Consider the following 121,896-nt stretch of genomic DNA (forward strand, 5'->3'; position numbering starts at 1 on the left):
CACTATTTCTGATATTGAAAGCCAACAAAATGCATATTCTGAGGTATCTACAGTGCATTTTCCTGCTATTAAAAAGTTTTATTTCAAAAACCTAATGTGCTATTCTTACTGACTTAGACCCTACCGCGCCGTTCGGAGCATTTGACGTCAAGCTGTTTCCATAAAAATCTGTCACTGGTAATATCTGAAGCCTCTTCCCACCTGCCATGATGACCTCAATGAATGAGTGGCGTCAAGTTGTACTAGGATATCATTGCAACTCTTCTTATGCGTAATTCATTTTGTCGGAGAACATGTCCCGTAAACCTCATGCGTCGCTCTCTCACAATCTTACTAAAGGGTCGACTCCCAGTTCGGCATAGGATTTCCTTGATTTAAACCCGATCTCTATAACTGACTCCTAAAATCTGTCTTAGCCATCTTTGTTGAGCCACATTTAGTGTTTTTCAATTTCGGCAGATGACTATTCACTGCAGTTTATTAAGGGAGCCCTGCCACTGGTAAAAATATGTAACCACTCTTGAAAACGCTCTTGGAATTAAGTGACTGTAGTTTGCTTTAGATTTTATATCGAAAAGAGAAGTTTTATAGTCAAAATCATCTGTTGGGGGTTTTCCACCTCAAAATGCTCTGTAGGGGGATCTTAAACTCAAAACCTTCTGGGGGGTTTTAAACTTTAAACATCTGTAGAAGAGGGGTTTAAACTCAAAACTCCCGATTGGATTGGCTACGCTCAAATAATTTTAATGTGTAATTTGCTTTTGTTTTTATATTGAAGAGGTATTTTAGCATTAAACCCCTCTGAATGGAGGTTTAAACTCAAAACCCCTTTTGGCAACGCTCATAGCATTTTGAGTGCGTAATTTGCTTTTTTTCTTACACTGAAGATGTATTTTTTAGCCTCAAACCCACCTGGCGGGGGGGATTTAAACTCAAAACCCCTTTGGGTGCATTCATAGATTTTAGTGTGAGTAATTTGCTTTTATTTATATTGAAGAGGTACTTTTTAGCTTCAAACTCCACTGGAGGGGAGTTTAAACTCAAAACCCATTTGACTACACTTGTTTTGAGTGTATAATTTTTTTTGGTTTTATTATTAAAGAGGTATTTTTTACCTTCAAACCCCGCTGAAGTGGGGTTTAAACTAAAACCTAAGTCAAAACCCATTTAGCTACGCTCATAACATTTTGAGTGCGTAATTAACTTTTTTTATATTGAAGCGGGGGTTTATCGTAAATTTTGGAGGGGGTTTTAAAATCAAAATCTCCCTTAACTGTGCTCTTGGAATTAGGGGATTTTCGTTAGCATTTTTGTTTTGTTTTGTTTTATAGATGAGGGGGAGTTAACTGCAAAAACCCCAAGTAGGGGGTTTAAAACTCAAAACCCCTAGTAGGGGGTTTTAAACTCAAAACCCCTGGTAGGGGTTTTTAAACTCGAACCCCCTGGTAGGGGGTTTTAAACTCAAAACCCCTTGGTTGTGCTAGGGCAATTGATGGTTTAGTATTAAAATCTCACCTAAAATAAACAAAATCAAAGCAAAAAATCATTCACTAAATTCCGATCCCCCCCCCCAAGGGGGGGGGATTTCATTTCGGGGGGGGGGGGTTGAACCCCAACCCCCCCCCTGGCTACGCCCATGGTTACCTTAACTGTACTTACAAGCAGGGGCGGACTGGGTGTCAAAATCGGCCCTGGCATTTCTATACAATTAAACCCGAAAATTGCATAACATATAATGGGCATCCAACTATAGGCACACCTGTTCTCAAAATCATTATGTTAAGTTTTAGTATCTATAAATGTACACATGCATACAGTGAACTCTTTATTTTGTTTATGAGAAACATGAGCCTAAGGTTGCTTTTCAATCTCTAAGTGTGTAGGCCCTAAAAGGAGGACTATTAGCACCGTCTACAAGTGTAGGCCATTACATTATTTCGGAAAATGTGTTAGATTAAATTAGTTTTACACCGTCAAGAGATTTCTTGTCAACAAGAAACTCAGAGGGATCTCTTTATAAGAGAATATGATCAAACCTTTAACAATTTAATACATAGTGGCATACATGCGGCCCTTACGGTGGCCCTACCGGCCAATTTCGATACGGGCCCATCGGGCATTTGCCTGAATGCCCATATAGTCATTACGCCTCTGCTTTCAGAATAGAAAGACATGTGTATGCTTCAATAATGAAGGTAGCATTGTGAAATCACCCCCGTCAAAGTGAAACTTCACAAAAGAAGCAAGGAGTGCGCCTGTCTTCCTTCACCGTGTCTTCGTATCACTCTTGTGCAGCAATAGATACATGTCAGTGGTGTTTTGATCAGTCTCACCTTTGATCAGCTCTCTGGACAGTGGTAGTAAAGAGTTTACAATATCTCCTTTGATCAGCTCTCTGGACAGTTGTAGTAAAGAGTTTACAGTACCTCCTTTGTTCAGTTCTCTGGACAGTTGTAGAAAAGAGTTTACAGCATTTCCCTGAATACTAGAAAGTTTATTTTTGTAAGACAATTCTATGAATGTTATGAATAGAGCGAGAATGTTGTTGAGGCTAGAACATCGCAAGACTCCGCAGGAACAAAAATAAAGATTTTCTTTCCTCAAGCAAAACAACTTCAAGTTCAAAAGAACACAATTTTTAGCGGTCCCAGAAAGTTTCTACTTTTGTGCGGTCTGTCCGTCCGTCCGTCGAATTTAGAGCTAAAAAAAGAAAGGACATCTAAAATCCGATTTCATGGTATTTTGCAGCTTGCAAAGTTCTGGCGTAACAGCTATTTTTTATCTTCTCAAATCGAACCATTTTGTTTTTAAAATAAATGTGTAAAAAATACAAACTATATGCTATGAACAGAAAAGTGTTACGCAATGGAGGTGATTTATTCTGTATTTATTAATATAAAGCTATAATTATAAAGATAGCCTACTTTTTAGTTTATTCATTTCTAACTATAGCAACGAGTTTAAATTTAAATCTAGACATGATCAAGTAATAATTTTGTGTTTTTAAATTCTTTTGTAAACTTCTCTTATCGACTTCCATAAAACTATTTTTATAACGCATTCTAAACAAACTAAAGCGAAATTTCTAAACGCAATGATTGTAGGTGAACCTTATATCTAAAAGTAGGAACAAATCCATCATCACTTCTCACATTATTAACTCTGCAAGATTTAGAAAAACAAATTAGTTCGGGAATATGCGTCATCAATGACGCATCCATTCGACGTAGATGAAAGTATTACGACAACATCATTAATGCCACATAAAAAGCAATATTATTTAACGACAATGAAACAAAATAAAAGAAATAATATTTGGTCATTTTTATGAGAGATGTATTTTGAACCGTGGAATGTTGTCATTTCCTAATAGCAGCGGCGTCATTGCTGATGTTGTTGTGGTCGACACACTTTTAGTGTCTAATTGACTTCTGTTGATCGTTTCCTTATCAATGACAACAGTAAACATTGCGTACAGAGCGTACTGTTTACCTTACTCGAATTAAGAACATCTGAGACAAGAATGTGTAGCGAGAATTCGGGCAAACATAAATAGGCTATTTATGATTTCTTTTGGTCTCAGATTTAACGATCTAAATGAAATGTTATAATTAGGAGGCGAAACCATTTAGGGATTTAAAAAAAAAATCTAAATCGGGTTTCAACATGTGGATAAAAATAAAAGTAAGGCGTTGAAAAATAAAACAGAAATTGAATAAAGGAAGCAACTGCGTCATTCTTACTATAACGTTTGAAATAAATAAACAAAGTAACACAATTAATGTTTTGAATTTCAAAATTAAATCAAACTCTTGGTTTAGTTGTTGTTGAAGAGTTTAGTAAAGTCAGTGTTTACGGGTGTATGACTTACTTAATTTATTCCTGTGAACCCCATTGTGAACATAGACCACACCTCTGCACCGACCTCGGTTCTGAAAAGCTTTCTACCTCTGCTCCCATGTCATTCCGGTATCCTCGGCTACGCTGGCGACTAATCTCTTCCTGGTAAAAAAAATTTACACGCTATTTCTCCCACACCCAATTTCGGATTAAGCTGAACTTTTGCACAATTATTTCTTTTACCTGAGAACACTTAATTAGACTCGCGACTTTTGGTATGCGCAACTCATTTTGCTTGGGAACATGTCCCGCGAACTTCATGCGACGCTCTGTCACAATTTAAGTGATGGACTCCCAGTTTGACTAGGATTTCCTTGTTTGAGACCTGATCTCTATAACTGACACCTAAAACCCGTCTTAGCCATCTTTGTTGAGCCACATTTAGTCTTTTCTCAATTTTACCAGAAAACACAAAAATCAATACAAAGAAATAACCAGTTAGGTAATTAACTATTGGTAATTTATTATTTTGTTTGGAATCTTGAACATGGGAAAGAAATCGTACTTGACAGATGTATTGGTATACGTTGAATCAGACACATTTAGGACTCTTGAGCCCTGACTGAACATTTTTTGTGCATTAAAAAAACGATCCTGTTCACATGTACAAGGTACTCAAGATACAATTGGTCATAATATTTCTAATGGCACAGATTTATTATGTCTAGGTCAGTCCTAAATGTAATGACATGACTGGTCCAAACGAATTGACACAACAAGAAATACGTACAAAATACTTAAAAAAATAACAAAGTTTATACGACGTGTAATTGCATCCATTAGTTTGGATCAGTCATGTAATTAAATGTGTAGTATATCTAGACCAAAAACATTAAATCTGTGCGATTAATAATATTTGAACCAATTGTTTTTGTTTAGCGCTATGTCATGCTTTTAGCTTTCTCACTACGCTATGATCCTATCCTTTCTTTGGACCAGTTGGGGGGGGGGGGGTTAAGAAAGGGATATCTACGTGGATCTGCGTGGCGACCTACAAAGGGGACTAATTCAGCTTACACCACCACTTCAGTCAAGTACAATTTCTTTCCCTTGCTTGAAATACCAACAAAAAAATAAAATACCAATAGTTAATTAACTTTTTTTTCTTTATTGATGATTGTGCTTTTTAAAAAAAAGTCTTTTTTTTTTATTTTGCCTGTTGAAAAATGCGATAATGCTGCAATTTGTTTTTCTTTCAGTAGAATAAAGACTGTTGATTTTTGGAGACTGATTTACCTTGAACTCTTCAAAGAAACTTCTTAAAGAACTGAACCTTCAGATCAGAGTGTCACCAAAGACAGCACCGACATCCGAATATTCACAATATTCATCGGCGCGTATTTAACGTTTTCAATTAGACTGCATCTTAGAAAACAAGAACAATGTTTAAAATATTTTTTTAAATAAGACAATACCGCCTTTATACAACTTATAGAGCCAATTCTTTTTCTATTCATAACTAATAAATGTTAGATTAAAATACAATGGAACTTTCCCCCTCCCCCCATGTCCAAGATAGGTCTTTAGATCTAGACTTAAAAGACGATGCGCACATTGTCCCTCAATATTAATTGATTAACACTTCAATCTGAAAAGCCATAGACTTATATATTATATCTAGACTGGACATGGAGATCTTTTAACACTACAAAAAATTAGAATTTTTTTTTTTTAAAGTTGAAACAGGGCGTTGTTTTGTAAAGTAGCTATAAGAAGAGTTGTATTTTTTTCAACCCTAACATATGTAACATATAATTTAATTTTTAGATCTAGATCTAGTAATTGAACATCAAGATAAAAAATAAGAGTACTATCGTCTCATAATTATTATTTTGCAACTTGTATATACATAATCTAGAAAGATCTAGGTAATCAATCTATTTAAATGTACATAAGATGATTAAAATCGACAGACATGAATTATTTCGATCTAGGATTTTTGAAACATTATCTCAATGGAAACTAAACAGGAAATGGCTTTGTTTCATATATTTTCGTGAATATATAGTTCTGTGATTAATAGCCCATTCTAAAGAAAATCCGAGAAATGATTTTGCATTATTTCTAAACTTTGAAAACTAAAGATCATTACTTTTCTAAGACAGACAAGATTAATTGGGGCGACTTACCTTAGAGCTTGAAAAGAGTTACGTACATAAAAATCTATCTAAATACATATATATATAGGTCTGTGAAGACTTTGTTTCCCATTTCCAGTCTAGATATAATATATTTGAGTCTATGAGAAAAGCCTTACATTCGGAAATTCCGTAAAGCAATAGTCATTTCAAGAACGCGAAAGTTCTTTCAAAACCTATTTTGGATATAGACCTAGATCTAGATCTCTAGCCAAATTTAAATATATTAAATTGTTTACTTGAAAAATGATAAAGGACAGACTAGATTTTTCCCGTGTAGCCAACGAGCTACTAATTCTTTTCTCAGCTATATATATCAAATGTTAAATTTTTTTAAAAATCGTTAGAGGCCGTTTTTAGAGGTTCCTCTATGAAGTTCTGACTTGAATAGAGGTATTGTAATAAAAAAAATGGCATAGAGAATTTGAGTTTTCATGAAAACTCAGAGGCGGCTCCCGAAGGGTCCATCCATGGATCATCTATTTGGTGAGCAATGCAGGTAAAAAGGCAAGTTATAATATTTTTATCACAACTATCAGAAGCTATGAAGTATAAAACTATCAACAACCACAATCTTCCCTTTTGGAGGCTGCTAAAACAGTTTCATGATTGGTTATTTTATAATTATTAAATAATTGTTTTTTTATATGATAACTAGGTACTATTTGAGTCGAACTCGTCACATTGCATTCTTTACAAATATAATGTTTTCTTAAGTTGTTTTTTTTTAGTCTGGTCCAAACAGTAGCAGACGTAGAAGTAATCAGACGATAGAAGCAGTCGAAACTAAGTTCTTCCAGAGTTTGGAATGTCCTAACAGGCATAGAAAGTTCTGTAAGATCAAAAGATGATTTCTTAAAAAAATAACTATAACAACAAACAAAAAAAAAAACGTCAGAGAAATGCAATTTTTTGAGAACATTCATTTTCTCAAGCAACCAGGATTTTATAATTTGTGTGTGTGACCATTTCTTTTTTTTTTTTTTTTTTTAATGTTAATAAATATGGAGTTTAGTTGAATTGTGGGACTTTGTGGACAAGTTGGTAATGAGCTTGGCTTCAAATTCCGAAAAGACCCCACTGAATCCACCCAACTCTAATGGGTACCTAAAGTTGAGGAAGTAAAGAGGATTGGTTGTTGTGTTGGTCACATGACACCATTGTTAACCGTCGGCCATAGAAACAGAGGACCTTACATCATCTACTTCGTAGATTGCAAGTTCTGAAAAGTGTCCGTTTATCCTCTTACCTTTTTTAGTTGAATTCATGAAACATAATCATAAAACATAATAAAACATAATCATAAAACATAATAAAACATAATCATAAAAATTGTTTCAAGAATATTTAAAATACATAACAAGAAAAAATAGATAAAAAGATTTCTACAAAAAGATTGATATCAATAATGGTATAAATTTAAGTCTGATCACTTCCCAATAGAAAATGGCTTCAAGAAGAACTGTGTACTTGTCTCTACTCTGTTCTTCTTTGGCGTAATGATGAGTCAAATGAGGCAGCGATTGCACGAGGCATCTACGTCAGGTTTTGCTCGTTCAATCTTCAACGTCTACTGTCCCATAGAAAAAAAACAACAGAAGTCATGTTCCAGAAGTTATCCAATAAAATCTACTCAAACCAAATAACACCGTAAATGGACACCTCTTTAACGTGGTAGACCACTTCACATATCTAGGAATCATAGTGTCAAATGACGCATTGCTTTCAAGGGAAGTTGATGATTGTCTGCCCAGGGCCAGTTGTGCTTTTGGACGCCTCCAGGTGAGAGTTTGGCGGAACAAATCGTTCTGCCTGCCTACAAAAATCATCAGTGTCTACCAGGTGGTGGTTCTCTCGACCCATCTTGACGGATCTGAGACATGGGTGCTACACAGACAGCAACTAAGACTTCTTGAGCACTTCCACCAAAGATGCTTGCGCTCCATTCTGGACATACGGTGGCAAGGCCACACTACAAACAGCGATGTCCTAGCGAACGCCGGTATGGACAGTATAGAAGGACTTGTTATGGTTCGATAGCTTCTCTGAGCAGGGCACGCATCTCGTATGGGGGACGAACGTAGGCCAAAAAGGTAGTCAACGTAACGGAGCTTCCCCTCGTGAAACGCTTTGAAGACCAGCTTAGGCGTAAACTTCTTTAACTGACATAAAAAAAGAGCACCTGGCAGCAGACGGCTTGGAAAAGAGACACTTACAAAGGCCATGAGATAAACATTTAAACTAAAAAAAAAATCCACTGCCGAGGACAGACGTAGACGGCGAAACGAAAATCTAAATTGACCACCGCGAAAAATGGTTACGTCTGCGCTGACTGTGACAAAGAATGTAGGTGCAGCTTGGGCTGAGTAGCCACAGGAAATACTGCATTCCTCATTAATCTTCGGACCCAAAGACAAGCCTTGTTTTTATAGATTAAAAGTACTGATATTATAATTTACGTATTTAATTCTAGTGACTAGACAGGGTCTAAAACTGAAATAGTAAAACAGTAACAACACGACGACAAAAAATTATTGACAGAAAAAAAAGTATAATTTAATAAAAACATTTGAATAAAAAATTTAATTCGTATTTCTCTGTTTTAAATGTAATGCTTTTTATTTATTCCTTACAGTTCCAATGTTCAATTCTTCCAGCACACAGTTTCCAAGGGACACTAGAAATCACTGCCTTCATTCAGTAGTGAACATCTCTGGTTCCGGCTCTTCCAAGCTTTGGACTTCATCAAAATAGCAGACGTATCGCCAATTATAATGTACGTCATTGTGGTAAACCTTGACCTGTTGTCCAATAGAACTTGATCTAGAAGATCAAACACTAACCACACTGGTCAATTTCAAGTCAATAAAGTCAAACACGGACAACACTGGTCACTTTCCAGTCAAAAAAGTCAAACACGGACCACACTGGTCAATTTCCAGTTCATAAAATCAAATAACTGGTCAATATCAAGCGTATGGAGGTATATACCAACCACAATGGTCAACATCATTGGTATAAACTTCAATTATACACTAACCACATTGGTCAACATCATTGGTATAAACTTCAATTATACACTAACCACATTGGTCAACAGCATTGGTATAAACTTCAATTATACACTAACCACATTGGTCAACAGCATTGGTATAAACTTCAATTATACACTAACCACATTGGTCAACAGCATTGGTATAAACTTCAAAGGTTCTTGAGAAAATATACTTGTCCTTCGCTTCTCCCCCTTGTTTTAAACGAATCATTTCTTAAAGAGTTTCAATCTCATCACTGTTAATCCTGGTTGAGGCAAGCAGCATGTATCACACTAGCACAGTGTAAATAAACACTATACTTCATATTGAAGGCACATGAACAGTTACCTATCTAGGCTGTGTGGATTATTTCGTAGAAATACAAAATGGTGATGGAATATTTCTTGGAATAAGATCCTGAAATGTTTTTTTTTTCGGTAATTGGAACACAAGGTAAGACAATCAAAATTATTCTTTTACTTAGCTGTGATAGTTTATCTACATTTTTTTTTTACTTTAGGCCATTCAACTGGTCGAAATGTACATTATTTTAGCATCTCAATTGGATAAGATCTTACTACTATTAGACATACTGCATCCACTTGTCGTTTTGGGGTTTTATTTGGTCAAATAAATTTCTATTATATTTGCAAAAAAAAATCTTCAAACGAAGTTGGTTACATTAAACTATTTTCAAATTTACCAAAAAGTTGAACTGTGTAAATTATATCAGAAACTAAGTTAGACCGTGGACTTCATTATATACTAGACAAAAGTACGCCAGCACTAAATTGTCCCCAAAACCAGATTAGACCATCAGACTAGTTTTATATTCACAAATGTCACACAATCTAAACACCTAAACATTTCACATGTCTCTTAATCTCTTGGGGCGCCACACAAGATCTGTTGACCATTTCTCTTCATTCCTTTGCCAGAATTATTATAATGACAGGCCAGCCCATTCTTTAGGATTGCATTCTCGTTATTTCCAACGAAATTGTTTTCAAATGTAACCAAATTTATAATAAATTTTATTTGATCATCTTGTATAGAAAAAAGAATGTTCGAAAGGAAAATAATATGCATTTTTCATTCACCAATTTAGTGTTGATGTTTTGAATGCAAATAAAGGGAGTCACTACCATAGAGATGGAGTGCAAACGCATGCCTTAGTTGCGATATCCTTTTGATATAATGTAATACTCCATATTATCAATCACAATAAATGGAATTACTTTTTCGTCCTGCAAATATATAATTTAAAAAAACAAACAATTTTAACCTCTATTCGAGTGAAAACCTAAACCTTCTGGTGGGCTCAAAACTAAAAACTGGGTGGACACGGATATACAAAACGGTTCTAAATATTTTTCTAGAAATGTTTCTTTTTTTAAAATAAAATAAAATGTATTAGTTATGAAGAGCAAAAAATAATACCTCTGTAAGTTGTATAAAGGAAGTATTGTCTCATACAGGGATGTTGTTGATAGTGACAATCCGAGACCGAGGCAAAATTCTTTATTCACAAAGATTAAAAGTTTGCATAAATGTAGACTAAGAATTAGATCTAGTTCTCCCCCCTCCCCTCTTTTATTTTCGAAATGGACCTCCGTAAGTCATCTTTTATTATTTTTTGACAACGATCATTAATATTTGAGCTCAAGAGATGACTTGGAATACAATTATGGGATGTTTATTTTCGGTAAATGCCCAAACAAGGACACATCACCTACACATCACCTACATTATTTATCACATAAGATAAAGGATAAAATTAAAGAGTAAAAAAAAAGGCCAAGAAAAATTTTCAGACAATGGTAGATCTAGATCTGGATCTTTTGGTTACTCGTCTATTTTGTATGCCCATTTGATTACGTCGTAGATAAATGTCCTTAAACTACTTGCATTTGACATCTGCGCATTCGATCTGCAGCCAAGTCTACTTCCGTTCTCCAGCGCAGTAGCGGCTGAGCTTAGAAGTCCGACTTATTCAAACCAACACTGAACGATATGTATTGCATTTCACTGACGTTCTGTAATGAATCTTTTTGTGTTTCTTGGCCGAGACTCAAACGTTTGTGGAAAGTTTTAATAGCACGACAAATGTCTGGCGACAGAAGATCTACCCGGAACTCACTCAGAGGTGGAGGCTTGTTTCTCGCGAGTCATAATGGTTTGGAGAAGTATCTTTCGAATCTTTTTAGTATGGATATCTACAGGGTGGCCCAAAAGTAGGTTTACAGTTATCACTTAGATAATTTATTTGAAAATTGGACACTAGAACAGCGGTCAATTAGTTATACCTATTAACATCAACATAAATAATTGAATCTCTTAGATGCTCAAAGTATCTTTCTTCAACATTCTCTCAATGTCGCCAGGACACTCTGAAACACAGTGCGGCTCAGATTCTGATTTTTATCCATTTCTGTGAATGTGAGATGAATGTGAGATGAATGTAATCTTTTCAATCTTTTCTTGTTTTGGGTTTTCTTCTCATTAACCTTTGACCCTTTCAGACCTTGCGATCTTTGCTTACTTAACAGCACACACACACACAAACTAAATCCGTAGGTTTCAAGTCAGGTGCTGCCCATTTCTTCCGAAACAACCTTATCAAAGATGATAGTTTAATAACTGTAAACCTACTTTTGGGCCACCCAGTACATGTCTACATAAATGTTTCTATTTCGACACAGAAGATTGCCACAAATAAATGATATTTGGCGCCAATATGTTTACTATTATTCATGCATGAAAAGAAAGCAAAAACATTTTGAACAGTGTTAAATATAAGAGGCAATAGGCCTAAATCTCATTACGTGACTGGCATAGTCTTATGTAGTGGGGCATACATCTCATTACGTGACTGGCATAGTCGTATGTAGTGGGGCATACATCTCATTACGTGACTGGCATAGTCGTATGTAGTGGGGCATACATCTCATTACGTGACTGGCATAGTCGTATGTAGTGGGGCATACATCTCATTACGTGACTGGCATAGTCGTATGTAGTGGGGCATACATCTCATTACGTGACTGGCATAGTCGTATGTAGTGGGGCATACATCTCATTACGTGACTGGCATAGTAGTATGTAGTGGGGCATACATCTCATTACGTGACTGGCATAGTCGTATGTAGTGGGGCATACATCTCATTACGTGACTGGCATAGTCGTATGTAGTGGGGCATACATCTCATTACGTGACTGGCATAGTAGTATGTAGTGGGGCATACATCTCATTACGTGACTGGCATAGTAGTATGTAGTGGGGCATACATCTCATTACGTGACTGGCATAGTAGTATGTAGTGGGGCATACATCTCATTACGTGACTGGCATAGTATTATGTAGTGGGGCATACATCTCATTACGTGACTGGCATAGTAGTATGTAGTGGGGCATACATCTCATTACGTGACTGGCATAGTAGTATGTAGTGGGGCATACATCTCATTACGTGACTGGCATAGTCGTATGTAGTGGGGCCTACATCTCATTACGTGACTGGCATAGTCGTATGTAGTGGGGCATACATCTCATTACGTGACTGGCATAGTCGTATGTAGTGGGGTGCAAGAGTTTATGGATTATTGCGTGCTGCAAGTTATCAACTTCTTCTCATTTGATTAATTAAACATTATGCTAAAAGAAAATAAGATCACACCTACTGATTTTTCAATTCAATTTTTAAACGTTTATTGGGAGGTTTCAAACTTCGATTCGCAAACACTAAAGTTTTTTAAAGCGCTTAAATTTGGCAAAGAAATAAAAATTCTATGTGTTTGAAGAAGTCTTTCTCTTTAAAGATCATATTTTTCATTTACCTTGTGGGGATAAACATTTGGAATTTTGACTCAGTGGTTCAGGGTTTGAGTTTCATCTCACTGTGGCTCTGGGTTTGAGTTCCGAGTCATGGTAAGCAGGAAGGCTCTGTTATAAAGAGATGCTTACTCTCTCCACTCTTCAGAATTAGGAAGGCTCTGTAATAGAGGACACTAAAATAGGAGATCGCTGTAGTTACAAGTTTGTTTTTTCTAAATACTAAATTTAACAGTATAATCTTAAGCGCCTTCCCACCCACAGCCCGCACTCACATTCACAAACAGCCTGCTGATCCAGAAGACTTGTTTGACGTCACACTTGTGCCGTGTGCATACAGCGTGACGTGTTGACACTGACGACCTGCCTCTCCCCCCTTTAATTATTCAAGCCTGCCATTGATTGGGTGATTCTGACCCGTCCAGTACTACATGTGTTTCCACAGCATCTCCCACACCTGTTCACAATAGTCGTAGTGGTCAATACAGTCTAGTGAGCGCACAAGGGTTACGTTGACATACATAATCTGATTTAGACTTGATAAGGCCCTAAGCTTTTTGAGCTATGGGGCCTCTATAGGCCTAATCAACATACAAAAGGCTTCCTTAACTCTCTTTTCAAAATGATTCAGGATATAATTTGAACTATTTTTGCGCCCCCCCCCCCCCCAGGAAGTGGAGGCCCAAAGCTATAGCTTATGTTGTCTATAAGTGAATCCAGCACTAAAGCTAGATCTTTAACAATTCAAATGTAGTCTGTAACTTTAGTAACACACCTACCCACCAGAGTTTGTTACTTGCATGGGCGTAGCCATTTTTTTGTTCGGGGGGGGGGGGAGGATTTATTTCTTCCCCCCCAAAAAAAAAAAACAACTCAAAGAGGGGTAGAAGGGGGTTTTAAACTGAACCCCCCACCCTTTGCTACGCTCGTGGAATTTGGTGACTGTCGTCTACTCTATTTTTTGTTTTATTGAAGAAGGAAATTTTAAGCTCAAAACACCCTGGAGGCGGGATGTTAAACTATAAACCTCCTTTGGCTGCGTTGAAGTAACTGATAGCTTAACACCTCACATATAATAAAGAAAATTAAAACAAAAAAAAAACAGTCACAAAATTCCGACCCCCCGGGGGGGTTTCATTGGGGGTGGGGGTTGGACCGCGAATCTCCCCCCTGGCTACGCCCATGTTTACTTGCTAATGCTCCTGCGCACAACTTTATGGCTGTTAACAATGATACTTTATAACTCTGTAGACTGCATGGAGAAGACAAGAAGTCCACTAATCGCGCCACCTTTTCTAGATGTATATAATTGGTCCTTATTTAGCTTGCTTACTTAATGCAGTGTTTCTACGTAGATACAGTTTAGACTTTCCTTTAAAAATAAAAATATATCAACATAAATCTCTGTATACGAGTCAAAGTAGTCATATAAGTTAATTAGCATTGTAAGTGTTTTGAAACTAGCAGTTCACTGAACAAACTTAAGCAATATACTCCTAGTTGATCTTATGTTGTACAATGGATGGATATGTTTAAAGAAGTCTTTCTCTTTAGGTATCATATATCATTTGCCGTGTGGGGATAAACATTTGAAATATTGACTCAGTGGTTCAAGGTTTGCGTTTCATCTCACTGTGGTGCAGGATTTGAGTACGGAATAATTAGTTAGAGTTATTAGTAATTCTTCAACGTTTATGGGGGGAAAAAAAGTTAGTTCTTTTCTTTCTTGTTAAGTCATTTTTTTCTAAATTAAAAAAAAATGTTCAGTTATCTAGATAAAGTTGTGCTAGGTTAAAGATTTAATACTATAAATGTGGCATTTCTGTATAGAAAACATAACATGACTTGATCTTGTTTTTATGTGGTGGTACATTCAAAAAGCATATGACCAAATTTGTGTTTCGTGGCTAGGTGTCTAAAGAGTCGTATGTGTTGAAAATGTCAGGCTGCGTAGACTATCTGGAAATGTGTCCAAATTTTACCACTTTCTGTTTTCTTGTTGTGATAGTTGTCCACGCAAGCGTTTCTATATTTCACCATTGTTGTGATAGTTGTCCACGCAAGCGTTTCTATATTTCACCATTGTTGTGATTTAACACAAAATTTAGATTTAAACAAAGTTTAGCCCAGACACTGCCAAGAGACGTAAAAGTCGGAGGCCTTTCAACGGTTAGGACACAATGGGGAGACTTGACAAAACAGTCCCCACTGGTCCTTGGCTAGTGTTACGCCTCTGAAAAATCTGCCATGAAAAAACAAACAAGACAACATCTACAACATGATGTCTGGCGCTTTGTTTTTAGTTTACATATACATCTATCATATTCTACATATAAATCTATGACCTATCATAGTGTACATGTAAATCTATCATAGTGTACATGTAAATCTATCATAGTGTACATGTAAATCTATCATAGTGTATATATAAATCTATCATAGTGTATATTTAAATCTATCATAGTGTACATATAAATCTATCATAGCGTACATGTACATCTATCATAGTGTACATATAAATCTATCATAGTGTACATGTAAATCTATCATAGTGTAGGGCCTATATATAAATCTATCATAGTGTACATATAAATCTATCATAGTGTACATATAAATCTATCATAGTGTAGGGCCTATATATAAATCTATCATAGTGTACATATAAATCTATCATGGTGTACATATAAATCTATCATAGTGTACATGTAAATCTATCATAGTGTAGGGCCTATATATAAATCTATCATAGTGTACATATAAATCTAATATCTATCATGGTGTACATATAAATCTATCATAGTGTACATATAAATCTATCATAGTGTACATATAAATCTATCATAGTGTACATATAAATCTATCATGGTTTACATATAAATCTATCATAGTGTACATATAAATCTATCATAGTGTACATATATGTAGGACGTAATCATCTTCTTTTTTGAAGTAACGTCTGTATTATATAAGATAAGATAAGAGCATAGTGTACATATAAATCTATCATAGTGTACAAATAAATCTATCATACATGCTATACACTAGAAGCTGTATTTCTTGTACTATTGGCTTCGTCTTTTGTTCACATTCTTTTTTGTATTTTGTTAACATTGTTGTGTGTATGTTGTACATTGTCATATAGAAGGCGTGGTGGTGTAGTCACTAAGGATCTTGGTTCGAACCATACCCGTCACCATCCCTTGTCGTCCTTCAGGAGATTCGGGTTAGGACGTAATCATCTTCAATGTTTGAAGGAGCGTCCTAAAATTTCATGTCACAAATGTCTGCATTTGTTGTGATTAAATCTGTTCTAGGTCAGTTCTGATCTCTTGAGGATTTCGCAGCTGTTACAGTCACGTCTGCACACTTCCAGCACAATGCCTGGTATATACACAAGACCAATCAAAAGTTCTCCGTACACTGCCTAGGATACCAAATATATTCAATGTTTTATTACATTCTATTTGACGTATTGGGACATATCTCTAATTGATTCTTTTGTATTTATATGTATTTTGACATATATCGAATTGATTATTTTGACATGTGTATTTAGATGTATTTGGACATCTGTATTTGAAGTAACTTCAACATCTGTAATTTAATTATTTTGACATCTTATTTAGATGTATTTTGAAATGTCTATTTGAGGTATTTTGACATTTATATTGAGATGTAGTTTGACACTAACGAACCTAAAAGCTGACATGTCTTTAAAAACGTTGACATTTCTTCTCTAGAGCGTACATCTAAGGTGACTTACTCATGCTATAGAACTCACTTGTGGTTAACAACATTTCCATTACTCTGGATTCGTTTTTTTTTTAATTATTTTTTTTTTTTACAAAGCTTATTTCAACTCGCTTTGTCTGTCTGTCTGTCTGTTTGTCTGTCTGGGTAAAATCTTGTACACATTATTTCTCCCACTATCCATTTTTGGGATCAAGTTGACACCTTGCACAATTATTCATTGTCGATGATAATCAATAAAAGTTAATTAGTTAATCAATTATAAGTAATTAATTTATTTGGTTTCGTATAGAAACTATAAGGATTAGAGTACAGAATCAGGTCGTTAGCTAAACATTTTGAATTAAACTAACAATAGACTATAAAGCCTTCTATTTTTTAAGTACATAAATAGCTCAGTTGCTAAAGAAGTCGGCCTTCCATCATGGAGATCTCAAGACCCCGAGTTCGAATTCAGACTTGAGCAAATTTTGTTAAAAATTTCTTTTCAAATATTAGCACGGAAAACCTTCTCCCAGATACTCCCCTCTCCCCCCCCCCCCCCAAACATGTCTACAAAAGGGATTGGACCATTTGTGCACTGAGCAGGCTTTACACAGAAACAGAAAACAAAAACAATTAATACAAACATTTCCAATCGCACAAATTTATAGATAGATAGATATAGATATAGATAGATAGATAGGTGGATAGATAGATAGATAGATAGATAGATAGATAGATAGATAGATAGATAGATAGATAGATAGATAGATAGATAGATAGATAGATAGATAGATAGATAGATAGATAGATAGATAGATAGATAGATAGATAGATAGAGATCTTGTAGAGCTCTTGTAGGGATTGAACTGCAAGAATAACTCATTAAGATTGTCTGGTAGAATAAATCTTGTAGGGATTGAACTGCAAGAATAACTCATAAAGATTGTCTGGTAGAATAAATCTTGTAGGGATCGAACTGCAAGAATAACTTCTTAAGATTGTCTGGTAAACTGCATCTTGTAGGGATATAGTAGGAATATAGTGAAAGAGGCTTCTTGCGCCTCAAACTAATGAAGAATTACTTGAGGTCAACAATTCTAGTAGATAGATTGAAACATTTAGTAATTCTTGCTTTTGAGCGTGATCTGTGTAGGAAATAAATTTTTTATGATATACTGTATGACTTCGCTACACGCAAGGCTCGTAAAGTAATTCTGTACGTAGTAAAGAATGAATAAAATGCAAATACGAATTTATTTTCTAATACAAAATCTTAAATTTCACTTATTATCCATATCCCTACCCAAACTTGGCCCCGCGAAATCTGTTTCGCAAAGGGCCCCACAACGGTTGAGTTCGGCCCTGCTATTTAGTGACGGGTGAATACAGAGTAGATTACTTGTTCTCCCCCCCCCCCTCTTTTTTTTCGCAGCTAAAACTACGTGGGGTAGAAATAAAAAAGAGATCTTTCCATGACTTCTTGGTCACAAAGGTTAAGTCCGGCTTTGTTATTTTGTGACGGTGAATACTACTTGTTCTCCCACCCCTCTCTTTTTTTTTCGTAGGAAAACTCTAGTTCGACTTGCAGAAATAAAAGAGTGATCTTTCCTTTACTTCTTGTCCAAACTCTTGAGGCATGAAGAGAATTATATATATAGATAAGGCTGACAAAACAGATACGCATTTTTGTATGAGTGGTACCTTACAAAGTGTGCGTGTAAATTCGAGTAATATAGTTTGGGTAATATATTGTTTTATTTGCTTAACATGTTTCGGGTGTTCCTTCAGAGTTGAAGTTAATTTTACTTCCTAGTCCAAATCTCCCGTAGGACAACGGGGGGTGGCAGCGGGCAGGGCATGAACCCGGGAACACTGTCAATTACGAACGACAGTCCAGCGCGCATACCGCACGACCAGGCAGCCATATTTATGTATAGCCTGTACTTGCCTAGTTTGTGACTTCTGCTCTTCTGATCTGTTCTTGTACCTTGCATCCTTCAGTATCGTCTTCTGAAGCTATAAGTTTATAGAACATTTCTTTACGAATTTATAATTGTTACAAATAGATATAGATCTATTATTTTTAACCCGAAAAGAGAATCATATATATATATATTGCGTCATACTATAAGTTGATTCGCGTAGTCTGATAGCACTATATGGGCTTTATTGTAATTCTCCTTTCTTTGTTAGGCCTAATATATAGATCCATAACTAGTCTATACAACGATAAAGACTTTGCAAAATTAGATTTCTAAGCATGTTTTTTGTTTAAATTTCTTGAACTTTTATATATTAATTTTTTTTTCTTTGACTTTACCCACCATGAGCGTCAATCTCATTTTTTATACAATTAAAGAAAAAAAAAAATTTTTTTTTGTCTACTTCGTCATGTTGTTAGCAAAGTTCATTAATACATTTTGCTGAATGGCGACTTCTTTAACCCAGCAGTGGCAAGGTCGCGAACTTTTTGTGGCCTTGACCTTCCTTGAAAAATTCAAAATGGTGTTTCTGATCTGTTGTTTATTTGAGTTCTACATGTGTGCTTGCAGACCGGTTGTTGCGTGTAATGACTATTATATACATTGTTTTGGGACTCTTATTTAATGTACAAACATATATTTGATTGCATAATGCAACTGTGACGAGGTGTGTTGTGACCTACATCCCTGGCAGTTCCCATGACAACCGATGACACATCACTCTCATTTCTGTTGTGTGTAGTTGCGGACCCCCTAACCACTTTGTGTTGCAGTTGCTATGGAAACCAGAATCCTTGTTCTCACTGGGCGAAGCCTCACGCACGTGCATTCTGTTGTGTGTTGTGCGTGAGACAGCGACCATTTGAGGCCAGGGGACTCAACGCCGTTTGTCGTCATCCAGTCACTTTGCCGGCCAGGGCATGGCGTCATCGCGGCAGTTTCGAGCACTTCTGCTGCCTCCAGACGTCAGATTCAACAATACAGAAGAGAGAGAGAGAGAGAGGGGGGAGGGAAAATCAACGTTCTGCTGTTTAACCTTGTACTTAATGTGTTCATTTCTCTCGTGTGCTCGTACCTACACCAAAGTTCTAGATCTAGTATGTGCTAATGTGTTGTCCTGAAAGGTCATTGTCATGTTACTGTGTTGGTTTGTGTAATACTGTGAATAGTTTATATGTACTTTTGTGTAGTCTGAGTGTTTGCTATTAGCCTATATATGTATGTGTTTTGTTTATTCTTAATAGTTAATATATAATGTTTTTTTTTCTCATTTACTTTATAATAATAATAAGAGTGAAACTCAACCCTGGCATTGTCAGAGAAAGAATACGCGTTTGTTTCTAACATAATAATGATAATAATAATAATAATAATTTTTTTATCCGTAAGGAAATTTCTATTACAATTGTGCATTAGAAATAACAATACATTACCAGAAAGCTCACAACAGATATACATTCATACCCCATTGTCTCTTAAACATTACATGTGAAACTGACAACAGCAAGTTACATTTTGTTCAACGATTTGTGTCTTATAGCTCATTTGTGATGGTAAAATTTTACAATCCTAAAACAGCGGAAGTTTTTTTTTTTATGACGAAAATCCTTAGCTGCCAAAGTCTTCGAATTGTTTTCAAAACAAAGGTACATAAGTCATTTCTTGTGTGTCACCGGTACTGTCTAGAAAGGAGACCAGCCCACTGGTACACTAGTCCCCATCCCAGTAATCCGACACCCGCTTAAGGGGTACAAAGAAAAATAATATTAACCCCTGAACCATAAGCCTTATTTAAATTGTGTTTATGTGACCTCATGTTTTGGTTATAGAGCTGTAATTATTGACAGAAATGTTATTTAATTAAAAGAAAGTGTGACAAGTAATTAGTTTACAAGTTGGTAACTTGTGTTCATTATATATATATAAAGAATTTAAAATGATTAATGGAAATGTTTTCCAAACTAAATAAAACTATTTCATAAATAGCTTGACTGAACTCTGTAAGTAATCATCATCTGAGAAGTCGCCTAGTAAAGCTCTATAGACCTAGCAATATAATACATTTCACATTCTAACCAACAGCTGCTCAATTTTTTAAATTTGTATTTTATTTTGTTCATTTTTTTTTGTTCAAAAGATTTGTAATTTCGTAACTCACGAGAAACTAATTTAGATTTATAAAGTGATTATTTAATTAAAAAAACAAACTCCCAGATTAGACAATGAAACAGTTTATTCCACAAAGTGACGTCCTTTTGGTGTGTTGAAGTGCCGCCGCTAGGTGTATTGAAGTGCCGCCCCTAGGTGTATTGAAGTGCCGCCCCTAGGTGTATTGAAGTGCCACCCCTAGGTGTGCTTAAGTGCGCCCCTGTGGTGTGTTCGCTAGCAAGTACCATTCATCATGTCTTAACAAACAAAATCAGATGAACGCAAATTGAAGTCGCTACCATTTAATAATGTAGTCCTTGACAAGCCTGTTTGTTTAACAATGTTAATAATAATATAATAATAATAATAATAATCTTAATTATCCATAAGAAAATATGTCTTGCAATTTGTGCATTCCACCAACACAAATGCAGTCAAGAGGGAGCATGGAAGGAGATCTTAGATTTCGTATTTCAATCCAGAATTTATTTTAAAAAAAGACTTAATATTTAGTCAGACAATTAATAAGGATAAGTAGTTTCAAATCTTAACTTTATACAGTAAATTTCTTTAAAACATTACAAATTTGAAAGGAATTGAATGTAATACAATCTTTAAAAAATCGACCATATTTTCTTGGAGCTTGGATTGCTCTTGAAAATTGGTTTATGACATCTGTACGAATATGTTTAAAAAGCTTACTGAACGCTAATTGAACGCTATGGATATTATGTTACATAAATTTAACTTCTTTGTTGATTTAGATCTAGATACAGGAAGTTTTTTTTTATGCCTTGCGTATTTTTCGGTCCTAATTTTTCACTTTTCGATTTCATTTGGGATATTATACTTATAACTCAAGATATTATAATTTTGTTACACTGTTATAATAGCCAGTGAATTTTTTTTTTTAAATATACATTTTTATATTAATAATGAAGGAAACTTATGTTGAATAAAATTCTTAACATTTTAAACTTCTCTGAATGCAAAATTTCACGCTATTGTGTAAAATAAGTTACGTCTTTACAATCTAGTATGAAAAAGATTTTAGTTACATAGATCTAAGTTACTTGACTACAATCTAGGAATACATACATAGATCTAAGTTACTTGACTACAATCTAGTAAGACATACATAGATCTAAGTTACTTGACTACACTCTAGGAATACATGCATAGATTTAAGTTATTTGACTACAATCTAGGAATACATACATAGATCTAAGTTATTTGACTACAATCTAGGAATATATACATAGATCTAAGTTATTTGACTACAATCTAGGAATACATACATAGATCTAAGTTATTTGACTACACTCTAGGAATACATGCATAGATTTAAGTTATTTGACTACACTCTAGGAATACATGCATAGATCTAAGTTATTTGACTACAATCTAGGAATACATACATAGATCTAAGTTATTTGACTACACTCTAGGAATACATACATAGATCTAAGTTACTTGACTACAATCTAGGAATACATACATAGATCTAAGTTACTTGACTACAATCTAGTAAGACATACATAGATCTAAGTTACTTGACTACACTCTAGGAATACATGCATAGATTTAAGTTATTTGACTACACTCTAGGAATACATGCATAGATCTAAGTTATTTGACTACAATCTAGGAATACATGCATAGATCTAAGTTATTTGACTACAATCTAGGAATACATACATAGATCTAAGTTATTTGACTACACTCTAGGAATATATACATAGATCAAAATTATTTGACTACAATCTAGGTAGACATATATCTAAGTTACTTGACTGCATTCTAGCCCCGTCTCAGGAAGACATAGATCTAAGTTATTTGACTACAATCTAGGAAGACTTACATATATCTAAGTTACTGACTACACTCTAGGAAGACAGAGAGAGACCTAAGCGAACAATTCAGGATGTTTCTATCAGTTATATTTGTAAAATACCACTGACTGACTGACTGACTGACTGATTAATGTATCAAGAGAACTCTTAAACTAGGAAAGGGATTCTCATGACATTGTGTACACAAGTTCCATTTGCCATTGAGTTGTTTGCTAAAATGCAGTTTTGATTCGCAGCCTGAACACCGAAATTCGAAAAAAAAACGCACGCTTTCTTTTATACCTTTGCATTTTATGTTCGGTACTTCATTAGGTATAAATATAAATAGCACAAAAATAACATTTCCTGTATTTTCTTTCTTTCACCTAAGTCAACTTAAAAAAAACTGCTTTAAGTCACCGCCGCTTCCCATTGGACTAAATAATGCAAAAAAAAAAAAACAACAACTTATCCTAATAGCATCAAAAAGATAGAACAAGATCTAGTCTATTTTTTTTAGGAATTATAGTTTGTACAGTGTCGTTTCGCTACATTCAAAGGGATCAAACAATTACAACTTTAATAAATCTAATTTGTATTTCTTTTTATTTAGAGGACACAATGCCAAAATAAATGTAGAGTTGGGAACGGAAATGTGACATTCAGATGGCGGCTTTCGGAAAACGCATTTTTTTCCCCTCTGAAACTGATAGTCTAAAGAAACATTTACGATGTCTAAAACCGTACATTGCTTGCCTTGAGATAAAAGGAAGCAGAAAAAAAAAGTAAATTAACCAAACGTGTTGTATACAGAATTCAAAAGCATAAAAATGTGTGCAGATATGTCGATCCATCGAGGGGGGGTAACGTTAAGTGAAAGATTGTCATTGTAATAACAATGGGCCGAAAAGTGTGAAAGTGCTTGTGTGTGTGTGTGTGACAATAAAAAAGAAACCTGGGATATATTGAATGAAGAAGAACAGTCAGAGCGGAGAAGTAAAAGGGATACTAGAATTCACGGGTCCAAAGCATGTGTGTGCGTGTGTATGTGTCGGGGACGAGTGATAAACCGGATCTTTCCAAATCAAGTCGAAAGTCATGTGGATGTACAGGTTATAAAACAAAACAGAATGGTGGATCCAGAGACAGAGAGAGCGGGGCAGTTACATTGTATTGTAATAGACCACGAGCTACAGAGTATGCTATATTTATATATTTATTTTAATCCTAGTGAAGACTGGGATTTTCAATTTCGGGATCCTCGGGCGCCTTTGAGTCCACCCAGCTCTAATGGGTACCTGACATTAGTTAGGGAAAAGTAAAGGCGGTTGGTCGTTGTGCTGGCCACATGACACCCTAATTAACCGTAGGCCACAGAAACGACCTTTACATCATCTGCCCTATAGACCACAAGGTCTGAAAGGGGAACTTTACTTTTTTTATATATTTATTTTGGTTTATTCAAATTTCAAATAAAAACCTATTTAATAAATAAAAAAACGACTTGATTTCGAACTGGTGGGCTACAACCTTCTCAGATTTCTCAAGCCAACTCGGTAGCCACTCTGCTAGCGAATAGTCTATGAACATGGAGGATTACATCTTTTGTTTCTATTTCATGTTTGTGTTCACTAAGCCTAAAGATAGCAGCTTAATATAAAGGGGACTAATTCAGCTTATACCACCACATCCGTCAAGTACTATTTCTTTCATTTGTGCGAAACCAAATAATTAATTTACCAATAGTTAATTAACGAATTGGTTATTTTTTTAAATTGATTCGTGTGTTGTCAGTTCAAAGAAATAATAAATGTTTCAAAACAGAAGTATCGTAACAACATAGACCTTGTTACATCCGTCTTTCATCAAACAACATTTGAGGTAACAGAAACTACAACAGAGTATGATACCAAATAATATCATTGCAATGTAGATCATAGAGACAGTACTTATAGCCTATAAATAACAAATATTACTTTCTTATTCAGGCTGACTAGTTGAGGTTGCACTGCTTCTATCATATATATATATATATACACACTATTTTCTAACTTTCCCATGCGCCATACTTATCAATAAACTATCATTACATTTATTGGTATTAAAATCTTCTAATAGGCCCCTATTTTTTTTCTTTTTAGCCTTCTTTTGATTTATCTGATTAAAAGAACGTCTGTACATTAGGAACTAAGAAACTTATTTTCTTTACAATTCCTTGACAATTTTAGCAAATTCTTCTTTGGTCTAGAGGCAGTGGGAACTGAGTCAAAGCTGTGTATGTTACCGGCGAAATCCGACATTCGATAGAATGCCCGAAACTTCCAAGCAAAGTGAGAAATGAATTCTCCATTTTCTACTTGACTTTGCTTTGGACAAAGTATTCAATTCTCCATTTCCTACTTGACTTTGCTTTAGACAAAGTGTTCAATTCTCCATTTTCTACTTGACTTTGCTTTGGACAAAGTGTTCAATTCTCCATTTCCTACTTGACTTTGCTTTAGACAAAGTGTTCAATTCTCCATTTCCTACTTGACTTTGCTTTAGACAAAGTGTTCAATTCTCCATTTCCTACTTGACTTTTCTTTAGACAAAGTGTTCAATTCTCCATTTCCTACTTGACTTTGCTTTAGACAAAGTGTTCAGTTCTCCATTTTCTACTTGACTTTGCTTTAGACAAAGTGTTCAATTCTCCATTTCCTACTTGACTTTGCTTTAGACAAAGTGTTCAATTCTCCATTTCCTACTTGACTTTGCTTTAGACAAAGTGTTCAGTTCTCCATTTTCTACTTGACTTTGCTTTAGACAAAGTGTTCAGTTCTCCATTTTCTACTTGACTTTGCTTTAGACAAAGTGTTCAATTCTCCATTTCCTACTTGACTTTGCTTTAGACAAAGTGTTCAGTTCTCCATTTCCTACTTGACTTTGCTTTAGACAAAGTGTTCAGTTCTCCATTTTCTACTTGACTTTGCTTTAGACAAAGTGTTCAATTCTCCATTTCCTACTTGACTTTGCTTTAAACAAAATGTTCAATTCTACATTTCCTACTTGACTTTGCTTTGGACAAAGTGTTCAATTCTCCATTTCCTACTTGACTTTGCTTTAGACAAAGTGTTCAATTCTCCATTTCCTACTTGACTTTGCTTTAGACAAAGTGTTCAATTCTCCATTTCCTACTTGACTTTGCTTTAGACAAAGTGTTCAGTTCTCCATTTTCTACTTGACTTTGCTTTAGACAAAGTGTTCACTTCTCCATTTCCTACTTGACTTTGCTTTAGACAAAGTGTTCAATTCTCCATTTCCTACTTGACTTTGCTTTAGACAAAGTGTTCAGTTCTCCATTTTCTACTTGACTTTGCTTTAGACAAAGTGTTCAATTCTCCATTTCCTACTTGACTTTGCTTTAGACAAAGTGTTCAATTCTCCATTTCCTACTTGACTTTGCTTTAGACAAAGTGTTCAGTTCTCCATTTTCTACTTGACTTTGCTTTAGACAAAGTGTTCAATTCTCCATTTCCTACTTGACTTTGCTTTAGACAAAGTGTTCAATTCTCCATTTCCTACTTGACTTTGCTTTAGACAAAGTGTTCAGTTCTCCATTTTCTACTTGACTTTGCTTTAGACAAAGTGTTCAATTCTCCATTTCCTACTTGACTTTGCTTTAGACAAAGTGTTCAGTTCTCCATTTTCTACTTGACTTTGCTTTAGACAAAGTGTTCAATTCTCCATTTCCTACTTGACTTTGCTTTAGACAAAGTGTTCAGTTCTCCATTTTCTACTTGACTTTGCTTTAGACAAAGTGTTCAATTCTCCATTTCCTACTTGACTTTGCTTTAGACAAAGTGTTCAATTCTCCATTTCCTACTTGACTTTGCTTTAGACAAAGTGTTCAGTTCTCCATTTTCTACTTGACTTTGCTTTAGACAAAGTGTTCAATTCTCCATTTCCTACTTGACTTTGCTTTAGACAAAGTGTTCAATTCTCCATTTCCTACTTGACTTTGCTTTAGACAAAGTGTTCAGTTCTCCATTTTCTACTTGACTTTGCTTTAGACAAAGTGTTCAATTCTCCATTTCCTACTTGACTTTGCTTTAGACAAAGTGTTCAGTTCTCCATTTTCTACTTGACTTTGCTTTAGACAAAGTGTTCAATTCTCCATTTCCTACTTGACTTTGCTTTAGACAAAGTGTTCAATTCTCCATTTCCTACTTGACTTTGCTTTAGACAAAGTGTTCAATGATGATTTAACGTGTTTTATTAATAATATAAATTTCTCAGTATAATATATTCATACGCTGGTAATCTAAATAATTTAGTCTTGTTCTTTGAAGTGTGGAGTATGTTTAATTACGACTGTCTAAGTGTGCATGATTTGTACAACTTTATTGTACTAGATACAAAAGAGAGTTCATATCGTGTTAAATGAAAAGTGAAAGAAATAGGTCTAGTATGTAATCAAGACATAATATGACTTGTTAGAAGGAAGCACTGAACTAGATAAGACTTGTTAGACGGAAGCACTGAACTAGATATGACTTGTTAGAAGGAATCACCGAACTAGATATGACTTGTTAGAAGGAAGCACTGAACTAGATATGACTTGTTAGACGGAAGCACTGAACTAGATATGACTTGTTAGAAGGAATCACCGAACTAGATATGACTTGTTAGAAGGAAGCACTGAACTAGATATGACTTGTTAGAAGGAAGCACTGAACTAGATATGACTTGTTAGAAGGAAGCACTGAACTAGATATGACTTGTTAGAAGGAAGCACTGAACTAGATAAGACTTGTTAGACGGAAGCACTGAACTAGATATGACTTGTTAGAAGGAATCACCGAACTAGATATGACTTGTTAGAAGGAAGCACTGAACTAGATATGACTTGTTAGAAGGAAGCACTGAACTAGATATGACTTGTTAGAAGGAAGCACTGAACTAGATATGACTTGTTAGAAGGAAGCACTGAACTAGATATGACTTGTTAGAATGAAGCACTGAACTAGATATGGCTTGTTAGAAGGAAGCACTGAACTAGATATGACTTCACCACTGAAAAAAGAAAGTGCCTGTATACATAATAATTAATTTTAGAGACTAGGACTTACTAACCTTTTTTCATTAAATAGTAAACTTAGTGTTTTAACGTTCACTGTGTCTTATTTATATTTTATGTCCCCTTTGATGAGGTTTTATCTCTTGTATGGGTTTGAACGTGTCTGGTAAGCCTTTTTTCTTATCAAAAGATATTTTTAAGAACAAAGGAAAAGTTGCGATTCCAATAATAATGCATGCAAATAGAATTAGAATGAGTAGCTTTTTTTTTTGCTTTATCAGCATATTTAAAAAAAATAATTTTGTCATTATATGAGTTAAGACAACTGATTAGAACACTATTATACTTATTTTTATTTGTATTTAAGAAGAAACTAATATTTAAAAAAAGAAGAACAGCATTTAAGAGTTTATGAATTATTTTGATTCTATGTTGCTTTTGTTTGTAGACAGTTTTACCCACCCAAGATTTTGGCATCTTTAATTTATCATTTTAGTCTACTTAGACGAAACTAAAGAATATTCACTAATGTATGTCAGGTTTTTAAAATACGATTTGTAGATTTAAAACATTATTTGATTATTTAAACATTGACATTGCACTTAGCATAGGATATTAAGTATTAAGACATGGGCCTCAGTGGGCATGTTAGTTTCAAGAAATTCTGTGAAATTTTGTTGTTTAATTGTGTTTTCCCCCCACCCATTTATAATTTATGTATAAATATCTTTCTAAATAAGAATTTGTTTTTTACTTTTCCTGACGCAGAACTAGTCATTCTATAGAATGCCTAGTCATTCTTTGCCTAAAAATGGTCGGCATTCTATAGAATGACTAGGCAATCTAAAGAATGCCTGCATTTCGTACTTTGCTGGTTACATATATATTGTTAAAACAAAAACAACAACAACAAAAACTAATTGGCTACTCAGTGAAAACTTCTTGACCATCAAAAATTTTCAAAATTAACCATTTTTTAAATTAAATTTGGCTTGTTTTTTAATTTTAATAAACTGTCAGCGTACTCGACTCTAATGTTTCTTTGTATTTAAAAATGAGTTGAACAAATAGATAGACACTAGCCTGACATTACCCGCGGCCTGCGGGTCTAAGTTTGTGTTTACTAATCTAGTGGATTGGATTTAAATGTATGTTAAACGTAGCTAATGATCCTTTCAAGTTTTTTCTCTTTCGCTACGAAAATAAAATTAGTTTTGCGAAAATAGGTTTACCCGAAGCCGATACATTCATATCTATTAAAAACGAAAAGAGCGATAGCTTTGTTAAATGAATGGGATTATAAAGTGAACAATTAAACGAAATAATTTTTAGTACGCGATTCATGAATGAATATAGATCTAGGTCTATCTCAACCCGGCTTCGCAGCTTTCGTAAAAGAATGCAGTCTATTAAAAATGCTTTAGAAAACCAAATTTGAATGTTTATTTGATCAAAATATGAAATGAATGGACTATAATTAGGTTTTTCATGTGTTAAAGTATAAAACTATCTGTGCTAAGAGAAGTTTTATCATCTTAGAGTTGAATTAGAGTTTTAGATCTAGGGATGGGATTATAAAGTAAACAATTAAACGAATTAATTTTTAGTAAGCGATTCATTACGGTATTGTCTAATGAAAGAATGTTTGTCAGGAAATCTGCAGTCACAGATATAACGAACTAATTATTTCAAAAAATGCTTTTGAAACACAAAATTGAAGGTTAATTTTATTATATAATAAAATCAATGTATCTTCTTTTGTATTTTCATGTGTCAAAGTAAAAAACTATCTGCGCATAGTGTATTTCTAAAAATTAGATCTAGGTCTAAATCCTTTCGATCTTTTCTAAGTCAACATTGTAGACATGGCCTAGATCCATAAAATACTATAGCTGTAATAGAGTCGGACAACTTTTTTTTTTTAGGGTCTTAAGTTTGTTTTAGGGCTAAAATACATACACTAAGGTCTAAGTTGGTACCTAAGAAACATTCCTGCCAAGTTTTATCAAGATTGGTCAAGCGGTTTTGATGTCTATAAGTAACATACATCCATACATACATACATACACCACACATTCTACTTTATAATATAGATTAACATTTTGCGCACCGTCTTATGCAGAAATAAAAGAATTTCATTTCACAAAGCTCACTGGAAAGACCTATTGCTATGTGATGGTAAAAAAAAAAGTAAAGTTCCCCTTTCAGACCTAGTGGTCTATAGGGCAGATGATGTAAAGGTCATCTAATTCTGTGGCCTACCAACCGCCTTTACTTTTCCCCAAATAATGTCAGGTACCCATTAAAGCTGGGTGGACTCAGAGGCGCCCAAGGATCCCGAAATAAAAATCCCAGTCTTCACCAGGATTCGAAGAACCCGGGACCCCTATGTGATGGACTAAAGTCTAAACAAATAAAGGGGGAAATTGACATGCACTGCTAGACATGTAGATACTACAGTATAACTTTTAGTATACGGCCAACTATCCCGCAATCTGCCGAATATGGCCGGATAGTGAAAAATGGCAGGATATACGGCTGGAGCTAGAACCGGAGCCACTATCCGTTTCAACCCTAACTTGAACACATGCTATAAAAACGTGAGAAATAATGTTTGACTCGGGGCTGATGTGGGAGAACACTTTTTCTAAGCTGTTCACTGCCGGGACAAGAAGATAGACTACTTTGTTCTGTAAAGTATGACGTCATCCTCCCCCACCCACGTCAAGAGATTATATTGACGTGTCTCTAATAATATCTTTCTTATTGACCACATTTCAGTTATGAGCGATAACGCAGTCTGATTGTCATTACTTGCATTCATTGACCACCTCCATGATGGACAACAATGGCTGTCATGAAGAAGTAGTAGGCTACGAAATGCCTAATGGAGAGTTTCATACATGGCTGAAAACTAAAATGGTGTATCTGATTATGACGATATATGTTTGAGGCTGTGTGTGATGGTGTCTTGATGTTACGATGAGATTGTCTTTATCAGACAATACCTTTTCTGATGTTCTAATTTGGTATAGAGTTCTCCTTTTAAACAGCCACTGAACGCTCAAACAATATTGTGATGCTGGCAAATCAAATGTAAACTATTAATTTAAAACTGAAATCCTTTAGCACCAAATACAAAGCTTTTATTCTGGAACTAGGAATCATTTTAATAATATACACACTGTACAATACAATTTAATTAAAATAAATTTTCTGTAATCGTTCCAGCTCCCAACTGAGTATATCCGTCATTTAAATACGTTTTACCATCTACGTCAGCGTATCTCAACCTTTTAAGCTCGGCGACTCCTTTTTACAATTCCTCACTTTGCCGCGACCCTACCCCCTCCGACACTCTCATACAGCAATATAAGAGTAGATAATAACAATCCATAGTTTCGATAGTCTTAGGCGACCCCTGGCAAATCGTCAATCGACCCCCAAAGGGGTCGCGATCCACAGGTTGAGAACCCCTGATCTACGTCTTTCCATATTAGGAAACAACCAATCCCCTCTCTCGCCCGCTGAATTTCTCCACCGCTTCTTTTATGGTCAGGAATTAACTGGATGCAAATATTTAACAAATGAAATCATTACTTATCTGTTTTTCTAAATGGTATACAATCTAAAAATAAACTTAATGCAACACCTGCTTCATGTCACCTGACACTGGTGTACAAAATAACGGAAGTGTTGATAAACTATGTTTTTTCCCCCCTTCTATTAAGTATAGGATTATTTTGTGCACTTTTTAGCAAAGCCAAAACAAATTTTCTAAGCTCTTGGGTTTTGGTTTCAATATGGAGGAAGCATTACTTTCTATCTATGACTAAAAATTATGGGATACAATGGGTGATTTAAAGAAGGGTATGCTTTGTTTAAAACTTTGCTTAACTGGCCTTTTATTTGAGGGATGCAAAAAAAAAAAAAGTGGGGCGGCCTAAAAGTTGGTGGTTGGGAATAAGGCCTTTCTACTGGCGGATGGTAACAAACAATGTTATGCGATGTTATTGTGATGTTGGCTGTTCCACTGAATATACAAGGACTAAAAAATGTGTGTTTTGGGGAGAGGTGTTTCATCCAAAAGTAGTGTATGTATGAGATAGTTCAACGTTGAGAATATCAAAGCTCTAGTACAATTGTGACTTTAAATAAACAGGTAACAGTCTACAACTTATGGGCCTGAGATGTGTTAGGTAGTTACAACCGTAGAGCGGGACGGAGACCTACTCGTGTGTCATATATATCAATAAATAAATATATATATAAATAAATAAATAAATATAAATATTAATATATATATATAAATACATTTCATTTGAGATTTTAAACTCTGACTATGTTTATAGACTGTTTAGACACATGACCTGAAATGTGAGGATGTGTCTAGAATTATTATTTTTAGAAATCATTATTTACATCTTTTGTTTCGTCTGTTTGGTCAACATAGTTTTTCACTTCATCGGTCATTTGATATGTTTTATGTAATTTTTATGTCAACAGTGCGGTATAAATGTTCTGAAATATACCTAGCACCATGATTCATAATTTACAAAACAAACTGTAATAGAATACTTTCCAAATACGAAAGCCACGAAATATAGATTCTAGATCTAGTTTCTAGAGAAGTGGTTGTAGTTTTGAATAGTTCAAGCGACCACAACATAAGAAACATACAGAGATGAGAGACTTGATACACGAAAGTAGAGTTATTTATTGAAATAAACACCATGCCTCGTTTCAGTGGCGTAGCTAGGGTGGGGAGAATTTGAAAATCCCCCCTGGCCTCCACTTGAGGAAGGCCACTAAATGAGAGTTCGAATTTTTTTTACTTTAAATATTATGCCATTATCTCATGCCATGATTTCAAATGTCAAAATGCAGGGGCCCCCGAAAGAGGAAAAGACCCCGGGCTCCTAAATGGTTTCGAATTCACAGCTACGCCACTGCCTCCTATTGATATTAATACTCGACGTTTAAGATGAATGAATTCACTATAGACAGATACAGACATATCAGGTTATAAATAGTGTTGACTGAAATGGGGGGGGGGGGGGTTCAATGTTATTTAGGGATGGGAGAGGTCGTGTCTCATGCTGTTCACATTTTTAAAATAAATTAATTAGTTTTTAAATTTTTTTTCTTTTGTAGAGGAAGGAATAGGGGGCGGGGGGAAAGGAGGGAATATTTTAACAATGACACCACTACAGACATTGAGACAAGCAATATTAGCCAAAGTCTCCGCGCCTCTTATAATCACAGACTTCATATTTTCTTATCTTAGATAATTACGCTCTACGCGTATCCTTGTGTTTATCAAGTAGTTTGTGATAAATAGAAGTTCTCCTAAGTCGTTAGTTGTCCTGGCTGATACAGACAACCCGTTCCATTTTCTAATGGCACCATGCTTCATATGTCTGGTCTGCGTTACATTTGGTATCCTGTCCTGAAGTATCTCTAAATTTGGTGATTTTACTAATGAGGCTCGGCTCCTGTAATGAAATCGGAATTTCGTTACATACCAATCACAGCGCTATTTTGTGTTTTCTGATTTTTAGTGAAAAACTGAAGTTTGAAGGTTTTTTAAAAAAAAAAGATTGTGTGGTTAAAATGCAAAAAAAAAAAGTATACTTTTGTCATTAGCATGCAAGATAAAGTTGTCGATCTTGACATAGCTGCACATGAACCGTGATTTCCCTTTGATTATGAAATGTTCTAGAGAGTTTGTGCCAATAACAAGCTACTTAATACAAAAACCTTGTAAAATTAACTACGGTACTAACCATATAGGTCATCTAAGTCAACTACTGACCATTTCGGTCATTTAAGTCTAACTACTGACCATTTAAGTCATATAAGTCAAACTACTGACCATATAGGTCATCTAAGTCAACTACTGACCATTTAGGTCATCTAAGTCTAACTACTGACCATTTAGGTCATCTAAGTCTAACTACTGACCATATAGGTCATCTAAGTAACTAAGTGCTTCGTGGACGATTCATGTTCACCAGACTAGAAATAACGTTTCGACATTTCACGAAACAAAGGTCTTCTAAAAGATGTAGTCGAACAAATAGATCTAAACATTTGTGAATAAACCTTGAATCATTGTAGAGACTTAAAGAGAGGCTTGTAGACATGGAGGCTAGTAGACATAGAGGCTTGTAGACATAGAGGCTAGTAGACATAGATGCTAGTAGACATAGAGGCTTGTAGACATAGAGGCTAGTAGACATAGAGGCTAGTAGACATAGAGGCTTGTAGACATAGAGGCTAGTAGACATAGAGGCTAGTAGACATAGAGGCTTGTAGACATAGAGGCTAGTAGACATAGAGGCTAGTAGACATAGAGGCTTGTAGACATAGAGGCTAGTAGACATAGAGGCTAGTAGACATAGAGGCTTGTAGACATAGAGGCTAAGATAATGATTACATTTATTTATTTATATATGTGAAAATAATGAATGCTAGGAATTTTACAACCTGCTACAGTAAAATACTGAAGACAATAACACCCGACTTTGAACATTGTACAAACAGGCATATATTAATAAATAAATGGAATGTTTACTTATATTTATCAATATAAATGTTATGGAAGACAATCTTAAAAAGATAAAATCTTTATGTGTCGCGGAATATTAGGCATTGCATGGTAACTAAAGACATTGACTTTCAAACCAATCCCAAATACAAAAGTCTTCGCTCGTGAGAGATGTGAGCACCTCTAAGATGGTGGAAGACTTTCACGTGTCTGCAACATGAAACAATGGACAACCAAATGATTCATAAACTATGAACACCATAGGAATAGTTTGTTGTTTATGTTGTACCAGACCCTGAAACTTGCTCTGTTTGTCTAATGTTTTGGCAATCTTCGCTTCCGAAAAAAAAAAAGCGATTCCTGCTTTATGTTTTAATAAAATAGTCTTGACTAAACAGTTATATTATATTAGTCATTGAAAAACTGAAACAAAACAACAACAACAACAACAAAACAAGACCTCCTTTAATTTTTTAAAATCATTCCATGTCATATACAGTTTCAGTTACAGTTTTGTTTCTGTGTACATTCTCTTTTTTTAAATGTAGATTTTTTCATGAACCTAAGTTTATAGAAAAATAAAAGTAACATTTTGAAAACAAAATTCCAGTCATGAGTTTAGTTAATTGTGTTTATATAAATTCATCAATAGAACAGTTTACTTTTGTTACTATGAACAAGTAGAGTCACTATGAACAAGTAGAGTCACTAGAAACTTTGCAATTAAAATAAAGTAGTAGAAAATGATAAAGTAGATCATTAGGAGCAGAGGCGAGGGTAACTTTTTTAATGATTGTAATATTTACAACTTGACAGAGTTCTATTGTAAAACTTTATAGATTTTATTTTACCTATTTATTTAAAGTCACAATTGAACAGAAACTATTTGCCATTGTACAGAAACTATTTGCCATTGTACAGAAACTATTTGTCATTGTACCTTAGAGCAGTGATGCCCAACCTTATTCGGTCTGCGGGCCATTTTAATTTTCGGCATTCGTGTCGCGGGCCATAACACCAAAAAGAAAAAAATACAATAAGCTATTTTTAATAGTTTTATTTGTAGACCTACTTACATAAATTAATGTGATGCATGAAGTTTATCCAAAACCATCTTCTGAATATCTGGCTGCATATATGAAACACCAAGTCGGGGCACTGAATCTAGATGTTCATCCGTGTGGCGATTACGTAACATGGTTATCGCTCGTTTCACCATTGAAAAGGTTTGTTTACACAAATAAGTCATTGAAAACAATGTAATAATCCTTAGTGCTTATTTTCGAAGATTTGGAAACGCTTCTGCAGGTAACATGGAGTAGAAGTCAATGGTATGCATCACTTGAAATTTGTCAAGCAGGGATGTCTGGCTTTGTAAGTCAATCAGTTCCAGTTGCAGATCTGTCGGAGCACTTGACACATCGGCAGCAAATGAATTTTCAAAAAGACTGATATCATTTTTTAAATTCTGAAAATGCACAAATCTTTCACTGAAATTATCCATCAAGAGCCTCAAAAGCTGGATCATTCTTTCTTTAGGGAAAGACATATTTAGCTGCTTATCATTTTGTATAGTGGTACAGGTTGGAAAGTGGACAAGATACTCTCTTTCCGCCTGTTGAATGAAGAGTTGCAATTTTGTTTGGAAAGCACATATGTTAGCATACACATGCGAAATCATTTTGTCTTTCCCTTGCAGTTTGGTTTTGAGTTCATTTAGATGTGATGTGATGTCGCATAAAATAGCCAATTCCCACAACCATGAGGGGTCGTTCAGTTGTGGCACTTGTTTTGATTTATGGGTCATAAATATTTCAATTTCGTGTCTCAACTCAAAAAAACGTTTTAACACCTTTCCTCGGCTTAACCAGCGCACTTCACTGTGAAATAGAACGTCTTCATATTCGGACTCTATTTCAGTCAGAAAATCTTTGAAAGTTCTGTGATGATTCAACGTCTGTGATTTGATGAAATTTACAGTGTTGAGCACAATCATCATCTCATGGTCCAGATTCAAAACCTTTCCACAGAGATTTTGTTGGTGAATGATGCAGTGAAGCCGCAGGGGTTCCGTTCCATTTGATTCAACAACTTTTTAAATAACTCTTGCTGCCATTCCGCTGTGACATCCAACCATATTTCTAGCGCCATCAGTAGTCACTCCAACTAATTTATCCCAAGGAAGAGCAAGGTCCTCTATAATTGTTGACACTTATTTGAACAGGTCTTCTCCAGTTGTTGTCCCATGCATGCTCCTCATAGCTGCTAAACACTTCTGTTATATCAAAATTGCTGTTTGTACCGTGAATAAATACCAAGAGTTGCGCAGTATCAGTTATGTCAGTGGACTCGTCAGCAGCAATAGAAAACATTTCGAATTCCGCTGCTCTATCTTTTAATTGTGAATGAAGATTTACCCCAATATCTTCCACTCGCCTTGTAATTGTCATGCGAGAAAAGCTGACAGCTTCTACTACATTCTTCTTTTCAGGACACATTCCTTCCATCACTGCTAGCAAGCACTTTTTTACACATTCGGAAAAAGGCTTCATTGCTCTACTTAAGATGTGAGCAACTCTGTAGCTGCCCTTATCGCAGACTCATTTTCTTCTTGTTTTTTTGTTAAATATTTTCGTCAATCCCCCCAATCTCTAGTCGTAACTTGACAATCTTGTCTTCGTGGCCCAAACCAAGAATGCCACCATATGTATGTGTTTGGCTTCATAATGTCTTTTAATGTTATGTTCTTTAGAAACAGCCACACTTTCTTTACAAATCAAACATGTTGGCATACTATTATATTCCACAAAAAAGTAAAGATCGGTCCACTTTTCTTGAAAGTTTCTACATTCAGAGTCCACTTTTCATTTCTTAGGCTCTCCTATTTCATTAAACCACAAACGTTTAACAATACGGCACCAATCGCTGTGACATCAAAAGAACACGACCCAAAACGATGCATCAATGATGCTCTGTGTTCACACACAAGGGGTCAAGGACACGGCTAGCTCAAGACAGTCGCGGAATTTTCCAAGAATTAAAAATAGCTGTCTAGTTTTATCGCCATTGAAAAAAAACAACAAAAAAAAAAACACTTGTGTTCTTACAATACAAAAAATATTTACTATGAATATTAGAATACCAAACCTAAAGATGTAATTCTTCAAAGAATGAGTGAGAATCCTAACTTCAACTCTATGTTTACATTTACGTTTACAGCATTATTGCTCGTACCCACTGAAGCTTCTATATGTAATGTGTTTATGTTGTCCACTTGTCTTTGTGAGAGATAAACAATTAGATAGAGCCATCGTTTGTCTAATACATGCCTAACGGCTGTCTGTGTCGGCTCTATCGAAGTTGTTAGTGAACGGATGCTGCGAGGGTGGGGGAGGGGCTAGCTGGAGCTTGTGACCTTTGACCACTGGGGTGGTAATTTGCATACGGGCGAAATGACTCTGGATCAGAAGAATGTTTTTTTGGACATTCCGATGGTCTAGAGGCTAGTTTCGCTTGGTGCATTATCGCTAGGCGGTGGTGTCGAATCCAGTGTCACAGGTTCGAGCCTCGGTCGGCACATGCCCTTATTTTCGTAGCATTTTAATTCACTACTTTCTCTCTTAAAAACTTGGTCCCTGGTGCTGTCATTCATTTATGTTTAATATATGTATGTATCATTTGTTTCAGCACCTAGCTTCAACTCTATGTTTACATTTACTTACCAGAGATACATGTAAAGTCCAGGACTACATAATATTATGCCCAGAAATGTCACAGACTTACCAGAGATACATGTAAAGTCCAGGACTACATAATATTATGCCCAGAAATGTCACAGACTTACCAGAGGCACATGTAATATTATGCCCAGAAATGTCACAGACTTACCAGAAGCACATGTAATATTATGCCCAGAAATGTCACAGACTTACCAGAGATACATGTAAAGTCCAGGACTACATAATATTATTATGCCCAGAAATGTCACAGACTTACCAGAGATACATGTAAAGTCCAGGACTACATAATATTATGCCCAGTGCATGCTGTTTCTGATGGTACGTCTTGACCTTGCTTCTGGTAAGTCTGTGACATTTCTGGGCATAATATTACATGTGCCTCTGGAGAGCATACATGCTGTTCATATTGGCCAATCTTAAAACTTCCTGATTGGAGACATGGTCCCTCCAAGAGATGCCCATTATGCGTCTCAGGCAGCGCAAGGGAAACTATTCAATCTGTGCTCTTGGTACATGTATGTTGACCAGCTTTCACTGCCATAAAGGAGAGTGCTCACAACACAGGCGTTGTAGACTAGGATTTTGGTCGCTGTGGTCAATTTACCATTTTCCCAGACGCGCTTGGAGAGTTTTGCCAAGGCTGTGGTAGCTTTTCCTATCCTTTTTGTCAGCTCGATGTCTAATGAGGGCATGAGAAAAGCCTTTGGACCTCATACCAGCAAGTGTGCTCCGCTCAAGTCAAAAGATAGCCTAATAAGGATGTGTGAAAACTGCGCTGTATAAAAGTTGTTGTTTTTTTTTTAACTTACAATTAAAACTAAGTTCGTATTAAAATTCCTTTTTAAAACAACATTTGAATTAGTATTCTATTGCATTAGTTAGTTAATAAATGGAAAATCTATTTTATAATGATCCATTGATACTTTTCAATCGTGACCTTAGGTGCATTTTTTTTTACCAGTGCGCGAATCTATGAATGAAGCTTGATTTATTAATGAAGAAGCTTGTGAACTTTTTAATTAGAATTACTTCTCCTGAAGTTTTTCATTGAAAAGTGGTTTAATTTTTTGAAAAATCTACTTGCATATATAATTTAAAAAATGAGATGGTTCACTTTCGGAAAAGACAAAAAGTAGCCGTTGCATCAGAACTTTGAATGATCTAAAATATCATGATGTCCGATTTTCATTTTCTCTTCTAGTTTCTGAGATCTAAACGGGACGGACGGACAGACGGACGGACAAACGGACAGACAAGGCCACACAAATCTAATAGCGTCTTTTCCTCTTTCGGGGTCCGCTAAAAAAACGACCAACCACCTTTACTTTTCCCAACTAATGTTAGGTACCCAATAGAATTGAGTGGAGCGTCCTAAAAATCCCGCTATTCAAAATCTCAGTTCTCACCGAGATTCGAACACGGGACCCCTTTGTTTGGAAGCCAAGCGCTTTACCAGTCAGCCACCACGAGCCTCTTATATCACCCTATAAGTGAATAGTAGTCGATCAACTGGTCGTGTGCTAGCTCAACCTATAAGTGAATAGTAGTCGATCAACTGGTTATGTGCTAGCTTTATCTTATATTTTTCACTTATTAGCATCTTAAGCCTAAACAATATTTGACATTATTAAACTTTATACTTATTGTTTGTTTTCTTTGTTTGTCTACAGATGACGAAGACCTCGTAGCCTGAACGTCTCTTATTTCCAGCATGGGTTCTCTCTCTCTCTTTCTCGCTCTCTCTCTCTCTCTCTCTCTCTCTCTTTGTGTTCACTGTATTTGATAGTACAAAGTAGTCAATTGTACGCTATAGTTTCAGGTTGCCTGCACTTGAGTGTAATTAGGTGTGTACAATTTGTTTGATTTGCTAATTGTAAACTTCCAACCTACCATCCACACACCAACATATCCACACACCAACACATACACACACCAACACATTCACACACCAACACATTCACACAGATACTCAGTTATCCTCAAAGTAAATCTACATTTGTATTCCAGAATAAAACACAAAACAATCGAGCCGCGCTTGTTCAAATTACTGATATAAATGGAGGTCTTGTTTGACGGAGAGAGAAGGAGAGAGAGAGAAAGAGAGAGGGGGAAAGAGAGAGAAAGAGAGAGAGGGAAAAAAAGAGGGAAAGATTATTGTGTGTGGGGACGATTAAGGTGGAAATACACACACAATATGACACACACATACACATACAATTTCACACACACGCACACACACAATATGACACACTCGCTCACACAAAATACCACACACACGCACACACACAATATCACACACACGCGCTCACATATCACACACACACACACACACACACAATATCACACACGCGCTCACATATCACACAGACTCTGCCGAAGAGAAGCAAAAAATCAGTTGAAATACAAGTTAGGACGGAAGCAGAAAGCGGGCCACAAGAGCTGGGGGGGGGGAGTTGCTCTTACGTGTTAAGTCTGGTGGGCTGGAAGAGGGGAGGTGGGCTGGAAGAGGGGAGGTGGGCAAAAAGTTCTAGAACTTGGTCTTTGACGTCATTCGAGAATTCATATCTAGACCTTTTCCTTGAACTCGTGTAAACGAAACAGTCGGCAAGTGAGTAAGAGAGAGAGAGAGAGAGAGAGAGAGAGAGATGGATGGAGACATATAGAGAAAACGAAAGAGTCGGCAAATTAGTAAATGAGAAAGAGAGAGAGAGAGAGAGAGAGAAGGTTGTGTTAAGAGGGATAGAAAATAATTCTAGTTTTCTTTCAGTCTATCAAGCTGAGGACACAGTGATACGAGTGCAGCATTGTGTCTCTAGGAGAGGAATTGTCAGCTTTGTAAATGGTAAATGTTCAAATCCAAACACATCTGTCAATATGAAGCACAGCCTGTCACATCTAGCCTGTCACATCTAGCCTGTCACATCCAGACTGTCACATTCAGCTTGTCACATCCAGACTGTCACATCCAGCCTGCCACATCCTCTCAGTTCTATCCAAGTCGCAGACCTTATACAGTATAAGCTTTGGTTTTCGTTTATATATTTTACTTACTCTCTCTCTCTCTCTGTCTCAGTCTCTCTCTCTCTCTCTTGGTATGTCTGTCAATCTCATTTTCTTTGTGCCTACCATAGTCTCTGTTTTACTTTACCTCTGTCTGTGTGTCTGTCTTCCCACACTCTGTCTATGTCCGTCTCTCTCTCTAATTGCCTCCGTCTGTCTCTTTCTTTACCTGAGTCATACCTTCTCTGTATCCTTCTTTCTTTCTGTCTCCCCCTCTCTCAGTCTGTCTGTCTGTCCCACACAAACGATGTTTAAGAGGTAAGTGGTATACCTTGCAGCACATTCTCCTCCCCGTTACCCCCGAGACACAGAAGCAAGCTACTTTAAGTACCATATACCTATAAATATACGTACAACTCACCCTCCATAACTTCTTGACACACAAAAAAAAAAAAAAAAAGCTCAATCCACACTTAGGAGCGTTCAGTTTGTGTGTGTGTTTATGTGTGCACTTCTTCCCGCCCCCTTCCCCTTTTAGTGTTCTCTTCCATCTTTTTTCCTCTTGAAATAAACATTTCTACTCTCACCTAAATACATACACAAACTTTACGTACGCCTAGACATTATAACTAGGCCCCCGCCTCTTTCCCTCCCTTCTATCCCCTTCACAAAAAGAAAGCCACCCTCATACACCCTAACCACATTTGTTGTCTTAGAGTGAGAGTCTATTAATAGCACTAGCTGGGTGTATTTTTACCTCCGCTCTCTAAGATCTGTGCTATTTTTAGCAACCAACAAACCTCACTTCCGGAGCACTTTACAGTGCTGGAATTGGCTTACTCACCCTTGTATATGTTGTATGTACTCATTCGTTCGCCATAGCCAGCACCCCCTCTCCAAAAAGGCCGCCATTTTCTTTTTCTTTGACCAAGACACCTGCGCACGCTCCGTATCCCGTCTGTTGCACATCCACCATATAGGGCAGTGCCTGAAAGATGTAACGCAGACTTCCCTCGGTAACGAATAAATAGTTTAAAAAAAAATAATCATTAATTATAGGAAAAAATCAAAGTTTATCCAGAGGCCAGACATTTTTTTTTAATAAAATGTAAAGTAAAATACCCCTTTCATGCGATCTATAGGGCAGATAATGTATAGGTCGACTCTATGGCCAAACTATTAATGAGGGTGTCATGTGGCCAGCACAACGACCAACTCACATTACTCCCCCCCCCCCAAGTAATGTCAGGTAGTTCTGAGAATTGGGTGGACTCAGAATCCTAATGTTCAAAACCCAAGCCTTTATCGAGATTTGAACCTGGGACCCCTCAGTTCGGAAACAAAGCGCTCTACCACTCAGCCACCCCATCACCCTTGAAAAATTTTTACAATTGGAAAAACAAACTGAAACTGAAACTTTAATCCGTCTTAGTTTCCATCAGACGCAGAACTTCAGCAGACGTCTTCTTGTGGATAGAGAGTGAACTTAACCCATTCATTTTTTTCAGGGCGTCAATGTGACCAAAGTCTGTCCAAACTAGCAAATATGTTTCTTTGATTTTTTCATGATAGTTTTCAATTTTAATATCCACTTTACAATATGTGCAGAATAAAGGTACAGAAACATAGAAAAAGAAGAGAAAAAAATATAGAAAAATGTGGAGGCGATTAAAAAAAAAAAAAGAGAAAGATTGGGAGAGATTTTAAAATAAATAAACGAAACAATGCTAAGGTCGCCATATTGACTGCTGCCAACTAAATTTTAAAAGATTGTGCCACAGGCGAAAGAGTGAACAGAAAGTAGAGCATATAGGTTAGTGAGTATATCTTTTAAAGTTAAAAGCTCATCGCCGGATACACCAAAAAGCTATTTTTAGTTATGCCCATAAATGAAAGTCTCTAATGTATTTATTTGCAGAAAAAAAAAAGAAAAGTAGTTCAACGGAAGTTACGTCATTTTACATGTTTGAAATAAACCGTCTGTGAAGTCTGAAACCCAAAAGCAAAAAGATAATCTAATATATGTTTAAATCTGTTAGCATAATTTTATTTCCACTTTGTTTTGCTGAATATCTTGAAGACATCAGGATGTCCAATGTACTCTACAGACAGCAAGATGTCTTTGACAATTAAGTTTAGGCTTTTTTTTCCCCACCTGCTGGACATTTTAAATAGCTAAACCTTGACTCAGATGTGTTGGCAATTTGGTTTGATATATTCGGAACGATGTAATAAGAAATATATTTTATGGAAATGAGTCTTTAAAACAAGAAAATAGCAGCCCTGTCCTTATGACTCCTGCTTGCAACTTTAAAACAAGAAAATAGCAGCCCTGTCCTTATGATTCCTGCTTGCAACTTTAAAACAAGAAAATAGCAGCCCTGCCCTTATGACTCCTGCTTGCAACTTTAAAACAAGAAAATAGCAGCCCTGCCCTTATGATTCCTGCTTGCAACTTTAAAACAAGAAAATAGCAGCCCTGCCCTTATGACTCCTGCTTGCAACTTTAAAAAAAGAAAATAGCAGCCCTGCCTTATGATTCCTGCTTGCAACTTTAAAACAAGAAAATAGCAGCCCTGCCCTTATGACTCCTGCTTGCAACTTTAAAACAAGAAAATAGCAGCCCTGCCTTATGATTCCTGCTTGCAACTTTAAAACAAGAAAATAGCAGCCCTGCCCTTATGACTCCTGCTTGCAACTTTAAAACAAGAAAATAGCAGCCCTGCCCTTATGACTCCTGCTTGCAACTTTAAAACAAGAAAATAGCAGCCCTGCCCTTATGACTCCTGCTTGCAACTTTAAAACAAGAAAATAGCAGCCCTGCCCTTATGATTCCTGCTTGCAACTTTAAAACAAGAAAATAGCAGCCCTGCCCTTATGATTCCTGCTTGCGACTTAAAAACTGGCATCAAGCATAAAGGAATGTGCGTTTATCTAATATTATCTTATATCTTATACATTTTGTATATAATGTTGATGCTACTTAAAAAAAAAGATCATTACTTTCTATTGTGTATCTATGTACTAATTTAGTCATTCGTTGTTGGTTTTTTAAGTCTTTAGGAAGGATATTTTCCCTTTGCGACTATTCGTGTGACTAAAGAGGTCAGTCCTTTTTTTTTTCTACTTCTGTAGTGTTCCAATGATTAAATAAGTACTTATTAATCCTTGAAAACAGTGCAGGATGACTAATGTTAACTTCGTATTACAATATCTCTATACATACCCTTCACTTCATGATATAATATTATTTTAAAATCAACCAGTCATTCAAATACATATATACAGTGCTTTTTTTTTTGTAAAATAAATAGGTGCCAGTACTCAGTGATGGATTGCCTAACTTTTAACTACTAATATATTAATAATAAACTTTAAAATACAAGAAAAGTAATAGTTTTTTTTCCCCACATTGAAAAAGGTTCTGTACGCCGTACCGGTGTGTAACCGTCATAAAAAAATAAAAAGCACTGCATAAATAAAATATATGTGTGTGTGTGATTGTGTAGGCGCGGTGCCCCAGGTTCGAATCCTGATGAAGACTGGGATTTTTTTTTTGGGTGCCTGTGAGTTCACCCAGCTCTTATGGGTGCCTGACAATACTTGGGGAAAATTGAAGGCGGTTGGCCGTTGTTTTGGCCACATGACAACCTCGTTAACCGTGGGCCACAGAAACAGACGCCCTTAACATCATCAGACAAGGATATACTCGTGGATATATGTAGAAACTGATGCTTACATTGGATAAGTAATGAATAAGAAACATGTCTTTTATCCTACAAGAACTCGAGCTGAAGTGTACGTACTACGGTCAATTCATCCGGTAAAAATGAACATTTGAACATAATTTCTAATATTCTGACGTTAACTACCGTTGCCGTGGTTATTTTTAACTTTTATTTGACTGCCATCTTACTTCTAGCTATTTTTAGCTTCTAATGATAGCGCTGGTCGAATCTTTTCTGCCTTTTTTTTTTGTTCAGATGTTCTTAATATCTTGTCTCTTTTCTTCCGTCATTTCTTCTTCTTCTTTTCTTTTTTTAATAATAATCTTTAACCCCCCACTCTTCGGCCATCTTTGTTGCTGCACGTCGCTTCAGCCGCCTCGTCAAAAAATATCTTCTCAGAACTCGAAAACACATCTTGGCGGCTCGAGGGCAGCTATTTTTAGACATCATTTGCCGGCGACCCTAACGGTTGCGTGTATTATGGGAAACGGTGAGCCCAAAATAGCGAAAATCGATGGTCGGCCTGAAAAGCAGAATCCAGGCTCCGCGCTATTTATAGACGAGCGGTAAAAAGACGATTCACGCTGAACAAAAACTACGGAACACCGATTGCGTTATTTTCCTCTTTTTTTTTTTTTTATTTACCTCTAATGTTGTGCCATCAAAAAGATAGAATGCAGAGAAATTTCATTTAGATTTGGAAAATCAACATTGAAGCAGGTCCACTTTGTATTAACACAGTTTCTGAAACGAGCTTAAAATGAACTTAAAACGTTACATAAAATAATTTCCACAATTACCTGTCAGATACTAATTGGTAAAATAAAGGACAGGCGTTATCTCACTGGCCTATATAAATTATCACTTTAACTCTTGGAAGCCATGCAGGTCAGGTTCATTACATCAATTCCGAAAATGTTTTTTTTCTTTTCTTCCTAGAAAGAATTATTGGTAAGCCAGACTAGATAAACCTAGATAAAATGAGCCTAGATTTGATATACCTAGATTAGACGACCCTAGACCAGATGACCCTAAATTAGATGAACTTGAATTAGATGAACTTAGATTAAATGAACCTAGATTAGATGAGCCTAAATTAGGTGAATCTAGATAAGATGAACCTAGATTAGTAGAACCTAGACTAGATGAACCTACATTAGATAAGCCTAGACTAGATAAACCTAGAATTAGATGAAGCTAGATAAGATGAACCTAGATTAGATGAACATAGATTAGATGAAACTAGAAAAGGTGAACCTAGATAGGATGAACCTACATAAGATGAAGCTAGACTAGATGAAACTAGATTAGGTGAACCTAGATTAGATTAAACTAAACTAGATGAACCTAGATTAGATGAACCTAGATTGTGAATATTTTTTAAACACTTAATGTCAAAATTGTGATTGCTGTGTAAGAAATATTAACATTTTAAGATATAGATTAAACCAAAGAGACTTGTCCAGACTCATATAATCTAGGTTATTTTTTAGGGTATCGTAGAGGGAGAACGCTTACAGTTGAGGAAAAAAACTGATTGTACAATCTGATAAGAAAAATGGAACATATTTAGTTGCGTAGATAGCACAATATACTCCACCCTCATGCCCGAAAATACCAATCCATACCAGAAAATACCCACCCATACCAGAAAATACCCACTCATACCAGAAAATACCCACTCATACCAGAAAATACCCACTCATACCAGAAAATACCCACCCATATCAGAAAATACCCACTCATACCAGAAAATACCCACTCATACCAGAAAATACCTACTCATACCAGAAAATACCCAACCATACCAGAAAATACCCACCCATATCAGAAAATACCCACTCATACCAGAAAATACCCACTCGTACCAGAAAATACCCACCCATATCAGAAAATACCCACTCGTACCAGAAAATACCCACCCATATCAGAAAATACCCATCCATTTTCACCTAATGCAACAACTAATTCTATTCCAATGTTGTTGTTTCATTGTGTATAGATCTATTGTCTGGCGTCAAACTTCTGAACAAGTTGGCAGTGAGGTTAAGATCTGAACATTCTTCCAACTTGAATGTTTCTATTTCTGAAGTGAAACCCTATCAGTCACATCTTTCACGAGTGTCAGTCACAGACCCGGAAGTAGGGACATATTGCCAACCTTGATAATGTGAGCATACTTAGGGTTTCTCTCCCCTCTATTAAAGTTGTGTGTGTGCGCGTGTGTGTTTGAGACACCATTTCTATATCAGGCGAAATTTCATCTATGTCTCAGAGAGAAGCACTTTTCGTGTATTGGACACCATGAATGTATTAGGCGAATCGTCCTTTATTTCTCATAGTGAAACACCTTTTCGATATACTAAGCACCATTATATACCCCAGACACAATTTCATTTATGTTTAAGTGAGGAACTTTATTTTGGTGTCAAAGAAAAAATTTAAAAAAAGAAAAAACAGAAACAAAACAAAACAAAAACAAACAAAAAAAACGCCTTAAATAGGAAATGTACATACCCGTACCATTATCAGATTCACCAACGGACACCAATATTAATTCACATCAAAGACAAAACAACAAAAATTAAAAAATCTTAAACTTTTTCTACACATGACAAACACACTAACAAATCAAAAAGAGTATCAAACAGACCAATATCTTATATAAAAAAAACATCATTATCAAAAAAAATCTTGAAAAAACAAAAAAATGAAGTTTAAGAGAAAAACATAAAAAAATAAACTTTAAAAAAAAAAAAAAGACAATACCTCCTTTCTACAATGTATTGAGCGATTATTTTTCTCTTCATCACTAATGAATGTTAGATTTAAAAAAAAAAACATTTTTTAAGCCGCCTAATTTCCCCCGCCCACACACACCGGAGAAAGAACCCTCGTTAAGCGAATGTATAGATCTACTAGACTTTATAATATTCCAAGATAGACTTTTAGAACTAGAACAAGAAGATGACGCGCAAAATGTTCCTGAGCATTAATTTATTCAACTCTTGAATGCAGAGCTACCCGAAGACGTGTAAGTCCGTTACATCCAAAAGTTTCCACGAAGTTAGAAGTGAACTAGAGGTATTGGAAACAAGAAAAGAATTAGAAAACATTTTTTTAAATACCAATACCTCCTTCATACAACTGATAATAAGGCTTGACTTCGAGTCCAAAGATCAATGACAAGTGCAACTTATAGAGCAAAAAGTGAAAATTGAGTGGATAGGTTTACATAGAAGTAGATTACATTGGAAAAGAGGCTTGTTGCGAATCAAAACAGATAGTGCGTAAAATTATTCTTTTAATTATTAAACTCTTGAATATAATGTCTTACATTCGGAAATTCCCAAACGCGATAGTCCTTTCAAGAACGCGATAGTCCTTCAAGAACGCCATAGTCCTTTCAAAAACGCCATAGTCCTTTCAAAAATGTCATAGTCCTTTCAAAAATGTCATAGTCCTTTCAAGAACGCGATAGTCCTTTCAAGAACGCGATACTCCTTTCAAAACTGATGTTGGATCTAGACCTAGACATAGTTTACAAAAATAAATTTGTATACTTTGAAAAATTATAAAAGTCATAATACAGTTTCTCTATTATTGCCAACGAGCTAGTAATTTTTTTCCCAAAAATATACATCAACTATAAAATTTATGGGAGAATCGTTAGGTTCTTTTATTCATACCCTTGTCCATTCAGGTTCCAGCCACCTAGGTACCTCCATGAATTTCTGACTTGAATAGAGGTAGACCTATTGTAAAAAAACAGACAAACAAACACTGGAGATATTTCTTTATTAATTTAGTCCTAGACCTGTAGCTCAGGCTCTAAAACTATAAACTAACTTTAACTGTACTTGTCATTTCATTATTTTACCTGGAGAAACGTTCATAATATAATACTGGGCTTTTGTTTCTTTGTTGTTATAGATCAAAATTCTTACAAGAAAATTTGTAGTATTCCTATCAAGATCCCAAGCCCACACGATGAGTAATGTATCAATGTTCATATGTGATTAAGAACCAAAAAGGTTGATATCATAATCTTCCACTACATTAAATATTATTAATGCTGGAAATATATTTAGGAGGCGCAGTGGCAGAGCGGTAAGGCGCTTGGCTTCCAAACCGGGGGTCCCGGGTTCGAATTCTGGTGAAGACTGGGGATTTTGAATTTCGGGATCTTTGGGCGACCTCTGAGTCCACCCATCTTAATGGGTTGGGAAAAAGTAAAGTAACCCGTGGCCACAGAAACAGATGGGCCCTATAGACCGCAGGGTCCGAAAGGGGAACCATGAATATCACAATCTCACTCAAAATTTACATGCAAATTCACATCAGAAAGTTGGTCTGTCAATTTTATTATTTAATTGCAAAGGAACAAAAACAGTAATTGTGTCTGTTTTTATCGATATTTTCTCTGTGATTATAAAAAGGTTTAAATAGTGTTCGAATGGTACTTTAACAAAGCTTATATCCACTCACCCTGTCTGACTGTCTGTCTGGTACAATGTTTGTACACATGATTTCTCCCACACCCAATCTTGGATCAAGTGGAAATGTTCGTTCATTTCGTAGAACTTGTTGATAGAAACATAACTACTTTCAACTGAAGTATCATTTTGATCTCAACTTTAGGCACATTTCTTAGTTCATATGCTAGGACAAAATCGTACAAGTGCTCTTTCTTCCCTAGTGCCGTTAGAGAATGAAATGGGTTGCTTAAATCAGACATGAAATCCAACGACTTAGCAGAGTTTAAGTTATTGTTTAACACGCATGAATACATTAACACATGGAATGTGTAGGATGTAATTATCTTCTCTTTGGATCTGAAGTAACGTCTGTAATTAATAAGATAAGAAGATTTCAAGAATTTGAGTGTGGAACAATATAAATAGTCTATAAAATACAGTCTCTAGAATACAAATAGTCTATACAAATAATAAAATATAAATAGTCTGAAGAAAAATCAATTTGGTTTTATCAAATGTAATCGTTCATTTGAATGTAGAGAAAAAAAAAGTGCTACAAAGTATTAATTCCGCTTACTCTTTGTCTGTCTGACTGTCTGTCTCACTCTCTCTCTCTCTCTCTCTCTCTCTCTCTGTTTTTTTTTTTTGGTCTCTCTCTCCAAAAAAAAAACAACAAAAAAAAAACTCTAGATCTATCTTTGTTGATGCTATTGGGATTGTTTTTTTAAATATTATTTTATTAAGACGGCGTCTAAAAGGAAGCGGAAATGACGTAAGCATATTTAAAATAACTTGAATTAGGGACTACGTGTTTGTGTGCTATTTGCGTCGTCATTACCGTAATTATGCGATAACTAAGTAAATGTAAAGTTGCTTCCATTTTATTGAGGTTTATGAGCGTTGCTTATATTTTGACGTAAATCTACTATAGACAACATCTAGAGTCTTGATCTAAAAGTAGGCCTTCCTCGCTTACCGAATCAGAAAATGCGTTAGTTCTAGTTAGTTCTAATGTCACGGGTTCAATACTCGAATTGAATTTAAAAATTATTAATTCTTTTTCAAAATTCTTGTATTATATTTTAAGTATAATAATGGAGGTATTGTTTTTTTTTATTTAAATTAAATGTTTATCTTGTAATGCTTTATAGAGAGACTGCGTCCTTTTGGGGAATAGCCGAAAATACAAATACAAAAGTGTGATAGAAAGCTTGCGTTTTTTTTTTTGTTTTTTTTTCAAACTGCGGTGGTTAGTTTGCGAATCTATCAAGACCGGTTTTTACTGAGCCTCTGGGAGGTTTAAGGAACATGTGTAGGTAATTTTATGCGAATCCGAAGCACAGTATTAAAAAGGTAAAGGAAAGCACATGTAAGTCACAGAGCGAGAGAGAAGGAGAGAGAAAATGAGAGAGAAGGAGAGAGAAAATGAGAGAGAAGGAGAGAGAAAATGAGAGAGAAGGAGAGAGAAAATGAGAGAGAAGGATAGAGAAAATGAGAGAGAAGGAGAGAGAAAATGAGAGAGAGAGAAAAAATGAGAGAGAAGGAGAGAGAAAATGAGAGAGCGAAAAGGAATACGAAAGAAAGAGCAAGTGGGAGAAGAGAGAATGCGAGATGGTGTGAGTGGGATAGATACAGAGAGAAGGTAGAGAGACAGAGAGAGAGAGCGAGAAAGAGAGAGAAAGAGAAGGTATACAGAGAGACAGCGTGAGATAGAGCGAGAGAGAGAGAAGAGGTAGAAAGAGATACAGAGAAAGGGCAAAAGAGAGAGAGAAAGTAGAAAGCAAGACAGAGAGAGAGAGAGAGAAGGTAGAGAGACAGGGTGAGATAGAGCGAGAGAGAGATAGAGAAGGTAGACAATGAGACAGAGTGAGATAGAGCGAGAGAGGGAGAGAGAAGGTAGAAAGAGAGACAGCGTGAGATAGAGCGAGAGAGGGATAGAGAAGGTAGAAAGAGAGACAGCGTGAGATAGAGCGAGAGAGGGAGAGAGAAGGTAGAAAGAGAGATACAGGGAAATTGAGAGACAGAAAAGATGGGAGAGGGAGGGGAGAAGATTGGGCAAGAGAGAGTATAGAAAAGAGAGAAGGAGTGTGTGAAAGAGAGCTCTAGAGAGACAAGCGATTGAGAGACGCGGAAGCAATGAAAGGGAATGGACTACAGAAAGGTCACCAGGCCATACCGGTGCCATTGACCAAACTGCAGAACTAGTGACCGGCTTTTCATCCAGCAGCAATCACTCATGAGGCTGTCAAGCGGGCAGCTGATAAGGAAAGACAACCCCTCGTTGGAAGGACGGTCTTTAGGGTTAGCTCCCATGTAATTATCCTATCACCTAACAAGGCAGGTATGGTTCGGATATGTCCCTGAAGGATTTCGATTTTAAATCAGGGGGAGGGGGGGAACTAAGAATAACAAACGCGTTTGTGTGTGTGTGTGTGTGTGTGTGTGTGTCAATTGCGACTAAGTGATGAGTTTGTCATATCTGGGTAAGGGGCAGAGTGATGTGGGTCAGTAGTTTCGTTGGAGATGGACAGAAAGGAGTCATGGTCAAACACAGAGAATTCGCTTTTGATTTATCTTTGGCCATAAATTTGAAACATAAACTTGACGTAGAGAAGAAAAAAACAACACCTCATACACACTCACACACACTTATTTATTTGTATTTTTTTTATTCTTACCAACTGTTATGAAGGTGATTAAAATGTCAAGCAAGGAGAAGGGTGATCATCTAAAGAGAATAGAGTAAATAGTGTTCGCTACTACTTCTCTTTACCACTTTCTTTTCTCTTCACATCCCGCTCAGTGATGGAAGGACTGTGTCATGAAATGAAACGTGTCAAGGTCATCAAAACAATAAACAAAAAAGTTGTTTTTTTTACATTTGTCTTTCTGGAACGCTAACAGTGTAGAGGAGAGCTAAAAATAGCTCATAACGTTCAGGGGAGATAACAAAAATGTATTATTAAACTAAGCAATAATGATAATCTTGGATATTCTAGAAAGAATTGTTGTGACCCTAGAAATGTAATATTAGTTGTGATGTTGTTTCTGCTTCATTTTGATACTAAAAATGTGAATAATTTAGTACTGTATAGTGTGTATTTATACTTGCTGTATTGTTTGTATTCCATTGGCCCCAAGCTAAGTGAATTTGGTGACCGCAAATGGAATAGAATAATCCTATACTCTTAAGCGCGCAATCCATCCCCATCTACTTATATATTATTCTATTTTATTTCGAAAACGGCTCTAACGATTTCCTTTAAAATTGCAAGGTACGTGCATATTAGTGAGAAAAAAATTCTCAAGTCATTGGCCACATGGGGAAAACTCGAGGTCGACCGTTATATCGGTTTGAAAATGGCTCATTATCGAAAAATTATTTTTGGCTAGAATGTTTTATGAATTAAAGTTTTCCATGACGTAAACGGGAAAAACACTGCTTACGTCACTAGGCTTACCGCAGTACACTAAAATATTTCTTTGCAAACAAAAACGAGTTTTAAAGAACCACTAGACCTAATTAAACATTTGCGCACCATCTTAGTGTAGATTGATTTATTATAGAACTATGAAAGAAAAGTAATGAAATTAAAAGTGCCGATGTATTATTAGTTATTGTGTTTTAAGTGCTTAATAAATTGTTTACTCTTTAATTGCGTAGAGCGGTGTAGATACCTTTTACTTTGTTGTTTATTTTGCTAGTGACCTCCAGCTGTTTCGTTCTGAGGCCGCATGTAACCAGGTGCTCTCTACTATGTCAACTAAGGCAAGTTGGCGCCTAAGCTGGTCTTTTAAGCGTTTCGGTGTTACGTCGACCACCTTTTAGCTCACCATGCATGCTTTCGTCTGAGATTCGTCTCCCATACAGGATACTGCTCTGTCCAGCGTAACTGTCGGACTTAAGGAATTCCCTCTATACAAAGGCTCGGATACACATTTGAGACCAAAAGAAAATCTGCTGCCGAGGATAGACGCAGACGTGAAAAGAAAATCTTAATCGACCACCGGCGGACAATAGTTATGTTTGCCCTGAAAGTGGCAAAATATGTAGGTCACAGCTTGGGCTGCGTGGCCACGGGGAATACTGCAAGCCAATAATAGTAGGCCTACAATAAATTTACGCAAAAGATGGATTGTTAAACTATAAGACGGACGTAAGCTGTGGTTTGTCTAGACTGTAGGAGGACTTAAGAGACTTTATATTTAATCGCGATGTACAATTACATTTCATTTAGAACTAACAGAACACTAAAGCAACTCTTCAGATTTGTAGTCTTTATCTGATCGTTCAACAAAAATATTTCCAAAATGACAATCATCTGGCATACACAGATTCAGAATTGCCTAAAAATGTATCCAACAAATGAAACAACTCAGCGCTGAATATTTTTCTTGAGTTTAATACAAAGTAAATAATCCAAATTACAAGTCAACAATGACTTGAAATAAAACATAGTATAACAGTGTTTCTCACATTCCCGGGGTGGCGACTCCCTAGATAGCAACATTTTCGTTCGAGACCTCTTTAGAAGCTGGAGCCCAGAGGAGCAATGTAAGCTTACACAGTGAGGTCTGTGAGTGTTTTTGTTTGTTTTGTTGTTGTTTTTTAGAATGTAATAAAAAAGAAAAGAAACTTAGTCACAATTTTTAGGTTTTATTTTTAGCCTATCTTAATGGAACACTGAGTAAAGTCACTGTAAAGAATCCAAAGTCAAGTCCTGAAAGTTCAATGTAATTTTTAAGCGTTGTAAAAAAAGTTCTTCCTGGAGGTAGAGTTGAAGTTACGGTAAGTTTCCGGTCAAGTCTGGGGTATGAACATTTTTTCGCCGCCTTCCCCCCTGTTGTTGGTTGGTTGTTGGCTTGTAGCTCAAGACAGTTAGTACAACTGAACCAATGTAGGCGTTTTATATTTTTTAATAACTAAACTTGAAATAACTTGAACAAATTATTTGTGAACAAAAACTCAATACAATTGTTATTATTTACGATTTAACTTGAGATAAAATATAGATCTAATAGTAATGAAATAAACTGATATTTAAACAAAATCTAGCTCACAGTAAAAAATAAATGCTTTAGTCTTTCATTACCACCAATCAATCGCTTAAACTTTTTTTTACCGCCGTCTAGGAAACACACACACTCCATAACACCCCTTTTTGTCAGAACGTTGCGCCCTCCCCCCCCCCCCCAAACCAGTGAATATATTTTTCAAATTGACTTTTCAATTACCAGTAATAGATCTACTTACAGTGCGGGCTATTCCATTTAAAACAAATATTACAAACAACACACGAAAATTCAAGGCCAGAAATGAATAGGCGCCTATGGAAAAACACGTGAGAATCCCTCTTACGCTGCTCTATTTTTTTGTTTCTAGTTTCTGAAATAATTTCTCATGTACGAAAATCGTTTATATTTTCAATGGTAATGGAATAATTAGAATTTATATAAAATTTTAATGGAATAATTAGAATTTATATAAAATATTAATGGAATAATTAGAATTTATATAAAATATTAATGGAATAATTAGAATTTATATAAAATATTAATGGAATAATTAGAATTTATATAAAATATTAATGGAATAAATAGAATTTATATAAAATATTTGAGTAATTTTTTTTACTTACCTAATTTTTTTTAAAGTAACCTTGGAATAATGATTTGGCCGCCCCCTAAAGTCGGCCGCCTACGCGCAATGCACACATTGCACAATAGGTAGCGGCGGCCCTGCATTGGACACAGGTTTAACTATTTCTTCTCTTTAAAAATATTGTTTTAGTCCTGTGAGAGGCCCCCACCAATCGGAGGCCCTAGTTTGCCTATACCTTAGGCCGGCCCTGTAAAATTAAGTTAAGATAACTAGTCCAATCTCACATGTAAGCGAATGTAGAATATCAAAGTTCATACATATTTAAATAAGAGCTGAAAATCCTTTACGAAACAAACTAATAATGCAGTTATCTTATGCGTAACAAGTAGCCTCGGAAAAATTAAAGTCATGTTTAAAGTCACCCAAAAAAACAATCTACTCTGCCCCCAAGATCACCGTGAATGTACATCCTCTTAACGCGGTGGACCACTTTAGATATCTGAGAAGCACGGGATCTATTGACGCATCACTTTTAAGGAAAGTTGATAACCGTCTGGCCAGGGCCAGTAGTGCTTTTAGACGCCTCCAAGCGAGAGTGTAGCGGAATAAATCGCTCCACCTGCCTACTAAAATCAGTGTTTATCAAGCACTGGTTTTCTCAACGCTTCTATGTGGTTCTGATACATGGGTACAAAAAGCAACTAAGGCTTCTGGAACGCTTTCACCAAAGATATTTGCACTTTATCGTGAATACACCAAGGCAAAGACTGCACCACAAACAGCGATGTTCTTGAAAATACAGGTATGGACAGTATAGAGAGGCTGCTTATAGCTCGACAGCTACTCTGGGCAGGGCACGTGTACCCTATGGGGGGCGACCCTATGGGGGGGCGACCGTATGCAAAACGCAATCTTTTTTTTTTGGTCAGATTGAAGGTGGTCGACGTAACAGAGGTGCCCCCCGGAAACGCGTTAAAGACTAGCTTACACGCCAGCTTGCTTTAACTGACCTGGCAGCAGGAGGCTTCCGAACGAGATAGATGGGGGTTTCTTACGAAGGCCGCGGGATACACACCTGAGACCAAATGGAAATCCACTGCCGAGGACAGACAGAGACGGCGAAAAGAGAACCTAAATAGACCACAGCCGGATAACGGGTATGTCTGCGCTGAATGTGGCAAAATATGTAGGTCACAGCTGGGACTGCGTAGCCTTATGAAATAATGCACTCTTCGTTAATCTTCGGACTTGAAAAACCAACTTATTGTTATTGTTATAATGTCCAAAAAAAATCACTTCTGCTATTAAAACACTCAAATGTAATTGTTTTCAAGTCTATTTCCTTCATCTTCCTGTCTCACTCCTAGCTTGTCCCTACAGTTAAAAACAAACAAAAAAAAAAACAACTAACTACCCAATCCTTCTCTCAAGGTAAAATATCCTCAATGATACTTTGACATTTTCCAAACCTGCCATGCTTACACTCAATAAAACGTGTAAGCAGTGTTGTCGTTGGGGGTGGGGGGTAGACTTTGGAAACCAGGTTTTGAGGGCACCATTTTAGAAGACGACATTTTAAAAAAAAGCACATTTTTAAAGCAGTTTTTTTAACGAATTCAGATTTTTTTTAGCATAATATGAAGTATAATTTGCAAGATGTTTCATAAATCGTTGTCCTTCAATCATTGGATTGGCACCACAGACCTATATATATTATATATAGGTCTGTGATTGGCACTTTCCTATCAAATGTATAAAAGTCGCTTATCATTGACTTATTAATAAAATCTAGTTCCATCTTTACTGCGCAAGGCACACAAGCAAAAATACAAATAGATGTAATAGACACACAATCTCGCGCAAACTGAAAGGAAGAAAATAAAAATCTAATGAAAGATTCTGAAAAGAGACCTCGACCATGACTACGTCATTAAGTCATTAGGAGGACTGGTTCAAGGGACTTGGAGGGTTAATAGAAACTTTTAACAGGTTCGTCAAATAATTAGGTCATGCCGAATGAACCAAATTAAATTAGGCCAGCAAGCAACACGAGACATGTTAAGAACGAACTGTTTTTTTACCCCAAACCCCCCAACCCGAAATGGTCTTGCAGACGAATGTCATTGAATGAAACAAAATTCAACGTGTTTTTTAGCTTTATTTTTTCACCTCAAAGATTTCTGTAACGATGAATTTAAAAAAAAGAAATGAAAACAACAAAATTAGCGGTGACCTATTTTTGTTGACCAGAGATAATCACAAAAATAATAATATTGAATACTAATAAAATGATTTAGCAAAGATCTCGTGAAGGATATTTTACTCTCATGCTACTTGATACGATCACGTGACTGGAGTCAGGATAACTTTGAAAATATTCGTTTATTAGTTAACCCCTCACCCAAAAAAAAAAAACCTAAGTTCGCCTTTGATAAAGCTTATATGAGCGCACTCTGTCTGGCATGATTAATCTATTTGTTATTCCCACTTCCCATACTCTGGATCAAGTTGAAATTTTGCATATTTATTCATAGAGGTTGACACCCCACACGAATTGATTAAAAAAAATTGTCGTAATAAATTAATTTTGTTTTTTTTCATATTTAGAATAATAGTGCCTAAGGGGGAATAAGGGGAGAATTAGATCGTTCGCTAACCATTGTAAACTAACAATAGTGTATACAATCTTTTATTTTTAAAAGTACATGAAATTGTCAGTAGATAGCACGTTGGCCTTCCATCATGGAGGCTCGAGACCTCGAATTATGACACGAATAACTTTAAAAAAAAAATTGCCTTTGAAAAGGCAGCACGGAAACCTTCCCCCAGATACCCCATCACTCCCCCCCCCCCCATCCCTTTAACATGTCTCGTTCTGAGGCCGCAAGAAAGTTGCGCCAAATAAATACAATTTATGGAAATATTTCCAATCGCAAAATTTATTATTGTTAGTTTGGATCTATTAAAATTTAATTACATGATTGATTCAAAATAATAGATGCGATTCCCCTTTTTTTTTTGTTTTGAAGTATTTTTTAAAAATATATTTTACTTTTTTTTTTTAATACGTTCTAAAGTTGAACTCAATTGTACGTTGAGTATGTTTTAATTTGTTCAAGTACACTACACGGCCATCTTGTCAGGTGCATGTAAGGATGTCATAATATTAATAATAATAGTAATAATAAGGCTTGTCCGAAGATTAGTGAAGAGTGCAGTATTTCCCGTGGCTGCGCAGCCCCAGCTGTGACCTACATATTTTGCCACATTCAGGGCAAGCATCCAGGGCAAGCATAACCATTGTCCGCAGGTGGTCGATTTAGATTTTCTTTTCACCGTCTGCGTTTCACCTCGGCAGCGGATTTTCTTTTGGTCTCAAATGTGTATAACGCGGCCTTCGTGAGTGACCTCCAGCTGTCTCGTTCTGAGGCCGCATGCAACCAGGTGCTCTCTTCTATGTCAGCCAAGGAAAGTTGACGCCTAAGCTGGTCTTTGAAGCGTTTCCGTGGGGCGCCTCTGTTACGTCGACCACCTTTTGCTCACCAAACAAGACTTCCTTTGGCATACGTTCGACTCCCATACGGGATACGTGCCCTACCCAGCGTGACTGCCGGACCATATAAGAAGTCCCTCTATACTGTCCATACCGGCGTTCGCAAGGACATCGCTGTTTGTAGTGCGGTCTTGCTACCGTATGTCCTTGATGGAGCGCAAGCATCTTTGGTGGAAGCGCTCCAAAAGTCTTAGTGGTTTTCTGTATAGTGTCCATGTCTCAGAGCCATATAGAAGGGTTGAGAGAACCACTGCCTGGTAGACATTGATTTTTGTAGGCAGGTAGAGCGATTTGTTTCGCCAAACTCTCTCCTGAAGGCGTCCAAAAGAGCCACTGGCCCTTCCCATGAAAGTGATGCGTCATTCGACACTGTACTACCTAGATATGTGAAGTGGTCTAGCACGTTAAAGGGCTGTCCGTTTATAATATTAACACTGTGGGTAATACTGTCATCGAATTAATCTGTCACATCGAATAATAATCTCCAAAGCAAGTCCTATGCAGTACCTCCACATGGTGACAGATGGAAACTGAGGCTGTGAAGGCTAATCTGCAAGGGTCTCAGAGGAGGTTTGGCCCCAAGATGTGAGGCAGGCATGGCCAGTCGGCGTGCGGACACGCCCTGCTGCCCACAAACCAAACCCCTAGCTATAGGTCAATAGCCGCACTGCCTTGTGTGTGTCCATGTAAGGTCTAAGGCTAAGGGAGTAAATCCTAACAGAAAATCCGGTTTTGGAGCCCCAGTAGATGGGAGGAGGGGGGTTAACACCGCTTACGTCACTAGGCTAACCTACAAATATTTCTTTGCAAGCATAAACAACTTTTAATAAATCAATAGACCTAATTAAACAATTGCGCACCATCTTATTGTTGGCCCTATTAGCTTAGTCAACAAAGTAAAAGTCACCTACTCGGCTCCCCGCAATTAAAGTGTAAACAATTAAACTCGCAAAACACAATCACCAAACATAGCTCTGCACATTTTATTTCATTTTTTTTCTTCCATTATTCCATAATAAATTAATCTACCAAGTGTTTGTAAGAGTCTGTGCATTATTATAAAACAAAATAAAAATTTAGGAATATTCATGTATTGCATTGTAATAATTGAATAACTTTTTTTAAATTGTGCAACTTTCATGCTTAAAGCATTAACAGAGCGCTACGGTCCAATCTCTATAGTGGGAGGTGGGGAGGGGGTATCTGGAAGCAGGTTTCCTTCATGCCTTTATACAAAACTTGTCCTCGAGTCCGATGATTAAGGAGGAGTGCGGTGTTTTACGTGGCAACGCAGTACCAGCTGCGACCCACATAGTTTGCCACATCCAACGCAAACATAACCATTATATGCCGGTGGTCGATTTAGATTTCTCTTTTCGAGGTCTACGTCTGTCCTTGGCAGTGGATTTTCTTTTGTGTATCCCGCGGCCTTTATAAAAAAAAATCTCCAGTTATCTCGTTCTGAAGCCGCCTGCAGTCAGATGATACCCTCTTCTATGTCAGTTAAAGTAAGTTGGTGCCTAAGCTGGTCTTAAAAGCGTTTCTGTGGGACATCTGTTACGTCTACCACCTTTCAGTTACAAACGTTCGTCCCCCCATACGGGATAGTGCTTTCTTCAGCGTAACTGTCGGACCATAAGAAGTCCCTCTATACTGTTATGTTCTGGATGGGGACTTAAGAGACTTTTCTAATTCTAATCGCCATGTACATTTAGAACTAAAAGAACACGAAAGCAACTTTTCGAATTGGAAGTCTTTACGCAATTCAAAATAAGTCAATATATTTCCTCAACAAATTATTCAAACGAGCGAGTCTCGGTCACCTGGTACTAAAGATAAACTGAGCAGTGTGTGATTTTATAAGATAATTACACATCATTGAAACCCGGAGCTACTATGGAGCACATAGTAATATTAGTAATGCGGTTTTCAGAAAATATGACTTAAACAATACACCGTAGATTTATCGGACCTGTCCCGTTGTAGTGTTGGCTGTTGTCGTAGATCGATGGACTTGAGGCTCGGGACGAAGGGTTAGGTTGTGAAAGAGAGACAGACACCACGTGGAAGAGAAGGGGGCCATGAATGGTTAGATGGGCCATGGATGAATGAAAGAGGGAAAGAGGCGAGAGGATGTGAATGGAGTGCTAAAGATCAATATTGGGAAGGGAAGGATTGTTCGAAACTAAACGACCCTGAGATAAAAGAAAAACAACTAAGGTTACCGATCCATTGTTATAAGCGTAGAATATAGATTGAGGAATAAATAAAGAAGTTATAAAAAATATCACCTATTTGGATGTTTAAAATAATCTTATGCAAATCTTAGAAAACCAACTTTCTAAATAAAATTTTTCATACAACAGAATAAATTATACAAATTGTTTTTGATATCATAACGATAAATTGTACGTGCTTATCAAACCGAAAAACAGAACAATTCATGTTGTTTGACATGTAACGTAACAGTGAAGATAATAATTCAAAAACGAAGTATTTAAAAAATTAAGTACTAGAAATTAAATGACTACTTTCTTATTTATTCTTTTATTTATATAGACTATTAATAGAATTGTAAAACTCAAAATTTTTGGATGTAGGCCTATAGTAACACAAAAATTATAAATACTTTACTACTGATTTATAATTCTTTCAAAACCTTAAATATGTTATTATTAGCGGCCACCGAAAGGGGAAAAGACGCTATTAGTTTTGTGTGGCCTGTCTGTCCGTCCGTCCGCCCCGTTTAGATCTCTGAAAATAGAAGAGAAAATGAAAATCGGACATCATGATATTTTAGATCAGTCTAGTGTCCCAGATCGCATAGAATATACAAGTGTAGTGGCCTTGGTCACACTGAATATACACCCAATGCCCAACATCATCGTCTGCCGTCACTTACACCCAATGCCCAACATCATCGCCTGCCATCACTTACACCCAATGCCCAACATCATCGCCTGCCATCACTTACACCCAATGCACAACATCATCGTCTGCCGTCACTTACACCCAATGCACAACATCATCGTCTGCCGTCACTTACACCCAATGCACAACATCATCGTCTGCCGTCACTTACACCCAATGCACAACATCATCGTCTGCCATCACTTACACCCAATGCACAACATCATCGTCTGCCGTCACTTACACCCAATGCACAACATCATCGTCTGCCGTCACTTACACCCAATGCACAACATCATCTCCTGCCATCACTTACACCCAATGCACAACATCATCGCCTGCCATCACTTACACCCAATGCACAACATCATCTCCTGCCATCACTTACACCCAATGCACAACATCATCGTCTGCAATCACTTACACCCAATGCACAACATCATCTCCTGCCATCACTTACACCCAATGCACAACATCATCTCCTGCCATCACTTACACCCAATGCACAACATCATCTCCTGCCATCACTTACACCCAATGCACAACATCATCGCCTGCCATCACTTACACCCAATGCACAACATCATCGCCTGCCATCACTTACACCCAATGCACAACATCATCGTCTGCAGTCACTTACACCCAATACACAACATCATCGTCTGCCATCACTTACACCCAATGCACAACATCATCGCCTGCCATCACTTACACCCAATGCACAACATCATCCCCTGCCATCACTTACACCCAATGCACAACGTGATAGCCTGCCATCACTTACACCCAATGCACAACATCATCGTCTGCCATCACTTACACCCAATGCACAACATCATCGCCTGCCATCACTTACACCCAATGCACAACATCATCGTCTGCCGTCACTTACACCCAATGCACAACATCATCGTCTGCCATCACTTACACCCAATGCACATTATCATCGCCTGCCATCACTTACACCCAATGCACAACATCATCGTCTGCCATCACTTACACCCAATGCACAACATCATCGCCTGCCATCACTTACACCCAATGCACAACATCATCGTCTGCCATCACTTACACCCAATGCACAACATCATCGTCTGCCATCACTTACACCCAATGCACAACATCATCGTCTGCCATCACTTACACCCAATGCACAACGTGATAGCCTGCCATCACTTACACCCAATGCACAACGTGATAGCCTGCCATCACTTACACCCAATGCACAACGTGATAGCCTGCCGTCACTTACACCCAATGCACAACATCATCGTCTGCCATCACTTACACCCAATGCACAACATCATCGTCTGCCATCACTTACACCCAATGCACAACGTGATAGCCTGCCGTCACTTACACCCAATGCACAACGTGATAGCTTGCCATCACTTACACCCAATGCACAACATCATCGTCTGCCATCACTTACACCCAATGCACAACATCATCGTCTGCCATCACTTACACCCAATGCACAACGTGATAGCCTGCCGTCACTTACACCCAATGCACAACGTGATAGCCTGCCATCACTTACACCCAATGCACAACGTGATAGCCTGCCGTCACTTACACCCAATGCACAACATCATCGTCTGCCATCACTTACACCCAATGCACAACGTGATAGCCTGCCGTCACTTACACCCAATGCACAACGTGATAGCCTGCCATCACTTACACCCAATGCACAACATCATCGTCTGCCATCACTTACACCCAATGCACAACATCATCGCCTGCCATCACTTACACCCAATGCACAACATCATCGCCTGCCGTCACTTACACCCAATGCACAACATCATCGTCTGCCATCACTTACACCCAATGCACAACATCATCGTCTGCCGTCACTTACACCCAATGCACAACATCATCGTCTGCCATCACTTACACCCAATGCACAACATCTTCGTCTGCCATCACTTACACCCAATGCACAACATCATCGTCTGCCATCACTTACACCCAATGCACAACGTGATAGCCTGCCATCACACCCAAAGTGGGAGGTCCTTCTTGTCGGCTGTCTGAATACTGCATGGAAGACTATTGTATAATTTCCTACAAGTAGACATAGAGATTTATGGCAGCATTGAGGCCCTGGTCTACTTCTAGATCTAATTCTGACCCAATAAAATTGATCAGGAAATTTTTCAATAGCTATTCTAAAACTGAGTGTAAAAAGCGAGAGGGTAAGCTTAGGTCAGAGGCGGATAGGCTATACGGGCAAATGCCCGGTGGGCCGGCCCAAATGGGTCGGTCCGGTCGTGACCAAAGAAAAAAAATTCAATGCAAACTTTAGACAAAAAAGTGACAGCAGCCAGACACAGATGTCCGTTCACGTTTTCACGTTTTCGTGTTTTTTTGTTTTTTTTTAAATTTTCGGCAATAAATGTTTGAAATTAAACAAGAATATCACAATCTTTACACAATACAAACTTAACTTATTATCATTAGCTATGTAAGAGCGGCAAGGACTCACACTGTTTGATATCTTCGAGGTTGTGTTTGGCCTAATTATTTTGCTGGTCGGCACTCCCATTTTTTTTACTCCTTCCCTCTCCCTAAAAAGAGGGAAAAGAGAAGTTAAGTAAGAAAACATTGATGTAACGCAGCAAAAAAAAAAATAAATAAATAAAAAATAGGGGCGACAATTAGCTCTTAAACAATACTTAGTAGAAATGAACTTAAACACACAGCCGCGAAATAGCAAAACATCCAACTTATTCACAGCTCTATGCGAGTACAGAGCTCTACTTTCTGCGATGTGTAAACATAAAGTAATCTTTCTTTTTTTTAAAAAAAAATAACATTGTAGATCTAAAAAAAATACTACAACAAAAAATGTTTCCTGTTTAAAAAAACAAACAAATCTAGACCAAAATCTTTGTTTGTTTTTGGTCGCTAGTGTAATTCATGGCAAACGTATTCTTAGTATGAAGTTATTAATGAAGAAAATTCTTATTAAAATAATGATTTGGTTTTATATAGCGCTGACAAATCCGATATTTAATAAAAGGAGATTTATATTTATATTTGAAATCAGTGGCGTCACTATGGGGGTGCGGGGGGTGCGGGCCGCACCGTGTGACAACCACCAATGGGTGACACCCAAATCGGAAAAATGCACTTTTCCAAAATACAAATTTCAAAATAGAAATTACTTCCTCGAATGTCTCTCACAGTTTAGAATCAATATGTCCTAAACCTTCTTAATTTTGTTTTTTACTTGTAATCTTCCTTTATGAGAAAACGAATACGTTGTAGACGCCAGGAGAAAGAGTTTCTGAAGCTCAGACATGTAGTAAAACGCTTGGCGCACGGACAACTGTGAATGAGCTTAAGGACACCCCCCCCCACCCACCAAACATCTTATCTGACCAGTTGAGTGGCCAACTTAACATTTTTTTTTAAATTGTAAAATGGTGGTGAGAAACACATAGACTTAAGGCCATCGCGCGCCATTCGAAGTTTATGACTGTAAGCTCTCTCCACAGAAATCAGTCTAAGGCCACTTCTCAGCTGATGCCCACGAAATTCAGGACTTCTACAAAGGTGTGACTCCATGTTAGACGTGAATGGCTGACTTTGGTAAACGTGTCTCGTCTTGTCTAATGATATGTCTCACAAATGTCAATCGACTTTCAGTCGCCACTTCCCTTAGACGGCGAATGCCTGTGGGGGAAAAGATCTCTTTATTGAAGACTCTATCTCGGTATGTTATTCGTAGGATCCTTCTCAGCCATCACTGCTCAGCCTCTTTTCAACCTTCCACGTCTCGAAGCGTAGGTGGCCATTGTGACAATGATTGTATTGAGTAGGTGGATTTTAATCCCCAGGCTAATAGATGTGTTTGTTCAGATATGCCGTACTTTTTTTGAAAGACGGCTCCTGCTTTCCAATCCGACATGAAGCACCATGATATGCCTCTCCATCGCTTGAGACAACAGTGCCTAAATAGGTTAACTTTTCTATTCGTTCAAGAACTGTATGACCATTGTTGATGGGGGTACTGGGTGACCTGCACCCAATATACATAACTTTGAGAGCGTCTTTATCCGTCTTATCGTTTATACATTTTTAATTGTCGTCTGCAAAATCCAACTTGGTTTGGTTTACGCCATGGGAACCCTTATTCTCTTGTTATTTTCCTGAGTGATTCCAATGGGCGCTATCAAACTTTTATCAAATCCACAAAACTGATCAACATTCTTTGTTGGCATTCCAGGCTTTCTTCGGCATGTTTCGCAGTACTGATTTGTCTTTTCGTAAGCAGCTGAGAAACACGTGTTTAGTTTAAAACATTTTCTCTAAAGAGCTCTTAAATAATCTCTAACAAAAATATTAAGCTCAATTTTTCTCAATTCAATAATTGTACATTTAATTTTTTTCTATAACTTTTGACAAAACGTCAAAACAAGGACATTTTATAATAGAATCGAAAACCATTTTCGGGTGTAACCAATGAATTAATTAGCGTACAGTTTTATTGTTTAACACAAGGAAACAAAATAAGGGTTTTTATATTTTTTTAGGGGGAGATTATTTTTTTCCTTGGGGGGGGGGGGGGACACCTCGAGTTTACCGCACCGGGTGACATCGACCCTAGTGACACGGCTGTTTGAAATAATGGGTCATGGTATATTCATATCCAATTCGCCTTTTTGAGAATGTACTAGGATGAAACAAAAGCTGTTCACATTAGTGAGTGCCTCTCTAACTCTTCTGCATTCTCTAATCTTTTAATGGAATGGGCTGCCTGAGTCAGACAGGGAAACCAACGACTTAGCAGAGTTTAAGTTACAGATCAACATGCATGGCTTGGTTGACGCATGAAATGCGTGGGAGGTAATTATCTTATTTTTTTGAAGTGTCTGTAATCTGTAAGTAATACCAGAAAGTTTCTAAAATAATTTATACATTTCAAACTCATTAATGCTGCAATTGCACTGTTTGTAGCGTTCAGACCACATACATGTATAAATAAAATACATTACTTACTTTACAGTTTTCAACGCGTTATCAAACAATTGATATATTAGACTTACACATATGACACATGGGCGTAGCCGGAGGAGGGGGAGGTTGAATTTTAACCCATCACTTGCACCTGAGATGAACTCCTATTGAAAAATCAGAGCAGGAAGGACTAGTCCTCCCGTAGTGCTCTGGCAAGAAACTTAGCCGTCCGGCGTAGTGCCTCATAGCTACCATACAAGTCGAGTGACTGCACAGGCAAGTCCCCCCTTAGCTCACGGAGCTGGGGACACTCGTACAAGACATGCGACACTGTTTCGACGCTCTCTCCACAGTGACGGCATCGGGAGTCAAAGTTAGTGCGGAACCGGGCAAAGTATGCCCCAATAGGACAGTGTTCCGTCCTGCACTGCGCAACTATTGACTGCTCTGACCTCCTCAGTCGCCACCATGGATCGTCGCGATCTGGGTGACGCATGCGCTGCCAGACACCACGTGCTCTGTCGGATTCCTCCCAGGACTTTAACCACTTCTCATGAATGAGTGCTCGGATTTGTGCCGTTGCTTGTAAGTACGTGCTTGGTGCTTCGAGGTGTGTGGCTGCCATTGCACCCTCCCTTGCGAGGGCGTCTGCCGTTTCATTGCCCTTCACGCCGCAATGTGAAGGCGCCCACTGCATATAAACGACAGCTCCAATAGCTCGGCGGATGTTATCTGCGGCGCCGATTGCCTCTTCTATTACGGGCGACCCTCCCCCGCCGCCACCCATAACTAGGAGACTGGAGCGAGAGTCAGTGACCAACACCACCGTAGTGGCGTTAGTCTCGCGTTCGAGCATTCGGGCCCTAATGGCCTCGAACGCTCTAGTTATCCCTGTCAGTTCGGCATCCATGGAGCATGCAGCGTAGCCGCATGGACCAGAGAGCCTATCTGTTTCAGTCCGGTCGGGGTAGACAATAAGGGCCCCATACCCCGATCTATCGGGGTCCCTCATTACCGACCCATCGGTATAACAGAATATGGCATCTGATGGGTAGGTCTTTATAGTAATGGATGCCAAATTTTGGAGAATGGCAGGTGTTAATCGCCTCTTGGTGGCTCCCTCTTGCCCTAACAGGGACAGGTTTATATGTGGGGCCGGCAATCTCCTCCACGGAGGGCACGTACTGATTCTCCTAATGGGAATTCTATCAGTGGAGAGTCCAGCTGTATTTGACAAATTGGCCGCTATGTGTAGGAACGATCGCATTTTAATGCGGTTCCTCTCTCTCCACTGTCGCACTAAAATTGAGGTGGGTAGCCTAGAGTCGCCCCTTTTATAGCGCTCGTAGGCCGTAAGTACTGCCCTCTCCCTCCTAAGATATAAGGGTGCCACGTTTGTAAAGATTTCAGCAGCGTTTGTTGGGCTTGTCCTAAAGGTGCCACAAATGAACCGTAGAGCCTGTGCTTGTACCCGGTCGAGTGATTCGAGGGCAGTTTTACTAGCATATACTTGAACTGTATAGCTGTATTCGATTTGTGATCTGACTGCCCCTAGATACAATGTGCGTAGCATGTCAGCTTTGGCACCCCACTTTGTGCTGGCCAGCTTTCTTAATAACGCTAACTTCTCCGAGGCTTTTCGTTCAACTTCCTGGACGTGATGGAGCATTGACAGTTTTCTATCCAGGGTCACCCCTAGATATTTTGGCGTATTTTCACGCTGGAGTCGCAGCCCACCGAGTTGAAGCTCGAATGGAGCCTTAAGGATGTCGATTCCTAGGCTGAACAGGGACCAGGTCGTTTTGGCAACGTTTATCTGAATCTGCCATTTGTCGCAATACGAGGAGATGGTATGGAGGTCTGCTTGAAGTGCCGCCTGAATTTGGTCGGCTTTCTTCCCGGTTGACCAGAGGACAATATCGTCAGCATATAGCAGTTTTTTGGACCGTAGTGAGCTGGGCAAATCATTAAGAAAGGCTATGAAAAGTGTACAGGACAGGGCGGAGCCCTGAGGCAGGCCATTAAGTTGTTGTTTTGGCTTGCTAAGGGAGTGCTGGTATTTTGTACGTGTGCTCCTCCCTGACAGAAAGGATTGTATCCAATTGTATATCTTGCCCCGCACACCCATAGCTCTTAGCTTAAGATAGAGGCCTTGCTTCCACACACGATCGTAGGCCTGTTTTAGGTCTATGAACACCGCGTATGTGCTCTCGGACCTCTGGAACCCGTCGGCCACCTCCTGTGCGAATGTCGTGACCTGGTCGATCGGGCTCAAGCCTGCCCTAAAGCCGGCCTGTTCTGGCGCCAGGATACCGGCACTCTCAAAGCACCAAACTAGCCGCTCGTTAACCATTCGCTCAGCAACTTTGCCAAGGGTTGAGGTTAGTGAAATGGGTCTGTAGGACTCCACGTTAGTCGCGTCTTTTCCCTTCTTAAGGACTGGTACAATGACAGCACTCTTCCAGGCCCCGGGCAGTCTGGACTCTGCCCAGGTTCGATTCATAAACTCCAGGAGTTTATCTCTCGCAATGCCCCCAAGGTGTTTTACCATCTCGGGGGTAACCTTGTCTGGCCCCGGAGCTTTTCGATTTTTGCACTTAGCTATCGCTCTGTCCAGCTCAGCACGACAGAAGGGCGCGTTGCACGTTGCTTGGCTTTCCGGCTCATCTGGCTCCCTCTCGAGCCATCACTTGCACCAGACCTCATGGTCTGAAAAGTAAACTTTACTTACTGCCCCAGTGCAGCCGAGAGCGAGGGTAACATCTAGGCAGTTTACGGGTAACACCCCCCCCCCTACGTCCTCTCTTCATTTTAAACAAAAACGATAAAATAAAGCCAACGACAATCACCAAATTCCATGAGCGTAGTGAGGGGTAGCAGAAGAGTAGCAGGATAATGCAATGTAGATACTAGAGATGGGAATCGAACCCAACTTTTAAAGTTCGGGTTCGGTTCGGTCAGGTCTAAAGTTTGGGTTCGGCTCGGTTCCATGTTATGAAATTATGTAATAGCAAAATTAAGAAATAAGGTTTAATGTAATTTATTTGTTAAACACTTTCATTTGAATTTTTACATAAAAAAAATACTTTGTAACATATAATAGGCCTATGGGCAATACTTTTTCCAAAATAATGTTGCCTACATACATTTTAAGCGTTGTAAAAATTTCTTAATGGAGATAGAATTGAAAATACGGCAGGTTTTCGCTCAAGTCGGCAAGTGGTTTAATTCTGGGCGTGACTCGGCGCTATGCGTATTCTTTTTTCTCTTAGTAAGAAGAGAGAATTTTTGTTTAAAGGCTAATATCGATGTGCTTTCTTTCAGAACGCACTATTCATCATAATAAAAAAAAAACTTTCACAATAAATAGGCATACAAGGAGATATCATTATAATCATTATTATTATTACTAAATACAAAATCAAACACGTTAGATTTAAATGAAACGCTGTTTTGACAATTTTAAGAGTTACCTCCCTTTAATAGATTACATTGTTATTTTGCTCGGCAACCAGAAATAGAATTGAAGAATAATGAACATGGCTTAATTCAAATAATGCAATAATGTGATGCATTTAAACTCTTATTGTCAACACATTCCCTTACATAACCAGGTTTGGGCCCCTAGTGGTCCTGGGCCCGGGCGCAATAAACCCCTTCGCGCCATGGTTGCTACGCCACTGATTGTAATGAAGATTACGTACACACACACTCATATAAATATATATGTACGAAGGGAAGGAGGAACAAAAATCCCCCCTCCGAAAAAAATGCTGGCTACGCCCATAGTATGACATGCCATTTGTGGGCCGGTTGATATGGTAATGCCCGCGCCCATTTTGATACCTAGTCCGCCTCTGGCTTAGGCCTACTGATGTATTAGGCAATCCAAACAAAATTAATAACGGCTTTCTTGGGCCCCTAAAAAGGATATACATTCAAAAAATATTTTTTTTACTATTACAATTCCGCTTATTAGCTTGAAAAAAAATGCGTGGGTGGTGGACACTGGGTGGGTGTGGGGGGGGGGGACACAGATCTCGAAAACGGCTCTAACGATTTTCCAATAAATTTAACAGTTTATTCAGATTATATATATATATATTTGGGGAAAAACATACTAGCTAATTGGCCATGCTGGGTAAATTCTGGTTTTACTGTTGTAATTTTTCAAAATATAATTATCTTAAAATTAATCTTGAACACGCGTCATTGGGAATTCTCGCATGTATTGAGTAAAGAGTTAAATCATGGTTAAATGAACAAATAGACGTTCATAAACATTTTGCGCACCGCCTTCAGTAGAAATAATTAGCTGGACTGCTAGAATTAATTTGAGACAACATACACATACGTATATGGCATGCTTCTTTTTTTAGTAACGTCTGTAATCTATAAAATACGATAATGTTATACAATTAATCAATACTCATTATCAATACTATATCTCTAATTAAATCCAGTATCCTAGACTACTGTCTTTAATGAGTTCAAGTCTGAATCTCGAGGATTACAACTTCCGTAGCCTCAACGTGGCACCTCGATGGAAACGTCTCCAAGAGGAACCTAGACAGGCCAATGACGGGCAGCGAGCACAGCCATTGGGTTACCTACTGGTTGAGCTTTATTCTATTATACCTCCGGGGTGAGGATGTATTAGAAACCGTTTGATTGTCACAAGAGTTAAACAGAAGGCTCTTCAAACTCTGGGCTTGCAAGCCTGGTTGAACAAACCGCTCTATCTGGAAGAGGTCCAAGTGAATGTCTATATAAAACACAGCAATTTTCAATGTGTCGAACACTCCGGCCACACGGACTACAATACATGGCCACAGTCCAGGCACACCGGGAACCCCCGCCATTTTCCTAAGGTAACCGTGCAGGATTCGCCATTGATGTAATGGTCTCTTGAGGAACGTCGCCTGGATTATCGACAGGGTCGTGGAAGCTCTCTTACAACTCTGCACTGTGCCATGGGAAAGGTCTAGCATTCCCTTGGACACTTCCACAGGAGTCTTGTGTTGCTACCCATTTAGCCTAAGTACTTCCTCTAGCGATCGTTTCCAACCTAGTGCCACGTTAATGCGTAGCGTACCCGAGGAACAGAAACTTGACAAACCAGTCGAACAAGTTCGCCACGCCGTAACACAAGAGGACTGTCCATCAGAGGGTAAGCTGGTATAGCGGTCTTTACGCGACTAAGGAGCTTACAGTATAGGAAGAAATTCCCCGTACTTAGCTCGGCAACTTTTGTAATCGAGCCAGATCCGGGGGTCATGCGCAATGCATATTATACAATCCAAGACCGCAATGGTCGCTACCAATATGGAACCTTCAGACAGGACTTGGGGTAAAGAGCTCCCGTGCCACGCCTGACTGTTGGATAGGATCTTTCCAACTGTCGTTGGGATAATGGCGCTTCGGCGCCTATTCCCTGGTGGACTTTTCGACTAGGATCTAGATCTATATCACCAAACTAGAATATTCTATACTTTGAGTAAGAGGAATTTATACATGGAAGTAACCTAGATATTTTTTTTCGTGTTTGGGGGGGGGGGGAGAAAATTGGATAAAATGTTTTCCTTTATTTAAAAAATGCATTAGTTATTGGGAGCGAACTAATTACTCTAACAAAATGTCATCAGCTTCATTAATGAAGAATTAGTTTAAAAAAAAATATTTTACTTGTTTTTTTTTTCCCATCTTTTGGTTAAATCAAACAAACATAAGTAGAATCTAAGCACTATTAATGTGCTCAGAGGTCAAGCGCAATTGGCATGAGAAAATAGTTTGTAGGACATTTAAGTCAATAATAATAATAATTTAGTAGGCCTAATATAGTGGTAAGCTCATCCGCGCGGAGATTATTTATTTCAATTCACAACATTTTGAAGAGGTATTATTTTAGTTTCTTACAAGTTACATTATTGTTGAGTTTCAATCTATTTTAAAAGGTGTTGCTAAAACTGGACATATCTAATATTCAAATAATTGTAATTCTAAATTACATTTCTTTTTCTATATTTAAAATTAGTTTCTATTCTTGATACTGATCGTTATATTTGTTTTCAGTGCAAACTGGCCACATGCCATTCCGTGCAGCCAGGGAGTAAAGTTACATGTAGGCTAATAGTTTTCTTTAACACTTAAAAAGAAAAATTATTTAAATCTATATACACATTTTTTTTAAGCCGGCGCTTTCACATATTTTGTATGAAAATGAAAACTCTACTACTTTGATCAGTTTGTTAATTCGATTGCTATGGGTAAACATGTTTTCAGTTATTTATAGATCAGCATTGACGTCACTCAGAAAATAACTTCCCAATAGTTTTCTTACTTCTGCTCTAATGTTACTATAAATAGAAAACAGTCTTGTTACAACACGTCATTAATACAAAGTAGACCTAAATGATTACTTTCACTCACGTGGTACGGAACAGTGAGGCGGAGGCGTTTAATCTCGGATTTCCATTGTAGCCCGAGCAGAAATTCGGTAGAATTCTCGAAAACAAAGAAAAGAAAACTTATAATCAATGAAAGAGAGAATTATAGAAAATGATCAGTTCCAGGGGCGGACTTAGCAGTATGAGGGACCCCGGGAGAATGTCATAAACGGAAAGGGGCCTAACACTAACGAACAATACCATGCTAAGAGCTTTGGTGGAACCGTTCATTGGAATAGACGCCAAAAGCAGGGGGGGGGGGCATTTTGTTCCCAACCCTAACCCCATGTAAATACTAACAAACACACACATACACACACACATATATACGAGCACATACCTGTGCTGAGCTAGGGTTAAAACCCCCAAATACAGAGTATGCACAAGCACTTCTTGGGCCCATCCATTGTAGCCTTCTCGCCAAGTATTCTCCTGACGTCTACAGCTCATTATATCCATCCTATTAAAACAGCTAGGTCAAAGTAAGTGAAATACAGTAAGGTTTTCCCAAACCCTAACCCTTTCGCCCAGTAAACCCTAACTCTATGTATGAACGCGCGTACAGCATATATATAATAGAATTTTAAAAAAGCAGTGTTTCTCAATCTTAGGCAAAAAAAAAAAAACAAACAAAAAAACAGCCATGTTGAGGCCATTGTCTTGACAGCTAGGGAGTCTGGGGCGCTCTAAGCTCCCCCAGCAGTGTTCAGGACGAAGCCCGCCCCGACGCCAAAAAAGTTTTCTTGCATACTTCACTGCAGAAACGCATTCTCCTGACGTCTACAGCTCATTATTCATCCTATTAAAAAGGGACCTTTTGAATAATGTTTTACTTGAAAAATATTCTAATATGAATTTACAGGCCGTTACTACATTGCAAACACAACCGATTTGTTCCTTGAAAATATAAGTACCCCACATATTTAGATTAAGGCTTAATAATATATTAATGTAATTATAATAATATATTAATATAACTAAAATAATATATTAATATAAATATAATATAATTAATATATATATATATATATATATATATATATATATATATATATATATATATATATATATATATGAGTGTGTGTGTGTATGTAAGAGAATACAAAAAGCAGCTTTTTTTCTTCTTCTTCATCGTTCTCATTGTTATGTTGGAGTGTTCATATGACTAGACCAATACATGAGATGAACTGCGCAGTGGTTTCCAAATCAGGGAGCTCTCCATATAGTTTTCTTTCTATTGGGGTGATTTGGGGCCAATGTCTTATACGGGGCTCTTGGTAGAGAGAGCAGTTTTGGAGGACGTGGTCGGCATTTTCAGGTGATACTCCACATGGGCAGATTTCACTGGTTCCAATTTTGAGCTTCCGGAGCATGTGTTGTCGCATTCTGTTGTGTCCGGTCCTGAGTCGAAAGATTAGACGTTGGTCTTGTCGCGATATCTTATAGTAAGCGTCATCTTTATTGTGATTTGGATGGGAGCTCGTCCATTTCTCATTTATTTTATCGACAATTAATTTCTTCATTTCTTCTGGATAGAGTGCAGAGTTTACTTATGAGTTTGTTCTCCCACTCTTGGCGAGTGTGTCAGCCTTCTCATTTCCTGCTAGTTGTATATGAGCTGGTATCCATTGAATAACAGTTTTTTTTCTGTTGTTGTTGAGCTTTGTAAGTGCTGTTCTGAGGTTTTGCAGGCTTTGGTGGGCTGTTTTCGCGTCTGTTAGAAAGACAATCTGACTGTGAGGGGAACTTGGATGATTTGCTAGCATGGTAGCAGCTATTGCTAGTACTTCCCTTTCTGCTCTGTGACTTTCAGAGAGCTCTCCAGTTGCAATGGATTTTTCTAGTTTTTCTCCATCTGGCTATTCGATAAGTATTCCAGCTCCTCCATTTGTGGTGGCTTTATGGGATGGGCCATCCGTGTAAACTCTGATCCACTGATTGCTAGGGTAATTTGTATGTAGAAAACAGTTCACTATTTCCTTGAGCTCTGTTGGTCTGTAATCAGATTTTCTTTTTATGTTTTCAATATGGTCCCTTATAGTAGGAAGAGGGCTTTCGTCCCAGGGTGGAGATTCGTTATAGTGTATCGAGGATTCCAGAGTAATTTTTTCAAGTTGGTGTTTCTTTTTTAGGTTTAGAGATTCCTGTATGAAATAGGTCCTTTTGAGACGGTTTTTTTGTGCCAGTTTTGAGAATTTTTGTTCTGAGTGGGTGCCTCTCCAAGGATTCCAATTTAGTGAATTGGGAAAGGATTTTTATTTCTCTTCTTTCATCCAGAGAGATCAGGGCAGCGGTTTCCTCCATAGCTCTTATGGGTGTTGTTTTGATTGCTCCTGTCATTATCCTTAGACCAATATTTTGAACCTTGTCTATTTTTCTTAGGTTGATTTGGGCTGCTGAGCCCCATGCTGTGGCACCATATTCTAGTACAGGTCTTACATAACTGGTATAGGTCTTTTTCAGGATGTTGTGATTAGCTCCCCAATCTATGCCAGCTATTTTTTTCAAGAGGGATAGTCTCTGGATGCCTTTACTCTGTGTTTTATCTATTTGGCTTTTCCAGGTTAGTCTCGGGTCATAGGTGACTCCAAGATATGTAGGGCTGTCATTTTTTTCTAAAAAGCAACGTTTCTCAACCTTATGCGAAAAAAAACAAACAAAAGCCATGTTGAGGCCTTTCTCTTGACAGCTAGGGAGTCTGGGGGAGCGCTGAAAGCTCCCACAGTGGTATTCGGGGCAAAGCCCCGACACCAAGGGCGTTTTCTAGCATTCTTCACTGCAGAAAAGCATTCTCCTTACCTAAATCTCATTATTCATCCTATTAAAAAAGGACCTTTTGAATAAATGTTTTAATTTAATAATATTCTAATATGAATTTACAGGCCCTTACTACATTGCAAATACAACAGACTGGTTCCTTGAAAAGATAAGATACCCAAACATATTTAGATTAAGGCATTGAGGATCGCCGCCGAAAAAAATTATTCGAAAAATATTTTTTTTTTTAAAAAGCTCATTTGTAAGTGATACATTTTGTTCAATAGGCATGTTTGTAACCTTTGTTTTGTTACAGGACTATAATTCAAAACTCTAAACAAAAAATTTCGGAAGTGGGAGGAGAAAAGAAGTGGACCAATTAGATTCTACTGTAATTTTTGTATTATTTTTTTTTATTGGTGCATTTTTACGATATATATATGGCTGATATGTTACGGTCCCAAATTTATTTTATACAATAGAAAAATATCAGTATGAGAAAAGGTTTTGAAAAGGTGACTAGGAAAATAATATTTGGGTTCAGAACTCATCACCCCTACCGCCCCCCCCCCCAGATCCGCCAGTGGTGTAGCGTATGCATATTTGTCGAATTTTTTTTCTTTACGTTAAGCGAAATCTCTTGATGCAGGCCTGGTTTGGTCAGCAGAAATCTCAATTGAACAATGGTTCAACGCTCTGGAGAAATTAGACCGTTTTAACGCTCGCAATACTGGTAGAATTTGGTTAAATATTAAAATGTCTAATTTATAAGAACCTTTTGAATCCTGTTTTTACTTGACAAGTATTCAAATAGATCGCAAGGTCTGAAGGGAAACTTTACTTTTTCTTTACTTTTCCTTACATCCCTCCACCCCACCCCCAACCCCACATGACACCCTGCTCGTTAGCCGTTGGCCAAAGAAACACCTTAACACCATCTGTCCTTTAGAACGCAAGGTCTGAAATGGAAACTTTCTTTACTTTTACTTTTCCTTACCCCCCCCCCCTTTCCCAAACCGACCCGCCAGTGAGAAGAAATGTGGAGGCGTTACAATGGAAGCAAAAAGAAAAATGTCCGAAAATAAAACTTGGATTGGAAGGGATTTCAAAATAAATAAACAATATAATGTCAAGTACATCGTGTTAAAAGATCATGTATCAGGCATGAGGCATCTATTACTGTTGGAATAATTGAAGAAATATTCCTTACAGGTGAGCTAGGTCTTCTTTTTTTTTCAAATGTTTCTGCCCTTCAAAAAAACACTCTCACGATTGCTCAAGCTTTTCATACCAGAATACATGGCCTAAATTAGGTCTAAGTGTAGCCTTTGTACGGCTAATGAATAGCTCCAGTCCACAGTATGAAAACACAGCTCCTGTTGTCAGCTGTAGAGACAAAACGAAACAATTTGAAATGATATAAATCAAACGACGCTCGCTTTATGTCTATTTTCTCTGAGCAAATCGCGTATGGAGTGTGAGAATCTAGTCGGACTTTTCAAGATATTCTTTTCGTTCTTATGGTCTAGAACTTAGCTGTGGCAATGGCAGACAGAATGTTCAAAACCAAAATCACCCTCGCACTTTCAGATAAGACAAAAAAAAGTGTCTAAATAAAATATTAAATTTAAACAGAAAAATTATTTAAAAAAACGACGATAGCTTCCGAGATCAGACGATCTCCCGGGCTCAACGTCATTCCGGTGAACGGGAAAATATGACGCAAGCGCACTACACTGATTGGCTGAGAGGCTGTGGTTTCAAATGACGACGATGACCTGCAAAAAAAAAACTCTCTTCCCCAGAAGCTAGAATGTAACCGACTAACTGTGACGTCCATCTCGCGCAATAGATCAATAATATCTATCGTCTTTAATGCAATGTTAGCTGCTGTACTCCCAAGTTTTACAAAAGATTTTTTTTTTATAAATTAAAAAAAGAAACTCGTTGAAAAAAAATTATTTCGCCATTTTTGTCCCCAAGCTATCAAATGTTACAATCGTGAATGAGAGGGTTGAAGTCGATTCAAACGGATAGATCAATGGTCCTAAAATATAGAGCTCAACTAGAATAGATCATTGGTCTTAAAATATAGAGCTCAACTAGAATAGATCATTGGTCTTAAAATATAGAGCTCAACTAGAATAGATCATTGGTCTTAAAATATAGAGCTCAACTAGAATAGATCATTGGTCTTAAAATATAGAGCTCAACTAGAATAGATCATTGGTCTTAAAATATAGAGCTCAACTAGAATAGATCATTGGTCTTAAAATATAGAGCTCAACTAGAATAGATCATTGGTCTTAAAATATAGAGCTCAACTAGAATAGATCATTGGTCTTAAAATATAGAGCTCAACTAGAATAGATCATTGCATTAAAAAAAACTGCGTTTCATCAGCATTTCTACTGGTACGATTCACTCAATTTAAACAAGCCCAGACATTCTATAGAGTATACTAGAATGTCCAGCCATTCTATAGAGTATACTATAGCGTCCAGACGTTCTATAGAGTATACTATAGCGTCCAGCCATTCTATAGAGTATACTAGAATGTCAAGCCATTCTATAGAGTATACTAGAATGTCCAGCCATTCTATAGAGTATACTATAGCGTCCAGACGTTCTATAGAGTATACTATAGCGTCCAGCCATTCTATAGAGTATAGGCCTACTAGAATGTCAAGCCATTCTATAGAGTATACTAGAATGTCAAGCCATTCTATAAGGTATACTACAGCGTCCAGACATTCTATAGAGTATACTAGAGTGTCAAACCATTCTATAGAGTATACTGGAGTGTCAAGCCATTCTAAGATGTATACTAGAAAGTCAAGCCATTCTATAGAGTATACTAGAGTGTCCCGCCATTCTATAGAGTATACTAGAATGTCAAGCCATTCTATAGAGTATACTAGAGCGTCCAGCCATTCTATAGAGTATACTAGAATGTCCCGCCATTCTATAGAGTATACTAGAATGTCAAGCCATTCTATAGAGTATACTAGAGCGTCCAGCCATTCTATCGAGTATACTAGAGTGTCCCGCCATTCTATAGAGTATACTAGAATGTCAAGCCATTCTATAGAGTATACTAGAGCGTCCAGCCATTCTATAGAGTATACTAGAGTGTCCCGCCATTCTAAGATGTATACTAGAATGTCAAGCCATTCTATAGAGTATACTAGAGCGTCCAGCCATTCTATAGAGTATACTGGAGTGTCAAGCCTTTCTAAGATGTAGGCTATACTAGAAAGTCAAGCCATTCTATAGAGTATACTAGAGTGTCCAGCCATTCTATAGAGTATACTAGAATGTCAAGCCATTCTATAGAGTATACTAGAGCGTCCAGCCATTCTATAGAGTATACTATAGCGTCCAGACATTCTATAGAGTATACTGGAGTGTCAAGCCATTCTATAGAGTATACTGGAGTGTCAAGCCATTATAAGATGTATACTAGAGTGTCAAGCCATTCTATAGAGTATACTGGAGTGTCAAGCCATTCTAAGATGTATACTAGAAAGTCAAGCCATTCTATAGAGTATACTAGAGTGTCAAGCCATTCTATAGAGTATACTAGAGTATAAAAAAGAGTGTCTATAGAGTATACTAAAGTGTCAAGCCATTCTATAGAGTATACTAGAGTGTCCAGCCATTCTATAGAGTATACTTGAGTGTACAGCCATTCCATAGAGTATACTTGAGTGTACAGCCCTTCCATAGAGTATACTTGAGTGTACAGCCATTCCATAGAGTATACTTGAGTGTACAGCCATTCCATAGAGTATACTTGAGTGTACAGCCATTCCATAGAGTATACTTGAGTGTACAGCAATTCTATAGAGTATACTAGAGTATAAAAAAGAGTGTCTATAGAGTATACTATAGTGTCAAACTATTCTATAGAGTATACTAGAGTGTCCAGCCATTATATAAGAGTATACTTGAGTGTACAGCCATTCCATAGAGTATACTTGAGTGTACAGCCATTCCATAGAGTATACTTGAGTGTACAGCCATTCCATAGAGTATACTTGAGTGTACAGCCTTTCCATAGAGTATACTTGAGTGTACAGCCATTCTAGAGTATACTAGAGTGTCAAGCCATTCTATGATGCATACTGGAGCGTCCAGCCATTCTTCAATTTAGTCTAGACTAGAATCAGCATGTCAAAAAAAATTATGAGTTGGTGGAAGGGGGGGGGGGGACAGAGGGGAAGAGTCAAATCAGTTTGATTTGAGCAAGTACTGAAAAGTTTGGAGTGTAGCAAAAAATTTATGTTGGAGGAACACTCCAGGCCTTACACTGAAAGAAATGCTAAGTAACATAAACTTTATTACACCAGTGAAAGGAAAAAAAAACAAAACGAAAACACAAAACCACAGTTAATAGAACATTTAATTATACATTACATGACTCATTCTAAAAAGTTCATTTCATAACATGTATAAGTAACTTTTTAGAACTAGATGTGAGTCTTTGAACAAGAAACAATGCAATGAACTTTGGTTCCACAGTTAATCTCAGATGAAATAAAAGTCAAATTAAAACAAAAATTGAAAATCTCTTTAGATTCTTGAACAAGGGAAAACAATTCTAAAAAAAAAAATAAAGGTGCTAAAACACCAGTATGACTTACCTGAAGTAAATTTGATGATTTATGTTGCTAAATAAACTCAGGATGTCAAGACTGATCCAAACAGAACAGATTAAGTGTCTCACATATGAATAGATATCAATAAAGCTTAAGATAGATCAGATGTACACATTGGCTGACTGAAAGGTTTAGTTACAGTTTACAAAATACAACTAGTAGATGACACAATGACATGGATGGTAACTTGTTTACATTCTAATGAGTATTATGATAACAGGAACCTACACAAAGATCAACAAATCCATCCTAAAAACAACTGACATTCCCAACAAATCCATCCTAAAAACAACTGACATTCCCAATAAATCCATCCTAAAAAAAACAACTGACATTCCCAACAAATCCATCCTAAAAAAAACAACTGACATTCCAAGTCAAAAGATGATAAGGTTCATATATTTTTTATTTACCTTGCATTGTTAATCACAGATTTACTTAACATATAACCAAAGGAATGACACATTTTTTTGGGGGAAAAAAAGAGTTTCCTGTATGTGGTACAAGCAAAACATTCTAACTGTACAACTCAAATCTATTATTAATCACTTGATATATTTTAAAAACATTAAACTGAAACACTCACTCATCTATAATCTTCAGAATCGATCCTATAGCCATTATTATTATAATTATTGCAAGACTATGATGTCATTGCCAAAAGCACACTGTCTGTCTGTTCAGCAGGTCTTCAGTAACCAGACCAAGCCTGTACACACATGATTACATCCACTTCATGAAAGTGTGTCCATACACTATTCTTGTATTTTGTGACAGGAAAAATACCAGTCTCAAGCTACTTTAACAAATAGTACAACAGAAAAGGTAAAGCAAAAACTATTTTATTTTTAACTGGAGGTAGTTAAATCTGTTAGGGACCATGAGATGCCAGTTATCCTCAGTATTTCAGCCCCACCAAATAGTTCATTTTTTTTTATTTGTTCTTCTCTTTCCTCCTCAAACCCAAACAAACATTTTTTGTGTGTGTCTGGAGCATACAATGAAGCAAAATTATGGCTAGATCATTTCTATTTGAAAACATCTGACAAAAATTTTGTAGCAGTATACTCTGAGTACATAACTGATTAACAAAAACCAAATTAGTTTCTGCCATCTCACATATGACTAGTCGCAACAGAGTTGATAAAAGGATATCTTAATGGACCACCGGCGGACAATGGTTATGCTTGCCCTGGATGTGGCAAAATATGTAGGTCACAGCTGGGGCTGCATAGCCACAGGAAATACTGCATTCCTCATTAATCTTCGGACTCGAAGACAAGCCTTAATATTATATCATTGTAACTTGTATATTTATTTAGTACCATTAAGCAATTAAGAATCTCACTGAAAACAAACCTCTGACAATGTTAATGCACACAATGTTTCTGCAGATGATGTCTATGTTGTATTAAAACAATACATGCATCAAAAAATGCAAAGTAAAAAATATATATATTTTATGAAAGAAATAGTACATTTGAAAATATATATATATTCATTTACTAATCCAATGTAAAAATTAACCTTTTTTTTTGTACATCAATGAATGGTTGGGGAATTTATCCTGAAGTTTATAATTGCAATTGTAAATGAATAGTACATTAGGACCTAAACATGTGCATTGAAATTCACTTAAAGAAATAACCGAATGTAATATGAATAAAGATGATTCTGTTGACAGGAGATGACTAAGCCTAACCCAAACAGAGAAGCTAGCAAGCAAGTTACAATTTTATCAACAAGATTTGAAAGAACTAGATAAACAGAAAGCTAAACGGCATCCATGACAAGGGTATGGTCATTATCAACAGGTAAATAACATTTTAATATTTCATAGTAGACATGTCATAGAAAGCTACAATGGACATTTAACTGTTACTGGTGGACAAAACCAAACATGTACAAAATAACAGCTACAATCACTTGAAATGATCAATACATGGTGGAAATGTCTCTTTGGTGATCCATACAATTGGAGATATCACAATTTGAGTTCAAATACAAGTGCAAACTATCAATCTAAAAGACAATAACAAAGAGCACTTTCTTCTATCAAACTCCATACAATTTACAAGGTGGTTTGTTCACTTCTAGTGGATAGCATGACATGATTTAATACACTCATCCTTGGTAACAAGCCTTGTTGAGAAAGTAAGGTTACTCTGTACAATTAAGTCAAGTATTTGTGCTACATAATATTGGCAGCAAAGCATCACTAATTTATCATTAAGCCTCTTAAAGGATTCATTTTGAAAAACAAAAACCACAACAAACAAACTGTAAATAATGCTTATTACTCTACAAATCAGAAACAGATGGTATAGTTACAATGTTATCAACTGAGAAAAAGTTTTACAAGTTTCACAAGTTTTACAAATCTAGTTAGAAGATAGATGGGTAGAGGTAAGTTACAGAATGAGAAGATTAGATTCTTATTTCAGGTCTAGTAATTTAGTGTATATGAATCTATCATTATTGTTTTCCAGGTCATGTATCTACAATTAGAAATCAAGGAGTTTTCAAATGAAGGAGAATGAGAAGAAGACTATGCCTGCCATTAAAGAATGGATGAAGCAAACACGGAATGTCAGTGTGCTAAATACCACAGATTGGGGTCAACTTGCCTAATTGACCCTCAGATCTGTAATTTATTATCTCTGGACATTAAAGGCCAAGGGAAATAAGCCTATAGTATTTTTTAATGAAATTCAGATTAATTTTTTTTTAGACATTTACTCTAAATGTAAATTAAATATAGCCTACCAAAAAAATTGAAATCACAAAACAAATTATGTTGAAACTAACTGAAAACAAAACTAATGCATATCGCTGCCAAAAGAGAAAAAAAAATGTTTTGGAAATTACAACAGAAAATGATGTGAAACATAAAATAATAAACAGGAAAAAACTTTTCGTGTGGTGACCATGAGATGAGAACAGAATGAAGACAAAAGGCTTTATATCGAGAGAGATACAGACATATATTTTGTCAAAATATGTTTATTGTTGTGCAGAAGGTATCATAATATACAACAACCATAATTTATATCAACAGACAGGCTGAAACTTCCTATTATTTTTCATACACCATTAGCTTATGTGGAAGGGATATGAACTCAAAATAGACAATTTCAAACTTTATTTGTAATTAATTTTTCTTACATTATTTATGACTGTCCATTACCACTGAGTTCTGCTAATGAAAGAGCAAACACATGCAATGTTAACACTTTAGCTACCATAAGGACAGTCAAGGATTCAGATCCTATTTGTCTTACATACAAAAGAGATAAAAGGTCATTTCTCTGTATAAAACATGTTTTGACTCTGATACTTAATATATTTATATGTATGTTACAAGTGGTGAACTTTGCTTATGTCAGTATATGACATTTCAATATAAAATAATTCATTCAAATGACCTGCAACATGGAGCAACTTACATGAGGGGAAAATTATGTTAACCTCGGAATCACAATGTCTTTGCTATCTGATCATAAGTTAGTGTCAAAGACTACTTATTAGGTTCTCATATGCTGGGAGGCAGGGGATAAAAGTGATACGAGATTTAAACACTCCCCTGCCATAAAGGGCTTACCACACCATTGTGAAGTAGGTATTACCTAACCAATGTTCAACAAATAGGTCTTATTACATTAATGGCATGCAATTATTTTGGCATCAAACTTCACTTATTTTATTCAATTTATTACACACTTTGCTACTAATTTTTCTTGATAAATAGAAGTTGTTGTTTTATTTTTTTGATAGACACACAGACATTAAATGTGTCTTTTTATTGCACTAAAAAATTGTTTTTCCAATATAAGACCAGAATAAGAAACTATAGGAACTTGGTTTTGATCTCTCATTAAAATTGTATGACTTCTGACAATAATAAAATAAAAAACATAAAAATATAAATCTAAAAAAATACTATTTTGTCATATATGCAATGGACAGCATAAAAAAATATTTTTTTTAAATGCCCAGCTAATACAGCCGGTGACTACTTTGTATTCATGTATAAAAAAATGTAATCACAATTTCTTTGTGTTTTTAAGTCACAACTGATAATAAAACAATGTGTATTCAATAAAAAATGTTTAAAAATACCACAACAGAATCGACCTGCACAAAATATAATCCATTCAGTGAATAATGAAATAAATTTTCACTCACTTTTAAAAGCAAAACAAAAGTTTGACGCTTTTAAAAACTAAATGAAAATATCCATATGAAAAGAGAGAAACAGACCAACCCTCAAACAGGTGAAGGTAATTGGCGACCCATGCTTGATTAGTCAAAAGTTAAAGCGGTCAGCACTTCATGACAGTCAAGTAAATGGTTCCCATATTTTTTAGTCAGGGAAACCAAGGGGAAAAAATGTTTAGCTCAACAACTTTATATCAAGACCTCAGGGGCCTCTGCGGAGCAAAGCTTGATAAAATACTTGTTCCAAGAAAACAAAAGGCTGTGATAGTCGCCAACATTCCCAAGACACTCCATGAAACATTAACACTGCAATAAGTCTGAATAATTAGAAACACACCAGCACTACTAGAACAGAATCAGTTAGGTCAGTTTTTTGGATCTATCAGGTATACTAACTAAGTGATCTTTCAAATCTGTGCCATAGTCATTGGTGTCGCTTTTGCGTGGCATAACCCATGTATCATCTGACCCTGACACATGTGTTCTACACATTGGGCAGTTGCTGTGTCGTTCATCTCTAGAGAGGATTTTTTGTAAAGAAATAAAAAACAGCACACATATAATAATGAATGAGTGGTAAGAATAGTTACACTAAATTAGTGGGTCCCAAATTATTAGAATCCTGACCCCACTTTGTTTTTTCTAGAAAAGTGGTAAGCTACTACAAGACATTATTAAAAGTGTTTAAATAGTGGTACAGAAAAGTTTAGTTATTACTAATAGAGTGTCAGAAATAGAGAAGTTAAAATTTTGAAACTTTAATAGATGTGGATGGTTGGTATCAACATAACTTCTTTTCCTTAAAAATGTCTTTTTTTTTTTTTTAAGTTTAAGGTATTTGTAAAAAGATGACTGAAATCTGAGTGTCCCATTACTAATGGATTTAAGCTTCACACCAACACCCCAAATACATTTGGCCATTTTTATGTGAGTTGATTGATTAGTCTCAATATATTAACAGCATTACACCAGGATAGCAGCACTGTGCATTTCTGGCAAATAAAATCTTGAAGAAACTCTGTCATTACCTGGTCCAATTGTCAATGCAAATCTCACAGAACTCATGACAACATGACAAGGCCACACAAGCTCTTCTGTCCATACACACACAGCATTCATTGATAGGTTCTTCTGTGTCTGGCTTTTTCTCTGCACTGAAAGAGGACAGAAGGATCAACAAATGTAAACTCTGATTCAGTCTGCCTTTGTTGAGACTTAATGAAGTCAGATAAGGAAATGTTTGTTTGGTGCAACAGTAAATTGAAGTAATACAATTTCTAAACACACTCCCCTCTCTAGACATCCATGGGGTAGAAGATAGCAACTAAAGAGGTTGTTGGGGGGTCAACTGTTTAGGTAGGTGCCAGGCACAACATCTTTTGTTTTTTTCACAACCTAACAACCAATGTCAGATGCTGCAAGAAATCATGGAAGTTGAAACTAAAACTGAAATACCTCGTTACCTGTATTTTACTGGAAATCTGACTCAAAGACTTTATTGACTTTCACTACTTTCAAAACGCAGTTGTAGTCCTCACTAAACATGGTCTTCAAATGATAAGTTTTCTTTGTCAGTTGTAGTCCTCACTAAACATGGTCTTCAAATGATAAGTTTTCTTTGTCAGTTGTAGTCCTCACTAAACATGGTCTTCAAATGATACATTTTCTTTGTCAGTTGTAGTCCTCACTAAACATGGTCTTCAAATGATAAATTTTCTTTGTCAGTTGTAGTCCTCACTAAACATTGTCTTCAAATGATAAATTTTCTTTGTCAGTTGTAGTCCTCAATAAACATTGTCTTCAAATGATAAATTTTCTTTGTCAGTTGTAGTCCTCACTAAACGTCTTCAAATGATAAGTTTTCTTTGTTAGTTTTCCTCTTATCATTTCCTGGAGGGATCATGTCTCCAACCAGGACATTTTGAAACGGGCCAATATGCACAGCATCTATGCTCTTCTTACACAGAGAAGACTACGCTGGCTCAGAGGGAGTCAGACCCAAAGGCGCCCAAGACTAAGAGATGTCTGCAAGCGAGACATGAGAACCATGGGCATCAACCAAAGTATGAGGGAGGAGATAGCCCAAGACAGGACAGCATGGAAACAGACTGTACGTGCTGGTACGAACTTCAAAGACTGGACAAGAAGTAAAGCTGCAGAGAAAGAAGAAGAAATTTGCAATGTCAGCTAGCCATGGGACAGACGCATATACACACACAAACTGTGGCAAACTCTGCCGCTCCGAAATTGGCTTCATCAGTCACTCCAGATTCTGCCTCGTCTCAAACGAAACCAAAGCCAGTGACTCATCTCTGCGCATCTATTGTCTTCTGAGACAGAAGGAGTAATATATATGTATATATCATTTCAAGTAGTATTGTATAACATGCACGGTAACTATTATCTGCTATTCTTCTTAAATTTACATCAAGTATGAAAGTGTTTTAAACCAGTACCTAAATATAGCTGATGTGGTCATTTCATCTAAGTTTGAGGATGAGGGCTGCAGTGCATCTATTTTGTCAGCAGTGGACAGAGCTGACACCTGGTCAATGATTTCCTTGTAAGTTGCTACAAACTGGCGTAGAGTCAACAATCTTTTAGATTCTATTTCAGAATTGCTTGTGTTGATCTGGTACATGAGAAAGCGAATTTTAGTATATTGTAAATTAATAAAACAATTAAATTCATACTAAATATAATAACAGTTTCATTATTTGTTGGAAAAATAGGTCATATACATGTGACAATATTTGTATATAAAGCTACATTTCTTGCCATCCATGTCTACTAGTATGTTGACATTAACGTTTTTATTATCTGTAGAACAACTAGAAAAATTATGTTGTTGTTTTTTCAGAAATTGCATACAACTGAGATAAAATTGAAACTGTAAACATTGGAAACAAACAAACAAAAAAACAAAAAATTGGATTTAAACTTTGTTATTTACAAATTTTTTTTAAAAGGGGTGTTGACTACTGAAGAAAAGATCCATTAACTTATGGGTAAATACACCATAAATGACATCGATTAACAATTTAAGTATTGTGGGGTTGAATTTCAAAATGCATAGAACTGAAAAATAAAATACCTTCTTTTTTTATTTAATTAAAAATATTAATTTATCCTTAATATATATATACAGGGCTGCCTTGGCAGTGCTCGGGACCATGGGTGAGTGTCTTGTGCCGGGCCCTGAGCCATAAGGGAAGACTATTATATACCGTAATAGATCAGGCTAACGGGATAATTCGGCTCCAATGCTGTAACAATAACATTTCAGTATGTCCACCTCTAATACTGTGGGCATTTTTTTTGGTACAAAAGACATAGAACATTTCATAGGTGCTGTTGGCCTACTATTGGCCGCTTATGTGTATTATATACTGTATTGTAATTGTTCTGCATAAAAGATTTTTCTTTTAAGTTAAAAAAAGTTTTTTAAAATATCCCCATGGCTGCACGATGTCTATGCACAGTAGCCTATAAAACACTTAGGCGGAAGCAACCAATCCAAAGAGTTTATTTTGTATATAAACATCAACGTCCAATCAGATTTTTTTAGGAAAATGTGTAGTGATCAAGTTTGTGACAATAAAATCTGCGATCGCGGGGCCCCCCTCAGGCGCGGGGCCTGGGGCAGTTGCCCCACTTGCCACCCCCTAAGACCGCTACTATATATATATTATATCCAATATTGTTTAGCACAAATAAGACATACACATAAACAAATGTGTATATGTGAGTGTAAGCCTTTATACCTATAAATAATATCTGTAATTTGAAATGATGTTAATTATATCCCCCTTCAGTTATTGAGAAGATGCCAATGCTAAGTCTATGTGTTGTTGATGGTGTAAGATTCCCTTAATAGCATTCAAGTAATTATATTTTATCTATATTATTATATTGTTATTGTTACAATGGAATTAAGTGGTTAATATATGTTTGAAAGTAGAATCCAAAGGCTTAAAATAGTCTGCCAGAGAACCTCAATTTTGTTCAAGAAATAACAGAATTTTATTTACAAAATATAAGACTTCCATTTTTTAAGTAGAAACCCAAACACTCTTAACACACAATATAATTTAACTATCAATATTTAATTCACAAAAGGTAGACATTAACATGAAGCTTCAAACTTATTTACTGATTTTGCTTATTGACTTCCCTTGTTTTATATCCTGTCTAAAAATTATCTCCCTCAATAAATAGAGTCACTAATTTTTGTCAAATTTATATTTTTAAATAACTTTTGTACTAAAAGATAATTTCAGCCATTCTTTATTGCACTTTTTTTCTTAACCCAATAGCTCCTACATAGCTCTGATGCAGTGTCAAGCCCTAATGTGTAGAGACGCTACAGTAGTTTCATAAACCTTCCTATAAGAGCTCATCATGTATAAATTATGTGTATTGCTTTTTGTTTTCAACTTTTTTAAACATGGGTGCTCATAAACCTTCAATGTATATGCCCCAACATGGAAAAATAAGTATTTGAGCTTTTTTTGTTTATTCTAAAGGTATCAAAAGTATATGTATTTTTTTAAACTAGACATATTGTTCTATTTTTTAAAGCTATGTACTCTGTTACCTCTCTTTGATTAGGGTTATGTTAATTTTTAAACCAGAAATAGGAGCTATAGGGCAAATGTCCAAAGCCACATTTCTATAAAGACAGTTAACAAAAACTGGCTAACTAAATAAGTCTAGGAGAAAAAAAAACAGGTTGCCCCAACAAAATATGTATAAACAAATGTATATTCCCAATGACACTTATTTCTTCAAAGAAAATTATCTTAAGAGAGAGAAAAACTAAAAAAAACTTCTATTATTACTATGTACCTTTAGACAGCATATTCTGATAGTCCCTTTCCATATAAATGTTGTATCTGTACCTTCCTGTATCAAGAACCGCAACTGCTTACCAGCTCTATCAGTAAAACTTTTGGTCCTATATGTTTTGAAAGAAGAGAGTGTATAATTTTCTAAAAGTTTATCAATACAGCCAATATATTCATTCTGAGAGAGGGATCTGTGAATTATTTTATGTCAAGAATTTCCTGGTTAAATCTGGTTTTTCAAAGTATTGAAGATCATAACATGAGATTAGCAAGTACTTGGAACGAATACACTTTTAGAAATGTTTAATTTATTGTTGCATTAAGAGTTCATTTAATGTAACTATCTTTTTGTCTTTTAATCTAATGTATGAACAGTGCAAGATTTAAATAATTCAAATTGACCTACACAGTATTCAGCTGCTCGATGCAATCCACTATATCTTTATGTGAGACAGTAGCCAAACTTTTGATAATATTAAAGTGAGTCACTAATTTATTATTGAACTGACCCAGGTCACTCTCAGATGGTATACTTGAGGTCGCCTGACCCATGATATCTGATATGGCATGAGAAAAAAAAAAACTTTGTTGAAAATAGGTGAGCTGCTCAATATAATTTATAAAAGAGAAAATGTACAAACATTAAGAAATTGGATTATCATGCACGCTATTTGATTATAATGTAAGTTCCCTAGTTTCAAGAATTTCCTATTAATGATCCTTACTCTTAACTATCTAGATCTAACTAAGGGATTTCACACCCAGCTCATTGAAAATATTGTTTGGAAATATAACTTCTTAACATTAACACAAATCCTTTTCACATGGCTCATCAACCAGACACACCATTCCATTTAGTTCAACAAGAAACACCAACAGGAAATGATATCTTAAGTGGGTTTAGATGTACATAGAGTTTTAGATCTATTTTCTATGTATTATATATAATATAGATCTAGATATCATTTAATACAGCATAAAAAGTATAGAAGAATTATGTTCTTATTGATCAAAGCCCATCTGCTCTAGTAGATTAGTAATAAAATAGTTAATAAATGTGACTATAATAATGTCATTATAAATCATATCATAAATAATCATGATGATACTCATACTAGTCATACACACAGATTAAATAGATCCACTCTAGTATAAGCAACCTCCTTGATATTAATTGGAAAACACTCAACATATACCAACATCAAAACCTAAAGGATATAAATCAACTATTTATAGAAACATAACATAATAGAACTTAAGATCAAATTACAAAAAAAACAAAAAACTAGACTAAACAAAACATTAGATCTCTTCTTAACTAACAGACATGTTTAGAGGTAGACTATGAAATTATCCCTGGACTATATGACCATGATATAATTAAAATAAATTGTGAAATAAAAACAGTAACCCATATAAAACCAAAAAAGAAAAATTTACTCTGGAACAAAATGAAACTTAACACAATTACATCAAACTGCATTAAATGTTCAACAAACATTCCTATTACCAAAAAAAAAAAAAATTAATCAACCAGTTGACGATCTCTCTGGAATTTTATTAAAAGCCAACTCAAAAGCATTTTTACAGAAAATTTAATACCAGCTAAATACTCTTCCAACACAAATAAGCAAATGTTAGTTTAATAATAAATTTAAGAAACTTTGCAAACAAAAGAAAAGCTATTTAAACATTTAAAGAAACTAAGGCAGATGGAGAGTCCATAAAAAGTATATTAAAATTAAACACCTAACCCAAAAAGTAAACAGACATCTGCAGAGTGACTACATAAATGATATTTAAACCTTTCAACATAAATCTAAGAAACAGGAGTAGCACCATTTAAAGGAGAAGATAACTTAACACATAATAATAATAAAAGAAACTAAAGCTAACATTCTAAATAAATATTAGCATCATCATTTTTAGCTCCCAGAAGACAATTTTAGACATATTGCTTAATTTAAACCAAGATATAGATGTACTAGGGATCCAAAACTATTAGTTAACATTAAACCAAATAAAGCATCAGAAATTGATAGTATTCCAGCAAGATTACTCAAAGAACTAAGCAATGAGCTAGCACCAGTGTTCAAAATACTTTTTCAGGCATTACTAGAAAAATTGACTTAATCAGGGTAGAGTACTGAGGGACTGGAAAAATCTTGTGAAATTCCACTAATGACCTAATATTATATATTCTTTTACTTATTAGTAATAGGACTAGATCTAGATCTATACACTTGATATAAGTGATGTTTTTCAAAATCAAAGGGCTTAAATACAAATGAGCAAATAGACTAGATCTATCTAGAGATGCCATTTTAATTTTATTAGATTTTTCTAAGGCTAAGGCATTTGACAATGTTCAACACCAATACAATGAGTCAATATTTAGGACTTGCTGGTTCATCATTGCACCAATGGATTCCCTCATTCAAACTTTAATAAATACATCATCTAATCTGTTAGATAGAAGTGATCTAATAGATCTATTTCAGTTTCAGTACAGACTATAGGCTTACTTATCTTGTTGATTAAATTTTAAATTAATCTGACTATAGATCTAGTACTAAATAAATAGTAGAATTAAAAGATCTACTAGAGTCTAGTGACTAGTCATTAGTGTGTGACTGTGTCATAGAGTATAGACTAGTATAGAGTATAGAGGCTAGTAGATCTAAAGAAGACTTAAATTAAGTAAATCAAGTAAACAAATACTTCAAATAGATCTCTAGACAGTCTAACTCTAGAATCCAGATCAGGGGTTCTCAACCTGTGGGTCATGACTCCTTTTGGGATCGAATGACCATTTGTTGGGGCAGTTGCCAATGACCTTCGGAAAGTTTGGGTTTTCGTCTATTTTTATTCCCAAGTTTTGTTTTTGTTTTTTTTTCGTTTCTAATGTGTAACGTAACAAACACATTTGTACCATAGATGGTATAAAGTTATATTGTAATATATGAAATAAAGGGACATTATGCAGTCTTACTCAATATAACTTACAATCATGAAATGATCTGAAGTGTCAAATTCATAAATAAAAAAAAGAAAAAAAAAAGGGGGACACATCAATTAAGAACACTGACATATTACAAGAGGATACAGAAAGCACTTTTGGCGAGTGTAACATTAATGTATAAAGGTAGACATATTTTTCCATTGGTAATTACTGGTGCATTTTTTTTAATAATATAATTTTCATTTGAAAATTATGTCCCACCATAAATATTTTAAAATTACTATACGTCAAACGAGCAGCTTAACTTCATTGTGGGATTGTAAAGGTTCTAGCACGCAATGGAGCAATTGAAACTAGTATTACAACATCGTTTTATATTCATTAAAAAACATCAGAGGAACATGGATCTCGATGTAAGAAGAGAAAATGTAATGACACATTTTGCAATTAGGCTTTACTTCAAAAGTTCAAGCAGAAACTGAAAAACTCTGATGTAATGAAGTTCTATCTGCCGAATGTATAAAGCCAAACAATCTGAAACGTGCAAGTTTTGTTGATAAGTACATCCAGTATTTGGCAGTTCACTGTATGGGGTAGTTCCGAATCTATGACCTACTTTATAAAAAGTCATGTGACTGTGTTCTTATACATGGCAATATCTTCCTATGATAAGATGTAGATCTAGATTTAGTGCTAGCCTAGATCTAGTAGACCTACTAAATAATCATAAAAATTAGTGAATTCGACTCAGGACCGGACACAACAGAATGCGACAACACATGTTCCGGAAGCTCAAAATTGGAACCAGTGAAATCTGCCCATGTGGAGTATCACCAGAAAATGCCGACCACGTCCTCCAAAACTGCTCTCTCTACCAAGAGGCCCGTATAAGACATTGGCCCCAAATCACCCCAATAGAAAGAAAACTATATGGAGAGCTCCCTGATTTGGAAACCACTGCGCAGTTCATCTCATGTATTGGTCTAGTCATATGAACACTCCAACATAACAATGAGAATGATGAAGAAGAAAAAAAAAAAAGTGAATTATTGTAATATACTTTTTATTACTTAAAGATGTCTAGATCTAGACTATTTTCATGTTTAAATTACTATGCAATCAATGAGGTCATTAATGTAAACAACACACCCACATGACTGAGAAGAGATCCGAACTACCCCATTAACAAATGTACGTTTTCCATGCCTAGTCCTACTTTTTTAAATTGCCACTTAAGTTTGCATTAACATAATAAACATAAATAAAGTAGATGAATGAAAGTTATAAAGTTGTTGTTTTTTTTTATTGAAGCACAAAATTATTTTTACAATAAATACTATATTACTTACATAATGCTTTTGGTATGCTCAGATTTATAAACATCATGGATGTCCACCTACATTTTGATTACAATTATATAATATAAGCAAAATGAAATTTACATAGAGGCGTATGAACGAAATAAATTTTACAGTAGGGGGTCGCCGCCTAGGGGGAATCGTGTTAGGAGTCGCCGAGCAAAAAAGGTTGAGAACCGCTGATCTAGATTATTATTAGATCTATATAGTAATATACTGATATAATAATAATATAGATTATAGATCTACTCTTGATTATATAGATCTAAGTTATACTATAGTATAGTCTATAGACGTATAGACTATACTGTGTATATCTATAGTAACTATAGTATAAATATAGACAGTATAGATCTAGTAGTGACAGTCAAAGTTGTTAATTTAATGTAGATCTAGATTTAATAAATCTAATACTTAAACTTAATAATAATAAAATAAATATTCTTAATTTAGATTTATTATTTAATTGTAATCTAGATTATCATAATCATTGATTATGGTTTTATTATAATAATAATAATGATACTTAAGTCTCAAGTATCAGTATGGGCTATGCCTAAGCTAGGCTATGTCAGTATTGGCATGATTGCTGGCTATGGCTATTTTATGGCGAGGCTATGGGCTTATGGCCAGTATCTGAGTATGGCCATGGCCAGCACTGTCAGTAGTGTCAGTGACAGTGAGTATCTCATCAACTCATCTGTTTGTATTGCCACTGCCAGTATCGGGCGTTTTGATAAATATTTATTTAGTGTTAAGACTGACTAATTAGAGTTATTATTTATCGAGATATACTAATATAGAGTATGAGTTGCATTTTATTTACAGAACCTAGGCTACAAGTAGATCTAGAGTCTAGATCTTGATCTAGATCCACGATCAACAAGATCAAAGTTTTAGACAATAACAAACGAAACGGAAATACTACATCTATATATAGATCTAGATTTAGAATAGAGATCTAGAATGTTGACAAGTTATATAGGCTGGTAGATATTTTGTACTAAAAAAGATCAACTCTAAAACAAAACAAAACAATATATACAATGTAATCTAGTGCATTTAAATGAAGTATGCATGAGCGCAAACAGAAAAGGAAAGGGTGGGTGGGGGGGGGGGGGTTCAAACTCTCCCCGCCCCAACGAAATAAATTCTTCTCTCAATAATCTGTTTCTTATCATTGCCTGGGCTTTATTTATAAGTATATATACAAAAATGCAACAACCTAGGCTTAGAAAAACTAGAGTACCTATTACACTGAAATTACACTGTAATTTACAGAGACAGTCACCAATAAGGATGGGGGGGGGGAGGGACTAGGGATGTTTCCCCATTCCTTAAAAAAATACAGTTACCGAATATCATGGGTCAGATGTCCTAAAGTACACCACCTGAGAGTGACCTGGGACAGTTAAATAATAAACTAGTTTGCTCGTGTAATTTTGGTCACTGGACTGCATCGAGCAACTGAATATAGGCCTATATATATGATCATGGTCGTATCAAGGATTTTTTTCGGGGGTAGGGGTTGGGGGAGGGTGCGATAAAAGTTAAAGGCTCTCATAATTTTTGTTATAATCATATTTGGTGTAATGGGTTGCCTGAATCAGCCAGGAAAGCCAACGACTTAGCAGAGTTTAAGTCACTGATTAACAAGCATGACTAGATTGACACATAACATGCGAAGAACGTGATTTTTTTTTTTTTTTTTTTGTTGAACAACGTCTGTAATCAATAAAAGCAAAAGGTGTTGATAATAGCTTCCAAAATTACTATTTTAGAAATTTAAAAGATACACTTACATTGACGGTGTATTATACTTCGTAATCAGTTAGACTTAAAAGTTTAAACTTACGCTGCCAAAAAATGCTGTCATGCACGCAAGTAGCTTGTAAACACATTTTCTGCTCGTTGAAATTTGTAAAGAATTGACTGAAAAACATCATGACTCAAAGACAAAGATTTCATGTTGATGTTCTACAAGCAACCGATTCGGTAGTGATGTTCTACAAGCAACCGATTCGGTAGTGATGTTCTACAAGCAACCGATTCGGTAGTGATGTTCTACAAGCAACCGATTCGGTAGTGATGTTCTACAAGCAACCGATTCGGTAGTGATGTTCTACAAGCAACCGATTCGGTAGTGATGTTCTACAAGCAACCGATTCGGTAGTGATGTTCTACAAGCAACCGATTCGGTAGTGATGTTCTACAAGCAACCGATTCGGTAGTGATGTTCTACAAGTAACCGATTCGGTAGTGATGTTCTACAAGTAACCGATTCGGTAGTGATGTTCTACAAGTAACCGATTCGGTAGTGATGTTCTACAAGTAACCGATTCGGTAGTGATGTTCTACAAATAACCGATTCGGTAGTGATGTTCTACAAGTAACCGATTCGGTAGTGATGTTCTATAAGCAACCGATTCGGTAGTGATGTTCTACAAGCAACCGATTCGGTAGTGATGTTCTACAAGCAACCGATTCGGTAGTGATGTTCTACAAGCAACCGATTCGGTAGTGATGTTCTACAAGCAACCGATTCGGTAGTGATGTTCTACAAGCAACCGATTCGGTAGTGATGTTCTACAAGCAACCGATTCGGTAGTGATGTTCTATAAGCAACCGATTCGGACACAATAAGAAACGATGTGTCAGCAAGTTCGTGGATGAAAGAAACTTCCTGTGCATGAATGGGGATATTTTAATACATAATGTAGCAAGAATTAAATAGTTCCTCATCAACATGCCAGCGTGGAAGTGCAGGGAGGAAGTAGGCCTATTATGTTTTTTCCACCTGAAAGTGCACACCTGACCTGAAATTTTTGGGGGACGGAAGGAAGAGCTGGTGGTGTTCTAAGTGGGAATCTAACATGTTATAGTTAGTAATGTTATAGTTGGTAATGTTATAGTTAATAATGTTATAGTTGATAATGTTATAGTTAATAATGTTAGGCCTATAGTTGGTAATGTTATAGTTAATAATGTTATAGTTAATAATGTTATAGTAAGTCATGTTATTGTTGGAAATGTTATAGATAGTCAGGTTATAGTTAGTCATGTTATAGTTGGTAATGTTATAGATAGTCATGTTAGGGTTAGTAATGTTATAGTTAGTCATGTTATAGTTAGTCATGTTATAGTTGGTAATGTTATAGTTAATAATGTTATAAATAGCTTTATTTAGTCGTTAAATATTTAAAACTTTTGACTTATTTTTCAATTATATATTTTTTCCTTTTTAAATATTCAGGACCTTTTTTGTATAGAAACAAAATGTTTAGTATTAAACGTTTTCTATGGTATCGCGCAAAACAGACCATCGCCCAAAAGGCCTTCACCAAAACGTCGTGTTTTAATAATATAATAATAATAATAATCTTTATTGTCCGTATGGAAATTTGTCTTACAATTTGTGCATAATACCAAACAAAAAACATTATAACTATAGGAAACCAAAGTGTACATTCACACCAGACGCACTCATAATTTACATGTGACAAAGTTTATATCAGATTGTTCTTATTTAATGATTTGATTGCCAGGGGAACAAAAGAGTGTTTGTGTCTGTTTGTCTTTGCCATCGGTGTCTTGTATCTCTTTTGTGATGGTAAAATCACAAAATCCTGACACAAAGGGTGATTCTTTATTTCGAGGATCTTGTTAGTTTTTTTTTTTTATAGATGTTTGTCTCAAACAACTGCCCAAATGGGGTTTGTTTTTTGCCAATGATTTTACCAGCAGCATTAGGATTCTATAAAGTTTATTTTTATTTTTAATGCTCAGATTGCCATACCAGGCAGTGATATTGAAACTTAAAATATTGCAGATGTGAGCGCCAGGGGCGGACTGGGTGTCGAAATTAGCCTGGGCATTTCTGTACCATCCGGCCTATAATTTGTATATCATATGATGACACCCAATTCTACCTGTCCTCAAAATCATTATGTTAAGTTTGGTAAAGTATTCTTACTCATTTTCCGACCTATGCTTCAGATGATGTAAAGTTTTTGTGGCCCACGATTTTTGAGGGTGTCATGGGGCCAGCACAGCAACCAACCACCTGCACTTTCGCCAACTAATGTGGAATCAAAAATCTCAGTTTTCACCAGGATTTAAACACGGGACTCCTTGGTTCGTAAGCTAAATGTTTACACTCAGCCATCTCACCTCCTGTCTACGGGCGTAGGCTGTTACATAAGTTCGGAAAATGTGTTAGATTAAATTAGTATTACACTGTAGAGTCTGTAAAAGATTTTTGTAAACACGACGCTCAAAGGGTCACTTTAAAAGAGAATATTATAAAACCTTTAACATTTTAGTAGTATCACAGTGGCATCCATGCAGCACTTTTGGTGGACCTATCGACCCATTTAGGTATCGGCCCACCGGGCATTTGCCCGAATGCCCATATAGGTAGCCTGTCCGCCCCTGGTGAGCGTGATAAAACATAGCCAAGGCCTTTTCGCTAACATTAAACGAGGACAGTTTTCTCAGTAATTGTAATCTTTGCTGCCCTTTTTTGCTGATATAATCAGTATTTGCAGTAAAATTTAGTTTATTGTCTAGGATAGTACCAAGGTATTTAAAGGTTTGCACTATTTCAATAGTCTTTTCAGCTACAGAAACAATATTATTTTCCTTCTTTTCCCTACGAAAATCGATTATCATTTCTTTGGGGTTTTTTTACATTTAATAATAAAAAAATATCTTTACAGTATTTTTCAATGTATTTTATTTCTCTGAAATACTCATTTACGTCTGAGCACACACACACACATTTCTATAATACCATACAACACACACACACATTTCACATACAGGTTATAGTAAATCTCCATATTGTTTAATAGTAGGCCTATATTCTACAATTTTATTTCAAATTCTTAACACTCATATTAAAGGGAATTATACAAAATTAGTGTAAATAAAACTATTTTTTGTCTCGACTGTTAGAAAGACTGAAGGTCTTATTAATGGATTCATATTTTCATTTAGGAAAGGAGAGGTAATTCGAGAACAAGAATGAGAAAATTATTTTATCATTGTTATCTCTCCTTATATATTTGAAAGATCGGCATCTTTTTAGTGCTACTGAATTGTTTCTCATCATTGAGGAGAGGGGTGTGATTAGGTCAAAAGTTAATCTATCCTGAGTCCAGATTCAAGTGAATGTCCAGGTAATATTGAGTGTCTAGCTAAAGTTAACAATTAACTTATCCAGATGTTATCAAGGAACCATTATCTTTGTTAAAAAGCTTTCCATTTAAACATTAAACAAAAAATAAAAAACTAGTACTAGAAAGGAACAAACATTAAAATAGATATAATTCAAAGATAGGCATACCATACACAGGACGCATTCATTTATACAACACACTACACACACACACACATTTCTACAATACCGTACAGCACACACACACACACATTTCTACAATACCATACAACACACACACACATTTCTATAATACCATACAGCACACACACACACACATTTCTATAATACCATACAGCACACACACACACACACATTTCTATAATACCATACAGCACACACACACACACATTTCTATAATACCATACAGGACGCATTCATTTATACAACACACTACACACACACACACATTTCTACAATACCATACAGCACACACACACACACACACATTTCTACAATACCATACAGCACACACACACATTTCTACAATACCATACAACACACACAGACATTTCTACAATTCCATACAGCGCACACACACATTTCTACAATACCATACAGCACACACACACATTTCTACAATACCATACAACACACACACACATTTCTACAATTCCATACAGCGCACACACACACACATTTCTACAATACCATAGAGCACACACACACACATTTCTATAATACCATACACCACACACACACACACATTTCTATAATTCCATACAGCACACACACACATTTCTATAATACCATACAACACACACACACATTTCTATAATACCATACAACACACACACACACATTTCTACAATTCCATACAGCGCACACACACACACATTTCTACAATACCATAGAGCACACACACACACATTTCTATAATACCATACAACACACACACACACACATTTCTATAATTCCATACAGCACACACACACATTTCTATAATACCATACAACACACACACACATTTCTATAATACCATACAACACACACACACACATTTCTACAATTCCATACAGCGCACACACACACATTTCTGCAATACCATACATCACACACAGAGATTTCTACAATACCATACATCACACACACATATTTCTACAATACCATACATCACACACACAGATTTCTACATTACCATACATCACACACACATATTTCTACAATACCATACATCACACATACATTTCTTCAATACCATACATCACACACACATATTTCTACAATGCCATACATCACACACACACATATTTCTACAATACCACACATCACACACACATTTCTATAATACCATGAATCACACCTATAATTTCCCCTACATCTGATCCTGCATCCTTACTAGTTTGGTTTATCTTGTTCAACAGATAAAGACAACGAAAAATCTTTGCGCGTCACGATTACACACTGTATAGATGCCACCCACCAACCAATCACACACGCACCTTCACAGATACCACGGCATAGTTACAAAGTAACTAAGGGTTCCCAAACTGTTGTCTCATTTAGGTGTTCATAATAAACACATTCGTTTGACGAGTTGTGCATTTGGGCATTAAATTCACACAAAACACAATGCACATTTTGCTGTACAGTTACCCTCTTCACACCTTGAGATCTATGGAAACATGAATTAAAGCTGATATGGCTGACATGTTTCTATGGCCGACGATTAAATAGGGTCTCATCACTGTCATGTGGCCAGAACAACGACCAATCGTCTCTACGCCCCCAATGTGAGTCAGATATCCATTAGATTTGGGTAGACTCAGAGGCGTCCTAAATACCCCGAAGTTTAAAATCTCAGTCACCGCGGAATTTGAACTCGATACGTCAGTGTTCATTTAACACTCGGCCACCAAGACACAGGAAAACGTCTACAACTTGTTGTTTCTAAAGATTGAGATATCTCCCCCCTAGATCTATAAATGTGTTTATTCTTCGTTGAGTCGCTTAGAACACCAAGAACGAGAACCTCGAAAACAAGAGCATGAACTCGCCCACTTGTACTGATTAAACTTGTCCACAATTAATAGAGTGCAAAACTTGAAGCTGTTACTAATATTGTAGACAAGTCCTTTTCTGAAACGAAACTTTGGTGGTAGAAAAGAAAGTGTAATTAATTTTTTAGAGTTTAGAGCCGCTATTGTTATTATTATGATGATGATTATTATTATCATTATGATTATTAATTGCTATTGTGTGGCGCATCTTTCATTCTTTTTTTTGTTGTTGTTGTTGTTGCTGTATTTGACACTTTTAAATATATTTATATGAAGTTAGATGTACAGAACCTTCGATTTCTCCATGTATTCACCAGGCTTAAACATTTTCTACGGCTACCTTCTTATTCATCAACTTTGTAAAATTATGTAAATACATATAAACCATGCATATATTTTTCCTGTTTAAATGTGGGTCAACGTCTATAATAAATTATTACAGAACAAACTCTTCCATATTCACGAAATTAAAAAACAAAACAAGCAAAGCAAAGCATTAGACATATTGTTAGAAGATTTTTTAAAAAGATCAAACAAAAAACATAAAACTAATAAGCAGAATATAAAAAAATGCTTTAAAAAAACACAAAGATTTAAATGTTGGAAAGCATCGCATAATCACTGCAATTGCTCTAAATAATGTAAGATATATTTCCCATTTTCTATATAAAACAAAATTTATTGATTATTAATATGTATTTTGTCTTCGACAATGAATACATTTTGCTAGATTGGATAGTGGATGAAGAAACGTGTCAAATAATCCACACAGACAGACACACAGACGCAGTGAGTTAATATAAACTTTTTAAAATGCTATTTAACCTTAGTAAGTCCAATAGTGGAATGTGCAGCCTGTTTTTGGAACCATCTCAACTGAAGAAACATAAAGAAACTCGAATAACACCTTTAGTAAAATCACTCAGGACAGAAGAGTAAATTACAAATACATAAAACACTAGACCAAATCTAACAAATACATAAAACACTAGACCATATCTAACAAATACATAAAACACTAGACCATATCTAACAAATACATAAAACACTAGACCATATCTAACAAATACATAAAACACTAGACCAAATCTAACAAATACATAAAACACTAGACCAAATCTAACAAATACATAAAACACTAGACCAAATCTAACAAATACATAAAACACTAGACCAAATCTAACAAATACATAAAACACTAGACCAAATCTAACAAATACATAAAACACTAGACCAAATCTAACAAATACATAAAACACTAGACCAAATCTAACAAATACATAAAACACTAGACCAAATCTAACAAATACATAAAACACTAGACCAAATCTAACAAATACATAAAACACTAGACCAAATCTAACAAATACATAAAACACTAGACCAAATCTAACAAATACATAAAACACTAGACCAAATCTAACAAATACATAAAACAATGAGTTTAGGTCACTATTTAACATGCAGGACTAGATTAACAAATGGATACTCTTGTATTGAAGCAATATATGTAATTTAGAATATAAAATAAGATGAAGGTATTGTTTGTAGATCCTTTACAATCTTCAGTAATGACGCCAATAAAATAGTGTCTAATAACTTTCTTGGAATTGTCGCAATTTTTTCTTCCCTTATTTTTTTCCCATAAGACAGTGGTGTCCATCTTTTTTTTCGTCATCTACTTGATAAAGGACCTATACATAGGTCAAGGGCTTCTACATGGTTCATGGGTCTCTTGGCCTCTACATGGACTTCTAATCCTCTACATGGGACAAGTGCGGCCTCTACATCGGTCATGGGCTTCTACTTGGGCTTCTGGCCTCTACATGGGCCTCTGGATGGGCAAAGGCCTTCATCGCCGAAATAAATTCTTCGAGGCCAGATAGCACAACGTCAAGAACCGGATGTAGCCCGTGAGTCGTAGTTTAGGCTTCACTGGATTAAAAGTATTCCATCTCCATGGCAAAGGAACCATGAGAAGCTTTCTTTATTTTGTTGTGCTATTATTAAATCTTTTGTTTGTGGACGGTAAAAGTGACTATTATAACTAGTAGAACTCTTTCAATGGATCTCTGGGATGAGGTCTAAGATAAAAGGTACCATGGGAAATAAAAGGCACCATGGGAAATAAGTGACAGGGATTAGTTTATAGTTGCATTGCTTTTGTTGTTACTTAGCAATGAAATGGATACTTGGTACACTTTAAAACTTCGAAAGTAGGTCTACTTTTTAAGTACTTTGGTAAAAAAAAAAATATGACCTTGTTTGTACAGATATTGTCTGTCCCTTGTTGCCGAAAATGCTCGAGATATCCGTCCAACTCATTGACTTAGACAAGATAACGATCTTTGATAATAGTTTTCTAATGAACAAGATCATTGGACAGTTCTCAGATAATGGCCATACATTTGATTAGCTTTACACAACATCCGTAGATCAAAAGTCGTCTGCTCATGTCCGCCATTTTTTTTTCATTAAGTTGGTTTTATCTTTCTGAGGAGATTATCATTTAGATTTCTTTTAATTTTCAACAATGGACGTAAGACTTGTATGAAATGAATTAAGAAACAAGGCAAAATATCCGATGGACCATATGCTGAATAGCGAAATGGTTTCTTTGAATTATGTGGAGGTTCTCTGTGTGTATTGGGAGTATCATGTTCTTTTGGAGCAAATGTTGCTGCAACTTAAGAAATAACAACAACCAAAACTGGAGACTCATATTGATCCGTGAGTTTTTTTGTTTTTACATTTTCCAATTAAGAAAGTTTGATGATTTTTTTAAATAAATGTAACCCACTCCCCGATTGGGTAGGGAAATCCGTTATTGGTTTCTGTCACCCATATTTTTCTAAAACTGAAACACTAATGAAAATCCGATTTCATCATTTCTCAATTTAGCTATAGCACATGTGCAAGAGTTAATTTTAGTCTCTTGAAAGCGAACTTTTTTTTTGTTTGTTTTTAAATTATGCATGCATATTGTAAAATTAAGCATGCATATTGTAATTACCTAGACCACATATAAACATTTTAAACAAATGATCAGGCAGTTTGTGTTAATCCTTTATATCTCACTAGTAAACCAATAATACTTAATTAAAACCAAAATAAAAAAATAAACACAAGTGAACTAGTTAACAATGTTTCATTCTAAAAAGTTACACGTCTTTTTTAACTTTGATATATTACATTTGAACATCACGTGATCACATGACCTACATTGATTTTAAACCATACTTCATCTTTTTCTTTGGGGGGGGGGGGAGGATGGGTATTTATTTATTCATTTTGTAGCTATTTTTCATAGCTAAAAAAATATATTTCCTGTTCACTCCAACTTCTAGATCTTATCTTCATTTTCTACATTTACCATGTATGCCTGGATCTAGACAAGAAATCTTTGGCATCTTAAGTAGGCCTACTATTTTTAGTATTTTATTATACCGATAACTATCTTCTGTTAAATGAAACGTCTGTAATTTTTAACAAAAGATTATATCTAAACGGACACGTAGGCCTATTATAGATCTAAAACTATAAATCCAACAAATTCGCACAGTAAATGTGAGGCATTAATCTAGATCTACACTTTGTTTTTTGAGGTATTAAAAAAAATCTTGAAGCCTATCAAATTTTTAAACATTGACTTGTGAAATCGAAGAATAGAAATTGTAACAAGGACATTTTTATTTTCTTTTGGGGGCATAGTGGAGTTCTGTTAATACGTTATTATCAAGCATCCTGTTTAGGTTTGGCTGGGTAGAGGAATAGAGAGTCCTTGAAAAGTGATAATAGAATTCAATGGCTAAAATTAGGTGTGTGGAAGGGGAGCAATATAAATTGAATTGTTCCAATTGAACGTAACAGATACTACGGTACAATTTATATGCCAAAAGTAGGCCTATATCTGGGAAGAGACAAAATCAGGGCCATTTCATAGAAAACTTATAAAAAAGAAGAAAAAAGGGAGGGTGTCCTATCAGAAAGCTATGTGTGAGAGTGGGAAAATGCGAAGGATGCAATTTTTTTAAAAAAAAGGTGGGGGGAGAGGTCCTACCTAGTTTTTAAAATAGTAGATTAGATAAAAAAAAAAGTGTGTGAGGGAGGGAACTGGTAAAAAGAAAACAATGTATGCCCAGGGAACAAATCAACGGGCGTAGCCTGTGGTGAATGTTATTACAGTATGTAGTAATGTGGTGAATGCTATTACGGTATGTAGGAATGTGGTGAATGCTATTACAGTATGTAGGAATGTGTTGAATGCTATTACGGTATGTAGGAATGTGTTGAATGCTATTACGGTATGTAGGAATGTGTTGAATGTTATTACAGTATGTAGTAATGTGTTGAATGCTATTACGGTATGTAGTAATGTGGTGAATGCTATTACGGTATGTAGGAATGTGTTGAATGCTATTACGGTATGTAGGAATGTGTTGAATGCTATTACGGTATGTAGGAATGTGTTGAATGCTATTACGGTATGTAGGAATGTGTTGAATGTTATTACAGTATGTAGTAATGTGGTGAATGCTATTACGGTATGTAGTAATGTGGTGAATGCTATTACGGTATGTAGGAATGTGTTGAATGCTATTACGGTATGTAGGAATGTGTTGAATGCTATTACGGTATGTAAGAATGTGGTGAATGCTATTACGGTATGTAGGAATGTGGTGAATGCTATTACGGTATGTAGGAATGTGTTGAATGTTATTACGGTATGTAGGAATGTGGTGAATGCTATTACGGTATGTAGGAATGTGTTGAATGCTATTACGGTATGTAGGAATGTGTTGAATGCTATTACGGTATGTAGAAATGTGTTGAATGCTATTACGTTATGTAGGAATGTGTTGAATGCTATTACGGTATGTAGGAATGTGTTGAATGCTATTACGGTATGTAGGAATGTGTTGAATGTTATTACGGTATGTAGTAATGTGGTGAATGCTATTAAGGTATGTAAGAATGTGGTGAATGCTATTACGGTATGTAAGAATGTGGTGAATGCTATTACGGTATGTAGGAATGTGGTGAATGCTATTACGGTATGTAGGAATGTGTTGAATGCTATTACGGTATGTAGGAATGTGGTGAATGCTATTACGGTATGTAAGAATGTGGTGAATGCTATTACGGTATGTAAGAATGTGGTGAATGCTATTACGGTATGTAAGAATGTGGTGAATGCTATTACGGTATGTAAGAATGTGGTGAATGCTATTACGGTATGTAAGAATGTGGTGAATGCTATTACGGTATGTAGGAATGTGTTGAATGCTATTACAGTATGTAGGAATGTGGTGAATGCTATTACGGTATGTAGGAATGTGGTGAATGCTATTACGGTATGTAGGAATGTGGTGAATGCTATTACGGTATGTAGGAATGTGTTGAATGCTATTACGGTATGTAGGAATGTGTTGAATGCTATTACGGTATGTAAGAATGTGGTGAATGCTATTACGGTATGTAGGAATGTGGTGAATGCTATTACGGTATGTAGGAATGTGTTGAATGCTATTACGGTATGTAGGAATGTGGTGAATGCTATTACGGTATGTAGGAATGTGTTGAATGCTATTACGGTATGTAGGAATGTGGTGAATGCTATTACGGTATGTAGGAATGTGTTCGCAAATGAACGTTTCAAAGGATTTTGTTGTATTTTATTTATTGACTAAGAAACAAATATTCTTGATGAATTAATGTATCGCTTTCCTTAAAGTTGTTTCTTAATGAAATGCAAAGTAAATAATGTACTTTTGAAATATCTTCCCCCAGTCTCCTGCGTGTTCCAGGCAATGGCATCGAATACTCAGTTAAGGGACGTAACCAGTGAAACAGTTTGGACAAATTTGACATCATGGACTGAGTCCCCTTCATTGAATTTGTCGTCAAGGGCTTCTCTTTTAGTAACCGTCGGAAGAACATCCAGCCAAGATGCTGCAAACTCAGAAATTCGTGTTCCTCCGGAACTTTCTTCCCCTGGCGCTCAATATACGGACGTAGCAGACGTCTCTCATTTTCAAACGATCGTCTCATCTCCGTCTTTGGTCGAAGCTTCCTACGTCTCAATATTCCCTAGCTTTAGTTTAACACCGGTCTTCCAAAGCGAGACAGGTCAACCTGAGAAGATACTCACATCACATCTGTATCATTCGTTATCGAATCAAGTCATACAAACAACTCCTTTAAATTCTCCGAACACATTGCTCACGTCTCCATACAAATCCTCAGAGTCTACGAGTCTAGTTAAGGCGAGTCCAAACATTCACAACCCCGTCTTTCTGGAGACACTCGCTCTTATGCATTTCAATCCAACAAAAACTTCGCAATTGCTTGATAGCTCGAACTCAGTGTCTCAAAATTATTGGAAGATAACACCCTCGAGAGATATCGATTTGCAAGCGTCTCCCACTGAGAGCTGGAGTCTGGAACCGAGCAAAGATCACCAACGTTTCATCCATTATATCAGCTCTACGCATGAGCTTATAGAGATCACACATACCAAACGTCTATCAAATGACATTTCTCACAATGAAGGCATTATGTCTCAAAGTCTACTCGTTTCGACCCAGAGCACATGGAGTCTGGAATCATCTACGGTTATTCCTACACACACGCCAGGGGTTTTCTCAGGGCTTCTTACATTTCCAGACGGTGGAGGAACAGGGTCTCTGACAGGGATAATGTCTATGCTGTCATCAAAACAGCAGGATGCTCCAACAAACTCAGCAAGAAGCCCGCGACCAGTGACGTCAAACGGTGCTGCTGCAAATAGAACAAATGATCTTGTTCGTCTGGAAGAAAATGGTAATTACCTTTTTTTGTTGTAATGTTGAAACTATGCGTGCAAATGTCATCTACTATATCCTTGTTTTGATTCTTTGTTTTCAATGTTTTTATACGAGTAAATACTGCTTAGACACTTTTTAAATTAATCGTTTTATCTTTATTTTATTTTTTACTGGTTGTAATGGTGAGTAGAGAAATACTTGGGGCGCTACTGCTGAATCTTTCACAATTTTATCCTTAAGAAACTAGCAAAGTAAACATATTTATTTTACTGAGTTAATTGTACTGTTTTTCTAAGATCAAAATTTTAAAATTAACAAAACAGTTCGCGTGGAAACACAAACTCAAAATCGGCCCCCTAAAGTGGTCCGCTCAGGTAGATAAAAAGGCAGGTTTTAATATTTTCAGAAAGAATATCCGAAACTATGAACTACAACCCTATCAACAACTACAACCCTATCAACAACTACAACCCTATCAACATCTACAACCCTATCAACATCTACAACCCTATCAACAACTACAACCCTATCAACAACTACAATCCTATCAACAACTACAACTCTATCAACAACTACAACCCTATCAATATCTACAACCCTATCAACAACTACAACCCTATCAACAACTACAATCCCATCAACAACAACAACCCTGTCAACAACTACAACCCTATCAACATCTACAACCTTATCAACAACTACAACCCTATCAACAACTACAATCCTATCAACAACTACAATCCTATCAACAACTACAGCCCTATCAACAACTACAACCCTATCAACAACTACAATCCTATCAACAACTACAATCCTATCAACAACTACAACCCTATCAACAACTACAATCCTATCAACAACTACAGCCCTATCAACAACTACTATCCTATCAACAACTACAGCCCTATCAACAACTACAGCCCTATCAACAACTACAATCCTATCAACAACTACAATCCTATCAACAACTACAGCCCTATCAACAACTACAACCCTATCAACAACTACAATCCTATCAACAACTACAATCCTATCAACAACTACAACCCTATCAACAACTACAATCCTATCAACAACTACAACCCTATCAACAACTACTATCCTATCAACAACTACAGCCCTATCAACAACTACAGCCCTATCAACAACTACAATCCTATCAACAACTACAGCCCTATCAACAACTACAATCCTATCAACAACTACAACCCTATCAACAACTACAATCCTATCAACAACTACAACCCTATCCACAACTACAGCCCTATCAACAACTACAACCCTATCAACAACTACAACCCTATCAACAACTACAACCCTATCAACAACTACAAGCCTATCAACAACAACAACCCTATCAACAACTACAACCCTATCAACAACTACAACCCTATCAACAACTACAGCCCTATCAACAACTACAACCCTATCAACAACTACAATCCTATCAACAACTACAACCCTATCAACAACTACAAGCCTATCAACAACTACAACCCTATCAACAACTACAAGCCTATCAACAACTACAAGCCTATCAACAACTACAACCCTATCAACAACTACAGCCCTATCAACAACTACAACCCTATCAACAACTACAATCCTATCAACAACTACAGCCCTATCAACAACTACAGCCCTATTAACAACTACAATCCTATCAACAACTACAGCCCTATCAACAACTACAATCCTATCAACAACTACAGCCCTATCAACAACTACAACCCTATCAACAACTACAATCCTATCAACAACTACAGCCCTATCAACAACTACAATGCTATCAACAACTACAACCCTATCAACAACTACAATCCTATCAACAACTACAGCCCTATCAACAACTACAACCCTATCAACAACTACAATCCTATCAACAACTACAGCCCTATCAACAACTACAATGCTATCAACAACTACAACCCTATCAACAACTACAACCCTATCAACAACTACAGCCCTATCATCAACTACAACCCTATCAACAACTACAACCCTATCAACAACTACAAGCCTATCAACAACTACAACCCTATCAACAACTACAACCCTATCAACAACTACAACCCTATCAACATCTACAGCCCTATCAACAACTACAAGCCTATCAACAACTACAACCCTATCAACAACTACAACCCTGTCAACAACTACAACCCTATCTCCGTCCATACAAAAAGAAGAGACGTGGCTTGTGTCCAAAGTCTTGCCGATACTGTTGTATTGTTCGACTAACTACGAATATTTATTATTGTTATTATTATTACATTGTTAGTATTCATATGTATTCAATGAACTGATAGTTATGACGATATAGTTCAATGTGAACCTGACCTTACTGATGTTATTGAATGATTAACTAATTGATTTCTTTTGTAAAGGGCCAATCTCTCATTCATAGCCTCAACAAAGAAAGTGTTTTCCTTTAGTTCAGTGTTCTTTATTTTAAATATAAGGAGGAAGTGGTCATTGCATTGCAAGTGTATAATATGAATAACTACTTATTATTTGTTGTCTTTAATTATATTCGTTTTATAGGCCTATGCATACTAAATGGATTTTTTTTTTTTTTTTTTTTTTTTTTTTTCAAAAGTAAACAATTTGTTTAAACTATATATAGCTTGTATGACAGAAGGTATCTAATTTGGTAATAAGATAAAATGTAAAAATTTTAAAAATCTAAAACTGTTAGCTTATGGGAAATGACCCTCGAGCATGTGGCCTCCCCCCAGGGCTCCGTCATGTCTTCATAAATGACGGTTCCCGGTCACTTCATCCCCGGTCACTTCATCCCCGGTCACTTCATCCCCGGTCATTTCATCCCCGGTCACTTCATCCCCGGTCACTTCATCCCCGGTCATTTCATCCCCTGGTCACTTCATCCCCTGGTCACTTCATCCCCCGGTCACTTCATCCCCGGTCATTTCATCCCCTGGTCACTTCATCCCCGGTCATTTCATCCCCGGTCACTTCATCCCCGGTCACTTCATCCCCGGTCATTTCATCCCCTGGTCACTTCATCCCCGGTCATTTCATCCCCTGGTCACTTCATCCCCGGTCATTTCATCCCCTGATATTTTCATCATCTGATCATTTTTATCTAGCAAATTGTAATTTTAAAAATCATGAAATGAGCAATATTTAATGTATTCATTTTTATTTAAATGACAAAATAGTAACACGTTAATGTTTAAAAGGAATTAAAGCAAAACTTCTACATGCGACATCACGAGGATGGGTGAACTTCGCCTTCAGTAGAAATAAATAACAAACTTATTTCAAGGCTAAACAAGACGCGCCCATTTTCAAGAAAGAGCGGTTGAAAAATAAAATAAAGTGAAACATGGTCGTACTTCCACCACACCTTGGCCTTTGATGATAAGTTATCAGCGGCACGGTCATAATTATTGTAATCGCACTTCTATCTCTCAAAAGATTTCCACTACTTGCACCACACCTTGGCCTTTGATGATAAGTTATCAGCGGCACGGTCATAATTATTGTAATCGCACTTCTATCTCTCAAAAGATTTCCACTACTTGCACCACACCTTGGCCTCTGATGATAAGTTATCAGCGGCACGGTCATAATTATTGTAATCGCACTTCTATCTCTCAAAAGATTTCCACTACTTGCACCACACCTTGGCCTTTGATGATAAGTTATCAGCGGCACGGTCATAATTATTGTAATCGCACTTCTATCTCTCAAAAGATTTCCACTACTTGCACCACACCTTGGCCTTTGATGATAAGTTATCAGCGGCACGGTCATAATTATTCTAATCGCACTTCTATCTCTCAAATTATTTTTTACTACTTCCACCAAACCTTGGCCTTCGATCGGGAAAATATTATGATATTACAACCCCCACATCCAATAGAAGCGCTATAGCTAAATACACACCCAGATTTACAATATAATATAAGATTTCTCATTAAGAAAACAAAGTGGAACAGGAAACACTATAAACGCATTAGTAACAAAATGTCAAAAAGCATTTTACATAATCATATTTATATATAAAATATTTAATTGGGGATGAAATGACCGGGGATGAAGTGACCGGGGGATGAAGTGACCAGGGGATGAAGTGACCAGGGGATGAAATGACCGGGGATGAAGTGACCGGGGATGAAATGACCGGGGATGAAGTGACCGGGGATGAAGTGACCGGGGATGAAGTGACCGGTCACCATAAATGACCTACAGGCTCAGCTAAAATACCAAAAGCTGCTATATGCTTATCTTAAATGTCTTTAAAATATGCTAAATAGTCACCTCCCTTACCTAATAGTCTCACGTATTATTTTTTTTTTACTATTAATAGTGAATAGCTGTAAAAATAGTGTAGTTTTATGAAAAAAAAACTGCTTGCATAGTTGATTTAAAACATTAAATTTTTCGCTTTAAAAAAATGTAGCCATTTCATCAGAACCTGGAAAGATCTAAAATATCATGATATCAGATTTTCACAATCTTTTCTAGTTTATGAGATCTAAGCGGGACTGACGGACGAACAGACAGACCACGCAAAAATAATAGCTGCTATTCAGACTATTTATAAAAAACAAAACAATCTAAACATTATCTTTTTTTATAGACTTATATATACTACTCTAGACTGGACAAGGTGATTTTTTAACACAACAAAAAAATGTGAAAATATTTTAGAAAGTTGGATCAAGGCGTTGTTTTGTAAAGTTGTTTGTTGTTGTTTTTTTCAACCCTAACCTATGTAACATATATTTTAATTTTTAGATCTAGATCTAGTAATTGAACATCAAAATTAAGAGTACCCTCATCTCATAATTTTAATTTTGCAATTTTTACATACATAATCTAGAAAAATCAATCTATTTAAACGTACATAAGATGATTTAAATCAACATGAATTATTTCGATCTAGGATTTTTGAAACATTATCTCAATGGAAACAAACAGGAAATGGCTTTGTTTCATATATTTGCGTGAAAAAACTAAACTTTGAAAACTAAAGATTTTAACTTTTCTATGAAAAAATATTTACGTACATACAAATCCATATATAGATAAATCTGTGAATAGATAAATCGTGAGTAAGAATTTATTTCCGGTTTCCAGGCTAGTATAATATATAAGTCTATGATCTTTTTCTTATTTGTGGTTTTTCATTTCTATGCAATGTATTTCAATAGGATTTTATGAAGTCCTAGCACTCAAAACTTCAGTGATAGTTTTATTTTCTAGTGGAGTGAGAGTTAAAGCTCAGATTTTTATGAGATCGCTGTGAGATCAATGACAAAATATAAACACATAGCCTAGCTCTCTGAAGTCATGGTCCACATTGATAGATCTATGAATATATTTATATTTTATTGCTTTGAACAATACATTCAGAGATTAAGAATGCATTTTAAATTGGCCTAATTCCTTTTCAAAGTTCATGAAAATGAAGTGCAACTATTTCATGCCAAAGAGGATAAGATGTTAGTCTAAAATAGCATTGGTGAGGAACCCTTGTTATAAAAAAAAAAAAACAAATGGAACAAGTAATATAATATTTTTAAAATCATTTCCTTATCTACTCAAATATAGATTCTAGATCTAGAAACTAAATTTAGTTTTTTGTCATTGCAAAAAAAAAAAAAAAGGAAAAAAAAAAGGCCAATATTGGCAGCGAACCCACGATATTTGAGTTACTAGAACGACGCTCTATCAAGTAAGCTACCCAGTCATACTACTGTGAAGTAAATTGTGATGGAAATAATAATTCTTTTTTTTTAATTCCCCCCCCCCCACCTTTGTTCTTCCTGCCACCGTCCACATTTTGGCTATGAAGAAAGTGGGCCTGCTAGTAAGAATGGAAGAAGAAGAAAAAAAACATAAAACATAACAAAGCAAGGTTACAAAGACAGTTTGTGTGGAAACACAAACTCAAAATCGGCCCCCGTAGTGGTCCATCCAGACAGGTAAAAAGGCAGGTTTCAATTGTTTCAGAAAGAACATCAGAATGAAATTCTATCAAAGAGAAATGACATAAGAATGGAGAAAGAAGGGTGTCAGATCTAGTGTGATGCCCCAGCGGTCCAGCAGACCAAAGGATAGGTGAAAGTGAATGTGAAGTTAAATGTGAACCTGGCCTAACTGATGTCTTATAATGAATATCTAATTGATCTAATTGTTTTATTCAAATCCTCAAGAAAAAAACATTTCTGTAAAAAAAAAAAATCCTTTAGTGTTCTATCTATGTCTCTAGCGCAGCGCTGCAGTACACGTGATAATATGAAAAATTACTTAATTATTGTTATTTTGAATTATGTCCAACTTATATGCATACTAAATAGATTTTTTCTCTTTAAAAAATGTAAACATTTATTAGTGTGAATTTATTAGTAAAAAAATTTTTGAGAAAAGAACTAAAACCGTTTGCATAATTTTTTTTTTCTTTTTAGAACCATTTTCATAAATGTGTTAAAAATATGGTAAATAGTTGCCTACCCCTAAAAGTGAGCTTCCAGTTCTTGTTTCTATTAATAGTGAATAGTTGTAAAAGTGGTGTATTTTTATGAAAAAAAAAACTACTTGCATAAGTGATTTAAAAAATTAGATTTTTCGCTTTCAGAAAAGAAAAAAGTAGCCGTTGCATCAGAACTTTGAATGGTCTAAAATATTATTATTTCGGATTTTCACTATCTTTTCGATTTTACGAGATCTAAACGGGACGGACGGACGGACAGACATTCCACACAAAACTAATAGCGTCTTTTCCCCTTTCGGGGGCCGCAAAAAAAACAACAACATAAAACATAAGTTAAAAAAAAACAACATAAAACATTAGATCTGACAGTCTTAAAACTATACAAATGTTATTTGATAAAACAGGAAATTACATAAGCCTACAGTAATCTGAATACTCTACACAATTCAATTTATTTTCTTGTATCTAGAGTGGGCTGTACCCGTGGTTGCTGTTCTTGCTAGTACAACACTGGTCACTATTGTAGTGCTGATGATTGTTTGTGCACGTCAGTACAGAGCTACACGAGTCAGGTCAGTTTTTAAGGTAGACTACAGGGCTACGTCTATTCTCCAATAAGGTTCATTTAAAATTAAGTTATAGATTTTAGTATCTGAATAAAACAATTCAGTTTTTGTCCTTCATCTGTCCTTCAAAACTGTATAGCCTACTCTATCAAGAGGCCCGAGCAAGACACTGGACCAAGACCCCCCCCCCCACTCCTTTATAGAGCAAAAACTATTTGGAGAGCTGCCTGATCAAGAAACCACTTCGCAGTTTATCTCACGTATAGAACGACTCGTCTGAACCCTCAAACATAAAAATGAGATGAAAAGAAGTAACATCGCTTTAAGACGAATGAATTCTTTATAATTTTATGAGCTTAGATAAGGACTTTTATGTTCTGTAGTGGACCATGAAACAGTTCAACTGTTCTCGGCCAAATGTTGACAACAATTTCATGCGGCTAGCACAGTGACCAAAGCCTTCACCTCTCCCCACCTCTTACTACCCCTCCCCTTTCCAAAACAAATGTGTCTTGTAAGCTCCAAGGATCCATCAATAATTAATTGTGAAGTATACACAGTCTAGTGGATTGCAGTAGTTATTACCTACTCATTGCAATAATTCATACCTCATTGTAATTAAATATATGGCTTCCTTCAGTCTTGAAGCGACTATGGATCATCTCATTGATTAGCTGAGGTCGGAACGATGTCGCCACACATCAGTCCCCCCTCTCCACGCAGCTGATGTATCTAAAGGAACGGGAAGTGCAGATATGGTCTGAGATCAGCGGCGTCAGGGTGTAGCACTGAGGGTTGTAAACTGTCTAAGGTTCACAACTTCGCAATGACAACCTTGCGGAACCTGTAATTACATTTCATTGCAATAGTTCAGACGTCATTGTAATTAAATGCTCATTGCAATAGTTCAGACGTCATTATAATTACATGCTCATTGCAATAGTTCAGACGTCATTGTAATTACAAGCTCATTGCAATAGTTCAGACGTCATTATAATTACAAGCTCATTGCAATAGTTCAGACGTCATTGTAATTACAAGCTCATTGCAATAGTTCAGACGTCATTATAATTACATGTTCATTGCAATAGTTCAGACGTCATTATAATTAAATGCTCATTGCAATAGTTCAGACGTCATTATAATTACATGCTCATTGCAATAGTTTAGACGTCATTGTAATTACAAACTCATTGCAATAGTTCAGACGTCATTGTAATTACAAGCTCACTGCAATAGTTCAGACGTCATTGTAATTACATGCTCACTGCAATAGTTCAGACGTTATTGTAATTACATGCTCATTGCAATAGTTCAGACATCATTGTAATTAAATGCTCATCGTAAGGGCCTTAGTGTGAACCTGATTGTTTGATTACATTTCTTATAGGAGCACCCATATTTGTTCATGCTGTTTCTTTCACTTCTTATACTTGTCTTCATGTCGAAGGTAAAAGTCTTGTTTTATTTATTAGCAGACGCAACGTGCCTGAAGATGAGGAGACCGGAACCACTAGCTATCACCAGCATCATCTCCCGCAGAAGTCAAGACAAGAGTATGACACACGCTTCGTCCCGAGTGGCCTTGAAAATGATCAGGTCCTGCCCCCCTTTGACAGAGTAGACACTCCGACATCCTCGCGGCTCCCAGGGAATCGTTACGGTAGAAAACCTTGGTCAAACCTCCCAAGAAATGAGTCGCGTGAATACTTTGAAATGTTTGATCTGGAGAAAAGTGGACAGAGCAAACTCTCCAGCATGGACAGTGTAGACAACGGGGAGGAATGGACCACAAAGTATGTGCAAGAAACCAGACTGTATGACTACGGAATAGGTGACCTAAGAAATCAAAACAATAATCTAACGCTTGGCGAACAAAGCAAGAAATTTCAGTCAGGTTTAGGGATATCCCCCAGAACACCAAGAAGAGATGAATCACCTGTTTTTGGAACTGCGAAAAGATTTTCTAAACAGTCGGCTGCTTTGAGCTTTGAAGAGGTTCGCTGGAGTGATGTCCAGCTTAGGCAGCAGAAGGTGAACACCATACCACCTGTCAAGCCAAAACGAGTCTTCACCTTTGATAAGCTGCAGGTGCCATATTCTCCATCCAGGCAGCGTTTAGCTGGCTTAGTCAGCAGAGGCTTTATCTCAGATGTAAATAACCAAGGTTTTTCCTCAAGTATTGATAACCAAGGCTTTTCCTCGGATTTTGAGTCTGAGAGATCTCACTCTAAACATCATAAGGAGGAAGGTGACGACAATGTTGAAGGTCACATCCAGAGTCGCTTAAAAGGCAACAATTATAATCAGAAACTTCCCATTTCACCGGATGTTCAAATGAGGAACATGTACGGTGTTGACGACAGGCGGCACCGAATATTAAAATGCGCGAGTTACGATGAATCAAAATTGCAAGTTGAATCAAGGCAGCCGTTGTACAAAAACACTCCCACAAGAAAGATCAGCACCGTGTCTGAACCTGCTAGAGAACTTCTTGACATCCCAGAATCGAGCATTGCGAAAAGCAAGTGGATGTATCCGAGCGTGGATAATCTTGATCAAATTGATAGTCCTTACCATTCTGACGAACATGTAAATATTGTCTACTCAGGAAGCGAACAAAGCAACACTTTTGTAACTCTTCAAACTGGAGATTTCAGTTCAACTGTTCAAGAAAACAAAAGCACTGGAAACGTTTTCTTTATAAAATCAGAGGATAATAAGAAATCCCATATGGAAACATCACAAACAGATTTAGGCGCCAAAAAGTCTAAACCAGATTTTATCTTCCCCATTATTAGCAAAGCCAGTAAGAAAATTCTAGAAGTCAGAAACAGTCGAAAGTTGGAAAATGCCAAAACTTTTGAAACACATAGTCAAGAGAATCCCAGTAGTCGAAGGTTGTCTTCTCTGTCAGATGAAGACGTCTCAAAGGTAGAGAATGTGAAAACTGTTGGCTCGGCCTCACCATGCTCTGTCAGCCAAAGTGTGCCCAAAATTATTCTGACCAATGAATCAGAAGAGGACGAAGGAGACATTGTTCAAGGTCAAGGGAAAATGTCAAAACTGAAGACGGCTCGAGGGGTTCGTCGAATAGCCAGAGCAAACAATCCGTTTTTAATTGAAATCGACCAGTCCAGTTCGATTAAGTCAGAAAAGTTTAGAAGGGCCAGCGCACCTAGCATGCCTAGTAACGTCGATCCTAATGTCCACCTTGTTGTCAGTCAAGGTCTGACAAGGTCGTCTTCCAGTGAGCTTCTTAGAGCCCCCATGCTTGCGGCAGACGTCTCTCGTACAACTAGCTCGTGGTCAGAACTGTACAATCTTGTCACTCACTCTCCAGAACACGATTCAGAACAACGAGAGAGAGTGAAGAAAATGATAGACGATAGATACGAAGCACTGTTTGGAAATAAAACTCCAGGCTACGCCTTGGCCGATCGATTAGAAGGTCGCGACCTTTGGTCCCCGCGAATAGCTAAAAGAAGACATATTGCCAAAAGCAAGGCGGCGTCCTTGGAGCGAGATAGCAGCCTAACGCACATAGAGGAAAAAGATAGTGAAACCGGAAACTACCCGTCAGTCCTAGCGTCAGATCGTCGTCGCCATTCTGACGAGCCGTGGCGACCCCGAGAAGATGTACCTAGAATTTCAAGCTTATCGGAAGGAAATTCCAGCACAAGAAAAATGTTAACCCATGGTACTGACGGCTGCGATCATCTTCAAAGTCTGTCGGCTAATTTTGATGATGATAGCATTCATTTTGATCGTAGTTCAAAAATGAAAGACTTTTCTGACATGGACATCGCCAGAACTAGAAACAAGGGACAGCAAACTATGTCTCTAAATAAAGACAAAATTAATTTGTCAAAAACAGTCATTGATGCAGAAGTATCTGATTCTGAAGACGGCGCCCGGAAGTCTAGAGAAAATAATGAAATCCACGGAGACATTGGTCAGAACTCAAAACGAGACCAGTCGCTAATAATTTCAAATCAGGCACATTTTGTGAAAGTCTCAGAAGCAACTTTAACAGAAGGTCGTAAAGCTGAAGCCCAAGTTAAAAGGTTAGAAAAGTTCGACTCGTCTAAGAAAGAATTACCAAAAGACCAAGAATCCGACGAAAATAGAAACACTCAAAAGGATTTATGTTCGTTTGATTATTTACACAACACAAACCAACCCAAAAATGAAAAGTCATCTTTGGTTCCTAGAACCCCAGAAGGATCAACACATCGTTTCTCTGCTAGTTCATCCCCGGAGTCACTGGAAACTAATTATCTACCTACTATCCATGAGCCTGAATTGTTGGGTTTAGGATTTGGCGAATATGCTGATAAAATTGTTGAAAGCAATGAAAACACTAAAACTGTTTCCAAAACAGCCACCAGAGACATATCGGAAAATGCACACGCAATTATTCATAGCGGGCAAAGAAAGGCAACTTTGCAAAACCAGAATCAAAATGATGACCAACTGTCTCCCTTTAGAATACAAAGCGCTATTTCAAGCAATGCTCCCAACAGTATTCATGAGCAGACTGCATCGCCTCCATCAAAACTCAGGAAATCGAAAGTAGCAGACGACGAGTTTGTACAAATGTTAAAAACAGAGGAAAGGCCATATTTCTCGGATGGCCTGCACGATTCTCTCCCCTCGTCCAAAGACACTTCATTCATAGATTTCGACACTTCTGGAGAGGACAATCAGGAAGTCGACTATGATGTGAATTACTTTGATTCCCTGCTTTCGTCTAGTGTATAACGCTGTGTTCACCTGTTGGTTTACTTAAAAGGCTTAGAGCAGCATTCGAGTAATGATTAATAGTATCATACCACTATTTATCTTATTTTAATGTTATATTATGACATATTACTTTTTTTTGTAATACAATTCTTCTATGGAAATATATTGGAGTATCTTTAATCTATTATATTCAACATTGTTACCATTCAATATGAATCAAATGGATGCCTGCCAAGTGTAGGCAGGTAATGATATAAGGTTGTTGACCATTGATTAAATTTGGTAGTGAACTATTTTGTTAAACTGTATCCATTTTCTCCATTGGGAGAAATCACGTGTACAAGATTTGTACCAGACAGAGAGAGTGCATTTTGTGATGCCAAAAAATGGATCTCACTTGGCTACAATAACTCCCACTCAATTCAAACAGTAAATTTACATTAGTTTCAAAAAATGCTTTTCCATAATACTTTGTTGCACGTCAGGTATGTATTCAGTATTAGTAATATCATAATAGTGTAATACACAGTTTAATAATGGAATATTTTCGAAAATATTTGTTTTTCTAAAATTAGGAATGTATCTTTATCGTGTATTTTCATAATCCCCCAAAATAATTCTTTAATAAAAACATTTTTGTTGGGAAAGCAATAACTACATACCAAACAGACTTTCTATAATAGCATGTGTATTTATTATATCTGAATTTCAATCAATTACATTTCAGGGTTCTTGGTTAATATTTCACCTTGCTTAGGCTTGCTATCTGTATAGATAGTGACGTGATTTTGTTTTACTCACTCTGTCTGTCTGTCAGGTAAAAAGTGTGTACACGTTATTTCTCACACATCCAATCTCGGATCAAATTGAAATTTTGCACAATTATTTCTTGTACCTGACAAAACAAGAATTAACAACAACAAAAAATTTAAACCAATTAGTTAATTTAGTTTTGGTAATTAGTTATTTTGTCAGGTATCGAACAAAGGAAATAAATTGTACTTGAATGAGGTGGTGATATAAGATGATTAGTCCTCTTTATATTTTGTGTAGAGAATTAGGTCATTTAAAACTAACAATAAATAACTATAAAACTTTCTATTTCCATAAACACTTCGCTGACACAGTCAGTGGTTAGCTTGTTGGCATGAGGAGACTTAAGCCCTCGAATTCGAATTTAAGTCGCACAACTTTGTTTTTATCAAATGCATTTAAAAAGCGATCACGGTAACATTAACGAACCCCTCTTCTTTCTTGTTTCCCCCCAACTGCTCCAGACAAGTGACCCTATAATATTTACATAAGATTGTTACTAATTATTACATTTTTACTACCTTTACTATTTTAACTGTGAATAGATCTTGTTTTTAATGATTTAACTGTATGGAATTTAGCTCTTGCAAAGTTGCAATGGAGAGTAATCCTTGAAAGATTACCGACATGGCCTACATTGTGCCGATGTGCCAAAAACTCAAACTCAAAAGCTTAAAGTATGAAATTTCGCTAAACAAAACAATTTGTAAAAATATGCCTAATCAAACAGATTAAATACGTTTAGTCTAGAGATATAACAAATTTAAATTACGTTTAATATAAGCTTTGTTTAATTTAAAAGTTGGTTTTTTTTTACATTTTTATTTCGTTTTTTCCTATTTCCACTGGCTACCCAATCACTTCATCCACAACGGCTTGTAAAACAAACCATCTCAGCGTACAGATTTCTTGTGTTCATTCAGTAGAAACACTTTAGGCAGTAAACACAGCAGACGATATTAATCAGTGTTTTCTTTGCTCCGTTAAAAAAAAAAAGAGTTCACATTACTTGATGTTATTTTCAGTGGCGCAAAATTAGTTGTAATGGTTTTTAGATGGGTTGCTCTGCTGAGAAATACTGCATTCCGCGCAGTCAACAGGTCATGAGACAGTAAATAGATTGGTCTTTAAACTGAATGGTCTTTTTTTATATTGTTATTTTAAGTGCACTTAGCAGAATAAACAATGGAATTATTATTTTGTACTTTTGTATTTAAGATCAATATTCAAATAAATTAACTTAGATTACTCTACCCACGCTAAAAGGAATGATCATTTGGAGTTCTCTCCCTTAGTTTCACATCTACAGGGAATGCATAAACCACGCTCAGGCGTTTTTATTCCATTGTCGTCTTCCGTTATTGTAGGGATATCACCTTCACCTATCCCTTTAGTCTGTTGGACCGTTGGGGCACAACACTAGATTTGTCGACCGTCTTTCTCCATTTTACGGTCATGATCTCAATCGGTGTAACGAGGGCTAGTGTCGAGATTTAGAACTCGTTTGAACAGAATGCTGCCAACTCTAAGTATACTTCAATTCGGTGTAGACCTAATAAATCGATAAAGCTACACAGTTTTGCTTATGAAAAGTATATTGATAAAAGTTTCCAGTTATTCTAGAATATGTTTAGCTCATTTCACACTAACATTTGGCTGGCAAAAAGGAAGAACTCCTCAATACTATGAAGAGACGACATCTGGGCTGGTTTGGTCATATTGTAATATTGGTCATATTGGTCACTATCATAAGTCATTCTTCAAGGTAGGCCTACAGTGGAGGGAACACGAAGAAAAGGTCGTCCAAAGATAAGCCAGCTGGACAACGTAAAAGAATGGACCGGC

The 121,896-nt window shown here is 36.4% G+C and overlaps 3 protein-coding genes across 5 annotated transcripts; 2 read left to right on the top strand and 1 right to left on the bottom strand.

The window, feature by feature from the left end:
* Nucleotides 1-61,180: 61,180 nt before the first annotated feature.
* LOC106066556 (uncharacterized) lies at nt 61,181-63,259 on the top strand. Its single transcript, XM_013225612.2, has one exon. It carries the CDS (start codon nt 61,181-61,183, stop codon nt 63,257-63,259), a length of 2,079 nt encoding a protein of 692 aa, XP_013081066.2.
* A 16,518-nt stretch (nt 63,260-79,777) lies between these two features.
* On the bottom strand, nt 79,778-94,375 carry LOC106066554 (RING finger protein 141-like). 2 transcript variants are annotated; one of them, XM_056044383.1, is made up of 7 exons: nt 94,268-94,366; nt 93,428-93,474; nt 89,523-89,673; nt 89,118-89,226; nt 86,726-86,901; nt 85,298-85,423; nt 79,778-84,786 (listed from the first exon to the last, which is right to left on the bottom strand). In XM_056044383.1, the coding sequence occupies exons 2-7, from the start codon at nt 93,462-93,464 to the stop codon at nt 84,630-84,632; spliced, it is 756 nt and encodes a 251-aa protein (XP_055900358.1). In that variant the 5' UTR covers nt 93,465-93,474; nt 94,268-94,366; the 3' UTR covers nt 79,778-84,629. The 2 variants fall into 2 exon arrangements, with proteins under 2 accessions (XP_055900358.1, XP_055900359.1); XM_056044384.1 differs by lacking the exon at nt 93,428-93,474 and having other exon boundaries at nt 94,268-94,375.
* An 8,636-nt stretch (nt 94,376-103,011) lies between these two features.
* Nucleotides 103,012-119,399, top strand: LOC106052948 (uncharacterized). 2 transcript variants are annotated; one of them, XM_056044246.1, is made up of 4 exons: nt 103,012-103,384; nt 106,445-107,476; nt 114,396-114,498; nt 115,968-119,399. In XM_056044246.1, the coding sequence occupies exons 1-4, from the start codon at nt 103,279-103,281 to the stop codon at nt 119,254-119,256; spliced, it is 4,530 nt and encodes a 1,509-aa protein (XP_055900221.1). In that variant the 5' UTR covers nt 103,012-103,278; the 3' UTR covers nt 119,257-119,399. The 2 variants fall into 2 exon arrangements, with proteins under 2 accessions (XP_055900221.1, XP_055900222.1); XM_056044247.1 differs by having other exon boundaries at nt 115,971-119,399.
* Nucleotides 119,400-121,896: the final 2,497 nt, after the last annotated feature.

This window comes from Biomphalaria glabrata, chromosome 10 (assembly GCF_947242115.1).
Source record: "Biomphalaria glabrata chromosome 10, xgBioGlab47.1, whole genome shotgun sequence".
NCBI classification, from domain to species: domain Eukaryota; kingdom Metazoa; phylum Mollusca; class Gastropoda; family Planorbidae; genus Biomphalaria; species Biomphalaria glabrata.

Excerpts from the sequence above, each read along its gene's own strand:
- LOC106066556 (XM_013225612.2), top strand. The coding sequence starts at position 61,181 with ATGCCCAACATCATCGTCTGCCGTCACTTACACCCAATGCCCAACATC.
- LOC106052948 (XM_056044246.1), top strand. The coding sequence starts at position 103,279 with ATGTGGAGGTTCTCTGTGTGTATTGGGAGTATCATGTTCTTTTGGAGC. Across the intron at positions 107,477-114,395 it reads TGTTCGTCTGGAAGAAAATG|AGTGGGCTGTACCCGTGGTT; the intron begins GTAATTACCTTT and ends TCTTGTATCTAG. Across the intron at positions 114,499-115,967 it reads TACAGAGCTACACGAGTCAG|CAGACGCAACGTGCCTGAAG; the intron begins GTCAGTTTTTAA and ends TTTATTTATTAG.
- LOC106066554 (XM_056044383.1), bottom strand. The coding sequence starts at position 93,464 with ATGATGTTTATAAATCTGAGCATACCAAAAGCATTAT. Across the intron at positions 89,674-93,427 it reads GAGCATACCAAAAGCATTAT|ATATCATGGGTCAGGCGACC; the intron begins GTAAGTAATATA and ends ATGCCATATCAG. Across the intron at positions 89,227-89,522 it reads ATCGAGCAGCTGAATACTGT|GACCAAAAGTTTTACTGATA; the intron begins GTAGGTCAATTT and ends CAAAACATATAG.